The sequence below is a fragment of the Oncorhynchus clarkii genome, chromosome 17, assembly GCF_045791955.1.
Source record: "Oncorhynchus clarkii lewisi isolate Uvic-CL-2024 chromosome 17, UVic_Ocla_1.0, whole genome shotgun sequence".
NCBI classification, from domain to species: Eukaryota; Metazoa; Chordata; class Actinopteri; order Salmoniformes; family Salmonidae; genus Oncorhynchus; species Oncorhynchus clarkii.
In genome coordinates this window covers 77,313,838-77,458,016 of record NC_092163.1, presented here as the reverse complement: position 1 = coordinate 77,458,016, position 144,179 = coordinate 77,313,838, and the positions used below count along the sequence as shown (strand labels likewise).

Sequence of the window (144,179 nt, the reverse complement as noted above, 5' to 3'; positions counted from 1 at the left end):
GACTATACGTTACCAAGACTATACGTTACCAAAACTATACGCTACCAAGACTATATGTTACCAAGACTATAAGTTACCAAAACTATACGTTACCAAGACTATACGTTACCAAAACTATACGTTACCAAACTATACGTTACCAAGACTATACGTTACCAAGACTATACGTTACCAAAATGTTACCAAAACTATACGCTACCAAGACTATACGTTACCAAGACTATACGTTACCAAAACTATACGTTACCAAAATGTTACCAAAACTATACGCTACCAAGACTATACGTTACCAAGACTATACGTTACCAAAACTATACGCTACCAAGACTATAAGTTACCAAGACTATACGTTTCCAAGACTATACGTTACCAAGACTATAAGTTACCAAGACTATACGTTTCCAAGACTATACGTTACCAAGACTATACGTTACCAAGACTATACGTTACCAAGACTATACGTTACCAAGACTATACGTTACCAAGACTATACGCTACCAAGACTATATGTTACCAAGACTATACGTTACCAAAACTATACGTTACCAAGACTATACGTTACCAAAACTATACGTTACCAAGACTATACATTACCAAGACTATACGTTACCAAAATGTTACCAAAACTATACACTACCAAGACTATACGTTACCAAGACTATACGTTACCAAAACTATACGTTACCAAAATGTTACCAAAACTATACGCTACCAAGACTATACGTTACCAAGACTATACGTTACCAAAACTATACGTTACCAAAACTATACGTTACCAAGACTATACTGTATAACTACTATATAACTACTGTATAACTACTATATGCCTACTGTATAACTACTATAAAGCTACTATATGCCTACTGTATAACTACTGTATAACTACTATATAACTACTGTATAACTACTATATAACTACTATATAACTACTATATAACTACTGTATAACTACTATATAACTACTATATAACTACTATATAACTACTGTATAACTACTATATAACTACTGTGTAACTACTATATAACTACTATATAATTACTATATGACTACTGTATAACTACTATATAACTACTATATAACTACTGTATAACTACTATATAACTACTGTGTAACTACTATATGACTACTGTATAACTACTATATGACTACAGTATGACTTACATGGAAGGCCATCTGCCCAGAGAAGTCGTACATGCCGCAGGAGTGCATGAGACTCAGAGTATTCCGTACGGCCTCGGCACTCAGCACCCGCTCGCCTGTGATTGGGCAGATGCCCCCATGGGCCAGCGTGGCGGCCATGACACTCCCAGACTCACAGGTCACCTCTATGGAACACAGCTGAAAGGAAATAATTTATTTACTCAAACATAGAGAGAGTGTCTACAGTGTCTGTGACTCGGTGTCTGTGTCTACAGTGTCTGTGACTCGGTGTCCGTGACTCAGTGCCCGTGACTCACTGCCCGTGATTAAGTGTCTGTGATTCGGTATCTGTGACTCAGTGTCTGTGTCTACAGTGTCTGTGACTCGGTGTCCGTGACTCACTGCCCGTGACTCAGTGTCTGTGATTCGGTATCTGTGACTCAGTGTCTGTGACCCAGTGTCTGTGACTCAGTGTCTGTGACTCACTGCCCGTGACTCAGTGTCTGTGATTCGGTATCTGTGACTCAGTGTCTATGACTCAGTGTCTGTGACTCCTCATACATACTGTATAGAGGTGGTGCTCTATGACATTTTCCAGTAATAAATCATCATGATAAATTAGTAGAAATATTCAACATATACAGTGCCTTGCGAAAGTATTCGGCCCCCTTGAACTTTGCGACCTTTTGCCACATTTCAGGCTTCAAACATAAAGATATAAAACTGTATTTTTTTGTGAAGAATCAACAACAAGTAGGACACAATCATGAAGTGGAACGACATTTATTGGATATTTCAAACCTTTTTAACAAATCAAAAACTGAAAAATTGGGCGTGCAAAATTATTCAGCCCCTTTACTTTCAGTGCAGCAAACTCTCTCCAGAAGTTCAGTGAGGATCTCTGAATGATCCAATGTTGACCTAAATGACTAATGATGATAAATACAATCCACCTGTGTGTAATCAAGTCTCCGTATAAATGCACCTGCACTGTGATAGTCTCAGAGGTCCGTTAAAAGCGCAGAGAGCATCATGAAGAACAAGGAACACACCAGGCAGGTCCGAGATACTGTTGTGAAGAAGTTTAAAGCCGGATTTGGATACAAAAAGATTTCCCAAGCTTTAAACATCCCAAGGAGCACTGTGCAAGCGATAATATTGAAATGGAAGGAGTATCAGACCACTGCAAATCTACCAAGACCTGGCCGTCCCTCTAAACTTTCAGCTCATACAAGGAGAAGACTGATCAGAGATGCAGCCAAGAGGCCCATGATCACTCTGGATGAACTGCAGAGATCTACAGCTGAGGTGGGAGACTCTGTCCATAGGACAACAATCAGTCGTATATTGCACAAATCTGGCCTTTATGGAAGAGTGGCAAGAAGAAAGCCATTTCTTAAAGATATCCATAAAAAATGTCATTTAAAGCTTGCCACAAGCCACCTGGGAGACACACCAAACATGTGGAAGAAGGTGCTCTGGTCAGATGAAACCAAAATTGAACTTTTTGGCAACAATGCAAAACGTTATGTTTGGCGTAAAAGCAACACAGCTGAACACACCATCCCCACTGTCAAACATGGTGGTGGCAGCATCATGGTTTGGGCCTGCTTTTCTTCAGCAGGGACAGGGAAGATGGTTAACATTGATGGGAAGATGGATGGAGCCAAATACAGGACCATTCTGGAAGAAAACCTGATGGAGTCTGCAAAAGACCTGAGACTGGGACGGAGATTTGTCTTCCAACAAGACAATGATCCAAAACATAAAGCAAAATCTACAATGGAATGGTTCAAAAATAAACATATCCAGGTGTTAGAATGGCCAAGTCAAAGTCCAGACCTGAATCCAATCGAGAATCTGTGGAAAGAACTGAAAACTGCTGTTCACAAATGCTCTCCATCCAACCTCACTGAGCTCGAGCTGTTTTGCAAGGAGGAATGGGAAAAAATGTCAGTCTCTCGATGTGCAAAACTGATAGAGACATACCCCAAGCGACTTACAGCTGTAATCGCAGCAAAAGGTGGCGCTACAAAGTATTAACTTAAGGGGGCTGAATAATTTTGCACGCCCAATTTTTCAGTTTTTGATTTGTTCAAAAAGTTTGAAATATCCAATAAATGTCGTTCCACTTCATGATTGTGTCCCACTTGTTGTTGATTCTTCACAAAAAAATACAGTTTTATATCTTTATGTTTGAAGCTTGAAATGTGGCAAAAGGTCGCAAAGTTCAAGGGGGCCGAATACTTTCGCAAGGCACTGTAAACATTATCACAGCATCACAGTATCACAGCATCACAGCATCACAGTATCACAGCATCACATTATAAGTACTATCTTGAGGATGTATCGTTTACCTGGAAGTAGAAGTCCAGTGCATCAATCATTTCTGCCCCACGAGGAAAACACTGCAGATGGAAACCAGTTTATAATATCATTTCTGCCCCACGAGGAAAACACTGCAGATGGAAACCAGTTTATAATATAATTTCTGCCCCAAGGTGGAAAACACGGCAGATGGAAACCAGTTGGTAACATAATTTCTGCCCCAAGGTGGAAAACACTGCAGATGGAAACCAGTTGGTAACATAATTTCTGCCCCCTGAGGAAAACACTGCAGATGGAAACCAGTTTATAATATAATTTCTGCCCCAAGGTGGAAAACACTGCAGATGGAAACCAGTTGGTAACATAATTTCTGCCCCACGGTGGAAAACACTGCAGATGGAAACCAGTTTATAATAGCAATAAGGCCTGATGGGGTGTGGTATATTGCGGCAAAAATCTGTTCTTAGGCGTGCCGTATCGCGGAGTATATGTGCCAAAGCCAGGTTAATAAAACAACCACTGACCAAGCTCCAAGCTAATTAGATTCAGATGTGTGTAATTAGGCTGATGTATTCAACAAACAGGATGATACCGGCCTTCACACACCCACCCTCTCACTCCATTACAGTAACAAAATGTGGAAAAAGTCAAGGGGTCTGAATACTTTCCAAATGCACTGTACATGTTCCCTTTTGGTTTTTTATTTTCATTCAAAGCTATTAAAACAAGTTCCACACTCTCTACCTTTACTGACCTTCTTCTCTTTGAGGTAATATCCAATTGCAAAATTTCTGTCGCCTGTTTCTTTTTCAGACTGGAACCTGAGAGACACAAGAGACCAAAAAAAAGAGTCCATGACAACATCACATCAATAATGCAACGAAGAGAAACTGTTTTAGAAATGTTTTTTTTTTCTTTTTTTCTGGCAAATTAAGACATTAGCAAAAAAACTCACGTGGCATTGCTGAACCCCACGTACTCTTGACCAGCCATCTTCTTGATGAAATCCATCACCTGAGGACAAAAGATGACTGATTTAGTTATTCTCCCGTGGCAAAGACAAGAGAAATGCTGGCGTAGGGTGGGGTGGCGTGGTATTGTGTCAAGATTGCATTGTGTGTTCTACTAAACGCTATTGTATATGTGTCAATGTCAGGTGAGATGTACGGAATGACATGAATGATATGTACAGTATAGTACTTACATAGTCAAACTTCTCTGCCTTGTTTGAGCCAGGCTAGTGACACAGAGAAGGGGGAAGAACAGACATAAACAACATTCATGTAGCGTAAAAGCAACGTGGAAGACACTCACATTAAAAGGCCTTTAGCTAAGTCAACCACAGGGTAGCAGTCTTCTTAAGGACTTTAGAATTACAGGAGGCTGAACAATTTACTATAGTATTAGGCTCTGTATCTGTCCTCGTGCTCCTAGACCTTAGTGCTGCTTTTGATACCATCGATCACCACGTTCTTTTTGAGAGATTGGAAACCCAAATTGGTCTACACGGACACGTTCTGGCCTGGTTTAGATCTTATCTGTCGGAAAGATATCAATTTGTCTCTGTGAATGGTTTATCCTCTGACAAATCAACTGTTAATTTAGGTGTTCCTCAAGGTTCCGTTTTAGGACCACTATTGTTTTCACTATATATTTTACCTCTTGGGGATGTCATTCGAAAACATAATGTTAACTTTCACTGCTATGCAGATGACACGCGGCTGTACATTTCAATGAAACATGGTGAAGCCCCAAAATTGCTCTCGCTAGAAGCCTGTGTTTCAAACATAAGGAAGTGGATGGCAGCAAACGTTCTACTTTTAAACTCGGACAAAACAGAGATGCTTGTTCTAGGTCCCAAGAAACAAAGAGATCTTCTGTTGAATCTGACAATTAATCTTGATGGTTGTACAGTCGTCTCAAATAAAACTGTGAAGGACCTCGGCGTTACTCTGGACCCTGATCTCTCTTTTGACGAACATATCAAGACTGTTTCAAGGACAGCTTTTTTCCATCTACGCAACATTGCAAAAATCAGAAACTTTCTGTCCAAATATTATGCTGAAAAATGAGTCCATGCTTTTGTTACTTCTAGGTTAGACTACTGCAATGCTCTACTTTCCGGCTACCCGGATAAAGCACTAAATAAACTTCAGTTAGTGCTAAATACGGCTGCTAGAATACTGACTAGAACCAAAAAATTGGATCATATTACTCCAGTGCTAGCCTCCCTACACTGGCTTCCTGTTAAGACCAGGGCTGATTTCAAGGTTTTACTGCTAACCTACAAAGCATTACATGGGCTTGCTCCTACCTATCTCTCTGATTTGGTCCTGTCCTACATACCTACACGTACGCTACGCTCACAAGAAGAAGGCCTCCTAATTGTCCCTAGAATTTCTAAGCAAACAGCTGGAGGCAGGGCTTTCTCCAATAGAGCTCCATTTTTATGGAATGGTCTGCCTACCCATGTGAGAGACGCAGACTCGGTCTCAACCTTTAAGTCTTTACTGAAGACTCATCTCTTCAGTGGGTCATATGATTGAGTGTAGTCTGGCCCAGGAGTGTGAAGGTGAACAAAAAGGCACTGGAGCAACGAACCGTCCCTAGGAGGGGTGCTGACGTGATCTTCCTGTCTGGGTTAGCGCCCCCCTTGTGTTGTGCCGTGGCGGAGATATTTGTGGGCTATACTCGGCCTTGTCTCAGGATGGTAAGTTGGTGGTTGAAGATATCCCTCTAGTGGTGTGGGGGCTGTGCTTTGGCAAAATGGGTGGGGTTATATCCTGCCTGTTTGGCCCTGTCCGGGGGTGTCATCGGATGGGGCCACACTGTCTCCTGACCCCTCCTATCTCAGCCTTCAGTATTTATGCTGCAGTAGTTTGTGTCAGGGGGCTAGGGTCAGTCTGTTTTATCTGGAGTATTTCTCCTGTCTTATCCGGTGTCCTGTGTGAATTTGAAAGTATGCTCTCTCTAATTCTATCTATCTTTCTTTCTTTCTCTCTCTCAGAGGCCTGAGCCCTAGGACCATGCACCAGGACTACCTGGCATGATGACTCCTTGCTGTCCCCAGTCCACCTGGTCGTGCTGCTGCTCCAGTTTCAACTCTTCTTCCTGCAGCTATGGAACCCTGACCTGTTCACTGGATGTGCTACCTGTCCCAGACCTGTTGTTTTCAACTCTCTAGAGACAGCAGGAGTGGTAGAGATACTCTCAATGATCAGATATGAAAAGCCAACTGACATTTACTCCTGAGGTGCTGACTTCTTGTACCCTCGACAACTACTGTGATTATTATTATTTGACCCTGCAGGTCATTTATGAACATTTGAACATCTTGGCCATGTTCTGTTATAATCTCCACCCAGCACAGCCAGAAGAGAACTGGCCACCCCTCATAGCCTGGTTCCTCTCTAGGTTTCTTCCTAGGTTTTGGCCTTTCTAGAGAGTTTATCCTAGCCACTGTGCTTCTACACCTGCATTGCTTGCTGTTTGGGGTTTTAGGCTGGGTTTCTGTACAGCACTTTGATATATCAGCTGATGTAAGAAGGGCTATATAAATACATTTGATTTGATATGATTAATGATGTCCCAATAACCAGGACTTTAGGACACAGGAGGCTGTACATTTTTATTATAGTATTATTAATGATGTCCCAATAACCAGGACTTTAGGACACAGGAGGCTGTAAACTTTACTATAGTATTATTAATGATGTTCCGATAACCAGGACTTTAGGACACAGGAGGCTGTACATTTTTACTATAGTATTATTAATGATGTCCCGATAACCAGGACTTTAGGACACAGGAGGCTGTACATTTTTACTATAGTATTATTAATGATGTCCCGATAACCAGGACTTTAGGACACAGGAGGCTGTACATTTTTACTATAGTATTATTAATGATGTCCCGATAACCAGGACTTTAGGACACAGGAGGCTGTAAACTTTACTATAGTATTATTAATGATGTCCCGATAACCAGGACTTTAGGACACAGGAGGCTGTAAACTTTACTATAGTATTATTAATGATGTCCCGATAACCAGGACTTTAGGACACAGGAGGCTGTACATTTTTACTATAGTATTATTAATGATGTCCCGATAACCAGGACTTTAGGACACAGGAGGCAGTACATTTTTACTATAGTATTATTAATGATGTCCCTACTAATATTGTACAAGGTGACAAAAGAATGCAGTCATCGCAGTGTGTACGGTATATAGCAGCTTGTAAAGATAGTGGTAACGATTTTCATGAAGTCTCAGCAGTTTACAGACACTTTCAACAGTACACCTGTTCCAAATCAACAGCACCTGGTCTGAAACAAGTACAAGTACATTATGAGTACAAGTACATTATATATCACTGATCAAGCACTGATAGGGTGGATTTGCTTGTGAAATAACATTGTTTTACTGTATACAAATTCAATAGCATTGCAGTGATGGCCCAAGTGACCCCAAATCTCATATGTCAATGCATTTTCTGTATTGGGGCATAAATAAGATAGTTTACTTCACAAAGATGTATTACACAGTAACATTTCCATTTCAGTATATCAATTCAATTGAAGATGAACAGGTAAACAGAAATCCAGACATAAACCCTGCTGTTATTCCTTCAGGTTAACTCCGTCTTCAGGTAATCTCCGTCTTCAGGTAATCTCCGTCTTCAGGTAATCTCCGTCTTCAGGTCATCTCCGTCTTCAGGTAATCTCCGTCTTCAGGTTATCTCCGTCTTCAGGTTCTTTGTCTTCAGGTAATCTCCGTCTTCAGGTAATCTCCGTCTTCAGGTAATCTCCGTCTTCAGGTTATCTCCATCTTCAGGTTATCTCCGTCCTCTTTATCTAACTTCCACTTGGAGTCCCGTCCGTCTTTATATATAATACATCCTATCAGTTAACCTTGTCTGCTGTCTATCTGACTTCCTCTCTGTCTGCCGGAGATAGCGACACACACATACACACACACGCACGCACACACACACACACCTACACACCTCTCCAAAGACCCACAATAATTGTCTAAACTGATGCTCCCACCCATCTCAGGCTCCCTCCCCCAGCATGGTGTGAGGATGAGAGGAGAGTACCCCAGCATGGTGTGAGGATGAGAGGAGAATACCCCAGCATGGTGTGTGGATGAGAGGAGAGTACCCCAGCATGGTGTGTGGATGAGAGGAGAGTACCCCAGCGTGGTGTGTGGATGAGAGGAGAGTACCCCAGCATGGTGTGAGGATGAGAGGAGAGTACCCCAGCATGGTGTTAGGATGAGAGGAGAGTACCCCAGCATGGTGTGAGGATGAGAGGAAAGTACCCCAGCGTGGTGTGAGGATGAGAGGAGAGTACCCCAGCACGATTCAACCAGGTTCAAAGAGTTAAGAACACGCAACACTACTGACGACACTACTGACGACACTACTGACTACACTACTGACTACCCTGCTGACGACACTACTGACTACGCTACTGACTTCCCTGCTGACGACACTACTGACTACACTACTGACTACACTACTGGCGACACTACAGACTACACTACTGACTACACTACTGACTACACTACTAGCGGCACTACTGACTATACTACTGGCTACACTACTGACGACACTATTGACTACACTACTGACTACACTACTGATGACACTACTGATGACACTACTGACGACACTACAGACTACACTATTGTACTATGTGACTACTATGTACAGCCATGCCAGATATACCCGGGTTCAAATACTGTTTGACTGAGCTTGAACGTTACACAATGGGACCAATAGAAAAGACGACGAGCAGACAAGCATGTGTCAGGGACAAAGCCAAATTAGGTCAGTGTTGGGTCCAAGGCTGGCAGGCAACCTGGATCTTAGTTCTGTGTTTGTATTTGTTTTACATGTCAAACATTGAACTGGTTTCAACCACGTGGATTCAGAAACCACTGACAGTGACGTATATCGTTGACACATCATTGAGGGTGGGATGTTTTAGGGGAAGATTCAGTCAGGCAGGACATACTCATAGCATGTATATGTGTGGTCTGTAGGCCGTCTGCCTAGTTACCTTGATAAGAGAGCTGATGACAATGGCTCCAGCATTCACCATGGGGTTGTGGGGTTTGTCTAGGCACACAAGTATCAGGGTTAAAACAGATTTAACACAGTATATTCATAGAAGTGGAATTTTGAGCGACAAGTCTTAAGACAGACGATATCACGTCCACTTGGTAGAAAGTAGAAGAACTATCTTGTCACTTTGAACTCACGTGGCCTTAACTTCTACTGAAATCAAATCGTATTCTTCCGCCAAACTAACTAACACCCCTACAATATAGCAAGGGTTCCCCTTTATACCCACCTTCCTCATCCAGGTAGAGCTTGTTGAACTTGAGTCCGCTGGGCTCCATCCCCACATAGCGGTGTACCTTCTCTGTCCCAGCCTCGTGAATAGCCACAGCATACTCCAGAGGCTTCACACACGACTGGAGGCAGAAGGGCTGCTTGCTTTCTCCTACTGAGTGTCTGGAGGCAGGAGACACGGAGGAGACAGGGAGGAGACAGGGGGAGAAAGGGAAAGGAGAAGATGGGGGGAAGACAGGAAAAAAAGAGAGGACAGGAGGAGAGAGGAAAACAGGGGAAGAGATAGGAAGAGAAATCAGGGAAGAAAGAAGAAAGGGAGAGAAGGCCTAGTTGTCAGCATAAGTAACTATTTCACATTCAGTTATGTTTTAAAATCACTTTTAATCTGCCAGACATCCTCTGTCCATCCACAGAACATAGAGACACACCCCCAGAGATCAGGACTGTTGTACATACCTCTGTCCATCTACAGTACACAGAGACACACCCCAGAGATCAGGACTGAACTTGGCCAGGTGGGGAATGTAGACTGCTACCTGTAACCAGGAAGTACAGACAGACCATTAGAACAGGTGCATGTTTCCAGCTCCAACACAGTGCAGTAATATCTAGAAATGCAGTTAGCCCCGCCCCCCCCCCATTTTTTTTTTTTTTTTAAAGAAATATCAGAACTAACAATGTCAGAGACTGGAATAAAAACAGTGCCTTCGGAAAAGTATCAGACCGCTTGAATTTTTCCACATTTTGTTACGTTACATCCTTATTCTACATCCTTATTCGATTAAATAATTTAGTTTCCTCAGCAATCTAAACACGATACCCCATAATGGCAAATGTTTAAAAAATAAATAACAGAAATACCTTATTTACATAAGTATTCAGATCCTTTGCTATGAGACTCGAAATTTCCATTGATCATCCTTGAGTTGTTTCTTACAACTTGATTGTAGAACCCAATGGTCACTCTGACAGAGCTCTAGAGTTCCTATGTGGAGATGGGAGAACCTTCCAGAAGGACAACCATCTATGCAGCACTCCACCAATCAGGCATTTATGGTACGGTGGCCAGACAGACGCGACTCTTCAGTAAAAAGCACATGATAGCCCGCTTGGAGTTTGCCAAAAGGCACATAAAGACTCTCAGACCATGATAAACAAGATTCTTTGGTCTGATGAAACTAAGATTGAACTGTTTGGCCTGAATGCCAAGTGTCACGACTGGAGGAAACCTGGCACCACCTCTATGGTGAAGCATGGTGGTGGCAGCATCTTGCTGTTGGGATGTTTCTCAGCGGAAGGGACTGGGAGACTAGTCAGGACCGAGACAAAGATTAACGGAGCAAAGTACGGATAGATCCTTGATGAAAACCTGCTCCAGAGTGCTCGGGATCTCAGACCGGGGTGAAGGTTCACCTTCCATCAGGACAACGACCCGAAGCACACAGCCTAGACAACACAGGAGTGGCTTTGGGACAGGTCTGTGAATGTCCTTGAGTGGCCCCGCCAGAGCCCGGACTTGAATCCGATCGAACATCTCTGTAGAGACCTGAAAAAAGCTGTGCAGATTGACGACGGGGAAAAAATGATTTAATCAATTTTAGAATAAGGCTGTAACGTAAAAAAATGGGGAAAATGCCTGAATACTTTCCGAATGCACTGTATATACATATATATATATATACGGTGTGTATAGACAGTATGGACAGTATATGAATGGAAATGGTGTGTACAGCAGTGGTTATACAGGACCAGTCAAAAGTTTGGACACACCTACTCATTCAAGGGTTTTTACTCTTTTCTACATTGTAGAATAATAGTGAAGACATCAGAACTATGAAATGACACATATGGAATCATGTCATAACCAAAAAAAGTGTGTATAAACAAATCTAAATATATTTTAGACTTGAGATTCTTCAAAGTAGCCACCCTTTGCCTTGACGACAGCTTTGCACCCTCTGTGCATTCTCTCAAACAGCTTCATGGGGTAGTCACATGGAATGCATTTCACTCTTGGCTCCACTCTGCTCACATACTCTGCTGGAGATAGAAGCTGTTTTTCAGTCTCTCTGTCTCCGCCTTCTAGAGGGTAGTGGGGTGAACTGGCAGTGGCTTGGGTGGCTGAGATCTTTGATGATCTTCTTGGCCTTCCTATGATGGGTGTTGTAGATGTCCTGAAGGGCAGGCAGTACGCCCCCAGTAATGCGTTGGACTGACTGCACCACCCTCTGGAGAGCCCTGCGGTTGAGGGCGGTGCAGTTGCTATATTGGGCGGTGATGCAGCCCAACAGAATGCTCTCGGCGGTGCATCTATAGAAGTTCATGGTGTCTTAGGGGCCAAGACAAATTTATTCAACCTCATAGGTTTGAAGAGGCGCTGTCTTCACCACGCTGTCGGTGTGGAGTGACCATTTCTGTTCCTAAGTGATGTGCAGGTCGAGGAACTTGAAGCTTTTAACCCTGTCCATTTAGTTCAGCTACCTTCGCCTTCTTGGGTACAAGAACAATGAAGGACATCTTGAAGCAAGTGGGGACAACAGACTGGGATAGTGAGAGATTGAATGTCCGTAAACACTCCAACCAGTCCAGCAGCCTTGCAAGGGTTAACACGCTTGAACGACTTAATCACGTCGGCCAAGAAGATCGGGAGCACACGGTCCTCGTGAACGACGGGAGCCCACGTCGGCGGCTCTGTGTTGTTTTCCTCGAAGCGGATGAAAAAGGTGTTCAAGCTTGTTTGGCAGTGAGGAGTCAGTGTCCACGATGTGGCTTTCCCTTTATGATTCGTGATTGTCTGGAGTCCCTGCCACATGCTTATTGTGTCTGAGCCGTTGAATTGCAACTCCACTTTGTCCCTGTACTGTACTGTTGTTTTGTCTCTTTGATTGCCTTACGGAGGTCGTAGCTGGTCTGTTTGTACACGTCCATGTTTCCAGTCACCTTGCCGTGGTTAAATGATGTGGTTCACGCTTTCAGTTTTGCTAGAATGCTGCCATCTATTCACGATTTTCTGGTTTGGACAAGTTCTAATCATCACAGTAGGAACAACATCCTCTATCCACTTCCTTATAAACCCAGTCACTGAGTCAGTGTATACTGATTCGACCAGGAACATTTCCCAGTCCGCGTGAACAAAACAATCTTGAAGCGTAGATTCCAATTGGTCAGACCAACGTTGGACAGTCCTTACCACAGGTGCTTCTAGTTTAAGTTTCTGCCTATAGGCGGGGAGGAGTAGCATGGAGGCGTAATCTAATTTGCCAGAGATAGGGCGGGGGAGGGCAGTGTAGCCATCCCCAAAGGGAGAGTAACAATGGTCATGTGTGTTCTCCCCGTGTGTAGCACTGGAGATGTGTTGTTTGAATTTCAGGAGTGTTTACCTCAGATTTCCTTTATTAGATGCCTAGTTACAATAAGTGCGGCCTCAGGATATGTGGTTTTCAGTTTACACAAACTCCAGTGTAGCTCATTGAGAGTTGTCGTGGTGTCGGCTTGGGGGGAAATATACAGTTGATGTCGGAAGTTTGCATACACTTAGGTTGAACTTATTACAACACATTTTTCAACCACTCCCCAAATGTCTTGCTAACAAACTGTAGTTCTGTGAAGTCGGTTAGGACATCTACTTTGTGCATGACACAAGTAATTGTTCCAACAATTGTTTACAGACAGATTATTTCACTTATAATTCACTGTATCATAATTCCAGTGGGTCAGAAGTTTACGTACACTAAGTTGACTGTGCCTTTAAACAGCTTGGAAAATTCCAGAAAATGATGTCATGGCTTTAGAAGCTTCTGAAGCTTCCTAATTTGAGTCAATAGGAGGTGTACCTGTGGATGTATTTCAAGGCCTACCTTCAAACGCAGTGCCTCTTTGCTTGACATCATGGAAAAATCAAAAGAAATCAGCCAAGACATCAGAATTTTTTTTAGACCTCCACAAGTCTGGTTCATCCGTGGGAGCAATTTCCAAACGCCTGAAGGTACCACATTTATCTGTACAAATAATAGTACGCAAGTATAAACACCATGGGACCACGCAGCCGTGATACCGCTCAGGAAGGAGACGCATTCTGTCTCCTAAAGATGAACGTACTTTGGTGCGAAAAGTGCAAATCAATCCCAGAACAACAGCAAAGGACTTTGTGAAGATGCTGGAAGAAACAGGTACAAAAGTATCTATATCCACAGAAAAACGAGTCCTATGTCGACATAACCTGAAAGGCCGCTCAGCAAGGAAGAAGCCACCGCTCCAAAACCGCCATAAAAAAGCCAGACTACTGTTTGCAACTGCACATGAGGATAAAGATCACACTTTTTGGAGAAATGTCCTCTTGTCTGATGAAACAAAAATAGAACTGTTTGGCCATAATGACCATCGTTATGTTTGGAGGAAAAAGGGGGAGGCTTGCAAGCCGAAGAACACCATCCCAACAGTGAAGAACGGGGTGGCAGCATCATGTTGTGGGGGTGCTTTGCTGCAGGAGGGACTGGTGCACTTCACAAAATAGATGGCATCATAAGGAAGTAAAATTATGTGGATATATTGAAGCAACATCTCAAGACATCAGTCAGGAAGTTAAAGCTTGGTCGCAAATGGTTTTTCCAAATGAACAATGACCACAAGCATTCTTCCAAAGTTGTGGCAAAATGGCTTAAGGACAACAAAGTCAAGGTATTGGAATGGCCATCACAAAGCCCTGACCTCAACCCTATAGAACATTTGTGGGCAGAACTGAAAAAAGTGTGTGAAAGAAAGGAGGCCTACAAACCTGACTCAGTTACACCAGCTCTGTCAGGAGGAATGGGCCACAATTCACCCAACTTATTGTGGGAAGCTTGTGGAAGGCTACCTGAAAGTTTGACCCAAGTTAAACAATTTAAAGGCAATGCTACCAAATACTGATTGAGTGTATGTAAACTTCTGACCCACTGGGAATGTGATGAAAGAAAATAAAAGCTGAAATAAATCATTCTCTATACTATTATTCTGACATTTCACATTCTTGAAATAAAGTGGTGATCCTAACTGACCTAAAACAGTGAATTTTTACTAGGATTAAATGTCAGGAATTGTGAAAAACTGGGTTTAAATGTATTTTAACATACATCCAAGATGTATTAAACTTCCGACTTCAACTGTATATGGCGGTGACAATAACCTAAGAAAATGATCTCAGGAGGTAATGCAGTCAGGCGTTTGATGGTGAGGTATCCCAGATCTGGAGAACAAATGGACATAAGTTCCTGTACATTACCAGAATCGCACCCTGATCTGTTAATCATGACACATACCCTTCCCTGCAGCAATCACATTAAATCAGAAGCAGGTCATGAAGCCAATACTGTACGCGGTAAACAGATACTACTGTACACATTAAACTACTGTACACATTAAACAGATACTACTGTACACGTTAAACAGATATTACTGTACACGTTAAACAGATACTACTGTACACGTTAAACAGATACTACTGTACACATTAAACAGATACTACTGTACACGTTAAACAGATACTACTGTACACATTAAACTACTGTACACATTAAACAGATACTACTGTACACGTTAAACAGATACTACTGTACACGTTAAACAGATACTACTGTACACATTAAACAGATACTACTGTACACGGTAAACAGATACTACTGTACACATTAAACTACTGTACACATTAAATAGATACTACTGCACATGTTAAACAGATACTACTGTACACATTAAACAGATACTACTGTACACATTAAACTACTGTACACATTAAACAGATACTACTGTACACATTAAACAGATACTACTGTACACATTAAACAGATACTACTGTACACGGTAAACAGATACTACTGTACACATTAAACTACTGTACACATTAAACAGATACTACTGTACACGTTAAACAGATACTACTGTACACATTAAACAGATACTACTGTACACATTAAACAGATACTACTGTACACGTTAAACAGATACTACTGTACACATTAAACAGATACTACTGTACACATTAAACAGATACTACTGTACACATTAAACTACTGTACATGGTAAACAGATACTACTGTACATGGTAAACAGATACTACTGTACATGGTAAACAGATACTACTGTACACATTAAACAGATACTACTGTACACATTAAACTACTGTACACATTAAACAGATACTACTGTACACATTAAACAGATACTACTGTACACATTAAACAGATACTACTGTGAAAGTTAAACAGATACTACTGTACACATTAAACAGATACTACTGTACACATTAAACAGATACTACTGTACACATTAAACAGATACTACTGTACACATTAAACTACTGTACATGGTAAACAGATACTACTGTACATGGTAAACAGATACTACTGTACATGGTAAACAGATACTACTGTACACATTAAACAGATACTACTGTACACATTAAGCTACTGTACACAGTAAACAGATATACTTACATGTCCGTCATGGTTTTTCTGGACGGTGTCGTAGATTTGATCTATCTTTGTTACAAAGGCATCAAACTCAGGGATGATGAACTTCTTTCTGAAGGCCTGAATCAGAAGCACTATGTTCCCACCAACACACCTGAGGATCGTTACCACAACAACATTTTAATTAGAACTGAAATAAGGAAATGAATACCCTTTTGTCGGTGAACCAGAGCCCTAGAACATTAATTCTGAATTACACAGCGTTAGACTCAACTGTCTTTTCCTATTAAGGAAAAGTTTCAACTATGGCAATGAATTGGAGTTAATAACTATGAAAGGATTCTCATTCACAGTAAATTATTGTCGGTTCAGAAACCAGTGCTTCTCATAGTGTACATTTTAAAGGGTCTACTCCCAGCTGGCACATAACGTTCTGAGAACCATTTGTTTATTAGAGCTTGGTGAGAGTGTGGTTGTCCTGTGGTTATTTTGCATACAACCTTGCCACAACATTCTGGAAAATGTGCAGGATACACAGCTAGCGCATAACGTTATGAGAAACATATGTTCCTTAGGTGGGAATTTCAGTACTTCAGCATAACGTTTCTTACAGGTTTCCTCTTGGTTCTAGTACATTAATGTTCTCATAACATTAAGAAAACGTTCCACAAAAATCACACAAGGAAACATTAGTAACGTTCAAAGAACGTTCTAAGAATGTTATGTAAGAACATGCATTCTGTTCTCAGCGTCAACAAAACTCATTGTAAAACGTTCTCAGAACCTCCCTGGTAACCTAAAAATGTCCGTTCCCAGACCAGACAAAATGTTCACTTCCATTCTCAGAACGTTTACAAAACTTTCAGTTTTACCGGAAACGTATGGTTTCGTTCCCAGAACCAGTCGGAAACCAAAAACGTACTTTCCCTCAACTTCCAAGGAGCCAAATGTGCTAGCTGAGTATTCTACACAGTAGGTTATTCATAAATGAAGGTTTGTGAAAAGTTAAAAGGCCTATCATATGTCTTTGTTGTGAGTAGAGAGATGGGTTGGGTTGTAGGACATAATAAGGCATTGATCGGCCTTTTAATAGGATACATGGATACATAATTAGCTGTGTGTGTCACGGACAATAACGTTCACATTCTCACATAGCTCAGCTGAACCCTATTTTCCACAGCAATTCAAACCACTTTATCAGCACCAAGATTAGGAAACAACAACGGTAGAAGAAGTGGAATTAACGGTCATTCAACTGCATCTCAGGAAGTGTCACTCAGTACTGCCTCAAAGGAATCATCGGGAAAGATTACAGTATCTTTTCAAAGAACTGAGAGCAGTTTCTTAAAGCGACAGTACACAATTTCTAATTATAATCAAATAAGTAAGTTAATAAGTAACCATACACTAACTCCTGACTCCAGAGTTATAAATCAGAGTCATGGTGTGGCATGATAAAGACTAAACGTCTCTCATTTTGGCTGTGTGTATGTGTGTGGGCATGCGTGTGTATGTGTGGCCCCAAGGTCCAAGCCAGCTGTCATCTATCAATCCGAGTCGTTGCCTGCCCTGTAGCCCACAACAAGACTACCCACCCACTGCCCTCACACAAATACATGCAGACAATACGTAGGCGAGCGCACCGCGTGAGAGCACACATGCTGTTGTCTCTAGCTAACTCTTAAACATGACTTTGTCTTGAAGATTAAATGACAGAGAGAGAGAGAGAGGAGCTGTCTGTCTGTCTGTCTGTCTGTCTGTCTGTCTGTCTCTGTGTGTGTGTGTGTGTGTGTGTGTGTGTGTGTGTGTGTGTGTGTGTGTGTGTGTGTGTGTGTGTGTGTGTGTGTGTGTGTGACAGAAAGAAATACAGTATAATGTAGGCCTACAACAGACCCTGGATTAATCATGTGGAATGCTGAAGGGGTCAGGGTATTTATAGCCTTTCTCTACCATGGCACTTTGCAGTAAGAGGAGACAGAAATGTGATGACAGTGTGTTAGAGAGGCAGAGAGGGGTAGAGAGATGCAGAGAGGTGTAGAGAGAGGTAGAGAGATGTAGGGGGTAGAGAGAGGTGGAGAGAGAGAGCGAGAGAGAGAGGTGGAGAGGGGTAGAGAGGGGTGGAGAGGGGGAGAGGGGTAGAGACGGGTAAAGAGAGGTGGAGAGGGGTAGAGAGGGGTAGAGAGAGGTGGAGAGGGGTAGAGGGGTGGAGAGGGGTTGAGAGGGGTAGAGAGAGGTGTAGAGGGGTAGAGAGAGGTGGAGAGGGGTAGAGAGAGGTGGAGAGGGGTAGAGAGAGGTGGAGAGGGGTAGAGAGAGGTGGAGAGGGGTAGAGAGGGGTGGAGAGGGGTGGAGAGGGGTAGAGAGAGGTGGAGAGGGGTAGAGAGGGGTGGAGAGGGGTAGAGAGGGGTAGAGAGGGGTAGAGAGAGGTGGAAAGGTGTGGAGAGGGGTAGAGGGGTAGAGAGAGGGGTGGAGAAGAGTAGAGAGGGGTAGAGAGGGGTGGAGAGGGGTAGAGAGGAGTGGACAGGGGTAGAGAGGGGTAGAGAGGGGTAGAGAGAGTTAGAGAGGGGTGGTGAGGGGTAGAGAGGTGTAGAGAGGGGTGGAGAGGGGTGGAGAGGGGTAGAGAGGGGTAGAGAGAGGTGGAGAGGGGTAGAGAGGGGTAGAGAGAGGTGGAGAGGGGTGGAGAGGGGTAGAGAGAGGTGGAAAGGTGTGGAGAGGGCTAGAGAGTACTGATGGGGGGAGATGTATAAAGCTACATATCACAGTATTATTTTATACGATATTATATCGATACTTTGACATTAAGTATCGCAAAATTAAAAAACATCTTAAAAACCATCCTATAGTTTGTTCACCATCTTCTTTTTAAATAGCCAACGTGTTTTCAGCACTTTAATTTCCATGACTGATCAGAACAAATGTTCTCAACCCCTCTCATTTCCCTGCATACATACAGTGCCTTGCGAAAGTATTCGGCCCCCTTGAACTTTGCGACCTTTTGCCACATTTCAGGCTTCAAACATAAAGATATAAAACTGTATTTTTTTGTGAAGAATCAACAACAAGTGGGACACAATCATGAAGTGGAACGACATTTATTGGATATTTCAAACCTTTTTAACAACTCAAAAACTGAAAAATTGGGCGTGCAAAATTATTCAGCCCCTTTACTTTCAGTGCAGCAAACTCTCTCCAGAAGTTCAGTGAGGATCTCTGAATGATCCAATGTTGACCTAAATGACTAATGATGATAAATACAATCCACCTGTGTGTAATCAAGTCTCCGTATAAATGCACCTACACTGTGATAGTCTCAGAGGTCCGTCAAAAGCGCAGAGAGCATCATGAAGAACAAGGAACACACCAGGCAGGTCCGAGATACTGTTGTGAAGAAGTTTAAAGCCGGATTTGGATACAAAAAGATTCCCCAAGCTTTAAACATCCCAAGGAGCACTGTGCAAGCGATAATATTGAAATGGAAGGAGTATCAGACCACTGCAAATCTACCAAGACCTGGCCGTCCCTCTAAACTTTCAGCTCATACAAGGAGAAGACTGATCAGAGATGCAGCCAAGAGGCCCATGATCACTCTGGATGAACTGCAGAGATCTACAGCTGAGGTGGGAGACTCTGTCCATAGGACAACAATCAGTCGTATATTGCACAAATCTGGCCTTTATGGAAGAGTGGCAAGAAGAAAGCCATTTCTTAAAGATATCCATAAAAAGTGTTGTTTAAAGTTTGCCACAAGCCACCTGGGAGACACACCAAACATGTGGAAGAAGGTGCTCTGGTCAGATGAAACCAAAATTGAACTTTTTGGCAACAATGCAAAACGTTATGTTTGGCGTAAAGCAACACAGCCCATCACCCTGAACACACCATCCCCACTGTCAAACATGGTGGTGGCAGCATCATGGTTTGGGCCTGCTTTTCTTCAGCAGGGACAGGGAAGATGGTTAAAATTGATGGGAAGATGGATGGAGCCAAATACAGGACCATTCTGGAAGAAAACCTGATGGAGTCTGCAAAAGACCTGAGACTGGGACGGAGCAAGACAATGATCCAAAACATAAAGCAAAATCTACAATGGAATGGTTCAAAAATAAACATATCCAGGTGTTAGAATGGCCAAGTCAAAGTCCAGACCTGAATCCAATCGAGAATCTGTGGAAAGAACTGAAAACTGCTGTTCACAACTGCTCTCCATCCAACCTCACTGAGCTCGAGCTGTTTTGCAAGGAGGAATGGGAAAAAATTTCAGTCTCTTGATGTGCAAAACTGATAGAGACATACCCCAAGCGACTTACAGCTGTAATCGCAGCAAAAGGTGGCGCTACAAAGTATTAACTTAAGGGGGCTGAATAATTTTGCATGGCTTAGTTTTTTTGTGTGACATGCACTGTCAACTGTTGGACCTTATATAGACAGGTGTGTGCCTTTCCAAATCATGTCCAATCAATTGAATTTAACACAGGTGGACTCTAATCAAGTTGTAGAAACATTTCAAGGATGACCATTGGAAACAGGATGCACCTGAGCTCAATTTCAAGTCTCATAGCAAAGGGTCTGAATATTTATGGAAATAAGGTATTTCTGTTTTTTATTTGTAATAAATTTGCAATAAATTCTAAAAACCTGTTTTCACTTTGTCATTATTGTGTGTAGATTGAAGAGGGCATGTTTTTACGTAATACATTTTAGAATAAGGCTGTAACGTAACAAGATGTGGAAAAAGTCAAGGGCTCTGAATACTTTACGAACGCACTAAGAGCACTGAGCAATACGTTTGGAACATCAAATCGAAATAAAATTACAGTATCTAATCGTTATTATTATTCTTTTTTTGTATTTTCTAATTTTGTTTGCTAATTTCCTTACATTTTAACTCTGCTTTGTTGGGAAAGGGCTTGTAAGTAAGCATTTCACAGTAAAGTCTACACCTGTTGTACTTGGCAAAAGTGACAAATACATTTTGATTTCGAATCACAAGAATTTAAGGGATACTTCAGGATTTTGGCAAAGAGGACCTTTATCTACTTCCTCAGTCAGATTAACTCATGGATATCATGTTTATGTCTCTGTGTCAAGTATGAAGGAAGTTAGATGTAGTTTCGCGAGCCAATGCTATGGGTATTTGCTAGCATAGCAGATACCATAGACTTCCCGTCATTATGCTAACTCTAGTTAGCAATTGCGCTAGCGCTAAGTTAGCAACTTCCTTCAACCTCACGCAGAGACATAAAAACGGTATCCATGAGATCATCAGACTCTGGCGAAGCAGATAAAGGGCCTCATTATTTAACTAACAACAGTTAAATAAAATAAAAAAATATTTTTAAAAGCCTAAATCCCAAAGTATCCCTTTAAGTATCATGATAATATCTTATCGTGAGTTCCCTGGCAATCCCCAGCCTTAGTAGAAAGGGTTAGAGAGTGGTTTCGAGATGTGGAGAGAGGAAGAGAGGGAGTGGCTCTAGAAGCAGGTCCCAAATCGCTCCCTAACCCCCTCCCCTTTGACCCAAACCTTTTGATTTTGCAGACCTGTCGATGTAAGCAATGCGGAAGCTTCAACAATGCTACGCAATATACCTTGGGGTTAAGGGGAGAGATTTGGGAGCGGCGAGATCCAACTAGCCGACAAGATAGACGACTCACTTGTGGAAGAGTTCCCGGTCCATCATGACGTCATGAAAGGACTCCGTTACGGAGCGTTGCAGCTTGTCCATACAGTCCTTCAGTCGGGGGTCTGACGCATTAAGACCAGTTTTCTTCAGGGCCTGATCAAATCAAAACCAAACTTTATTTAAAGCGCATTTTGTAATCGCAAGACACTTTTACAGTAAAATCAAATTCAATGATAAATAACATAGATAGGGATCGATTAGGGAGAAAGGCATTATGGGATATTATGGCATCGGAATTTTCTTTTTTTTTTACTGGAAATAAAACAGCCACGCCAAGTTATTAATACTGCTATGAGAGACACTTGAATGTGAACTAATGTCACAGGAATGAACTTTAACTCATCTTGTAACCCACTGACAGAGATGAGCCTCTCTGTAGTAACTATATAGACTCTGTAGTAACTATATAGGGTCATATAGTCTCTGTAGTAACTATCTAGTCTCTGTAGTAACTATATAGTCTCTGTAGTAACTATCTAGTCTCTGTAGTAACTATATAGACTCTGTAGTAACTATCTAGTCCCTGCAGTAACGATCTAGTCTCTGTAGTAACTATGTAGGGTAATATAGTCTCTGTAGTAACTATGTAGTCTCTGTAGTAACTATATAGTCTCTGTAGTAACTATATAGTCTCTGTAGTAACTATGTAGGGTAATATAGTCTCTGTAGTAACTATGTAGGGTAATATAGTCTCTGTAGTAACTATACAGGGTAATCTAGTCTCTGTAGTAATTATGCAGGGTAATCTCTGTAGTAAATATATAGAGTAATCTAGTCTCTGTAGTAACTATATAGAGTAATCTCTGTAGTAACTATGCAGGGTAATCTAGTCTCTGTAGTAAATATACAGGGTAATCTAGTCTCTGTAGTAACTATATAGAGTAATCTAGTCTATGTAGTAACTATATAGAGTATTCTAGTTTCTGTAGTAACTATATAGAGTATTCTAGTCTCTGTAGTAACTATACAGGGTAATCTAGTCTCTGTAGTAACTATCTAGTCTCTGTAGTAACTATGCAGGGTAATATAATCTCTGTAGTAACTATCTAGTCTCTGTAGTAACTATAAAGGGTAATATAGTCTCTGTAGTAACTATACAGTGTAATATAGTCTCTGTAGTAACTATGCAGGGTAATCTAGTCTCTGTAGTAACTATCCAGGGTAATATAGTCCCTGTAGTAACTATACAGGGTAATATAGTCTCTGTAGTAACTATGCATGGTAATCTCTGTAGTAACTATGCAGGGTAATATAGTCTCTGTAGTAACTATCCAGGGTAATCTAGTCTCTGTAGTAACTATATAGGGTAATCTAGTCTCTGTAGTAACTATGCAGGGTAATATAGTCTCTGTAGTAACTATACAGTGTAATATAGTCTCTGTAGTAACTATGCAGGGTAATATAGTCTCTGTAGTAACTATGCAGGGTAATATAGTCTCTGTAGTAACTATGCAGGGTAATATAGTCTCTGTAGTAACTATGCAGGGTAATATAGTCTCTGTAGTAACTATGCAGAGTAATCTAGTCTCTGTAGTAACTATATAGTCTCTGTAGTAACTATACAGTGTAATATAGTCTCTGTAGTAACTATGCAGAGTAATTTAGTCTCTGTAGTAACTATGCAGGGTAATATAGTCTCTGTAGTAACTATGCAGGGTAATATAGTCTCTGTAGTAACTATGCAGAGTAATCTAGTCTCTGTAGTAACTATATAGTCTATGTAGTAACTATGCAGGGTAATATAGTCACTGTAGTAACTATACAGGGTAATATAGTCTCTGTAGTAACTATATAGGGTAATCTAGTCTCTGTAGTAACTATATAGGGTAATCTAGTCTCTGTAGTAACTATATAGGGTAATATAGTATCTGTAGTAAATATATAGGGTAATCTAGTCTCTGTAGTAACTATATAGGGTAATATAGTCTCTGTAGTAACTATACAGGGTCATCTAGTCTCTGTAGTAACTATATAGGGTAATATAGTCTCTGTAGTAACTATGCATGGCAATCTCTGTAGTAACTATGCAGGGTAATATAGTCACTGTAGTAACTATGCAGAGTAATCTAGTCTCTGTAGTAACTATATAGTCTCTGTAGTAAATATACAGGGTAATATAGTCTCTGTAGTAACTATGCATAGTAATCTCTGTAGTAACTATGCAGACTAATCTCTGTAGTAACTATATAGGGTAATATAGTCTCTGTAGTAACTATACAGGGTAATCTAGTCTCTGTAGTAACTATATAGGGTAATATAGTCTCTGTAGTAACTATGCATGGTAATCTCTGTAGTAACTATGCAGAGTAATCTCTGTAGTAACTATATAGGGTAATATAGTCTATGTAGTAACTATATAGGGTAATATAGTCTCTGTAGTAACTATGCAGGGTAATATAGTCTCTGTAGTAACTATATAGGGTAATCTAGTCTCTGTAGTAACTATATAGGGTAATATAGTCTCTGTAGTAACTATATAGGGTAATATAGTCTCTGTAGTAACTATGCAGGGTAATATAGTCTCTGTAGTAACTATATAGGGTAATCTAGTCTCTGTAGTAACTATATAGGGTAATCTAGTCTCTGTAGTAACTATATAGGGTAATATAGTCTCTGTAGTAACTATATAGGGTAATCTCTGTAGTAACTATACAGGGTAATCTTTTGACTGATGTGATCTTCACCAGACACATTCCTTCCAGTCCTCCATCGGGCCTGGAGGTATGGAGAGTATTTCATTACAATAACATAATTAAATAATGTTCCACGATACATCTCTGTGCGTATTCACCCTGCTGTTTCACACTATTTCTTGCAATAGTTGAATGTATCCTTTGTTTGAGTTACTAATAGTATTTAGAAAATGCAATAACATACAGATAATTAATTTTAAAAAGTGCAATGACTCAAACTAATTGTGCTGTCTTGAAATGGATTTGTGCTAAACTGAGAGAGAGTTTGTTGTCAAGGAGGGTTGTGTGAGAAAGGATTTATATATTATTAGGCTACAGAGTAATCTATTTAGTTTATAATTGAATCTCCATTCTTGTACAGGTTAACTGATGTGTGCACTCACAGAGATAAAGTGTGAGACGGGGACTTGTTCCTGACCATCTGTGATGGTGTAGAAAAGCATATCTTCGACTCCTGAGAACAGACCCTTTACATCACTGCTCCTACAGCAACATAAGAGGACAGTTTACACAACACAGACACACGCTAAAACGTATTCAAATCATATTTAATAGACTAATGGATGATTGATGAAAAAAAGGAGAAAAGCGTTGTTTTAAGAGATATAATTGCATGTCACACACACACACACACACACACACACATCATTGAATTGGACCAATATAGAAACACAAACTCACAGTTTGGGAAGCACGTGGTCCATATCTGAGGTTGTTCCAATGCGGTGCTGATCTGTTGAACTTGTGTTGAAACAGTGAATTTTAACGGTACGATGACAACCCGGTAATAAACAGTTATAACAACACTTTTTGATCACTTTTTTAGTGGCGTCTGTCACAAAGGTTTGCACAGCTGCTGCGTTGGTCACCCGTAATATTTTCAAACAATGCATGGTTTACAACTTTATACACAAATAAGAGCAGACTAGGAGAATAACTGCCTTCGGGAAACCTTCTCGTTATTTTCGTTACTTTCCAACTATTTCTCCGCAGTCTGATAGTTCCGCTTTTGGCCAAATCCACAACAGTTATACAGATCAAATCCTGTTGTCGCGTTCTAAACTTGTCGCGGTGAGCGCACAAGCAGCGAGCTCTGGCGACGACGTCTGAGTAATGTCAGGTCGGGCATTGGTCAGCACAGTGACCAATGAGAAATTACAACCAAGCACATTCTAGGAGATGATTAACACAAGGTCTGGCGCCAAAGATACAACGTATTCAAATACTCAAGGGCTGGCGCGCAACCTGTAGACTATGTTTTGAAATACTTCGAGCAACTCAAGTGAGGAATGTAGGGAGAAGTCATGACATAGGCTGGCGAGGAGTATACAGAGACATGTTCTGTGCAATTATTAAATGATGAATATAACCAAAAAATCTTTCAAAATCATGAATTGGTCTCATTTTATTATTTGTGTTCATATAATGGACATCAGTTCTTTCAATAAGAACAGCCTTATTGAATATGAGGGTTATTCAAATCAAATGTTATTAGTCACATGCCCGAATACAACAGGTGTAGTAGACCTCACAGTGAAATGCTGAATACAACAGGTGTAGTAGACATTACAGTGAAATGCTGAATACAACAGGTGTAGTAGACCTTACAGGGTAATGCTGAATACAACAGGTGTAGTAGACCTTACAGTGAAATGCTGAATACAACAGGTGTAGTAGACCTTACAGTGAAATGCTGAATACAACAGATGTAGTAGACCTTACAGTGAAATGCTGAATACAACAGGTGTAGTAGACCTCACAGTGAAATGCTGAATACAACAGGTGTAGTAGACCTTACAGTGAAATGCTGAATACAACAGGTGTAGTAGACCTTACAGTGAAATGCTGAATACAACATGTGTAGTAGACCTTACAGTGAAATGCTGAATACAACAGGTGTAGGTAGACCTTACAGTGAAATGCTGAATACAACAGGTGTAGTAGACCTCACAGTGAAATGCTGAATACAACAGGTGTAGTAGACCTTACAGTGAAATGCTGAATACAACAGGTGTAGTAGACCTTACAGTGAAATGCTGAATACAACAGGTGTTGTAGACCTTACAGTGAAATGCTGAATACAACAGGTGTAGTAGACCTTACAGTGAAATGCTGAATACAACAGGTGTAGTAGACCTTACAGTGAAATGATAAGTTAAGAATATTGCTCAAAATTAAGCAACATAAATAATGGCGGCGAAAAGGCACAGTAGGTCATTATTCAAATATTCCATGTTTTCTCTCAAAACTATAGGACATCATCTAGCTTTAAAAACACAGACAGTATAAAGAAATACATTGAATTAACTTTTCTAAATGTGTAGGCTACTCTACGTTCTGTACATTTGAACTCAAACAATACATTATTTTTGTATTCTTTAGTACTGTATTGTATAGTATGGTTTTATATTGTATTATATTGCGATGTATTGTATGCTAATTAACTCTAGACACTCTTAGCAGGTCGTGGCATCACCAGTTTCAGCCCAATATCGATGACACAGGATGGCATGTAAGAGAGGGGGATCCATCCCAATTTAGCGTCCCAGCCGGCACTGTAGCGGGTTCGGGGGTAGCTAGACGCCAAGGCATGCTCCATGCAGTTAGTCACTTTACTCAGGTCCGAGTCACACACTGCGTTCATGATCAACCGCTGGATCTGGATGTCTGGACAGGTTGGGGGGGGGATGTGATATTGTTAAAACTGTTAAGATGTTGTACAGTAAATGGTATAGGACTGAAGGAGAGGGGAGGGGAGAGGAGGGAGGAAATGAAAGGTGATGGGAGGGGAGAAGAATAGAAAAGAGGAGAGGAGAGGAGAGGAGAGGAGAGGAGAGGGGTTGAACAAGGACACACAGGGTTCTGTCCCAGAACATACCTGTCTAAAGCCTAGTTATTGTTATTTTATTGTGTTGCTATTTCTTTTTTTTTTCATAAAAAAAATAAACATTTTTAAAGGCTTCATAAGTAAGAATTTCACAGCAAAGTCTACACCTGTTGTATTTGGTGCATGTGACAAATAATATTGGATTTGTACATCAAGCTGTGTCATGCTACAGAAAGAGCAGATAGGCTCCTGCCCTATGGACTGTTCTGGCTCAGACAAGGCTACAAGATAAGAGAAAGGGTTTTTCTTGGAAAGTTACCAGATAATCTCATTGGCACCTCAAACAAGATTAGAGATTTTAACCCAGTGTGAGACAAGACCATGATTTAACCTAAATTCTCATGCGATGGATAACAGCTACTGCCTCTACTGCAGCTACTACTACTACTACTACCACTACTGCCTCTACTGCAGCTACTACTACTACTACCACCACTACTTCTACTGCTACTACTACTACTACTACTACCACCACTACTTCTACTGCTACTACTACTACTACTACTACCACCACTACTTCTACTGCTACTACTACTACTACTACTACCACCACTACTGCCTCTACTGCAGCTACTACTACTACTACTACCACCACTACTTCTACTGCTACTACTACTACTACTACTACCACCACTACTTCTACTGCTACTACTACTACTACTACTACCACCACTACTACTACTACTACTGCTGCTGCTACTACTACTGATACTTCTACTACTACTACTACTGCTACTACTGATACTACTACTACTACTGCTGATACTACTACTACTACTACTACTGCTACTACTGATACTACTACTACTACTGCTGATACTACTACTACTACTGCTGATACTACTACTACTACTACTACTACTGATACTACTACTGCTACTTCTACTGCTGCTACTACTACTGATACTACTACTACTGATACTACTACTACTACTTCTACTGCTACTACTACCACCACCACCACTACTACTACTACTACTACTACTACTACTACTACCACTACTGCCTCTACTGCAGCTACTACTACTACTACCACCACTACTTCTACTACTACTACTACTACTACTGCTGCTACTACTACTACTGATACTTCTACTACTACTACTACTGCTACTACTGATACTACTACTACTACTGCTGATACTACTACTACTACTACTACTGATACTACTACTGCTACTTCTACTGCTACTACTACTGATACTACTACTACTGATACTACTACTACTACTACTGCTACTTCTACTTCTACTACTACTGATACTACTACTACTACTACTGCTACTACTACTGATACTACTACTATTTCTACTGATACTTCTACTGCTACTACTGCTACTTCTACTACTACTACTACTACTACTACTACTACTTACACTTTTCCAGGTATTTGTCTCCGTAGCTGGCCTTTACTTCAGGTGTGAGCTGGTTCCACAGGCGATGCAGCTCTCTCTCAATGGGATCCAGACTGGTCACCGCTGTCTTAAAGAAACCCGGTTCAATGATGCACACCTTGATTCCAAAGTAGTGGATATCCCTCCTTAAAATAAAAGATAATTGACAAACAGGTACGATTGATGAAAAAAGGTAGACAGCAAGCTTTGACATGCATTCTCTAAAAACACACTCAGTTCACATATCTCCATAGAAACATTACCTATAGTTTAAAATATAAGTAATTGATGACAGTAAAGTGAAATACTATAGATGAAAGGGAAGTACTATACTGGGGAACTTCTATGCAGTCAGAAGCAGGTCAATACCACAATGAGTGTTTATTGTATTGAACTTTGTGACTTGCCTACTGTAGATGTGTTGCAGTCACAGTACCTGGTGTGTTTTACACTCGGAACCAAACAGAAGCAAACTGCCCGCAACAGGGAAGGACTACCTGAACTTGACCAATAAGAAAACGTTTTTGTTGCAAAATGTTTTGCCACGTTGTGCAGTAATGAATACAACCCAGGACTATTGGACTCTTGGAAAATAAGCCCCCCAATGTGGGCTAAAAGATAAAATAGAAAATAACAGACTAACAGCAGTAACCTACCTGAGGCAGTCTGAGAAAGACTCCACAGCGAACTTAGATATGCAGTATCCACCTCCGTTAGCTGCCACTCTACCCAGTACTGATGCTACATTAACAATCCTCCCCTGGGCCTGTTTGATGAGGGGCAGGAAGGTGAGGGTCATCTCTATCACCCCCGTCATGTTGACCTTCAGGGTACTGGTATAGTCCTCCAGCCTCATCCACTCTGAGGGACCCATGGGCAGGGAGCGCCCCGCATTGTTCACAATGCCCCACAGTCCTGGTGGGGGGGGGGGGGGGGGGAGGAGAGGTGGAGGGAGGGAGGGAGGGAGAGAGGTGGAGGGAGAGAGGTGGAGGGAGAGAGAAAGAGAGAGGGAGAGAGAGAGAGAGAGAGAGAGAGAGGTGGAGGGAGAGAGAAAGAGGGAGAGGTGGAGGGAGAGGGAGAGAGAAAGAGAGAGAGAAATGGACAGACAGAGAGAGAGAGAGAGGTAGAGAGAGAGAGAGAGAGGTAGAGAGAGAGAGAGAGAGGGAGAGAGAGAGAGAGAGAGAGAGAGAGAGAGGACAAGTCAGAGATGTTCCGTACCTTTGATTCCATTGTGTATTTCTAGTAAAGTGCATCTGTTTTGTTTGCCATAACTGCTGTATGAGTAACGACTAGGCCCATCATGTGCTTTTCTTGACTCTGACCAGGGTAGGTTACCAGAGGTTTTACTAACCAGGAACATAGTCAGGGAAATACCCACTCCAAATGGGTCTCTCACCGTTATCTCCAACCTCCTGCTTGGTGTACTCCATGGCTTTCTGTATACTGCCGGTGCTCGTCACGTCTAGGAGAACCGTCTTCAGGTACGGCCCAGTCGCCCTCTTCAGATCATCAGCCCCTTGGTCTGTGAGACACCCAGCTATCACCCTGAACCCCCGTCGGTCCAGCCTCTTACAGAGCAAGTTACCGAAGCCAGAGTCACACCCCGTCACAAACACATACTTCTCCTTGATATCCTCTATCTCCAGACTGTCTCTGTACAGCCAGCCTAGGGTCCACAGAACCACGAAGGTACCCACGCCGTACAGCCATAGATTATCCCTGCCGGGGGGAAAGCAGAGCACAGTTTGTTTTATTTTACCTTTATTTAACTAGGCAAGTCAGTTAAGGTACAAATTCTTATTTTCAATGATGGCCTAGGAACAGTGAGGGTGGTAGGTAGGGTGAAATGTGACGCTGATAGAATTTGAGTTCAATGTTGTTGTTTTTTGCCAGATGGGATTTATTTATTTTTTTATCCCACCAGGCAAAGACCTGACGTTAACATCAATTGAGTTTTCAACAAACTTGAAACAAACCAAACCTTGAAGTCCCTGAATCGTCGTTGGCTTGTGCTGGATATCTAGGTTAGAACGAGACAGAAAATTGTGCTTTTTGTTGTTGCAAATTCAACAAAACAAATCCATTGATGTTCAATGTTCAGGTATGTTGAAATATGACATTGACAGAATGTCATGCCAATATTATGTCATTATTATGACTTTGATAGAAAAGAGAAGGGGTGTTTTCATGCAGATTCACATAGGGTTATTTCATAAAAAACATTATAAGAGTTAAAGGAACACAATAGATCTCACCCTAAATACTGGTACACAGAATCCATATCCACAATGAGTTCCGAGAAGGGATTTTATGGAGGTGTAGAAAAATGAATCCCTGTGAAGCCTGGACAAAACACAAATTACAAATGTTATCAACACTACCTGAGCAAGACCTATTTGGTGGAAACCTGTTGCAGTATGTGTCCTGTCGTGACATTATCTGCTGATCAGCTGCTACCTCTGTATATATTGTTGTAAGTAGTTCACCGGGACAAAGTAAATGAGACAAAAAGGAATTTTAAGTAAGTCAAGTTGGTAGAGTGTTCATTGTAAGATACAGCAAGATACAGGCCTCAGTGAAAGGACTCAATCCCAAAAAACACCATCTAGTGAAATGACTCAACCCCAAAACACCACCCAGTGAAATGACTCAACCCCAAAACACCATCTAGTGAAATGACTCAACCCCAAAACACCATCCAGTGAAATGACTCAACCCCAAAACACCATCCAGTGAAATGACTCAACCCCAAAACACCATCCAGTGAAATGACTCAACCCCAAAACACCATCCAGTGAAATGACTCAACCCCAAAACACCATCCAGTGAAATGACTCAACCCCAAAACACCATCCAGTGAAATGACTCAACCCCAAAACACCATCCAGTGAAATGACTCAACCCCAAAACACCACACAGTGAAAGTCCAAAAATAACAATTCTCAATTATGTGGAGTCTACTTTATAGGGTGTTCTATTGTGACAAGGATCAAATTAATCTGAAGTCTTAAAACACGTGTTTTGGGGCTTTCCAGTGAGGTATTTAGAGAATGACATGCATAAATGTGGGCAGCTGGTTTCGTCAGAGCACATGAGGAATCTTGGGATAAGGCTCTTAAAGATCTTATGAAACACAAGAGGCATTGGGACGAGGATAGGGGTTTAGGGCAGGGCCTCGATTTGGAATGTAGCAACTAAAAAAAAAACAATGTCTCTGTTCAAGACTCTCAGTAAGACTCTCATCGCTCCAAACGTATTAGCGGCCCCTCAGGCTTATTAGGCTGGGGGTGGAATAGATTGGGACATCCTGGAAATCACACTGGAGAAAGGGACACATACTGTATGTAAGCAAGGTGCACGGACCAACGAGGGTGTTGGGAAACAGGAACACATGAATACACCAGTAGGAATTACACTTGTAGGACTGGATATTGCCTGGCTCACATGTATATTAGCCATAAAATCACAAATTAAAAGTACATCATATAGACTAACCGATTTCAATCATCACCTTCCTTTTCACATCTCTATACGTGATGGTTAGAGGACAGTAACTAGTGTGACGGTTAGAGGACAGTAGTGTGATGGTTAGAGGACAGTCGTGTGATGGTTAGAGGACAGTAACTAGTGTGACAGTTAGAGGACAGTAGTGTGATGGTTAGAGGACAGTAGTGTGATGGTTAGAGGACAGTAACTAGTGTGACAGTTAGAGGACAGTAACTAGTGAGATGGTTAGAGGACAGTAACTAGTGAGATGGTTAGAGGACAGTAACTAGTGAGATGGTTAGAGGACAGTAGTGTGATGGTTAGAGGACAGTAACTAGTGAGATGGTTAGAGGACAGTAGTGTGATGGTTAGAGGACAGTAACTAGTGTGATGGTTAGAGGACAGTAACTAGTGTGACAGTTAGAGGACAGTAACTAGTGAGACAGTCAGAGGACAGTAACTAGTGAGATGGTTAGAGGACAGTAGTGTGATGGTTAGAGGACAGTAGTGTGATGGTTAGAGGACTGTAACTAGTGTGATGGTTAGAGGACAGTAGTGTGATGGTTAGATGACTGTAACTAGTGAGATGGTTAGAGGACAGTAACTAGTGAGATGGTTAGAGGACAGTAACTAGTGTGATGGTTAGAGGACAGTAACTAGTGAGACAGTTAGATGACAGTAACTAGTGTGATGGTTAGAGGACAGTAACTAGTGTGACAGTTAGAGGACAGTAACTAGTGTGACGTTAGATGACAGTAGTGTGATGGTTAGAGGACAGTAACTAGTGAGACAGTTAGAGGACAGTAACTAGTGAGATGGTTAGAGGACAGTAACTAGTGAGATGGTTAGAGGACAGTAACTAGTGAGATGGTTAGAGGACAGTAACTAGTGAGATGGTTAGAGAACAGTAACTAGTGAGATGGTTAGAGGACAGTAACTAATGAGATGGTTAGAGGACAGTAACTAGTGAGATGGTTAGAGGACAGTAGTGTGATGGTTAGAGGACAGTAGTGTGACGGTTAGAGGACAGTAGTGTGATGGTTAGAGGACAGTAGTGAGACGGTTAAGAGGACAGTAGTGTGACGGTTAGAGGACAGTAGTGAGACGGTTAGAGGACAGTAGTGTGACGGTTAGAGGACAGTAGTGTGATGGTTAGAGGACAGTAGTGTGACGGTTAGAGGACAGTAGTGTGATGGTTAGAGGACAGTAGTGTGATGGTTAGAGGACAGTAGTGTGATGGTTAGAGGACAGTAGTGAGACGGTTAGAGGACAGTAGTGTGATGGTTAGAGGACAGTAGTGTGACGGTTAGAGGACAGTAGTGTGATGGTTAGAGGACAGTAGTGTGACGGTTAGAGGACAGTAGTGTGACGGTTAGAGGACAGTAGTGTGACGGTTAGAGGACAGTAGTGTGACGGTTAGAGGACAGTGTGACGGTTAGAGGACAGTAGTGTGACGGTTAGAGGACAGTAGTGTGACGGTTAGAGGACAGTAGTGTGATGGTTAGAGGACAGTAGTGAGACGGTTAAGAGGACAGTAGTGTGATGGTTAGAGGACAGTAGTGAGACGGTTAGAGGACAGTAGTGTGACGGTTAGAGGACAGTAGTGTGACGGTTAGAGGACAGTGTGACGGTTAGAGGACAGTAGTGTGACGGTTAGAGGACAGTAGTGTGACGGTTAGAGGACAGTAGTGTGACGGTTAGAGGACAGTAGTGTGACGGTTAGAGGACAGTAGTGTGACGGTTAGAGGACAGTAGTGTGATGGTTAGAGGACAGTAGTGAGACGGTTAAGAGGACAGTAGTGTGATGGTTAGAGGACAGTAGTGAGACGGTTAGAGGACAGTAGTGTGACGGTTAGAGGACAGTAGTGTGACGGTTAGAGGACAGTGTGACGGTTAGAGGACAGTAGTGTGACGGTTAGAGGACAGTAGTGTGACGGTTAGAGGACAGTAGTGTGACGGTTAGAGGACAGTAGTGTGATGGTTAGAGGACAGTAGTGTGATGGTTAGAGGACAGTAGTGAGACGGTTAGAGGACAGTAGTGTGATGGTTAGAGGACAGTAGTGTGACGGTTAGAGGACAGTAGTGTGACGGTTAGAGGACAGTAGTGTGATGGTTAGAGGACAGTAGTGTGACGGTTAGAGGACAGTAGTGTGACGGTTAGAGGACAGTAGTGTGACGGTTAGAGGACAGTAGTGTGACGGTTAGAGGACAGTGTGACGGTTAGAGGACAGTAGTGTGACGGTTAGAGGACAGTAGTGTGACGGTTAGAGGACAGTAGTGTGACGGTTAGAGGACAGTGTGACGGTTAGAGGACAGTAGTGTGACGGTTAGAGGACAGTAGTGTGACGGTTAGAGGACAGTAGTGTGACGGTTAGAGGACAGTAGTGTGATAGTTAGAGGACAGTAGTGTGACGGTTAGAGGACAATAGTGTGACGGTTAGAGGACAGTAGTGTGACGGTTAGAGGACAGTAGTGTGATGGTTAGAGGACAGTAGTGTGATGGTTAGAGGACAGTAGTGTGACGGTTAGAGGACAGTAGTGTGACGGTTAGAGGACAGTGTGACGGTTAGAGGACAGTAGTGTGACGGTTAGAGGACAGTAGTGTGACGGTTAGAGGACAGTAGTGTGACGGTTAGAGGACAGTGTGACGGTTAGAGGACAGTAGTGTGACGGTTAGAGGACAGTAGTGTGACGGTTAGAGGACAGTAGTGTGACGGTTAGAGGACAGTAGTGTGACGGTTAGAGGACAGTGTGACGGTTAGAGGACAGTAGTGTGACGGTTAGAGGACAGTAGTGTGACGGTTAGAGGACAGTAGTGTGACGGTTAGAGGACAGTAGTGTGACGGTTAGAGGACAGTAGTGTGACGGTTAGAGGACAGTAGTGTGACGGTTAGAGGACAGTAGTGTGACGGTTAGAGGACAGTAACTCACGTGCGTCTCTTTGTTTGAAGGGGGAATAAAGGACATAAATCTGAGCACATGAAACTGTCCTCATTTACTCTTGTCCTTTATCTACATGATCCTTTCCCCTCGGGATAATAACATACAAATCTGTGCGAAGGCTAAGTACACCCGGAGCATTTAGTATAATATGACGTAATAATTTAATAAAATAAAATATTTTTTAAAATACAATTGACTTACATGTCGTGCACCAGAACCAGCTATGCCACCCTGTTAATATATAGTCATACTTCTAAGTTTAAATTATTGGGTACCACTTTACACAAATCACTTCACAAAAATGTACTCAATACAATATTTCTGTTTAAGTATTCAGTTGTAATTATCTGATGTATTGTTCAATTTTAAAAGTCAACCTACCTTTTCCCTCAAATTCAAAATGCCAACATACCTGTTATCAGTGGTTTACTGGTCCACAGGTCTGCCTCTTTATTCTCTGACCGTGACAATCTGGTCCCTGCAGCCAGTAGTACTGTGTCACTGTGAGTGACTGGCAGAGAAAGGGCTTTATCCCCCCCTAGTTGATCCTTTAAGACAATCTGCAATTTGTAATCTGAAAACTGTGTGTACGTGGAGGGGTTTATTTGTGAGTGTGTATACATGGAGTGTGTGGGTTGGGAATTAAGGGAGGTGGACAAGAGGGGCGGCAGGTAGCCTAGTGGGTAGAGTGTTGGGTCAGTAACCGAAAGGTTGCAAAATCGAATCCCCGAGCTGACTAGGTAAAAATCTGTCGTTCTGCCCCTGAACAAGGCAGTTAACCAACAGTTCCTAGGCCGTCATTGAAAAATAGGAATTTGGTCTTAACTGACTTGCCAAGGTAGATTTATTTTACCTTTATTTAACTAGGCAAGTCAGTTAAGAACAACTTCTTATTTTCAATGACGGCCTAAGAACAGTGGGTTAACTGCCTGTTCAGGGGCAGAACGACAGATTTGTACCTTGTCAGTTCGGGGATTTGATCTTGCAACCTTTCGGTTACTTCCACAAATAAGAGGGATTACCAGCAATTTACCAGTAAAATCTTTCAGATTCTTAAAAAAAAAAGATATCAGTTAATTTCAAAAAGTCAAGACATGTCAGTATGTACAGTTGAAGTCGGATTGATCATTAGAAAACCCTTTTGCAATTATGTTAGCACAGCTGAAAACTGTTGTACTGATTAAAGAAGCAATAAAACGAAACTGGCCTTCTTTAGTCTTGTTGAGCATCAGCATTTGTGGATTTGATTACAGGCACAAAATGGCCAGAAACAAAGCACTTTCTTCTGAAACTCGTCAGTATATTCTTTTTCTAAGAAATGAAGGCTATTCCATGCGAGAAATTGCCAAGAAACTGAAGATCTCGTACAAAGCTGTGTACTACTCCCTTCACAGAACAGCGTTAACTGTCTCTAACCAAAATAGAACGGGGAGTGGGAGGCTCCGGTGCACAACTGATCAAGAGGACAAGTACATTAGAGTGTCCAGTATGAGAAACAGACGCCTCACAAGTCCTCAACTGGCAGCTTCATTAAATAGTACCCGCAAAACACCAGTCTCAACGTCAACAGTGAAGAGGTGATTCTGGGATTCTGGACTTCTAGGCAGAGTTCCTCTGTCCAGTGTCTGTGTTATTTTACCCATCTTAATCTTTTATTGGCCAACTCTGCCTAGGCCAGCATCCCAGAGTCACTTCTTCACTGTTGACATTGAGACTGGTGTTTGCCATACCAGGCAGTGATGCAATTGCCGTACTTGCAGCTGAGGAACCTTTTAAGGATCTGAGGACCCATGCCAAATCTTTTCAGTCTGCTGAGGGGCAACAGGTTTTGTCGTGCCCTCTTCACGACTGCCTTGGTGTGTTTGGACCATGTTAGTTTGTTGATGATGTGGACGCCAAGGAACTTGAAGCTCTCAACCTGCTCCACTACAGCCCCCGTCGATGAGAATGGGGGCGTGCTCGGTCCTCCTTTTCCTGTAGTCCACAATCATCTCCTTGACCACATGTGCCCTTTAAACCACGAGTACATAATCAGGTCAATTGCATGTTGTTTAAATGATAAAATATGCTTCCAAAGCACCTCCTTTCCTCTTTGACTGGTGAACTACGACACTCTTATTCAGCGAGTGGACCATCTCTGTTACATCTGTGTTCATCACCTACGGGTTTGAGTCTGTATTTTAGATTCATTTGTGAATGCAATAACCCAAACGTCATGAGGTTGTCAGAACTTATGAAAGAGAGTGGTTACTAAACAGAAATGTGATTGAGCTGTAGTGCTCCGTGCCTAGTGATGAAACAACTTCCATCGTTTTAACTTTGTTCTTTCAGCTGGATTTCCACAGTCCAAAAATAATACAAAACGACCACCATGACTTTAAAATGTCTTTATTCCAGAATAGAGAAACGTCACATCAAAACAGAGTTAAAAGACAAGCATTTGACACGTATAGCCTGGTTCCCCGAGATCCCTTTGTGCTCTCGTCAACTCCATTGCGGTTAAATGTGTTTGGCGTGACAATGAGTTGGTACGATAGCAGAAACTGACTGGCACTCAGGCTACAAATACACCGTGAGAGAGAGAACGATTATTTGAACATGCATGACCCAAAAAGGTTTTTCAAGAAGCAAGAGACTTAACGTCGCTTTTATTAAAAACAGGGTAGAGATACCACCTGTTTAACCCAGACAGAAGTCACTGGTGAACGCATCGTTCAGTCTGGGTAGTTTTAGTCATCCAGGAGAGACGGCAGTTACCAGACAAGTCTCTCCTTCTAAACAGGCGACCAATTACAAGCCAATAAATCCTATTTCTCCATGGTAGTATTTCACAAACAGACCTCTTTTGTTCCGACGTCTTGCTAGCTAATCCACATTTTCAACATCCTATTCATCCTCATGGGAATAGGAAAATGGATTAACTTCAGAGAATGACTAACTGGTACCCCAGAGAGAGAGAGAGAGAGACTAAAACCAATCTGAACTATTGACCTTTGCCAAAGAAGATTAGTTAAAGCATTGCATTGCCCATACAATGGATTAGATACATATGCTTCGTCTTGTTCTCCTTCACAGATTGACTCACAAAGGAAACGATGTTTGGACAAACAGCCAAATCATTATTAGGAGTGTGGCTAAATTCACATGGAACCCATCTGAAGTTGTTGCCCATTATACCTGCTCTGTGGACAATTAGTTCCCGATATTTCCACGACAGTCAATACATTTTGGTACAGACCTTTAACAATTAAAGGGTTGTGGACAACACAACATTGCAGATGGGTCATAGGCGCTCTGTTAAATAAGGTTTATTTGTCCACAGGCATACTGTTCTTACTGTAACACAATGTGTCACTCGTGAACACTGGGCAAGCCTTAAAGCCTTAGTCATTACTGAAGCCTTGAATCAACTTTCATCAGCTTTTAGTTGTTTTTTTTTAACCAGAATCCTGGTATCCGTGGTAAGTCAACCACTCTTTCACAGTGAAAGCTAGCAGCAGGCTATCAGGCTACTGAAGCTAGCAGCAGGCTATCAGGCTACTGAAGCTAGCAGCAGGCTATCAGGCTACTGAAGCTAGAAGCAAGCTATCAGGCTACTGAAGCTAGCAGCAGGCTATCAGTTCCAGGTTATGGTTCAGCGTATCTATGAAGAGGCTGATGTGAGCTGACCCTTGTGTACGTACTCCAGAGCTGTGGCGATGGTTCTCATGTCCACCTCAATGCTGCGAGCCCAGTTCTCCACATCACCTATTTCCTGTTCAAAACCAAAACATTAAAAAAGGTTAAAGGCTAGGACTGCCTTATTAAAGAGGTCAATACTAAGGATACAATGGGAAGAGTTACAACTAAAAAATGTCAGAAGCTCATGAATAAGTAGCCTACATGTTAAAGACTACACACGTGTTGCAGCTATTTCCTACCACAAGGGGGGGCATTATCAACTTTATGACAAGGGGGGGCATTATCAACTTTATGACAAGGGGGGGAATTATCAACTTTATGACAAGGGGGGGACATTATCAACTTGATGACAAGGGGGGGCATTATCAACTTGATGACAAGGGGGGGAATTATCAACTTTATGACAAGGGGGGGGACATTATCAACTTTATGACAAGGGGGGGGCATTATCAACTTTATGACAAGGGGGGGCATTATCAACTTGATGACAAGGGGGGCATTATCAACTTTATGACAAGGGGGGGGACATTATCAACTTTATGACAGGGGGGGGGGGGCATTATCAACTTTATGACAAAGAGGGGGCATTATCAACTTTATGACAAAGAGGGGTCATTATCAACTTATGAGTGAGCACCTGACATTTAATCGTCAGACAGTCCTGAAAGTTATCCTGTTAATGACAAAGCCAACAGTGAGCTGTGACAGAGATGACTCGGCGCTATTTAACCTCTACTAAGCTAACATATGGAATTGTTTGAAGATGGTCAGACTATTAGTCATTTAGCTATTTTGATCTTTAGGTATAAATATTATTTTAAATGATAAAATATGACATTTGGCTTTTGCTACTATAGCCCATACAAACGCACTGTATAACACATACAAATAAAAACATGTCTAGATCATAAGGAATACGTTTTCTGATATCTAGGAGATATAAGAAAGTTCAGGAAATATTTTTTTTTGGGGGGGGGGGGGGGACATATTTAACCCCTTATTTTGGTTTCCACAAAACGACCTCCATATGTTTGTATGGGTCACCATCGTGTTCGTGAGAGTCTCTCCTTTCCATAGTAGTTTGTAGCTAAAAATGGTTCGGACACTACAGACTGTTGTTAGATGGTCTGTGCAGACTTTAGACGAGTCCTGTGACTTGTAAGAGCAAAACGGAAAACCATTGTGTTCGTGGTAGCTCAGCCACTGCAGATCTGGAAGGCGAAATAGGCGGATGCCATGATACCTCTTTTTTTTATTTCCTTTATTTAACTAGGCAAGTCAGTTAAGAACACATTCTTATTTTCAATGACGGCCTAGGAACAGTGGGTTAACTGCCTGTTCAGGGGCAGAACGACAGCTCGGGGGTTTGAACTTGCAACCGGTTACTAGTCCAACGCTCTAACCACTAGGCTACCCTGCCGCCCCTCTACCTTAAACACGTATTTTGATGGGGATTTTTTAATTAATGTTACTTAGATTGATGTAGGGGAGCGTCAAAAGACTTCAGGATTAATACCAAAACATATCAACCTTACTCTCTCGCTCACCCTCTTTTCTTCCTAACCAAGTCAAGGTATGTGACTGTACAGGACACATTCCTTACGCACCTCTAATACAGCTTCCTGGAAGGTCTCGGTCTCGGTCTGTTCCTGACAGACAGACAGACAGACCGAGAGAGGGAATATGGTGTTTGATGTTCAACAACAAGGGTTTGTATTTCCCTCCATACCTTAGTCATCGACTGGTGTCAATGTTAACACAGGCAGAGATTGGCTTAAAGCTGAGTGTGAGCCTTGCTACGTAAAAAAACAGTAGCTCACCATCTGTCGGGAGTCAGTGATATATATTGCTTTGATGAGCTTGAGGCCTACTAAATGTTAAGTATCACACACTGTGTTTAACTAAAATGCTCTTGAACCTATTGAACATGTCTGCCTGGCTGGGATTGTGGCAGGGTCAACCTTACATTAAAAACCGGGTTGAAAAGTAAACTAACATCTAGGCCTCTGGCGATGAAAAGATACCAATTTGTTCTGATCCCAAAGGAAACTTATATCGTACCCCTCTTCAGGTTTGAAACACACATGGGGGGGGGGGTCATTTTGGGGCCTGCTATCATTCAACAAACATAAAAGGACTTGGGGGGAAATAGCTACTAATCTAAGACCACACTGTACAGTGTCTGTATACCTTCAGGGCTTGGTTAAAGCCTTCCACCATACTGATCCACTGAGCGGTCTGCTTGGAGAACTGGCCGGCCTGCACCTGTAGCGTCTTCACCTCATGGTCCAGCTTCCTCTGGTTCACGTACGCCTGGGCCACCCTGGAATTAAAACATGGAAGATGAGTATAACAACATTTAAAACAGACATGGCCATCAGACGATTTGACATAAGGATGTAGGCCTAAGCAACTTCTAACAAATCAATATGAGGTTGAACTGATGACATCGTATGTGCAAAGACATTCTATTGGATACTGAAGAGAAATTAAGACAGGAAGTAGTGATTATGAAAGTGTAAAAAAAAAAAAAATATATATATATATATATATATATATGGCGAATTTTCCATTATAAGATCAAGGATTGCTTTGTATGAAGATAGGCAGAAACCGCTTGTCCAATAGAAATCCCAGATGACACCTGTAGGTGTTGTTATGGCATTTGACAAAATTATATTTGACCAAACGATATAAGGATCCAAGGCTACAGTTCAAATAACATTTCCAACTTCAGGTTATAAAACAGGCCTAATTTGTCACGTGTCAACAAATTTGAAATCTGAATTTGACCGAGTTGAACAGCTGAATGATTTGAACCAAAATGACAAGATGGGTACATAAAAACAGGGGTAGGTCCCTATTAAAAAGAAACACGGTCTCGGACGGAATCGAGACATTTAAAAAACGTAATTCAACTATATATTGAACTTGTTTAGAAATGATCTAAAATATATGGAACAGAAATCATTAGAAAATTCATTCAAATTTGCCAAAACGCATCAGTGATTTGTATTGTCATACAACTTTCTGAAACAGCACAGGAATGCCTGTCTGAGTGAGTGTGTGCGGTGCGAATGTCTACACTTTGTGTAACCGTTAGCTATGAAGCTAATAACATTATTCTGGACTACAAATTAGCCTATATACCTACCTGGCAGAATAATGTCGTGATTATTTGCATCAATCCAGTGGCTATTTGTTTTGCAAACTCTGCAATCACACGAGCGCTACAGTAACAGCGCTTAACCAAACAACTGTCTCTTCCTGGTGCACACTTCCGTTAAAGGGTAACTACACCAAAATCAAATTTTAAAAATAAAAAATAATCCCAGACCTAAAAATGCATCTTCTGATGCAGTTTAAACATTATCGTGGTCTTACAACAGCATCAAATTGTTGTTTTTTATTATATATAAATACATTTGAGAGCGAAAACTTAAACCTTGAAAAACTAGACTTTTATCTCCCTCACAAACTTTAAACATCTGCTATCTGAGCAGCTAACCGATCGCTGCAACTGTACATAGTCCATCGGTAAATAGCCCAACCAATCTACCTACCTCATCCCCATACTGTTTTTATTTATTTACTTTTCTGCTCTTTTGCACACCAGTATCTCTACCTGCACATGAGTATCTGATCATTTATCACTCCAGTGTTAATCTGCTAAATTGTAATTATTCGCCTACCTCCTCATGCACACAATGTATATAAACTTTATTTTATTTTTTTAATTTAAAAAATAAATAAATAGTCTACTGTGTTATTGACTTGTTTATTGTTTACTCCATGTGTAACTCTGTGTTGCTGTCTGTTCACACTGCTATGCTTTATCTTGGCCAGGTCGCAGTTGTAAATGAGAACTTGTTCTCAACTAGTCTACCTGGTTAAATAAAGGTGTTCTCAACTGGCCTACCTGGTTAAATAAAGGTGTTCTCTACTGGCCTACCTGGTTAAATAAAGGTGTTCTCAACTAGCCTACCTGGTTAAATAAAGGTGAAATAAAAAAATACAAAATAAAAAAATAGGGAAAAACAAAACATATTCAGGCAAAAATGTAAAACATTTTATAGGTCCCTACTGGGTAAACACCATAAGCTAGCTACTAGCTATATATTCACATACCCAACATTAAGGTGATCCACCAAGGCTTCTGTTAGACAGGTGGCAGCTGCAATTGCCTCTCGTCTGCGTCTCTCTGAGCAGGGCAGAAGAAAACAGGAGTGTGTGTATTCATTACATCTCGCAACGGAAACCGTTTAACAACCAAATAGAAGCAAATCGACCACAACGGAACAAAACAGGGAGGATCCTACCTGAATTTCAATAGACACTCATTTGTTGCAAAACGTTAATAGTTTTTGCACTAAACTGTTTCTGTTTGCAAAATATGCGTAATGAATGCACTTACAGAAAACGTTTACCGTTTAATAACCAAACGGCGCAAAACTAGAGTTTGTAGTTATTGGACACATGTAGGTAGCCGCCCCGCGGAATGAATACACCCCACCTATCATGTCAAGGGTGGAAAGGCATAACGTAGCTATGTTAGCCATCAAGTCAGGAACGGTACCGTCTTCCATTTAGCTAAATTGCCCGTATTCGCCCAAACTTGAGTAACCATTGGTGTAAATGCACTGCATATAACCACATATATATATGCGGTATAAAGTCGTTTCCAGGGGCTAGTCTTCTAACTGCTTGGTCCAGGGCGTCAGTGTGCGTTGTTGTAGCACGATGAGACCAGAGCTAACTAGCTATACATCTAGTTAACGTCACGAAATTGACAATTTGCTCGACTCATGCATTTCAAACAGTTGTTCTAAGTTCAACTAACTAGAACCTTATTGTTGCAGCTAACTATATTTTCTAGCTAATGTTGTTGCATAATAGCCAGCTGCAGCAACACACAGGTTCATTACCTTGCAGTTCTTTTCTCTCGTTTTGCTTTGCATGATGCTCCTTCAATAAACGAGAAAGCATTTTTTTTTTTTTTACTTTATTTTTCACTACCTTAATTTAATTGTGTAATGTATTTTCATTTATCTAGCAGGGACATGAGAGCTGGTAGGATGTACAGCTGTTGTCACCAGACCACGTAATGACGGATCAATGGCGTTTCTCGTAGGCAAATATATAGGATCAGCTTTCCATACCGAAGTAGAAACGTTGAATTAGGCCAAAATAACGCGATATTGACTTCAGTTCCGTTTTTATTTCTTCTTTGGAGTTTAACGGCGGTTGGCATCCAATATGTTGCATTACTGCCACCAACTGGACTATAATATAAATCCATTGTACTTTGTCATAAAAAAAGAGAAAAACACCACCACTCAACACACCCTGTAACTCTTCCAAAGTCAAATATCGTATACCCAAATACTTCTCTGCAGCTGCCACCACAACATCTATTTGCTGTGATTTACATTCCATTTCTGTGGTACAGTTGATAACCATTGCTATGAACACCAAGAAGCCAACCTTACTGAAGCATATATCACTCGTTGGTCTATCTCTCTGTGCTGGCACAGATGTACTACTCACAGCGCTCCTCTCAGGATCCTTGACCCATCCTCCTCTACTTTCTTCACTGCTTCAGCATACGACACCTTCTGCACTACTCTGACTCTAGACACCTGAAAAGGCCTCTCTCTCACCGGACACTTCTGATCCCCAGCAACATGGGCACCCCTACAGTATTTACACACACACACACACACACACACACACACACACACACACACACACACACACACACACACACACACTTCTATCTGCCAAAACTACACAATCCTTTATCACATACCCTCCTGCACACTTCCCACATCTTGGAATCTCCTTCCTGCAAACTACTCCAACATGGCCATAAACGTGGCACCTGAAAACTAATATATGACTCAAAATTCAAAAGGACTGACAGTGACTCATCTGTTCCACCACGCTCACCTTCAATTGCTCCACCTCCACACTTAACGCTACCCCCAGAAATCACTACTTTCAAAGGTGCCCTGTTCCTAAGAGCAAAGCAAGAAACAGATCTAGACCCAAGTTGCGTGTCACAGAGCGTCCGCTATACTCTGGTCAGAACAAACACAAACAAATATCGCAAGTCTACTACGGGTTACCTTCACTAATTGAACTGCACCCAACTCCTTTCTCACCCACCATGAAACCACAAATGAATCCGACCAAAAAGCAAGAGTCCACTATCTCCCCCCAAAAAAGTTCACTCTTACTGGACCAGATTCTTCTTTATCATGTCAATTGATCAGGTGCTGAGCTCTTCACCACACCTACCACCTCACTTAACCCACCCTCATTCACTTCTATTTCACCTCCAGAACTCAGTCGGGCTCACTCTGTTTGCACTTGACGCCACTCTTCTTCGACACCCCATCGCCATTTTTATTGCCATCTTCCTCCAATTCAAATCCAACCTCTGCTTTCCTCATTCTCTTCTTCCTCTCTTCCCTTTGCCATTATACTATCTGTGCCATTAGGGTCTGTGACAGCATGGGCAGCGCCATTGAGGCTACAACCCATAGGAATCCTCACCTAGTTGACTCCTTTGACTACTTTAAAATGACGGAAGTGTAACAGGGTTATATTGGTGATTCCCCTTGCCACTTTATTGTTAAGCCAATGGGTTTTTTGTTTTAGTTTTTTGTCTTGCCGTCACCTACTCAACATGGCATCTTATTGGCTGGTTTGCGTAGCTTGCTTACAAGGGAGGATGTTTCAGTTAGAATCGTCCCAGTGAACAAGAACCAAACCAGCTGTTTGTTGCAAAGCAGTGTACGTCAAAAGTGATTTTCATATTTCCAAGTGATGATTTAAATGTACAATTTTTATCAATTTGTTTGTAAATGTTATTAGAACACCACACATAAGATGTTTTTTGGTGAATATTTGTTGTGCATTTTGTTGTAGAGGATTCCAGCTAATACTAGCTAGCAACTTACTAGCTGGTTGGGGGGGTTCGTATATTTTGTACAGTGTGTCACGTGCAGAGTTGGATGGTGAGCCGTGCATTGCAGGACGTGCAATTTTGTGCTGTTTCTATCAGAATAAATCTCCATGACTGGTGCTACAAGTTGGAGCTCGTGTTGATGATCCATTACACGGGCGGCAGGGTAGCCTAGTGGTTAGAGCGTTGGACTAGTAACCGGAAGGTTGCAAGTTCAAATCCCCGAGCTGTTGTTCTGCCCCTGAACAGGCAGTTAACCCACTGTTCCTAGGCTGTTATTGAAAAGAAGAATTTGTTCTTAACTGACTTGCCTAGTTAAATAAAGGAAATAAGTATTTGGTCAATAACAAAAGTTTATCTCAATACTTTGTTATACCCTTTGTTGGCAATGACAGAGGTCAAACTTTTTCTGTAAGTCTTCACAAGGTTTTCACACACTGTTGCTGGTATTTTGGCCCATTCCTCCATGTAGATCTCCTCTAGAGCAGTGATGTTTTGGGGCTGTTGCTGGGCAACACAGACTTTCAACTCCCTCCAAAGATTTTCTATGGGGTTGAGATCTGGAGACTGGCTAGGCCACTCTAGGACCTTGAAATGCTTCTTACAAAGCCACTCCTTCGTTGCCCGGGCGGTGTGTTTGGGATCATTGTCATGCTGAAAGACCCAGCCACGTTTCATCTTCAATGCCCTTGATAATGGAAGGAGGTTTTCACTCAAAATCTCACGATACATGGCCCCATTCATTCTTTCCTTTACACGGATCAGTCGTCCTGGTCCCTTTGCAGAAAAACAGCCCCAAAGCATGATGTTTCCACCCCCATGCTTCACAGTAGGTATGGTGTTCTTTGGATGCATCTCAGCATTCTTTGTCCTCCAAACACGACGAGTTGAGTTTTTACCAAAAAGTTATATTTTGGTTTCATCTGACCATATGACATTCTCCCAATCTTCTTCTGGATCATCCAAATGCTCTCTAGCAAACTTCAGACGGGCCTGGACATGTACTGGCTTAAGCAATGGGACACGTCTGGCACTGCAGGATTTGAGTCCCTGGCGACGTAGTGTGTTACTGATGGTAGGCTTTGTTACTTTGGTCCCAGCTCTCTGCAGGTCATTCACTAGGTCCCCCCGTGTGGTTCTGGGATTTTTGCTCACCGTTCTTGTGATCATTTTGACCCCACGGGGTGAGATCTTGCGTGGAGCCCCAGATCGAGGGAGATTATCAGTGGTCTTGTATGTCTTCCATTTCCTAATAATTGCTCCCACAGTTGATTTCTTCAAACCAAGCTGCTTACCTATTGCAGATTCAGTCTTCCTAGCCTGGTGCAGGTCTACAATTTTGTTTCTGGTGTACTTTGACAGCTCTTTGGTCTTGGCCATAGTGGAGTTTGGAGTGTGACTGTTTGAGGTTGTGGACAAGTGTCTTTTATACTGATAACAAGTTCACACAGGTGCCATTAATGCAGGTAATGAGTGGAGGACAGAGGAGCCTCTTAAAGAAGAAGTTATAGGTCTGTGAGAGCCAGAAATCTTGCTTGTTTGTATGTGACCAAATACTTATTTTCCACCATAATTTGGAAATAAATTCATAAAAAATCCTACAATGTGATTTTCTGGGTTTTTTTTCTTCTCATTTTGTCTGTCATAGTTGAAGTGTACCTATGAGGAAAATTACAGGCCTCTCTCATCTTTTTAAGTAGGAGAACTTGCACATTTGGTGGCTGACTAAATACTTTTTAGCCCCACTGTAACTTGATTTGACGTAATTTTATCTGGGGCCATTGACCTTGAGCCTTTTTGGTTGGGCGCTTCAAATTCAACTATATGGCAGCACCCAAGGGGCTTGCATTTTTTGAGCTCTCACCTGCATTTTGGAGCTGCCTTACTCAAGAAAGCAAAAAATTGACCATGTTTGTATGCGGCTTTATTAACTCAATGTTGTTGTTGTTTTTTTTTACATTGTTTTCAAACTGATAAGTGACACGTATTAATGCCAAATAAAACAGGGAAAACAGGTGGGGCTCAAAACATGCCCTGAATGACAGGTCACCACTGGGTGGAAGTCTGACTGAACCAGGTTTTCCACTAGGATATTGCCTGTGCTTAGCTCCATTACGTTTATTTTTTTATCTTGAAAAACTCCCCAGTCCTTAACGAATACAAGCATACCCATAACATGATGCAACCACCACTATGATTGAAAATATGGAGAGTGGTACTCAGTAATGTGTTGCATTGGATTTTTTCACTCCTGCTCCCGTTCCCCCTCCCTGGCGCTCGAAGGCGCCAGGCTCCCCAGGATTACGCACTCTTGCCACCATCATTACGCACACCTGCCACCATCATTACGCACACCTGCCACCATCATTACGCACACCTGCCACCATCATTACGCACACCTGCCACCATCATTACGCACACCTGCCACCATCATTACGCACACCTGCCACCATCATTACGCACACCTGCTTCAGCATTGATTGTCATTTGATGTTGTTTACCCGTGTGCTGACACTGTTCCTGTTTTGTTACCTGTTTGATCCTGATTAAATGTTGACTCCCCGTACCTTGTTTCTCATCTCCAGCGTCGGTCAGTACAGATTTGTCCTAAACGTAACACTTTGTATTCAGGAATTGCTTTAGTCTTGTTGCAAACAGGGTGCATGTTTTGGAATATTTTTTATTCTGTACAGGCTTCCTTCTTTTCACTTTGTCAATTAGGTTATTATTGTGGAGTAACTACAATGTTGTTGATCCATCCTCAGTTCTCTCCTATCACAGCCATTAAACTATGTAACTGTTTTAAACTCAACATTGGCCTCATAGTGAAATCCCTGAGTGGTTTCTTTCCTCTCCGGCAACTGAGTTAGGAAGGACTGGGTGTATTGATACATCATCCAAAATGTAGAGGGATATTCAATATTTTGTTTTACCCATCTACCAATCGCTGCCCTTCTTTACGAGGCATTGGGCTTTGTGGTTGAATCTGTGTTTCAAATTCACTGCTCGATTGAAGTCATTCGAAAATCATGTTTAAACACTATTATTGCACACTGTGAGTCCATGCAAATTATTATGTGACTTGTTAAGCACATATTTACTTCTGAACCTATTTAGGCTTGCCATACCAAAGGGGTTTAATACTTATTGACTCAATCAAAGTTATCTGTAAAGGCCTTTTTACATCAGCAGATGTCACAATGTGCTTGTACAGAACCACAGAGACAATGAGGCTTAAGAATCATATGTATCAAATACCTACAATAGTTCTAAAATCAAATGTATTTATAAAGCCCTTCGTACATCAGCTGATATCTCAAAGTGCTGTACAGAACCCAGTCTAAAACCCCAAAGAGCAAGCAATGCAGATGTAGAAGCACAGTGGCTCAGAAAAACTCCCTAGAAAGGCAGGAACCTAGGAAGAAACCTAGAGAGGAGCCAGGCTCTGAGGGGTGGCCAGTCTTCTGACTGTGCTGGTGAAGATTATAAAAGAGTACAGAAATGTAGGCCAGATCGTTCTTCAAGACATTTAAACTGTTCATAGATGACCATCAGGGTCAAATAATAAACACAGTGGTTATAGAGGGGGAAATAGTTTAGCACCTCAGGAGTAAATGCCAGTTGGCTTTTCATTGCAGAGCAAGACATTACAGATTTTTTAAATGTTTTAATTAATTAGTAAAATCTTTGAAAAACATAATTACACATTTACATTATTTGGTATTGTGTGTAGGCCAGTGACCCCCCCCCCCAAAAAAATATAATTGAATACATTTTAAATTCAGGGGCTGTAACGCAACAAGTCAAGTGAATACTTGTCACTGAAGTCACTGTATTTTAGCAATTACATTTCCTTTTGATCCTGAAGTATATTTAAAACCAAATACTTTTAGACTTTTACTCAAGTAGTATTTTACTGGGTGACTTTCACTTTTACTTGAGTGATTTTCTATTAAGGTATCTTTACTTTTACTCAAGTATGACAGTTGGGTACTTTTTCCACAGACTTTCGGAAGTTTCTTTCATTTTTCATTCTAATATGTAAACATTTCAACTGTATTCAATTATTACCTTGTTCAATTCCCAATTCAGCCATTACCGGAATGTGTTTGACAAGTCATTGTTTCCAAGGTCCTAAACGTTCCCCGAGTGGCGCAGCGGTCTAAGACACTGCATCTCAGTGCTAGAGGCGTCACTACAGACCCTGGTTCAATACCAGGCTGTATCATAACTGGCTGGGATTGGGAGTCCCGCCATAGGGCGGCACACAATTGTCCCAGCATTGTAAATAAGAATTTGTTCTTAACTGACTTGCCTCGTTAAATAAAGGATATACACATACAAATAGAAAACAGGAAAAATGACAGGCACAAGCAAGAGTATAAAAGTGTTCAATCCAGCGAGATTTAAAGTGACAAGTGGATTTTGCACCAAACACAGGAAACAGATAAATAATAGATAAATAGATAATAAAAAGACAGATCCTGTGTTGCCACAAACACACACACACCACAGGATGGTGGTACCTTAATTGGGGAGAATAGGCTCGTGGTAATAGCTGGAGCGAAATAGGTAGAATGGTTCCGGCCATTGTTATGAGCTGTTCTCCCCTCACCAGCCTCCTGTGACACACACACACACACACACACACTGTCACAGGAGATCTTTCTGTTAACTTTTGTTTCTCCTCTACCACCTAGTGTACTTTCTGTAACACATTCTGGGCTCTGAGCCCAAGCTGCCATTAAAGATATTTTCTCAAACTCACTGACTTGCCATTCCTTGGATCTCCTCTTTATTTATTTTTAGTTTGCAGTTTTTGGATACCATTCTACTTAAAAGATACCATTCTGTGTAAAGGATACCATTATGTTTAAAGGATACCATTCTGTGTAAATGATACCATTCTGTGTAAAGGATACCATTCTGTGTAAAGGATACCATTCTGTGTAAAGGATACCATTCTATTTTGAGGATACCATTCTGTGTAAAGATACCATTCTGTTTAAAGGATACCATTCTGTGTAAAGAATACCATTCTGTGTAAAGGATACCATTCTGTGTAAAGGATACCATTCTGTGTAAAGAATACCATTCTGTGTAAAGGATACCATTCTGTGTAAAGGATACCATTCTATTTTAAGGATACCATTCTGTGTAAAGGATACCATTCTGCTTAAAGAATACCATTCTGTTTTAAAGATACCATTCTGTGTAAAGAATACCATTCTGTGTAAAGAATACCATTCTGTGTAAAGGATACCATTCTGTGTAAAGGATACCATTCTGTTTAAAGGATACCATTCTGTGTAAAGAATACCATTCTGTGTAAAGAATACCATTCTGTGTAAAGAATACCATTCTGTGTAAAGGATACCATTCTGTGTAAAGAATACCATTCTGTGTAAAGAATACCATTCTGTGTAAAGGATACCATTCTGTGTAAAGAATACCATTCTGTTTAAAGGATACCATTCTGTGTAAAGAATACCATTCTGTGTAAAGAATACCATTCTGTGTAAAGGATACCATTCTGTGTAAAGGATACCATTCTGTGTAAAGGATACCATTCTATTTTAAGGATACCATTCTGTGTAAAGATACCATTCTGTTTTAAAGATACCCTTCTGTTTTAAAGGAGTTTGTGTGTGTCTTTCTGTCCATAGTTATGTTTGTTTTTGGTGTACAGTATGCACTAAGTAAATTATTATATTAGTAGTACTTGTGTTATGTTAATAGAAATACTACATTTGATTTATTAACACAGGCTTGATTGATATGAGGAAAACAATAGGGAATGCTATTGATGCCATGCAGGCCTCCCAGATTGATTCCGTCCTAATTTCTGAGAAGAAAAATCATTCAGGAGCAGGAAGTAAAAAATAAAAAAAGGTGTCCAAATCAATACTAAAAAACAAACAAAATGGAAGATAATACAAGCCCTGGTGATTATCTATAACAATCAGAGAGGACGCTGTCTGAAACAGATTTTTAGAGATAGAGCTGTGAATGGCACTAATTCATTGGTGTACTGATCTAGAATTTGCCCATTACAATCTTCTTCATTGTGAACTTTTTTTTTAAAGAAGGCAAAACTGATCTTAGATCAGCACTCCTACTGTGAGACGCTGTGTGAAAACGGGGCCCCAGGCCAACATCTTGGCCAAAGAACTTGATGGAGGTAATCAGTGCTTCATCAAGGAACCTCAGGGTAATGAATATGCATAGGGGGAAAAAAGCTATTTTAAACCTCCAACTGCTTTGTTTTTGACCAGTAGATACAAACTACTCAACCGTTAGTACATTGACTTGTACATATAAACCTATTAAAAGTTGACATCATTGTGAGTTAATGAAGAACCATACTGTATAATGAAAGATTAAGAACTTGTATCATTCTGCATTACAGAAGGACCTACCTGCAGGCTTGACCTGATTTATGTCTGTTGACTCCTACGGCGTACCCCTGATATCCCCTGATACATGGCTGTGTTTTCCCCCTTCCTACACCACCCCTGAGCAGCAGAGGGCAACAAGAGCAGGCGCTTCAGCGCCAGCCAGCCAGCCAACAGCTCAGTGCAGGCCCCCCATGGCCAGGCCCCCCATGCTTGCTTTATTCCACTATGTGGGAGTTCCCCTGGCTTGTGATGCCAAGCAGTTCACATGATGTTCTCAGCGTTGAGAGCTGAGCAAGAGCAAGCATCTAAGACTGATCCAGATCACTCATTGAATCATCAGCGAGTAGTGTACACTGACCACTGCAGTCTGTCACAGTATACCGTTTATTGTCAGATAAGGAAAATATAGACTTTGATATATGTATTTTTTTAACCAAAACAATATGAAAAAATGTGTATGTGAAATATTTGTAAGTAAGAAAACATACCTTGCAAAAAGGACCTACCTCCTAATTTCATATTCTGTATCTCATGGCCCCTTGGAATCCGTTTGTGCCACTCTGTCCGAAACTGAAAGGCTCAGTTCAGTCAAAAACGTGTGATTTTCCCCATGTTTTATACTTCCACACTATGAGGTTGGAATAATTCTGGGAAATTGTGAAAATTATGATAATACCCTCTTAGTGTAATAGTTTATTTACAGCCTGTTTTGGTGGGAAGGAGTTTTGTTCTGGTTTTCAAAGGAAATGGAAAGACGTTTTTTTTAAATGATTTTGGACGAGGAATATCTTAACTCCTCCCCCACAGTTTCTGGATTAGTTGAACAGTGCAGAAGAGAACCTCCCCCACAGTTTCTGGATTGGTTGAACAGTGCAGAAGAGAACCTCCCCCACAGTTTCTGGATTGGTTGAACAGTGCAGAAGAGAACCTCCCCAGACAGTTTTTTTCCCCTTCTTGTCAAGACTAGCATGTAGAGGGATCTAGTTTCAGGCGTTTCCTTTACGCCTGCTACGTTAGGTTAGTGACAGGAGGACAGGAATCAGCTGGTCCAATCAGAACAGCTGTGGCTGGCCGGGTACAACAACATTCCCACAATTGTGGACAATGCTGTGAGGGCATGACTGACTGGACACTGAACTTTGGTGTGGCAAAGCAGGTAGTGCATTCAGACCCTTTCCCCTTTTCCACATTGTGTTACATTACAGCCTTTTTCTAAAATGTATTTAAAAAATGTTGTTTTCCTGTAATTCTGGTCACATTTTCATGCCACATCACAGATACTTCTGTTACTCTCCGCTTGATCCCCTCACAGGGTTGTCCTTACATATCGTGGGTCACTGCGCACATTACTTTGCACTATTGTCAGACAGGTCCATTCCAGAAGTTATGGGATTCCAAGCAGATCTCTGAAAGAAAAAAATACCTTTATGTAACTTTACTGTTTCTCCAGCAGCTAACAGCTATCTTCAATAAAAAAAAAATCCCGACTAGCAGCTATCTACAGCTAATTTCCTTATTTTCTAAATGCCATTTTCCGCTTTTTCTAATTCTGATTACTGGAAGTTATGGGATTCCAGCCCAGATTGTTCTCTGTAAAGGAGGAGAAGAAAGAAGCCCTTCAGTTGATTATTGATCAACCGTGTTCTCCTGCCAGAGGTATCGTCAATGTTAGATGATTGATCAACCGTATTCAACCTGCCAGAGGTATCGTCAATGTTAGATGATTGATCAACCGTATTCAACCTGCCAGAGGTATCGTCAATGTTAGATGATTGATCAACCGTATTCAACCTGCCAGAGGTATCGTCACTGATAGATGATTGATCAACCGTATTCACCCTGCCAGAGGTATCGTCAATGTTAGATGATTGATCAACCGTATTCAACCTGCCAGAGGTATCGTCAATGTTAGATGATTGATCAACCGTATTCAACCTGCCAGAGGTATCGTCAATGTTAGATGATTGATCAACCGTATTCAACCTGCCAGAGGTATCGTCACTGATAGATGATTGATCAACCGTATTCACCCTGCCAGAGGTATCGTCAATGTTAGATGATTGATCAACCGTATTCAACCTGCCAGAGGTATCGTCACTGATAGATGATTGATCAACCGTATTCAACCTGCCAGAGGTATCGTCAATGTTAGATGATTGATCAACCGTATTCAACCTGCCAGAGGTATCGTCACTGATAGATGATTGATCAACCGTATTCACCCTGCCAGAGGTATCGTCAATGTTAGATGATTGATCAACCGTATTCAACCTGCCAGAGGTATCGTCACTGATAGATGATTGATCAACCGTGTTCAACCTGCCAGAGGTATCTTCAATGTTTTCTAAATGTTATGTTCCCTCTTCTTTTTCTTCTCAGATAACCAGACACCTGTAGTACTATAGTTACTTCAGAGGAAAATATGCCTTTTAAACACTGAGTTTAACAGATAAAAAAAACTCTCATACTTTCTTCTCAGTCTTTTCCTATTCAACTGAGTCCAAGTATCTTGACAACTCAGCCTGGTATTTTGGCAGCAGTCCCTTAAGTGTTGATGTCAGCTGAGAGAGAGGGAGCAGGATGGGAGAGAGAGAGAGAGAGAGATATTGAAAGAGTACGGTAGGGGAGGAGTGGGCTATTCAAGGCACTTGTCCTCTGTCTCTCTCTGTCACACAGCAGAGGAGGGGGATACACACACACACACACACACACACACACACACACACACACACACACACACACACACACACACACACACACACACACACACACACACACACACACGCGCTACAGTAGCTCGGACAGAGCCACATTTTCTCAGGCTGCTCCACAGACTGACAGCAGAAAACGGAGGAGGAGAGCGGGAGAGAGAAGGAGAGAAGGAAACAAGGGAAATGTACTGATCCAGGAGATTCAAACAGCAGAAACCCATCCTGTCTTTGCTGTTCATCAATTTAAACACAATAATTATACAACTCTTCATTAATCTGTAACTGAACTGGGACCTGTTCTGCTCTGCTGAGAGACCTGCTCTGCTGAGAGACCTGCTCTTCTGAGAGACTTGCTCTGCTCTGTTGAGGGACCTGCTCTGCTCTGCTGAGGGACTTGCTCTGCTCTGCTGAGGGACCTGCTCTGCTCTGCTGAGGGACTTGCTCTGCTCTGCTGAGGGACCTGCTCTGCTGAGGGACTTGCTCTGCTCTGCTGAGGGAACTGCTCTACTGAGGGACTTGCTCTGCTCTGCTGAAGGACCTGCTCTGCTGAGGGACTTGCTCTGCTCTGCTGAGGGACCTGCTCTGCTCTGCTGAGGGACTTGCTCTGCTCTGCTGAGGGACCCGCTCTGCTGAGGGACTTGCTCTGCTCTGCTGAGGGACCTGCTCTGCTGAGGGACTTGCTCTGCTCTGCTGAGGGACCTGCTCTGCTGAGGGATTGCTCTGCTCTGCTGAGGGACCTGCTCTGCTGAGGGACCTGCTCTACTGAGGGACTTGCTCTGCTGAGGGACCTGCTCTGCTCTGCTGAGGGACCTGCTCTGCTGAGGGACCTGCTCTGCTGAGGGACCTGCTCTGCTGAAGAACCTGTTCTGCTGAGGAACCTGTTCTGCTGAGAAACCTGCTCTACTGAGGGACTTGTCCTACTGAGGGACCTGCTCTGCTGAGGGACCTGCTCTACTGAGGGCCCTGCTCTACTGAGGGACCTGCTCTACTGAGGGCCCTGCTCTACTGAGGGACCTGCTCTACTGAGGGCCCTGCTCTGCTGAGGGACCTGCTCTGCTCTGCTGAGGGACTTGCTCTGCTGAGAGACCTGCTCTGCTGAGAGACCTTCTCTGCTCTGCTGAGGAACCTGCTCTGCTGAGGGACCTGCTCTACTGAGGGACTTGCTCTACTGAGGGCCCTGCTCTGCTGAGGGACCTGCTCTGCTCTGTTGAGGGACCTGCTCTGCTGAGGGACCTGCTCATTCTCCAGGACTATGGCACCACATGTGGTACATGGAGTCTCTCTTTCACAGCCCTGGTGTCTTCCTTTCCTTTTGCTCCTTCTCTCCCTGTATTCCCTGACGTCCGAAGGGTTCAACCTGGATACTAGCATGACTCTGATCAAGGATGGGGAGAAAGGGAGCTTTTTTGGATTTTCTGTAGCACTTCACCAGCAACTCACCCCAGAACCACACAGTTGGTAAGTCGACTACAGCCGCATACAGTAGCATGACTAGCAACATTTGTGTGTGTGTTTTAACGTACATATTGGTATATTTTGTAAATTTTCTAAATCCTTTATACACATACAATATGCATGAATCTATTTCCACTTCACGTCTTTGAAGCACTAATACAGGACCGTACTGATTGAGTAAAACGGAATTAGTAAGTCAGTATTTCTACATTGAACTGATTGCATCATGCAGCCCTTGGATTCAGTCATTCGGGTATTGATATAATTTAGAAGCACTGCACTGGAATCAGTAGTTTCATTATGGGTATGTGTGTACAGAGAGGGCATCCTGTAACACTTTTCATGTGGGATAAGGTGTCAGGCAGGAGAGAGAGAGAGAGAGCCAGAGAGAGCCAGAGAGAGAGAGAGAGCGACTGTAGTGATGAATCAGCAGATAGATCTGGAGAAGAGGAGAGAGAGACTGACTGATTCCAAAAAGCTCTTGACTCAATTTGGCATGAGTGTCTGCTATATAAAGTGATGAAATGCAGTGTTGGGGGAAAAACATGCGACATTATGAAATCCATGTACACATACACCAAGTGTGCGGTTAAAAACATACTGATTTATTTCCAAATCAAATGTATTTATATAGCCCTTCGTACATCAGCTGATATCTCAAAGTGCTGAACAGAAACCCAGCCTAAAACCTCAAACAGCAAGCAATGCAGGTGTAGAAGCACGGTGGCTAGGAAAAACTCCCTAGAAAGGCCAAAACCTAGGAAGAAACCTAGAGAGGAACCAGGCTATGAGGGGTGGCCAGTCCTCTTCTGGCTGTGCCGGGTGGAGATTATAACAGAACATGGCCAAGATGTTCAAATGTTCATAAATGACCAGCATGGTCAAATAATAATAATCACAGGCAGAATAGTTGGAACTGGAGCAGCAGCACGGCCAGGTGGACTGGGGACAGCAAGGAGTCATCATGCCAGGTAGTCCTGAGGCATGGTCCTAGGGCTCAGGTCCTCCGAGAGAGAGAAAGAAAGAGAGAATTAGAGAGAGCGTACTTATATTCACACAGGACACCGAATAGGACAGGAGAAGTACTCCAGATATAACAAACTGACCCTAGCCCCCCCAAACTACTGCAGCATAAATACTGGAGGCTGAGACAGGAGGGGTCAGGGGACACTGTGATGACACCCCCGGACAGGGCCAAACAGGAAGGATATAACCCCACCCACTTTGCCAAAGCACAGCCCCCACACCACTAGAGGGATATCTTCAACCACCAACTTCCACATGGCCGTGGGTTGTGACAGGGATGAAGCTTGAGCCCCACCCTTTCAAAATATACTGTATATTAATGAATTAGTGAAGGCATTAGAACAATCTACAGCTCCCGGCCTCACCCTACTAGAATCTGAAGTCAAATGTCTGTTTGCTGATGATCTGGTGCTTCTGTCCCCAACCAAGGAGGGCCTACAGCACCACCTAGGTCTTCTGCACAGATTCTGTCAGACCTGGGCCCCGACAGTAAGACAAAAAATAATGTTGTTTCAAAAAAGGTCCAGTTGTCAGGACCACAAATACAAATTCCTTCTAGACACCATTGCCCTAAGAATATACAAAAATATATACCTACCTCGGCAACACAGATAGGGAAAGGGGATAACTGGTCAGTTGCATGACTGAATAGCATTTAACCCAACCCCTCTAAATCGGCAGAGGGCCACTTCATCAGGGCTCGGGGAGCCGCCTTGGGGATTCGAACCAGAGAACTTTCTGTTACTGTCCGAATGCTCTTAACCTCTAGGTTACCTGCCATCCCACAGGTAACATCCACAAAGCTGTGAACGATCTGAGAGACAAGGCAAGAAGGGCCTTCTATGCCATCAAAAGGAAAATAAAATTCAACATCCCAATTAGGATCTGGCTAAAAATACTTGAATCAGTTATAGAACCCATTGCCCTTTATGGTTGTGAGGTCTGCTCACCAACCAAGAATTCACAAAATGTGACAAACACCAAATTGAGACTCTCCATGGAAAATTATTTCTATTGAGAAAGGTCACCATAGGCAGACCTGCCTCTCAAGAGTAGACAGGCTATATGTACACTGCCCACAAAATGAGGTGGAACTGAGCTGCACTTCCTAACCTCCTGCCAAATGTACGGCCATATTAGAGAGACATACAGTGGCTTGCAGAAGTATTCACCCCCCTTGGCATTTTTTCTATTTTATTGCCTTACAACCTGGAATTAAAATGTATTTTTGGGGGATTTGTGTTATTTGATTTACACAACATGGCTACCATTTTGAAGATGCAAAATACTTAATTGTAAAACAAACAATAAATAAGACAAAAAACCTGAAAACTTGAGTGTGCATAACTATTCACCCCCCCAAAGTCAATGCTTTGTAGACCCAACGTTTGCAGCAATTACAGCTGCAAGTCTCTTGGGGTATGTTTCTATAAGCTTGGCACATCAAGCCACTGGGATTTTTGCCCATTCTTCAAGGCAAAACTGCTCTAGTTCCTTCAAGTTGGATGGGCTCTGCTGGTGTACAGCAATCTTTAAGTCATACCACAGATTCTCAATTGGATTGAGGTCTGGGCTTTGACTAGGCCATTCCAAGACATTTAAATATTTCCCCTTAAACCTTGTGTGTTGCTTTAGCAGTATGCTTAGGGTCATTGTCCTGCTGGAAGGTGATCCTCCGCCCCAGTCTCAAATCTCTGGAAGACTGAAACAGGTTTCCCTCAATCATTTCCCTGTATTTAGCGCCATCCATCATTCCTTCAATTCTGACCAGTTTCCCAGTCCCTGCCCATGAAAAACATCCCACAGCATGATGCTGCCACCACCATGCTTCACTGTGGGGATGGTGACGAGAGGTGTTGGGTTTGTGCCAGACATAGCGTTTTCTTTATGGCCAAAAAACTCAATTTTAGTTTCATCTGACCACAGTACCTTCTTCCATATGTTTGGGGAGTCTCCCACATGCCTTTTGGTGAACACCAAACATGTTTGCTTATTTTTTCTTTAAGAAATTGCTTTTTTTCTGGCAACTCTTCCGTAAAGCCCAGCTATGTGGAGTGTATGGCTTAAAGTGGTTCTATGGACAGATACTCCAATCTCCACTGTGGAGCTTTGCAGCTCCTTCAGGGTTATCTTGGGTATCTTTGTTGCCTCTCTGATTAATGCCCTCATTGCCTGGTCCGTGAGTTTTGGTGGGCGGCCCTCACTTGGCAGGTTTGTTGTGGTGCCATATTCTTTCCATTTTTTAAATAATGGATTTAATGGTGCTCCGTGGGATGTTCAAAGTTTCTGATATTTATTTAGTACCCAACCCTGATCTGTACTTCTCCACAACTTTCTCCCTGACCTGTTTGGAGAGCTCCTTGGTCTTCATGGTGCCACTTGCTTGGTGGTGCCACTTGCTTAGTGGTGTTGCAGACTCTGGGGCCTTTCAGAACAGGTGTATACAGTATATACTGAGATCATGTGACAGATCATGTGACACTTATATTGCACACAGGTGGACTTTATTTAACTAATTGTGTGACTTCTGAAGATAATTGCACCAGATCTTATTTAGCACAGGGGTGAATACATATGCACGCACCATCTTTAAAAAAACATTTTTTTATTGAAACAAGTCATTTTTTTCATTTCACTTCACCAATTTGGACTATATTGTGTATGTCCATTACATGAAATCCAAATAAAAACCAATTTAAATTATGGGTTGTAAATGCAACTAAATAGTAAAATGCCAAAGGGTTCTCTGAACACACAGACCCACAAAGAATTAGAAACATCCAATTGTGATGAACTCCCATATCTATTAGGTGAAATAACACAGTATAGCGTCACAGCAGAAAGATTTGTGACCTGTTGCCACAAGAAAAGGGCAACCAGTGAGGAACAAACACCGTTGTTAATACAACCTATATTTATGTTTATTTATTTTCCCTTTTGTACATTAACTATTTGCACATTGTTACAACATCGTACATAGCCATAATATAGCATTTGAAATGTCTCTATTAATTTGGATCTTGTGTGAGTGTAATGTTTACTGTTAATTTCTGATTGTTGATTTCAATTTTGTTTATTATCTATTTCACTTGCTTTGGCAATGTTAACATATGTTTCCCATGCCAATAAAGACCTTTGAATTGAATTAAACTGACTGTACAGCTGAACCTGCAGGTACATCTGGAGGAGAGGAGAGAGAGAGAGACGGAGAGAGACAGACAGAGAGACAAAGAGAGGAAGGGGAGAAAGAGAGAGACAGAGAGAAAGAGAGAGAGAGAGATAGACAGAGAGACAAAGAGAGGAAGGGGAGAAAGAGAGAGACAGAGAGAGAGAGAGAGACAGAGAGAGACAGAGAGAGAGAGAGAGAGAGAGAGTAGTGAACTAAGCTAGAGACACCAGAGAGAGAGAGAGAGAGAGAGAGAGAGAGAGAGAGAGAGAGAGAGAGAGAAGGATAGAAAGAGAGAGATTAACAGGTTTTACTCTGATTTTACTGACACAGTTCAGGAGTGGACAGGCATGCTGCAGTACTTTATGGGTGGTGCGTTTGTGTATGAGTGTGTGTTTATGTTAGAGTGTGTGTGTTTATGTCAGAGTGTGTGTGTTTGTGTGTAACAGATGCTGCTGGTTGTTATTGATGTACCTGGAACATAGGACAGGATCACATCCTCCAAGCCTGGCATGAATAAATGATGATGTCAGCTGTGACTTTTAAAATGTTTATAGGGGTTTTCTCTGCAAAGAGGATGTTGTCTTATATGGCTCTTCAGCAGCAGCACTGATATTGAAAGAAGCAATTTTCTAGATTGAGAAATGCTTAATTACTTGGAATTAGTGTTGAGTATTGTAGAAAAGGCGTTCATTTTTCTTAGCCTCTTTAGTTAACTAACCAGTTAATTGCACATCAGAACCGTAGAGATGTATATAGATCGCAAAGTAGCAGTCAAATCAAATCAAAAGTTTATTTGTCACGTGCGCCGAATACAACAGTGAAATGCTAACTTACACGCTCTAACCAACAGTGAAATGCTAACTTACATGCTCTAACCAACAGTTAAATGCTAACTTACATGCTCTAACCAACAGTGAAATGCTAACTTACAGGCTCTAACCAACAGTGCATTTTTTTTTTTAAGTATTAGGTGAACAATAGGTAAGTACAGAAATAAAAACAACAGTAAAAAGACAGTGAAAAATAACAGTAGCGAGGCTATATACAGTAGTGAGACTATATACAGTAGAGAGGCTATATACAGTAGAGAGGCGATATACAGTAGAGAGGCTATATACAGTAGCGAGGCTATACACAGTCCTTAATGGTGCTACCCATGTTATATAGCCTTTTGGGCACTAGAGACCTCTATAACTATCTATGCTCTGAGCACACCTGCAAGCAATTTCATTTTGTTAAATACCTGAGTTCCTTTGTCTATTAGTTGCTGTGCCAAACGATCCAGGCAGTATTACCAACTCTCCAGCATTTATCAGTATATTTCCATCATCTGTGTGTTCAATACCCAAACCACACAAACCAATGGAAATTAAGACTGTGTTTGATTGGAGGAAATAAATGGGAGCGCAGACTCTCTCCCTATCCTTGTCCTCCAACCGGGTCACCTGCTCCGGTAGCCCCTCCTACCTATCCCGGGGCATTTCAAAATAAGCCGCCTGCCGTAACAAGTGTAGTTACTCATGTTATATCTCCAGTAGGCTATTCTGCTGTTAGGCAAGAGCACTTGTTTGAGTGGCCATTTTACCCAGTGGTTTCTCTTCTCATCAGTAGAGTTGGTTCTAAGCCAGCAGTGTTAAACACATTTGCTCTGGAGGCTACATTCGGTCTTCAATGTAGTCCTGAGGCCCGCAATGAAAGTGTGTTATATTTTATTGTGCTTAAAATGTGCTAAAACTAGTCCCTTATCAATAGTTTGGAGAAGTTTCGATGCTCCCTGACTGTCTAGCGTTTCATTTCAGTGATTATTAGCGAGTTGAACACAGTCAAGAAACTGTATGAATGCATTTCTACACAGTTTAGATTTGGTTTAAACGGTAGGTAGTATACACCACATGTAAGATCTGAATCTGCATCAAAAGTCCTAATACAACATCACACCTCACTACTCTATTTTTCCAGTTAGCAGAATTCTAGAAATTGTCATGTCGGGAAAATGTAATGTGGAGGACCCGCCTAGTCCCTATAAATGTCAAACTCCCAACAGAAATAACTTCAAATGTATAACTTCGAATTAAACCAAATTGTTTGTGCTCATGATTACTGATTTTCAGTCAAATGTTCAGCCAACTAACAAGCAAATACTTTATGAGTTTATTGTTATAAATGAACTTGCACGGTTGTTAGCCAACTAGCCTGCTAACGTTAGCCCTACTAGCCTGCTAAGGGAGAGTCAGCTAATCCAATTCGATATAGTGTGGTAAATCCACATTGAATTTACCCGGTTCATCTCCATCACTGCTGATGTATCTGTAGGTCGGTAGGGAACAGAGGTTGCATCTTTCACATTCATGTTCGGCACAGCATCTAGTTTCAGTCGGAGTCTCACTCTGAATCCTTTCTTTCATTGGTTATACTAAGCCATCGAAGTCCTCCGTGGTGAAACTGCATACAGTAGATGGGCTTGCGGTTCCCTCCTTCCAATCCACTCGCTTCAACCGCACAAACTGGTCCCACTTCAAAGCAAGCTCATCCTTGTGGGTATCACTGCACTAGCTACGGACGATGGAAAACTACTACAACACTCACTCGCTCGCTCGCTCGACTACCACTACCAAACATGCAGGAAAAGAGGAGAGGCAGTTTTTCACATTAATTTCTATGGTTTCTTCTTAGCCAGTGTACATAGTATCTCACCAATGCCAACACTTGGTTTTGAATGTAATTACATGCTAGTAGCTAACGTTAGTCAGCTGGAGATACTTAGGTAGCACCAGTTCTCCATATGACGTTGACAATAGTGCATTGTGGGTAGTTCCAAAGATATCCAAAAATAAGTTCATAAATATTTCAAAACCCCTGCACCAATTTTTTTTTTTTTTATAGGTAACCATGACTACAACTAAGTTACTAAAGTCTTTGACCACACTACCTTGTTCATTTTATGATAAAAAACTCACCTTTAACCTTTAAGTCATTGGAATGTATATGGAGCATCCCTTCCCTTCAACTTTTATCCTTCACTTCACGGAGGACTGATATGCTCTGCGGCTTCCTGAAATATTATGAGCTAACACGTCCGGTGCCAAATAGCTGACATAATGAAGCACTGACCGGTGCCAGTAGCTGAGATAATGAAGCACTGACCGGTGCCAGTAGCTAAGATAATGAAGCACTGACCGGTGCCAGTAGCTGAGATAATGAAGCACTGACCGGTGCCAGTAGCTGAGATAATGAAGCACTGACCGGTGCCAGTAGCTAAGATAATGAAGCACTGACCGGTGCCAGTAGCTGAGATAATGAAGCACTGACCGGTGCCAGTAGCTAAGATAATGAAGCACTGACCGGTGCCAGTAGCTGAGATAATGAAGCACTGACCGGTGCCAGTAGCTGAGATAATGAAGCACTGACCGGTGCCAGTAGCTGAGATAATGAAGCACTTCCAGTGCCAGCAGCTGAGATAATGAAGCACTGACCAGTGCCAGTATCTGAGATAATGAAGCACTTCCAGTGCCAGCAGCTGAGATAATGAAGCTCTGACCGGTGCCAGTTGCTAAGATAATAAAGCACGTCTTGTGCCATTAGCTAAGATAATGAAGCACTGACCGGTGCCAGTAGCTAAGATAATGAAGCACTGACCGGTGCCAGTAGCTGAGATAATGAAGCACTGACCGGTGCCAGTAGCTGAGATAACAAGCACTTGAATCATACTTTTATGTAAACCTTATTTGAAAATAGGTGCACGTGTTAAGATCCTTTACAGGACTTTGATTATAACCAGAACAGCCATTAGACTTAGTGTCCGTTGTATCAAACCTTTCATTAGAAGAGGAACCAAACGTGATTAGCCTCAAGCTTGACGCTTAATATACTAGATACCGTTGACTCATTTCATCCTTGTGGTAACAAGGTTTAGGTTTCTGTGGCCAGTGGGTAATATTGTATTGTCTTCTCACTGAGGCTCCAGTTTATCCTGTCCTGATCCACCTGACTCTTCTGACACTCACCAGGTTAGTTGCTCACATTACACTCACCAGGTTAGTTGCTCACATTATACTCACATTATAGTTGCTGTGTCACCGTTCATTGCCAACACTGTCGAATGATTTCGTACAACTCATGAAGCTTCTATTACAGATCCAGTGACTCATAACCCCCCCCCCGACTCCCCGTAGTCTATAGGACATTATCAATCAGTAGGAAGCATAGCAGAAAAGGTATATTCTAGCCTGGCCCCTGTCCTCCCCCTCCCCTCCATCCCATGTAACACAGAGCTATATTGACTGACAAGAGGAAAGCTGATCCTAGCTTTTTTTTTTTGCATGGAAAGGAAGGAAGTGAAGGAAATGATAGGTATGCCTCCGTCTCACTCGGGGCCAAGAGCCTGGGGGATTGAGGTGGACCTCCAAGATTTATATAGGAGCAGCTTTCTACTGATTGGTAATGTCTTATATAGACTACAGAGAGGCTTTAGCTGAGATAAACTGAAGGAGCACCTTGTAATGCTAGTCAAGTGGAGGAGATGGTGTGTGTGTGTGCGTGTGTGTGTGTGTATGCGTGTGTATGTGCATGTGTTTGTGTGTGCGTGTGTGTGTGTGTGTTTGTGTGTGTGTGTGTGCGGATGGTCTCGGCTTGGGGGATGGGGCTGCTGCTGGTGTTATGTGTGTGTTGTCTATTTATACTGGTATGAGAAGGGGATCCTGCAATAGCAGCTCTTTGCTAGATGAAGAGAGACCCCTCCACTGTCTAATTTGCCTGAGTGGTATGTCGGCCATTTAGCTTCTTTGTATAGGTACAAATGTCATCAACCATTGTCAGAGGTATCTACTGTATGTGTATGTGTAGTATGGCCTGAGATGCTTTACAATACATATTGATTGCAACAATAGGGCTATGGCAGCGTGTAGGAGCTTGGCCTTTAGCTTGGTCTTCAGAGTGACATCATCCAGTGCTCTATATTGGTCACATGGTCTTATATGAGAGCTCTGCTGCCTTGCGTGATTGGGGTGAGGAGAATCGTTGCCCTTGTCCTCTGTGACACAGGTCACAAAACATTATTCTCCTTGTATGATCTGTATCAGTCCCTGGAAGATGTCTACAGTCCCTCTTACCCTGGTAATATCTCCTTCTAATATGCAACTAGAAGCCAATGTAGGATAATTTAGCCCGGGACATCAACAGGAAGCCCCAAATCTCCCACTACCTTGGGTAGCTTCTGTGTGTGTCACTAGTCATTTTTAAAGTGTCCTCCCTGGTGGTCATCTGTCCCTGGTTGTTTTTAAGTGTCCTCCCTGGTGGTAATCTGTCCCTGGTCGTTTTTTAAAGTGTCCTCCCTGGTGGTAATCTGTCCCTGGTCGTTTTTTAAAGTGTCCTCCCTGGTGGTCATCTGTCCCTGGTTGTTTTTAAGTGTCCTCCCTGGTGGTAATCTGTCCCTGGTTGTTTTTTAAAGTGTCCTCCCTGGTGGTAATCTGTCCCTGGTCGTTTTTAAGTGTCCTCCCTGGTGGTAATCTGTCCCTGGTCGTTTTTTAAGTGTCCTCCCTGGTGGTAATCTGTCCCTGGTCGTTTTTAAGTGTCCTCCCTGGTGGTAATCTGTCCCTGGTCGTTTTTTAAGTGTCCTCCCTGGTGGTAATCTGTCCCTGGTCGTTTTTTAAAGTGTCCTCCCTGGTGGTAATCTGTCCCTGGTCGTTTTTTAAAGTGTCCTCCCTGGTGGTAATCTGTCCCTGGTCGTTTTTTAAAGTGTCCTACACTCTTAGAAAATATTGTTCCAAAAGGGTTATTTGCGGAATGATAGGGTTCTAATAAGAACCGTTTTGATCTGAAGACCTGTTTTTGGAAGACAAGGGTTCTTTGTAAGGCAAACGGTTCTATCTAGAACCTTTGACTTCCTAAGAACCGTTTTGAAAAAAAGGTTTCTTTGATGTTTCTTCGGAAGGCAAGAAGGATTCTACATAGAACCGTATGTCATATTTCCCAGCATGCTCTATTGCAGTATTTATCGGTTGATTAATTTTATGATACACAAAGATAAATAACAAACATATTTTTAAACTAAACCAATCTGTTAGAAGTTGGACTTATTTCACCCGTTACTGAGATGGTCGTTCCAGTTTAGAGTGATTGAGTCTCAGTATTCAATCTTCCTACCCTGGCAGTCATTCTAGAAATGACTAGTTGCGGGAGATTACAAATTCCACTTCTTAAATTGTCCTCCCTAGTGGTTGACTGTCCCTGGTCGTTTTTAAATTGTCCTCCCTAGTGGTTGACTGTCCCTGGTCGTTTTTAAATTGTCCTCCCTAGTGGTTGACTGTCCCTGGTCGTTTTTAAATTGTCCTCCCTAGTGGTTGACTGTCCCTGGTCGTTTTTAAATTGTCCTCCCTAGTGGTTGACTGTCCCAGGTCGTTTTTAAATTGTCCTCCGTAGTGGTTGACTGTCCCTGGTCGTTTTTAAATTGTCCTCCCTAGTGGTTGACTGTCCCTGGTCGTTTTTAAATTGTCCTCCCTAGTGGTTGACTGTCCCTGGTCGTTTTTAAATTGTCCTCCCTAGTGGTTGACTGTCCCTGGTCGTTTTTAAATTGTCCTCCCTAGTGGTTGACTGTCCCTGGTCGTTTTTAAATTGTCCTCCCTAGTGGTTGACTGTCCCTGGTTGTTTTTAAAATGTCTTCCTTAATGGTTGACTGTCCATGGTCGTTTTTAAAATGTCTTCCTTAATGGTTGACTGTCCATGGTCGTTTTTAAATGGTCCTCTCTAGTGGTTGGAAGGTTGACTGTTGAAGTCAGTGGACCTAAAACGTCCCACCACAGGAGCAGAGCGGGTCAGGTTGCACTGAGCTTCACGTTGAGAGCCCAATTCCATTCGTAGTGGGAATGCTTCCTATTTTAGACAGGATACCAGTGCTTCGGGAGCCGTGGGGCAGGCTGGGAAATAAAACTGTATATCCCCGTGCCTCCAGTTGGATTAATTTTGTATAGTGTTCAAAAGCAGTGCTTTGAAGCTGAACTAATCCTACATGGGAATGACGACGGGATTAACCTTATGCATTGTCCACTGCTAATTATGCTAATTATGCATTTTCTTTGCACTAAAAGACACAAAAACAGACAATGTTTCACATTGCACATTTAGTCGTGTCATTCAGCATGTTTTTTTTAATTTCAATAACCTGTTTATTTTTTGAGAAACAGAGAGTCTTTACAGTAGGCTACAGCTGTCTCTCTCCCCGTCTCTACATCACATTTATGAATGTTTGAAAGGGCGCAGTACAAAACTCCTTCACACATTCCAAACAGATTGAACCATTTCTGAGAGCTAATTTGCATCAAAATGGTCCAATAAAACCCCCTGCTTTAGAAGAGCTGCTGAAGAGAAAATGAACCTGCCCCCTTTTCCTCCCAAAATCCATTCTTATTTTTTTTTTCCATTTTTCTTTTCAAGCTCTCTCCTCTTCTACTCGTTAGACTTTCACACAGTAAGTAATGTCCTTGGATCTGGACCATTCAAGTACATGGCTGGTAAATGTCAGAGCTTTCCTATTGTAAGGTTTCGTTATTTATCTGTTTGTGATGGATCAGAGAGGGAGGGAGTGGGGTATGTGTACACACACACACACACACACACACACACACACACACACACACACACACACACACACACACACACACACACACACACACACACACACACACACACACACACACACACACACACACACACACACACACACACACACACAATAAGCCAACACAAACTAATCAGCACACTAGTGTTTTTAGTTCTTCCTCCCACACCATCCGTTCCCTGTCTAATTAACATTATCCCACAGCCGAGCCAGTGCCCTGTCTAGCCTTGAATTAAGACTCAGTAGCTTTCAGCGATATTACTCTGCAGCCCTCGCAGGCAGCCAGGGGGACAGGCAGCCAGGGGGACAGGCAGCCAGGGGGACAGGCAGGCAGGCAGGCAGGCAGGGACAATCTGCAGAGTCAGGAAGAAAAGAAACACCATAAGCTGCCATCTGATGGATGGGCAAAATTAATCAGCTGCTCTGTTTTTCTGTCTTTGTGTGTGTGTGTGTGTGTGTGTGTGTGTGTGTGTGTGTGTGTGTGTGTGTGTGTGTGTGTGTGTGTGTGTGTGTGTGTGTGTGTGTGTGTGTGTGAATTTTGCTTATTCGGCAGTGAGCAACACACACACACGCACACACTGAGTTCTTACCAGTTAGCAAACACTTCATATACAGTCATATTGATTGAGGCTTAGATGTAAGAGCAAAAGCATGAGATTAATCCAGTCTCTCTCTCTCTCTCTCTCTCTCTCTCTCTCTCTCTCTCTCTCTCTCTCTCTCTCTCTCTCTCTCTCTCTCTCTCTCATATATTACACTTGACTTAGGACTATTGACCAACGCATGATTCATGTCAAGACAGTAAGAGTTGTTTCTCTCTGTTGTTTGAGTGATGAACAGCTCAGCTGGTGCTAAATTTGTCTTAGTTGACTCAAGCCCCTGACTGTGACATGAAGAGCCTATAAAACCCAATCCCTCCTCTCCTCTCCTCTCCTCTCCTCTCCTCTCCTCTCCTCTCCTCTCCTCTTATCTTCTCTTCTCTTCTCATCCCCTCTCTCCCTATATTCCCCTCTCATCTCATCTCCTCTCATCTACTCTCTCCCTATATTCCCCTATCATCTTATCTCTTCTCATCTACTCTCTCCCTATATTCCCCTCTCCTCCACACCTTCCCCTAAAGCTGCAGATATTAATAAACCATGACAAGGCCCCCTACTCTGACAAATACAATTTATTCAGGTCCTGTATGAGACTGGGCTCTGATAATGAGCTGAGATTGGAGAGGTGCCATTAAAGTAAAGGGAAATTACAGTCTGGGGTGGGGGGGCGTGTGTGTGTGTGTGTGTGTGTGTGTGTGTGTGTGTGTGTGTGTGTGTGTGTGTGTGTGTGTGTGTGTGTGTGTGTGTGTGTGTGTGTGTGTGTGTGTGTGTGTGTGTGTGTGTGTGAAGGGGAAATGTCAGAGATCCAGGGGTTGATGGAAGCAGCCTTACCTGCTGTGTCTGTATCTGCCTGCTGTGTCTGTGGTATAAACACCTTGATTTATTATTGACGATAAAGAAATTGTTGTCTAATATTATAAAATGCAGCCTGAGCTCTACATCTAACATCTGTTGTGTTTGTTGTGATGAGATGACTGAAGCACAAACAGAACTGTTGTCCCAGGCTAAACCACATGAATGTAAACAAAACCAGAGAAATACACACAAACACAGCACATCCCATGTTTAGACTTGGGTATCTTGCCTTCCCTTGGATCTCAGGTGGAATGTATACAGGAGTAGTTGGTCAATGGTGAAGGTTTAGGTTTCTGTGGCCAGTGGCCAGTGGCTCAGAGACATAAATAGTAGACCTACATTCTGTAGCTGGTGGCACTCACAATCATTACAGCCAGGTTTCAAATCAAATTGTATTTGTCACATGTGCCGGGTACAACAGGTGTAAACAGGTTGTTTTTTTTTGGGGGGGGGGGGTTAGGCTGGGTTTCTGTACAGCACTTTGAGATATCAGCTGATGTACGAAGGGCTATATGAATAAATTTGATTTGATTTGATTCATCCCAGGCCCCTGTCCCCGCAGGAGGTATTTTGCCTTTTGATAGGCCGTCATTGTAAATAAGAATTTGTTCTTAACTGACTTGCCTAGTTAAATATAAAAAAAATGATGCAACAATGCAGTTCAAATAAATAGAGTTAAGAAAATATTTACTAAATCAACTAAAGTTTAAAAAAATCTAATCAATAAAAACACATTTACGTAACAATAAAGAGGCTCTATACAGTCAATGTGGAGACTATATACAGGGGGTACTGGTACAGAGTCAATGTGGAGGCTATATACAGGGGGGTACCGGTACAGAGTCAATATGGAGGCTATATACAGGGGGTACCGGTACAGAGTCAATGTGGAGGCTATATACAGGGGGTACCGGTACAGAGTCAATGTGGAGGCTATATACAGGGGGTACTGGTACAGAGTCAATGTGGAGGCTATATACAGGGGGTACCGGTACAGAGTCAATATGGAGGCTATATACAGGGGGTACCGGTACAGAGTCAATGTGGAGGCTATATACAGGGGGTACCGGTACAGAGTCAATGTGGAGGCTATATACAGGGGGTACTGGTACAGAGTCAATGTGGAGTCTATATACAGGGGGTACCGGTACAGAGTCAATGTGGAGGCTATATACAGGGGGTACTGGTACAGAGTCAATGTGGAGTCTATATACAGGGGGTACAGGTACAGAGTCAATGTGGAGTCTATATACAGGGGGTACCGGTACAGAGTCAATGTGGAGTCTATATACAGGGGGTACCGGTACAGAGTCAATGTGGAGGATCTATACAGGGGATACCGGTACAGAGTCAATGTGGAGGATCTATACAGGGGGTACCGGTACAGAGTCAATGTGGAGACTATATACAGGGGGTACCGATACAGAGTCAATGTGGAGGCTATATACAGGGGGTACCGGTACAGAGTCAATGTGGAGGCTATATACAGGGGGTACCGGTACAGAGTCAATGTGGAGGATATATACAGGGGGTACCGGTACAGAGTTAATGTGGAGGCTATATACAGGGGGTACTGGTACAGAGCCAATGTAGAGGTTATATACAGGGGGTACCGGTACCAGGTCAATGTGCAGGGGTACAGGTTTGTCGAGGTAATTTGTAAAGTGCCTATGCATAGATAATAAACAGTGAGTAGCAGCAGTGTAAAAACAAAAGAGGGGGTTGATTAGTTCTTCAGCAGTATGGCATTATGGCTTGGGGGTAGAAGCTGTTTAGAAGCCTTTTGATTCTAGACTTGGCGCTCCGGTACCGCTTGCCGTGCGGTAGCAGAGAGAACAGTCTATGACGGGTGACTGGAGTCTTTGAGGTAGGGGGCAGATGTCAATGTAAACAGATGGCTTAAAGCATGAAACACATTGAGACTCTCACTGCCGATAGACTGCTGATAGGTACGTATCACAGCGGGAGGCCGTTCCTTCTCTTGCTAGAAAAAACGCGGCGCCTACTGTTTGCCGACCCGGTAGTGACGATCCTGCCGTTTCTACTTGTAGAATCACAATTCTTGTCAGTGGCCAACAACTTGACTTTGAGCCAATCAGAGAGCACGAAAACCAATGTGGCGGGGCCAATAGGATTGACAACAGAAATGAAAAAAATAGCCAAATCTCATGAGCCAGTCACACTTCATATACAATGTAGGCTATGGCATGGTAGCTAGCTAAGTGTGCAGACACACAACACTAAATACTTCCTCCAAGCTAGTTAACCACCGGAGCTAGTACTGACAACATAATTGAATCACAATTAATTTCCATGAAACAGCTGCCTAGTTAGTGCAATGTACCTGCCTAGCTAGCTAGCTAGCTAGCTACGTTGTGCTAGCTAGCGAATATGCTAACATAAACTAGCTAGCTAAACATTTTGCTATGGGATTACGGAGAGTGAATTAAATTGTTTCTTCGTCATTTTGCTAGGTAGTTATTTATCTGTGGCCATATGGCTAGTATCAACAGGTTTTTTTTCTGCGTGAACACAAAATAGAATGAGTGCCGACACTCTGTTCAGAGGTGCTAACTACTGTCGGCAGGCAAACGTTTGACAGTCCTTCCCGGTGTGTCTGACCTATTACTTCTGTGGCCTTGAGGCTAGACGGCACCCGAAGGATATGAAGGCCTCCCAGGACGATTCTGCTTACTGAAGCAGAACAGAACAGGCAGACCAGATGGGACCAGGCTGTGTGATTAGAATGCTAGAGCATCAGTCAGTCGCTTGGCAACATTTTTTATTTAGCATTTAAGTGGGAGAAATATACTGTGTGGACTGGGTGCATATTAAGCAGTTAGGCAGTCCCTTAGACCAGCTGTGTGAATTTATGACTGCCTCATACTGCCTGTTGGATAGTTCCATTTCAAGTTGTCTTGTTCGTGTTCTTTTATGCTTAGATGTCAGTCTCACATGATTTTCTATTATTAGATCTAACACATCCATGTATCTGTACGCTTGGTATCATTTAAAAATATTGTTTTCGTGTACATACCTAACACATGTACACCTCGTGGATTCTGGAGGTAAGATAGACATAGGGGCTCCTATTTGTGGAGAGAGGGTTGCAATGGTGGTTGTTGGATCTTTAGACGTGAGATCTTAGGGCCAATCATTCCCCCGACTTGGTTGGAAATTGCCATTCAAATATTGATTTCCTAGTGGGGGGGGGGGGGCAGATGGTGAGCTGGGGACAATATGCTAGAGTGGGGTTAGCTTGGAGAAGTTACCATTGTCCTCTTGAACATTTACAAGAGTTCAACAACACATTATGGGGAAAATATAGTTCTGCATTGGTTTCCACCTCAGCTATATTCTATTCTATTCTACAGTATTCTATTCTACAGTATTCTATTCTATTCTACAGTATTCTATTCTACAGTATTCTATTCTACAGTATTCTATTCTACAGTATTCTATTCTATTCTACAGTATTCTATTCTATAGTATTATATTCTACAGTATTCTATTCTATTCTACTATAAGGATCATAAATATTGTTTAAATTTGTTTGCTTTTCCATAGTTCTGCATTGGTTTCCACCTCAGCTATATTCTATTCTATTCTACAGTATTCTATTCTACAGTATTCTATTCTATTCTACAGTATTCTATTCTACAGTATTCTATTCTACAGTATTCTATTCTACAGTATTCTGTTCTACAGTATTCTATTCTATTCTACAGTATTCTATTCTATAGTATTATATTCTACAGTATTCTATTCTATTCTACTATAAGGATCATAAATATTGTTTAAATTTGTTTGCTTTTCCACACTTTTGTTAATTTTAACCTTCAGCCATTGTTTCTGGCTACATAATGTATTCTATTATGTGATAATATAGAGGGATGGCAAATTTACAGATTTAGATTCTAGATTTAACTTTGGATTGGAGATGTTTGATGTGGGTCTCTCTCTCATATCCTATCTCATTATTGATTGCTGTATAGCTTAGTCCCATAGGTGTTCAGTGTGTCAATGACAATAGGAGTTGGCAAGACAGCCCAAACAGATCTGGGGCCAGGCTCTCACTCTCACTCTCTCTCTCTCTGTCTCTCTCTCTTATTTATTTTTATTTTATTTCACCTTTATTTAACCAGGTAGGCAAGTTGAGAACAAGTTCTCATTTACAATTGCGACCTGGCCAAGATAAAGCAAAGCAGTTCGACACATACAACGACACAGAGTTACACATGGAGTAAAACAAACATACAGTCAATAATACAGTATAAACAAGTCTATATACGATGTGAGCAAATGAGGTGAGATAAGGGAGGTAAAGGCAAAAAAAGGCCATGGTGGCAAAGTAAATACAATATAGCAAGTAAAACACTGGAATGGTAGATTTGCAATGGAAGAATGTGCAAAGTAGAAATAAAAATAATGGGGTGCAAAGGAGCAAAATAAATAAAATAAATACAGTAGGGAAAGAGGTAGTTGTTTGGGCTAAATTATAGGTGGGCTATGTACAGGTGCAGTAATCTGTGAGTTGCTCTGACAGTTGGTGCTTAAAGCTAGTGAGGGAGATAAATGTTTCCAGTTTCAGAGATTTTTGTAGTTCGTTCCAGTCATTGGCAGCAGAGAACTGGAAGGAGAGGCGACCAAAGAATGAATTGGTTTTGGGGGTGACCAGAGAGATATACCTCCTGGAGCGCGTGCTACAGGTGGGTGATGCTATGGTGACCAGCGAGCTGAGATAAGGGGGGACTTTACCTAGCAGGGTCTTGTAGATGACATGAAGCCAGTGGGTTTGGCGACGAGTATGAAGCGAGGGCCAGCCAACGAGAGCGTACAGGTCGCAATGGTGGGTATTATATGAGGCTTTGGTGACAAAACGGATTGCACTGTGATAGACTGCATCCAATTTGTTGAGTAGGGTATTGGAGGCTATTTTGTAAATGACATCGCCGAAGTCGAGGATTGTTAGGATGGTCCACCACTCAAGTTTGCGGAAGACACAACAGTGGTAGGCTTGATTACCAACAACGACGAGACGGCCTACAGGGAGGAGGTGAGGGCCCTCGGAGTGTGGTGTCAGGAAAATAACCTCACACTAAACGTAAACAAAACTAAGGAGATGATTGTGGACTTCAGGAAACAGCAGAGGGAACACCCCCCTATCCACATTGATGGAACAGTAGTGGAGAGGGTAGTAAGTTTTAAGTTCCTCGGCGTACACATCACAGACAAACTGAATTGGTCCACCCACACAGACAGCATCGTGAAGAAGGCGCAGCAGCGCCTCTTCAACCTCAGGAGGCTGAAGAAATTCGGCTTGTCACCAAAAGCACTCACAAACTTCTACAGATGCACAATCGAGAGCATCCTTTCGGGCTGTATCACCGCCTGGTACGACAACTGCTCCGCCCACAACCGTAAGGCTCTCCAGAGGGTAGTGAGGTCTGCACAACGCATCACCGGGGGCAAACTACCTGCCCTCCAGGACACCTACACCACCCGATGTCACAGGAAGGCCATAAAGATCATCAAGGACAACAACCACCCGAGCCACTGCCTGTTCACCCCGCTATCATCCAGAAGGCGAGGTCAGTACAGGTGCATCAAAGCTGGGACCGAGAGACTGAAAAACAGCTTCTATCTCAAGGCCATCAGACTGTTAAACAGCCACCACTAACATTGAGTGGCTGCTGCCAACACACTGACTCAACTCCAGCCACTTTAATAATGGGAATTGATGGGAAATTATGTAAAATATATCACTAGCCACTTTAAACAATGCTACCTAATATAATGTTTACATACCCTACATTATTCATCTCATATGTATATACTGTACTCTTTATCATCTACTGCATCTTTATGTAATACATGCATCACTAGCCACTTTAACTATGCCACTTTGTTTACATACTCATCTCATATGTATATACTGCACTCAATACCATCTACTGTATCTTGCCTATGCCGCTCTGTACCATCACTCATTCATATATCTTTATGTACATATTCTTTATCCCCTTACACTTGTGTCTATAAGGTAGTAGTTTTGGAATTGTTAGCTAGATTACTTGTTGGTTATTACTGCATGGTCGGAACTAGAAGCACAAGCATTTCGCTACACTCGCATTAACATCTGCTAGCCATGTGTATGGGACAAATAAAATTTGATTTGATTTGATTAGATTTGATTCCTGCTTGCAAGGAAAAACTTAAACAGGAAGTACCAGTGATGTTCTCAATACGGAAATGGTCCTAGGAAGCGAATGCTAAGCTACAGGATTGTTATGCTAGCACAGGCTGGAATATGTTCCGGGATTCATCCGATGGCATTAAGGAGTTTACGACATCAGTCACCGGCTTCATTAATAAAGTGCATCGACAACATCGTTCCCACAGTGACCGTACGTACATATCCCAACCAGAAGCCATGGATTACATGAAACATCCGCACTGACCTAAAAGCTAGAGCTACCGGTTTCAAGGAGTGGGACACTAATCCGGAAGCTTCTAAGAAATCTTGCTACACCCTCCGACGAACCATCAAACAGGGAAGGAGTCAATACAGGACAGAGATTGAACCCAACTCTGACGCAAACTACCACGGATTACAAAGGGAAACCCAGGAGCGAACTGTCTGCCTGTCTGCCTGTCTGCCTGCCTGCCTGCCTGTCTGCCTGTCTGCCTGCCTGCCTGCCTGTCTGTCTGTCTGTCTGTCTGTCTGTCTGTCTGCCTGTCTGCCTGTCTGCATGTGTGTTTGCTTGCATGTCTGTAGAGGCCACATGGTGAAGAGAAAGGGTGAGGAGGGATGAGAAAAGAGGAGAGAGGTGTACAGCTGTCTTATCTACCCCTCCTCCCTCTTGACCACCTCCATCCTTCCATCCCTCCACCCCTCCTCCCCTCCTCCATTCTTGACCTCCTGACCTCCCCTCACCCCTCCACCCTTCCATCACTCTACCCCTCCTCCCTTCTACCCTTCCATCCCTCCACCCCTCCTCCCCTCCACCACTCTTGACCTCCTGACCTCCCATCACCCCTCCACCCCTCCTCCCCTCCATCCCTCTTGACCTCCTGACCTCCCCTCACTCCTCCACCCCTCCACCTTCTCCAAAACAACTGTTACCCTGTAGTCAGGTTAGATAACCCAACTGTTATCCTGTAGTCAGGTTAGATAACCCAACTGTTACCCTGTAGTCAGGTTAGATAACCCAACTGTTACCCTGTAGTCAGGTTAGATAACCCAACTGTTACCCTGTAGTCAGGTTAGATAACCCAACTGTTACCCTGTAGTCAGGTTAGATAACCCAACTGTTACCCTGTAGTCAGGTTAGATAACCCAACTGTTATCCTGTAGTCAGGTTAGATAACCCAACTGTTACCCTGCAATCAGGCTAGATAACCCAACTGTTACCCTGCATGGAGTTCTGTTGAGATTTCTGTACTGGACCATCTAACACATGACTGCAGTGGAGTGACTTTGCTCCGAGACATGACTGCAGTGGAGTGACTTTGCTCCGAGACAAGACTGCAGTGGAGTGACTTTGCTCCGAGACGTGACTGGAGTCCTCTATAAACACCATCGGAGTCTATACAGCCATGTCTCAGGGCAGGGAATTGACTGGTCACCAAGTCGGTCTGTTAGCCGTTGCATTAACCAACCCCTCATTTGCTGTCGTAGGTACCAGAGAAACAGACCTGGGGATCAGGCTAGGAGTGACTGTCTTAGTCTTGGTTCACACAGAGAGACTGATTGTGATATCTCAGTTGTAGATTAGTATCCCGGTACCCTACTGTCCCCAAGTTGTAGTGTGGTGCAGATGACTTACACAGAGCCCTGCTGCCCACCCTGCTCACCCCCTCAGACCTCACCCCTCAGGCCTCACCCCTCAGACCTCACCCCTCAGACCTCACCCTTCAGGCCTCACCCCTCAGACCTCACCCCTCAGGCCCCACCCCTCAGACCTCACCCCTCAGGCCTCACACCTCAGACCTCAGACCTCACCCCTCAGGCCCCACCCCTCAGACCTCACCCCTCAGGCCTCACCCCTCAGGCCCCACCCCTCAGGCCCCACCCCTCAGGCCCCACCCCTCAGGCCCCACCCCTCAGGTCTCACCCCTCAGACCTCAGACCTCACCCCTCAGGCCCCACCCCTCAGACCTCACCCCTCAGGCCTCACCCCTCAGACCTCACCCCTCAAACCTCACCCCTCAGGCCTCACCCCTCAGACCCCATCCCTCAGGCCCCACCCCTCAGGCCCCACCCCTCAGACCTCAGACCTCACCCCTCAGGCCCCACCCCTCAGGCCCCACCCCTCAGGCCCCACCCCTCAGACCTCTGTCTGTTCATCTGGTTTCTTTAGTACTATCAGCTAACCCATATTTATAGTCAGGAGGGGCAGCAGGAAGCTGTAATATCCGGGTGCTGCTTGCACATATCAATATCAGACAGACGGTGCTTGTGGTTATTCGTGTGCTTTCCCTCCCAAACTAATGCATAGGTCCAGTAGGCATGAAACAGGAGACAGTGGTTTGAAACTTCCTATAAAAACTGTCAATTTTTTACAAAAAAAAATGTTTCTCCTCTGTGGGAATTTTCTTTGCTCTATCTCTCCCTCTCTCTTTATACTTTGTCTTTCTCTCCCCATCCATCGGTCTCTCTCTCTCCCTCTCTGTCTCCCCCTCTTTCACTGTGTTTCTCCATGTCTTGCTTCCGTGCCTGTGTCATGTCATGGCTGAGAGCCGGGAGAGGAGAGGAAAGGGTTGGTTGGGTGGAATGTGGTTCAACGGTGAGTTTTTAAATAGCCCCCTGCCTGGACCAGCCTGTCCGTACAAGGGCAGAGCCACGACCCCAAATCATCAGCACCCACCACGGTACTGAAAATAAATACCTTTTTCTCGGTCCGCAACAGTTACAAAAATAGGCGAGGGGGAGAGTCATGACGTCACGCAGTAGTGTCAGTGTTAGGAACAACCTCATAGTGATACATTGATAGGCTGCTGTACAGTAGCTTTGCACGTTGGTGAAAAGTGACCTCACCCCGAAAGAAACAAAGGTTGATGTTGTAAACAACATGTCAAATACAGAACATCTAAATTATCTCAGTAGGGTGTTTCCTGTTTCCTGACCATGCGACCTGACCATGCAGGAACAACTCCAGGGGCTGTATTTATAAAGTGTCTCAGAGTATGAGTGCAGATCTAGGAACAGGTTCTCCCTGTCCATACAATCTTATTCGGTATCATCTAAGTGGCAAAAACTGATCATAGATCAGCACTCCTACTCTGTGACGCTTTGTGAATAGGGGCCCAGGTCCCAATAAAAGCCCATAACTACGGTGTTGTGCCCTGAGTGTTTCCTGGTCAGGTGCTATGGCCATGAAACACTCCTGGGCCCATAGCCATGCTCCCAGTCAAATCTCAATCCCAGCTTGGGTCACATGTACTAAATTGCACTCACTGTTGGAAGTTCCTTTGTGTGAAAGTGTTTACAAAACAATGGCATGAACCAAGAACCAAATCTTGCATGGGCTGGCCAGCTACTGAATAGGTTGTGTCTGGGTCAGTCATGTGACTATGTTCTGGCCAGCTACTGGATAGTTTGTGTCTGGGTCAGTCATGAGACAATGTTCTGGCCAGCTACTAGATAGTTTGTGTCTGGGTCAGTCATGAGACAATGTTATGGCCAGCTACTGGATAGTTTGTGTCTGGGTCAGTCATGAGACTATGTTCTGGCCAGCTACTAGATAGTTTGTGTCTGGGTCAGTCATGTGACTATGTTCTGGCCAGCTACTAGATAGCTTGTGTCTGGGTCAGTCATGTGATAATGCTCCCAGTAATGATCTGATGTGTTGTGTCTCCCAGTAATGATCTGATGTGTTGTGTCTCCCAGTAATGATCTGATGTGTTGTGTCTCCCAGTAATGATCTGATGTGTTGTGTCTCCCAGTAATGATCTGATGTGTTGTGTCTTCCAGGATACTGGTGGGGGCTCCCCGGGACAGAGGACTGGGCCTCATGCGGAGACAGCGTACTGGCGCCCTGTACCGCTGTCCAATCACCGGCAAGGAGTTTGACTGCGAGCGCGTGGACATCGATGGAGATGTAAACCTCGACAGGGAGAGCAAGGACAACCAGTGGCTAGGAGTGACAGTCAAGAGCCAGGGGATTGGAGGAAAGGTGGTGGTAAGGAAAGGAAAAACTCCTGGTACTAAGCATGCCTGTCGTGGCCTGGGGCCTGGTCCCAGATCAGTTTGAGTTCCTAGGGTTATTGTCATGGCACCATAGGAGTTGGCAAGACAGCACAACCATATCTGGGACCAGGCTATGTCTGTACTGTAGTGAGTAGACCAGGCTATGTCTGTACTGTAGTGAGTAGACCAGGCTATGTCTGTATAGTAGATAGTAGACCAGGCTATGTCTGTATAGTAGATAGTAGACCAGGCTATGTCTGTACTGTAGATAGTAGACCAGGCTATGTCTGTACAGTAGTTCCTAGACCAGGCTATGTCTGTACTGTAGTGAGTAGACAAGGCTATGTCTGTACTGTAGTGAGTAGACCAGGCTATGTCTGTACAGTAGTTCCTAGACCAGGCTATGTCTGTACTGTAGTGAGTAGACCAGGCTATGTCTGTACTGTAGTGAGTAGACCAGGCTATGTCTGTACTGTAGTGAGTAGACCAGGCTATGTCTGTACTGTAGTGAGTAGACCAGGCTATGTCTGTACTGTAGTGAGTAGACCAGGCTATGTCTGTACTGTAGTGAGTAGACCAGGCTATGTCTGTACTGTAGTGAGTAGACCAGGCTATGTCTGTACTGTAGTGAGTAGACCAGGCTATGTCTGTATAGTAGATAGTAGATCAGGCTATGTCTGTACAGTAGTGAGTAGACCAGGCTATGTCTGTATAGTAGATAGTAGACCAGGCTATGTCTGTACAGTAGTGAGCAGACCAGGCTATGTCTTGTTCTGTAGTGAGCAGACCAGACTATGTCTGTATAGTAGTTAGTAGACCAGGCTATGTCTGTACTGTAGATAGTAGACCAGGCTATGTCTGTAAAGTAGATAGTAGACCAGGCTATGTCTGTACTGTAGTGAGTAGACCAGGCTATGTCTGTAAAGTAGATAGTAGACCAGGATATGTCTGTACTGTGGTGAGTAGACCAGGGCCCACCTGTACTGTAGTGTAGTAGACCAGGGCCCACCTGTACTGTAGTGAGTAGACCAGGGCCCAATACTGAGAATGTACTGCTACTGATCCTGTCCCTCTCCAGACCAGGGCCCACCTGTACTGTAGTGTAGTAGACCAGGGCCCACATGTACTGTAGTGTAGTAGACCAGGGCCCACCTGTACTGTAGTGTAGTAGACCAGGGCCCACCTGTACTGTAGTGAGTAGACCAGGGCCCACCTGTACTGTAGTGTAGTAGACCAGGGCCCACCTGTACTGTAGTGAGTAGACCAGGGCCCACTTGTACTGTAGTGAGTAGACCAGGGCCCACCTGTACTGTAGTGAGTAGACCAGGGCCCACCTGCACTGTAGTGTAGTCAGCGCCCACCTGTACTGTAGTGAGTAGACCAGGGCCCACCTGTACTGTAGTGTAGTAGACCAGGGCCCACCTGTACTGTAGTGTAGTAGACTGACTCGTCCAGTTACTTACTGTAGCCAGACTCTCCAGACATGCCCACAAACAGATCTGAGAGCAGGCTATGTCTGTACTGTAGATAGTAGACCAGGCTATGTCTGTACAGTAGTGAGTAGACCAGAATATGTCTGTACTGTATAAAGTAGACCAGGCTATGTCTGTACAGTAGATAGTAGAACAGGCTATGTCTGTACTGTAGATAGTAGACCAGGCTATGTATGTACAGTAGATAGTAGACCAGGCTATGTCTGTACAGTAGATAGTAGACCAGGCTGTGTCTGTACAGTAGATAGTAGACCAGGCTATGTCTGTACAGTAGTGAGTAGACCAGGCTATGTCTGTACTGTAGTGAGTAGACCAGGCTATGTCTGTACTGTAGTGAGTAGACCAGGCTATGTCTGTACTGTAGTTAGTAGACCAGGGCCCAATACTGAGAATGTACTGCTACTGATCCTGTCCCTCTCCAGACCAGGGCCACCTGTACTGTAGTGTAGTAGACCAGGGACCACCTGTACTGTAGTGTTTTAGACCAGGGCCCACCTGTACTGTAGTGAGTAGACCAGGGCTCACCTGTACTCTAGTGAGTAGACCAGGGCCCACCTGTACTGTAGTGAGTAGACCAGGGCCCACCTGTACTGTAGTGAGTAGACCAGGGCCCACCTGTACTGTAGTGAGTAGACCAGCGCCCACCTGTACTGTAGTGTAGTAGAACAGGGCCCACCTGTACTGTAGTGTTTTAGACCAGGGCCCACCTGTACTGTAGTGAGTAGACCAGGGCCCACCTGTACTCTAGTGAGTAGACCAGGGCCCAATACTGACAATGTACAGCTACTGATCCTGTCCCTCTCCAGACCAGGGCCCTCCTGTACTGTAGTGTAGTAGACCAGGGCCCACATGTACTGTAGTGTAGTAGACCAGGGCCCACCTGTACTGTAGTGTAGTAGACCAGGGCCCACCTGTACTGTAGTTTAGTAGACCAGGGCCCACCTGTACTGTAGTGTAGTAGACCAGCGCCCACCTGTACTGTAGTGTAGTAGACCAGGGCCCACCTGTACTGTAGTGTAGTAGACCAGGACCAAATACTGAGAATCTACTGCTACTGATCCTGTCCCTCTCCAGACCAGGGCCCACCTGTACTGTAGTGTAGTAGACCAGGGCCCACCTGTACTGTAGTGTAGTAGACCAGGGCCCACCTGTACTGTAGTGTAGTAGACCAGGGCCCACCTGTACTGTAGTGTAGTAGACCAGGGCCCACCTGTACTGTAGTGTAGTAGACCAGGGCCCACCTGTACTGTAGTGAGTAGACCAGGGCCCACCTGTACTGTAGTGTAGTAGACCAGGGCCCACCTGTACTGTAGTGTAGTAGACCAGGGCCCACCTGTACTGTAGTGAGTAGACCAGGGCCCACCTGTACTGTAGTGTAGTAGACCAGGGCCCACCTGTACTGTAGTGAGTAGACCAGGGCCCACCTGTACTGTAGTGTAGTAGACCAGGGCCCACCTGTACTGTAGTGTAGTAGACCAGGGCCCACCTGTACTGTAGTGTAGTAGACCAGGGCCCACCTGTACTGTAGTGAGTAGACCAGGGCCCACCTGTACTGTAGTGAGTAGACCAGGGCCCACCTGTACTGTAGTGTAGTAGACCAGGGCCCACCTGTACTGTAGTGAGTAGACGGACTCGTCCAGTTACTTACAGTAGCCAGACTCTCCAGACATGCCCACAAACAGATCTGAGAGCAGGCTATGTCTGTACTGTAGTGAGTAGACCAGGCTATGTCTGTACAGTAGTTCCTAGACCAGATTATGTCTGTACTGTAGTGAGTAGACCAGGCTATGTCTGTACTGTAGTGAGTAGACCAGGCTATGTCTGTACAGTAGTTCCTAGACCAGGCTATGTCTGTACTGTAGTGAGTAGACCAGGCTATGTCTGTACTGTAGTGAGTAGACCAGGCTATGTCTGTACTGTAGTTAGTAGACCAGGCTATGTCTGTACTGTAGTGAGTAGACCAGGCTATGTCTGTACTGTAGTGAGTAGACCAGGCTATGTCTGTATTGTAGTGAGTAGACCAGGCTATGTCTGTACTGTAGTGAGTAGACCAGGTTATGTCTGTACTGTAGTGAGTAGACCAGGCTATGTCTGTACTGTAGTGAGTAGACCAGGCTATGTCTGTACTGTAGTGAGTAGACCAGGCTATGTCTGTATAGTAGATAGTAGACCAGGCTATGTCTGTACAGTAGTGAGTAGACCAGGCTATGTCTGTATAGTAGATAGTAGATCAGGCTATGTCTGTACAGTAGTGAGCAGACCAGGCTATGTCTTGTACTGTAGTGAGCAGACCAGACTATGTCTGTATAGTAGTTAGTAGACCAGGCTATGTCTGTACTGTAGATAGTAGACCAGGCTATGTCTGTAAAGTACATAGCAGACCAGGCTATGTCTGTACTGTAGTGAGTAGACCAGGCTATGTCTGTAAAGTAGATAGTAGACCAGGATATGTCTGTACTGTGGTGAGTAGACCAGGGCCCACCTGTACTGTAGTGTAGTAGACCAGGGCCCACCGGTACTGTAGTGAGTAGACCAGGGCCCAATACTGAGAATGTACTGCTACTGATCCTGTCCCTCTCCAGACCAGGGCCCACCTGTACTGTAGTGTAGTAGACCAGGGCCCACATGTACTGTAGTGTAGTAGACCAGGGCCCACCTGTACTGTAGTGTAGTAGACCAGGGCCCACCTGTACTGTAGTGAGTAGACCAGGGCCCACCTGTACTGTAGTGTAGTAGACCAGGGCCCACCTGTACTGTAGTGAGTAGACCAGGGCCCACTTGTACTGTAGTGAGTAGACCAGGGCCCACCTGTACTGTAGTGAGTAGACCAGGGCCCACCTGCACTGTAGTGTAGTCAGCGCCCACCTGTACTGTAGTGAGTAGACCAGGGCCCACCTGTACTGTAGTGTAGTAGACCAGGGCCCACCTGTACTGTAGTGTAGTAGACTGACTCGTCCAGTTACTTACAGTAGCCAGACTCTCCAGACATGCCCACAAACAGATCTGAGAGCAGGCTATGTCTGTACTGTAGATAGTAGACCAGGCTATGTCTGTACAGTAGTGAGTAGACCAGAATATGTCTGTACTGTATATAGTAGACCAGGCTATGTCTATACAGTAGATAGTAGAACAGGCTATGTCTGTACTGTAGATAGTAGACCAGGCTATGTATGTACAGTAGATAGTAGACCAGGCTGTGTCTGTACAGTAGATAGTAGACCAGGCTATGTCTGTACAGTAGTGAGTAGACCAGGCTATGTCTGTACTGTAGTGAGTAGACCAGGCTATGTCTGTACTGTAGTTAGTAGACCAGGGCCCAATACTGAGAATGTACTGCTACTGATCCTGTCCCTCTCCAGACCAGGGCCACCTGTACTGTAGTGTAGTAGACCAGGGACCACCTGTACTGTAGTGTAGTAGACCAGGGCCCACCTGTACTGTAGTTTAGTAGACCAGGGCCCACCTGTACTGTAGTGTAGTAGACCAGCGCCCACCTGTACTGTAGTGTAGTAGACCAGGGCCCACCTGTAATGTAGTGTAGTAGACCAGGGCCCACCTGTACTGTAGTGTAGTAGACCAGGACCAAATACTGAGAATCTACTGCTACTGATCCTGTCCCTCTCCAGACCAGGGCCCACCTGTACTGTAGTGAGTAGACCAGGGCCCACCTGTACTGTAGTGTAGTAGACCAGGGCCCACCTGTACTGTAGTGTAGTAGACCAGGGCCCACCTGTACTGTAGTGAGTAGACCAGGGCCCACCTGTACTGTAGTGTAGTAGACCAGGGCCCACCTGTACTGTAGTGAGTAGACCAGGGCCCACCTGTACTGTAGTGTAGTAGACCAGGGCCCACCTGTACTGTAGTGTAGTAGACCAGGGCCCACCTGTACTGTAGTGTAGTAGACCAGGGCCCACCTGTACTGTAGTGAGTAGACCAGGGCCAAATACTGAGAATCTACTGCTACTGATCCTGTCCCTCTCCAAACCAGGGCCCATCTGTACTGTAGTGTAGTAGACCAGGGCCCACCTGTACTGTAGTGAGTAGACAAGGGCCCACCTGTACTCTAGTGAGTAGACCAGGGCCCACCTGTACTGTAGTGTAGTAGACCAGGGCCCACCTGTACTGTAGTGAGTAGACTGACTCGTCCAGTTAGTTACAGTAGCCAGACTCTCCAGACATGCCCACAAACAGATCTGAGAGCAGGCTATGTCTGTACTGTAGTGAGTAGACCAGGCTATGTCTGTACAGTAGTTCCTAGACCAGGCTATGTCTGTACTGTAGTGAGTAGACCAGGCTATGTCTGTACTGTAGTGAGTAGACCAGGCTATGTCTGTACAGTAGTTCCTAGACCAGGCTATGTCTGTACTGTAGTGAGTAGACCAGGCTATGTCTGTACTGTAGTGAGTAGACCAGGCTATGTCTGTACTGTAGTTAGTAGACCAGGCTATGTCTGTACTGTAGTGAGTAGACCAGGCTATGTCTGTACTGTAGTGAGTAGACCAGGCTATGTCTGTATTGTAGTGAGTAGACCAGGCTATGTCTGTACTGTAGTGAGTAGACCAAGGCCCACCTGTACTCTAGTGAGTAGACCAGGGCCCACCTGTACTGTAGTGTACTAGACCAGGGCCCACCTGTACTGTAGTGTAGTAGACCAGGGCCCACCTGTACTGTAGTGTAGTAGACCAGCGCCCACCTGTACTGTAGTGTAGTAGACCAGGGCCCACCTGTACTGTAGTGTAGTAGACCAGGGCCCACCTGTACTGTAGTGAGTAGACCAGGGCCAAATACTGAGAATCTACTGCTACTGATCCTGTCCCTCTCCAAACCAGGGCCCATCTGTACTGTAGTGTAGTAGACCAGGGCCCACCTGTACTGTAGTGAGTAGACCAGGGCCCACCTGTACTGTAGTGTAGTAGACCAGGGCCCACCTGTACTGTAGTGTAGTAGACCAGGGCCCACCTGTACTGTAGTGTAGTAGACCAGGGCCCACCTGTACTGTAGTGTACTAGACCAGGGCCCACCTGTACTGTAGTGTAGTAGACCAGGGCCCACCTGTACTGTAGTGTAGTAGACCAGCGCCCACCTGTACTGTAGTGTAGTAGACCAGGGCCCACCTGTACTGTAGTGTAGTAGACCAGGGCCCACCTGTACTGTAGTGAGTAGACCAGGGCCAAATACTGAGAATCTACTGCTACTGATCCTGTCCCTCTCCAAACCAGGGCCCATCTGTACTGTAGTGTAGTAGACCAGGGCCCACCTGTACTGTAGTGAGTAGACCAGGGCCCACCTGTACTGTAGTGTAGTAGACCAGGGCCCACCTGTACTGTAGTGTAGTAGACCAGGGCCCACCTGTACTGTAGTGTAGTAGACCAGGGCCCACCTGTACTGTAGTGAGTAGACCAGGGCCCACCTGTACTGTAGTGAGTAGACCAGGGCCCACCTGTAATGTAGTGAGTAGACCAGGGCCCACCTGTACTGTAGTGAGTAGACCAGGGCCCACCTGTACTGTAGTGTAGTAGACCAGGGCCCACCTGTACTGTAGTGTAGTAGACCAGGGCCCACCTGTACTGTAGTGTTGTAGACCAGGGCCCACCTGTACTGTAGTGTAGTAGACCAGGGCCCACCTGTACTGTAGTGTAGTAGACCAGGGCCCACCTGTACTGTAGTGAGTAGACCAGGGCCCACCTGTACTGTAGTGTAGTAGACCAGGGCCCACCTGTACTGTAGTGAGTAGACCAGGGCCCACCTGTACTGTAGTGTAGTAGACCAGGGCCCACCTGTACTGTAGTGTAGTAGACCAGGGCCCACCTGTATTGTAGTGTAGTAGACCAGGGCCCACCTGTACTGTAGTGAGTAGACCAGGGCCCACCTGTACTGTAGTGAGTAGACCAGGGCCCACCTGTACTGTAGTGTAGTAGACCAGTGCCCACCTGTACTGTAGTGAGTAGACCAGGGCCCACCTTTACTGTAGTGTAGTAGACCAGGGCCCACCTGTACTGTAGTGAGTAGACGGACTCGTCCAGTTACTTACAGTAGCCAGACTCTCCAGACATGCCCATAAACAGATCTGAGAGCAGGCTATGTCTGTACTGTAGTGAGTAGACCAGGCTATGTCTGTACAGTAGTTCCTAGACCAGGCTATGTCTGTACTGTAGTGAGTAGACAAGGCTATGTCTGTACTGTAGTGAGTAGACCAGGCTATGTCTGTACAGTAGTTCCTAGACCAGGCTATGTCTGTACTGTAGTGAGTAGACCAGGCTATGTCTGTACTGTAGTGAGTAGACCAGGCTATGTCTGTACTGTAGTTAGTAGACCAGGCTATGTCTGTACTGTAGTGAGTAGACCAGGCTATGTCTGTACTGTAGTGAGTAGACCAGGCTATGTCTGTATTGTAGTGAGTAGACCAGGCTATGTCTGTACTGTAGTGAGTAGACCAGGTTATGTCTGTATTGTAGTGAGTAGACCAGGCTATGTCTGTACTGTAGTGAGTAGACCAGGTTATGTCTGTACTGTAGTGAGTAGACCAGGCTATGTCTGTACTGTAGTGAGTAGACCAGGCTATGTCTGTACTGTAGTGAGTAGACCAGGCTATGTCTGTATAGTAGATAGTAGACCAGGCTATGTCTGTACAGTAGTGAGTAGACCAGGCTATGTCTGTATAGTAGATAGTAGACCAGGCTATGTCTGTACAGTAGTGAGCAGACCAGGCTATGTCTTGTACTGGAGTGAGTAGACCAGGCTATGGCTGTATAGTAGTTAGTAGACCAGGCTATGTCTGTAAAGTAGATAGTAGACCAGGCTATGTCTGTAAAGTAGATAGTAGACCAGGCTATGTCTGTACTGTAGTGAGTAGACCAGGCTATGTCTGTACTGTAGTGAGTAGACCAGGGCCCACCTGTACTGTAGTGTAGTAGACCAGGGCCCACCTGTACTGTAGTGAGTAGACCAGGGCCCAATACTGAGAATGTACTGCTACTGATCCTGTCCCTCTCCAGACCAGGGCCCACCTGTACTGTAGTGTTTTAGACCAGGGCCCACCTGTACTGTAGTGAGTAGACAAGGGCCCACCTGTACTCTAGTGAGTAGACCAGGGCCCACCTGTACTGTAGTGTAGTAGACCAGGGCCCACCTGTACTGTAGTGAGTAGACTGACTCGTCCAGTTAGTTACAGTAGCCAGACTCTCCAGACATGCCCACAAACAGATCTGAGAGCAGGCTATGTCTGCACTTTAGTGAGTAGACCAGGCTATGTCTGTACAGTAGTTCCTAGACCAGGCTATGTCTGTACTGTAGTGAGTAGACCAGGCTATGTCTGTACTGTAGTGAGTAGACCAGGCTATGTCTGTACAGTAGTTCCTAGACCAGGCTATGTCTGTACTGTAGTGAGTAGACCAGGCTATGTCTGTACTGTAGTGAGTAGACCAGGCTATGTCTGTACTGTAGTTAGTAGACCAGGCTATGTCTGTACTGTAGTGAGTAGACCAGGCTATGTCTGTACTGTAGTGAGTAGACCAGGCTATGTCTGTATTGTAGTGAGTAGACCAGGCTATGTCTGTACTGTAGTGAGTAGACCAAGGCCCACCTGTACTCTAGTGAGTAGACCAGGGCCCACCTGTACTGTAGTGTACTAGACCAGGGCCCACCTGTACTGTAGTGTAGTAGACCAGGGCCCACCTGTACTGTAGTGTAGTAGACCAGCGCCCACCTGTACTGTAGTGTAGTAGACCAGGGCCCACCTGTACTGTAGTGTAGTAGACCAGGGCCCACCTGTACTGTAGTGAGTAGACCAGGGCCAAATACTGAGAATCTACTGCTACTGATCCTGTCCCTCTCCAAACCAGGGCCCATCTGTACTGTAGTGTAGTAGACCAGGGCCCACCTGTACTGTAGTGAGTAGACCAGGGCCCACCTGTACTGTAGTGTAGTAGACCAGGGCCCACCTGTACTGTAGTGTAGTAGACCAGGGCCCACCTGTACTGTAGTGTAGTAGACCAGGGCCCACCTGTACTGTAGTGAGTAGACCAGGGCCCACCTGTACTGTAGTGAGTAGACCAGGGCCCACCTGTAATGTAGTGAGTAGACCAGGGCCCACCTGTACTGTAGTGAGTAGACCAGGGCCCACCTGTACTGTAGTGTAGTAGACCAGGGCCCACCTGTACTGTAGTGTTGTAGACCAGGGCCCACCTGTACTGTAGTGTAGTAGACCAGGGCCCACCTGTACTGTAGTGAGTAGACCAGGGCCCACCTGTACTGTAGTGAGTAGACCAGTTCCCATCTGTACTGTAGTTTAGTAGACCAGGGCCCACCTGTACTGTAGTGAGTAGACCAGGGCCCACCTTTACTGTAGTGTAGTAGACCAGGGCCCACCTGTACTGTAGTGAGTAGACTGACTCGTCCAGTTACTTACAGTAGCCAGACTCTCCAGACATGCCCACAAACAGATCTGAGAGCAGGCTATGTCTGTACTGTAGTGAGTAGACCAGGCTATGTCTGTACTGTAGGTAGTAGACCAGGCTACGTCTGTACAGTAGTGAGTAGATCAGGCTATGGCTGTACTGTAGATAGTAGACCAGGCTATGTCTGTACTGTAGTTAGTAGACCAGGCTATGTCTGTACTGTAGATAGTAGACCAGGCTATGTCTGTACTGTAGATAGTAGACCAGGCTATGTCTGTACTGTAGTTAGTAGACCAGGCTATGTCTGTACTGTAGTTAGTAGACCAGGCTATGTCTGTACAGTAGATAGTAGACCAGGCTATGTCTGTACTGTAGATAGTAGACCAGGCTATGTCTGTACTGTAGATAGTAGACCAGGCTATGTCTGTACTGTAGTTTGTAGACAAGGCCCACCTGTACTGTAGTGTAGTAGACCAGGGCCCACCTGTACTGTAGTGAGTAGACCAGGGCCCACCTGTACTGTAGTGTAGTAGACCAGGCTATGTCTGTACTGTAGATAGTAGACCAGGCTATGTCTGTACTGTAGATAGTAGACCAGGCTATGTCTGTACTGTAGATAGTAGACCAGGCTATGTCTGTACTGTAGATAGTAGACCAGGCTATGTCTGTACTTTCCTACCAAGCAAAAAGGCAGTAACTGCTCATAGCGTGGAACTGAGAAAAAATGGCTTTTATTTACCTTGGTTTTCACAGTAACTTTAAGCAGTTACTGCTAATATGACCCCCATTTTCTCCTGAACACAATACACTAAGAGGCAGGATACTTGTCCACGTGGTTAAGCATGTATTTAATGCAGTAAAAATTACATTAACTCATTTTAGACCAAATGAGCAGTTACTGTCTTTTTTTTGCTTGTTATGGCAATGTAGTAGACTGTCTCTTCCAGTGACTGATATGGTACTTCCCCTACCCCTCTCCAGACCTGTGCCCACCTGTATGAGCTGCGTCAGCGTGTGGGCCTGCCGTCTGAGACACGGGACCCTATCGGGCGTTGCTATGTCCTGAGTGAGGACCTGACAGAGAGGGACGACTTGGACGGAGGGGAGTGGAAGTTCTGTGAGGGGCGACCCCAGGGACACGAACAGTTTGGCTTCTGTCAGCAGGGCCTGTCTGCCGCCTTCACACCAGACAACAACTTCATCATGTTCGGCGCTCCAGGAACGTACAACTGGAAAGGTATGGTGGTATACTCATTATTATTATTATTATTATTATTATTATTATTATTATTGTTATTTTATTATTATTATGATTATTATTTTATTATTATTATTATTATTATTATTATTATTTTATTATTATTATTATTATTATTTTATTATTATTATTATTATTATTATTATTTTATTATTATTATTATTATTATTATTATTTTATTATTATTATTATTATTATTATTATTTTATTATTATTTTTATTATTATTATTATTATTTTATTATTATTATTATTATTATTTTATTATTATTTTTATTATTATTATTATCATTATTATTATTATTATTATTTTATTATTATTATTATTATTATTTTATTATTATTATTATTATTATTTTATTATTATTATTATTATTATTATTTTATTATTATTATTATTATTATTTTATTATTATTATTATTATTTTATTATTATTATTATTATTATTATTTTATTATTATTATTATTATTATTATTATTTTATCTCAATGAGACAAACCTGTGTAAAGAAAGGTTAAATATTGGGGACTGTGTCACGTTCTGACCTTTATTTCCTTTGTTTTGTCATTATTTAGTATGGTCAGGGCGTGAGTTGGGGTGGGCAGTCTATGTTTGTTTTTCTATGATTTGGGGATTTCTATGTTTCGGCCTAGTATGGTTCTCAATTAGAGGCAGGTGTCATTAGTTGTCTCTGATTGAGAATCATACTTAGGTAGCCTGGGTTTCACTGTTTGTTGGTGGGTGATTGTCTATGTTAGTTGCTTGTGTGTCAGCACAGGTCTCATTTATAGCTTCACGGTCGTTATTTGTTTATTGTTTTTGTATAGTTTTGTATTCAGTGTTCAGTGCTTTCTTTTATTAAATACTCATCATGAACACATACCACGCCGCATTTTGGTCCTCCGATCCTTCTCGCCTCTCCTCTTCAGATTTAGAGGAGGACGACCGTGACAGACTGACACCTGTGCTGAGTAACATGATTGTTTCGACCTCAAACGTGGTGAAATAAAAGAGAGAATATAGTTAGAAAGAGAAAACCGCCTCACCAATAGATCAATCAGTATATCATACGATACAGTGATTCATAACTCATATTGATCACTGATGTCTCATAATGATCAGCCCAATAACTAACTGCTGGGAATCAATGACTTTGATCCGTCAGCATGACTACTAAGGCCAATCAGTATATTGGTGGCATTATCTAGCTGAGCTCACGCTCAGGTTAACAGGTCAAACAGCAGATCGTTATCAATAACCATATTTAAAAAATACCCAAAAGTCATAATTCAGTTTTTCATAAAATTGTATTTCTCTCCTTAGACAAATCATTGATTTATAAAGCTAATCAATAATACTGATTGTCCTTAGTAGTCATACTGATTGATCAAAGTAATTGATTCTTAGCAGTTAGTTATTGGGCTGATCATTATGAGACATCAGTGATCAATATGAGATATGGATCACTGTATCATATGTTATACAGGCCTTAGGTGGAGTAACGATTACATCATGTGGTTCTCGACATCAGCATTGTGTAACCCCAGAGATGACTGTGTCCAGTGGATATCTATGTGTTTATGTGTGGGAGTTGTCTCTCTCTTCGTGTGTGTGTGTGTGTGTGTGTGTGTGTGGGGGGGGGGGGGGGGGAGGGTGCTTGTCTGTGTCTGTCTGTCTGTCTGTTTTTCTGTCTGTCTGTCTGTTTTTCTGTATGTCTGTCTGTCTGTTTTTCTATCTGTCTGTCTGTGTCCTATAACTCTGTTCCTTCCAGGAGAGATGCGTGTCCAGCTGCTAAACCAGACACTGTTGGATCTTGGTTTCTATGACGACGGGCCTTATGAGGTGGCGGATGAGAAACAGCTGAATGCTCAGCTGATCCCAGTTCCCTACCATAGTTACCTGGGTAGGACCGTCCCTGCCCTCTGCTGCTCCTCTCACATTGCTGCTAGCCTGCTGTCCTGTCTCACTGGAGATCACTGAGCACAGAACAGGAAAGGAGAGAGGGCCTGGGAAGATGAAAGTAACAGACTGACGGCACACTGTACCCAAAATAAATACCTGTCCGTAGAGCCCCTCCCTGACCTGTCTGTAGGGCCCCTCCCTGACCTGTCCGTAAGGGCCCCTCCCTGACCTGTCTGTAGGGCCCCTCCCTGACCTGTCTGTAGGGCCCCTCCCTGACCTGTCCGTAGGGCCCCTCCCTGACCTGTCCATAGAGCCCCTCCTTAACCTGTCCATAGAGCCCCTCCCTGACCTGTCCATAGAGCCCCTCCCTGACCTGTCCATAGAGCCCCTCCCTGACCTGTCCGTAGAGCCCCTCCCTGACCTGTCTGTAGGGCCCCTCCCTGACCTGTCTGTAGGGGCCCTCCCTGACCTGTCCGTAGGGCCCCTCCCTGACCTGTCCGTAGGGCCCCTCCCTGACCTGTCCGTAGGGCCCCTCCCTGACCTGTCCTTAGGGGCCCTCCCTGACCTGTCCGTAGGGGCCATCGCTGACCTGTCCGTAGGGCCCCTCCCTGACCTGTCCTTAGGTGCCCTCCCTGACCTGTCTGTAGGGCCCCTCCCTGATCGTACCGTAGAGCCCCTCCCTGACCTGTCCGTAGGGCCCCTCCCTGACCTATCCGTAGGGCCCCTCCCTGACCTGTCCGTAGGGGCCCTCCTTGACCTGTCCTTAGGGGCCCTTCCTGACCTGTCCGTAGTGGCCATCGCTGACCTGTCCGTAGGGCCCCTCCCTGACCTGTCCTTAGGGGCCCTCCCTGACCTGTCCTTAAGGGCCCTCCCTGACCTGTCCTTAGGGGCCCTCCCTGACCTGTCCGTAGGCCCCCTCCCTGACCTGTCCGTAGGGCCCCTCCCTGACCTGTCCGTAGGCAGCTCCACTCAATATTCTGAATACTTTACCACATGAAGTAGCTACCCATGAATGGACCAATCATGGGTGAGAGATACGGCAATATAATAATAAGAGTATTATTATCCCACAGTCATCAGGGCCTGTTATAGACTGGTCCCAGATCAGCTTGTTCTTTAGCGAACTACTCTGCTGTCATGCCAATGCCATACAGCACATGTGTGAGAAGTTGGCTAAAAGCACAAACAGATCTAATTCTGGGTCCAGTGTGAGTCAGTCTTGTCGTCCATCTGTTGGGTACCAGTGGTTTACCCACAAACCCACTGTGGGAAGAAGAACACACACACACACACAATCACAGCACATTTCTTTCTCACCTGCACTCCCTCTTTCTCTCTCCCTCTCTCTCTTTGTCACCCTGTTCCCCCTCACCACCTCTCCTCCACTCCTCCACCCCCCCCCCCCCACCGCCCCCTCGCTCTCCTTCATCTTCCTCTCTCTCGGGCCTTAGGGCTCTTGTTCATGGCTAGTCCTGATGAAGATGCGCTGGTGTACAAAACTCTGGAGCCACGCTCCAACTGGCCCATGTTTGAGGACGTAGCTCAAAATAGCTACTTAGGTTTGTAGCTGGGAGTGAAACACACCGTAGACTTACCTTGACTCTCCTGTCTATCCTTAACACACCGTAGACTTACCTTGACTCTCCTGTCTACCCTTAACACACTGTAGACTTACCTTGACTCTCCTGTCTACCCTTAACACACTGTAGATTTACCCTGACTCTCCTGTCTACCCTTAACACACTGTTGGTTTACCTTGACTCTCCTGTCTACCCTTAACACACTGTAGACTTACCTTGACTTTCCTGTCTACCCTTAACACACCGTAGACTTACCTTGACTCTCCTGTCTACCCTTAACACACCGTAGACTTACCTTGACTCTCCTGTCTACCCTTAACACACTGTAGACTTACCTTGACTCTCCTGTCTACCCTTAACCCCCTGTGTTGGTTTACCCTGACTCTCCCGTCTACCCTTAACCCCCTGTGTTGGTTATGTGCTCACTGCTAGCCCTTCTCTACTGTAGAACCTGTGTATAATCTCTGTCGATTTCTCTTTGTGTTACAGTCTGTCTGTCTGTATAGTGTAGTGGTCTGTAAAGCCTGTCCGTCTGTCTGTCTGTATAGTGTAGTGGTCTGTAAAGCCTGTCCGTCTGTCTGTCTGTATGGTGTAGTGGTCTGTAAAGCCTGTCTGTCTGTCAGTCTGTATAGTGTAGTGGTCTGTAAAACCTGTCAGTCTGTATAGTGTAGTGGTCTGTAAAGCCTGTCCGTCTGTATAGTGTAGTGGTCTGTAATGCCTTTCAGTCTGTAATGTGTAGTGGTCTGTGAAGCCTGTCTGCCTGTCAGTCTGTATAGTGTAGTGGTCTGTAAAGCCTGTCTGTCTGTCAGTCTGCATAGTGTAGTGGTCTGTAAAGCCTGTCTGTCTGTCAGTCTGTAAAGTGTAGTGGTCTGTAAAGCCTGTCCGTCTGTATAGTGTAGTGGTCTGTAAAGCCTGTCTGTCTGTCAGTCTGCATAGTGTAGTGGTCTGTAAAGCCTGTCTGTCTGTCAGTCTGTAAAGTGTAGTGGTCTGTAAAGCCTGTCCGTCTGTATAGTGTAGTGGTCTGTAAAGCCTGTCTGTCTGTCAGTCTGTAAAGTGTAGTGGTCAGTAAAGCCTGTCCGTCTGTATAGTGTAGTGGTCTGTAAAGCCTGTCTGTCTGTCAGTCTGTATAGTGTAGTGGTCTGTAAAGCCTGTCAGTCTGTAATGTGTAGTGGTCTGTAAAGCCTGTCAGTCTGTATAGTGTAGTGGTCTGTAAAGCCTGTCTGTCTGTCAGTCTGTATAGTGTAGTGGTCTGTAAAGCCTGTCCGTCTGTCAGTCTGTATAGTGTAGTGGTCTGTAAAGCCTGTCTGTCTGTCAGTCTGTATAGTGTAGTGGTCTGTAAAGCCTGTCAGTCTGTATAGTGTAGTGGTCTGTAAAGCCTGTCAGTCTGTATAGTGTAGTGGTCTGTAAAGCCTGTCCGTCTGTCAGTCTGTATAGTGTAGTGGACTGGAGCTGTCCAGGGTACCTTGGTGGTGGTTCTAACCAGTGGCGGTTGTAGCTTGTATGGCTCCTCCCCCTTCGGCAGGCGGTTCGCATCATTCTCCACTAACTGTCATTTCTATTCAGACATTTGGAACAATACAAATAAATAATCATGACATTTAAAACGATATAAATATAAACAAAAAAGTAACAAATATATACAGAAAAGTAACAAAGACAAATTGGTGGTGTGCAGACTGGTTTTATATTATTATTAACCATTTCACACAAAGCAGAAAATAATGCAACAATGTGTCCGTGAAACTGTATATTAACGGTATTATGAATAAATTGTGGTTTATTTGGTAGCATTTCGTAGTGTGACTGATTTGACTAATTGCATTCATATTGTACAAAGTTAGAGGTGCTCTATTTGATAGATTCCCCCACTCCCCCTACCTCTGGCTTCCAGTGGGGAGACCTGAGGTCATCCTACCCCCGCCCCCCTACCTCGGGCTTCCAGTGGGGAGACCTGAGGTCATCCTACCCCCGCCCCCCTACCTCGGGCTTCCAGTGGGGAGACCTGAGGTCATCCTACCCCCTCCTACCTCGGGCTTCCAGTGGGGAGACATGAGGTCATCCTACCCCCGCCCCCCTACCTCGGGCTTCCAGTGGGGAGACCTGAGGTCATCCTACCCCCTCCTACCTCGGGCTTCCAGTGGGGAGACCTGAGGTCATCCTACCCCCTCCTACCTCGGGCTTCCAGTGGGGAGACCTGAGGTCATCCTACCCCCGCCCCCCTACCTCGGGCTTCCAGTGGGGAGACCTGAGGTCATCCTACCCCCCCTACCTCTGGCTTCCAGTGGGGAGACCTGAGGTCATCCTACCTCCGCCCCCCTACCCCCGCCCCATCTCGTACTTCTGAGTGGGAGACCTTCCCAGGCAGTAGCCAGCCTAGCTCACAAACTAGAATCAGGGCTCCGACTCCGACAAGATGAATTGACCCACAGTCCCACACGGTGACATGATATCATTGACGTGAGAGAAATGAGCGATAGAAAACCGGTCGCGCAAATGTCACCATTCTGATTTTTTTCGTGCGGGCGCCCCGTGGCAAACTGCCACCCTGGACGGCTGCCCATGTCGCCTGTACCTAAATCCACCACTGGCTGTATGTCTACATTCTTATCTACATTTAGTAGATACAAGTAACTTTTCTAAGTAAATAAAGGTTTTCGATATGAAAGAAGTAAGCAAAGCAGAATTTAGAAAATACAAATCTCCCAGTGAACAACGTGTTCTGAGATCGCCATGTGATACAGTTCCTATAGTAACAGTGTTCCAGTGAAGGTCATAGCAACAGAGCCTTCAGAGCGTCTTCATTTGAAGGCGTAGTTTAAACTCAGCAGTCCTTGGATACGTAGATACTGGCTCATTACCTTTTTTTTAGATGGCTAATGGACTCTAACCAATAACGTTCTGTCCGTGGGATCGATTGTTCCCACCGGATCGATTGTTCCCATCGATTGTTCCCATCAAACCTGTAAATCTCTTTATTCACCTCCTCCTCCTCCATACAAACCAATGAGACTATGTCCCCATATGGAACACTATTGCCTATATATAGCATGACTTTTAACCAGATGGTTATGGGCCCTTGTCAAAACGATTGCACTATGTAAGGACTAGGATTCCATTAGAGATGCCTTGTTCCTTCTCCATAATGATCACTCCTCCTCCACTTCCTTAATGCCCATTTTAACCTTTGACCCCCTCACGTCTAACTGGCAGCATGCCTCTATCGATCCTGATCCTCTAACCAAATTACATAATGACTGGACATACATACAGAGCTATGCACGCTTACTAACAGACAGTATTGCTATGACTGGTTATTAATAGATAGACAGTAGTGTTATTACTGGTTATTCATAGACAGACAGTAGTGTTATTACTGGTTATTTATAAACAGACAGTAGTGTTATTACTGGTTATTTATGAACAGACAGTAGTGTTATGACTGGTTATTAATAGATAGACAGTAGTGTTATTACTGGTTATTTATGAACAGACAGTAGTGTTATGACTGGTTATTAATAAACAGACAGTAGTGTTATTACTGGTTATTTATAAACAGACAGTAGTGATATTACTGGTTATTTATAAACAGACAGTAGTGATATTACTGGTTATTAATAGAAAGACAGTAGTGTTATTACTGGTTATTTATAAACAGACAGTAGTGTTATTACTGGTTATTTATAAACAGACAGTAGTGATATTACTGGTTATTAATAGAAAGACAGTAGTGTTATTACTGGTTATTTATAAACAGACAGTAGTGTTATTACTGGTTATTTATAAACAGACAGTAGTGTTATTACTGGTTATTCATAGACAGACAGTAGTGTTATTACTGGTTATTTATAAACAGACAGTAGTGATATTACTGGTTATTCATAGACAGACAGTAGTGTTATTACTGGTTATTAATAGATAGACAGTAGTGTTATTACTGGTTATTTATAAACAGACAGTAGTGATATTACTGGTTATTTATAAACAGACAGTAGTGATATTACTGGTTATTTATAAACAGACAGTAGTGTTATTACTGGTTATTTATAAACAGACAGTAGTGATATTACTGGTTAATTATAAACAGACAGTTGTGTTATTACTAGTTATGGACTTAAAAGTACATGCTTAATGGAGAGTCTCTTGAAAATACTTCTTAGTCATGGACTGGCCTTCATATGTGTTTGGGAAACTGGCCCCTAGTCTCTCGACTGAGTGATTCGTATTATTCAGTCAGTACCCAGCAGCAGCAGTTTTACACTGTGTTTCTCCTAAATCAGATTATCGTTGGATAGTGAGCCCAGCCCAGTCAGCTCAGCTCAGTCAGGCCCAGGTTTTCCAGAGTTCCTGCCAAAATAAATACAGCCAATGAAAAGTGAAATGTCCGTTTTCTAGATTGTTTTTTTTAATATCTGACTCACACGATGTTCCGTTAAAAGAAAACCCCCCGTTGTAAACTACTGATAAAATATGCTATCAGATAATGTAAGTAAAGCTGCAACAATATATTTAGATCCCATTCAGATTTCCCCAACCCGTTGGGTCCCATTTCGCTTTTTTAAAAACACAACGGGACAAAGCCTCGGTTTCCTTTTTATAGCTATCACCTTAGAAGATTGGACTTCTGGGTAAAAGGAAAAAGCGGATCAGGCTGCTACGTGAAAGGGAAACTGTGTGGTAAATCCTTCACTAAAGGCCTGATAAAAATACTTCCTGGAGTTGTAATGTTGACTTCTGTGGTATTTAGGCCTTTCCATTTACTGGTTCTCAACTCAAACTGTATCATTCCACACACCTGTCTCCCTGTAGCTGCTCAATACTGGTCTGTTTGTCGACGAGATGCTTTAGTCTGTCTTTGTGTCTGTCTACGAGATGCTTTAGTCTGTCTTTGTGTCTGTTTGTCTACGAGATGCTTTAGTCTGTCTTTGTGTCTGTTTGTCTACGAGATGCTTTAGTCTGTTCTTTGTGTCTGTTTGTCTACGAGATGCTTTAGTCTGTCTTTGTGTCTGTTTGTCTACGAGATGCTTTAGTCTGTCTTTGTGTCTGTTTGTCTACGAGATGCTTTAGTCTGTCTTTGTGTCTGTTTGTCTAATGAGATGCTTTAGTCTGTTCTTTGTGTCTGTTTGTCTAATGAGATGCTTTAGTCTGTTCTTTGTGTCTGTTTGTCTACGAGATGCTTTAGTCTGTTCTTTGTGTCTGTTTGTCTACGAGATGCTTTAGTCTGTTCTTTGTGTCTGTTTGTCTAATGAGATGCTTTAGTCTGTCTTTGTGTCTGTTTGTCTAATGAGATGCTTTAGTCTGTTCTTTGTGTCTGTTTGTCTACGAGATGCTTTAGTCTGTTCTTTGTGTCTGTTTGTCTACGAGATGCTTTAGTCTGTCTTTGTGTCTGTTTGTCTACGAGATGCTTTAGTCTGTTCTTTGTGTCTGTTTGTCTACGAGATGCTTTAGTCTGTCTTTGTGTCTGTTTGTCTACGAGATGCTTTAGTCTGTCTTTGTGTCTGTTTGTCTACGAGATGCTTTAGTCTGTCTTTGTGTCTGTTTGTCTACGAGATGCTTTAGTCTGTCTTTGTGTCTGTTTGTCTAATGAGATGCTTTAGTCTGTCTTTGTGTCTGTTCGAAAAATGTTCTCTGTCGTTGTTTCCAAGGATTTGATGGCTTGTAATGTTTTCCGACACAGCCTCCGTCTCTGTGTTTGTCTTTGAGCGTCTCCCTGTATGTTGACCTTTCGACTAACAGGGGTCACTGCCAATCCTCTCCTCTCCGTCTCACACCACCGCATGTTGGACTGGAACATAGCTGTAGCTGTTTAGTGTGTTTGCCTGTTTTTAAATTTTTTATTATTTGATTTGTATCTGATATTTTTTTCACACAGGTTGTTGAAACAAAGTTACATTTTCGCACCACATGCATGTTCAATTCCCTCTTCTTTCTCTATTTCACTATTACACTATTACACTATTACACTATTACACTATTACACTATTTCACTATAACACTATTACACTATTACACTATTACACTATTACACTATTACACTATTTCACTATTACACTATTACACTATTACACTATTACACTATTACACTATTTCACTATAACACTATTACACTATTTCACTATTACACTATTACACTATTACACTATTATACTATTACACTATTACACTATTACACTATTACACTATTTCACTATTACACTATTACACTATTACACTATTACACTATTTCACTATTACACTATTATACTATTACACTATTTCACTATTTCACTATTATACTATTATACTATTTCACTATTATACTATTACACTATTACACTATTATACTATTACACTATTTCACTATTACACTATTTCACTATTACACTATTACACTATTATACTATTACACTATTTCACTATTACACTATTACACTATTACACTATTTCACTATTACACTATTTCACTATTACACTATTACACTATTTCACTATTACACTATTTCAATATTACACTATTACACTATTACACTATTTCACTATTACACTATTATACTATTACACTATTACACTATTTCAATATTACACTATTACACTATTACACTATTTCAATATTACACTATTATACTATTACACTATTACACTATTTCACTATTACACTATTTCACTATTACACTATTTCACTATTACACTATTACACTATTACACTATTACACTATTTCACTATTACACTATTTCAATATTACACTATTATACTATTACACTATTACACTATTTCACTATTACACTATTACACTATTACACTATTTCACTATTTCAATATTACACTATTATACTATTACACTATTACACTATTATACTATTACACTATTACACTATTACAATCTTACACTATTTCAATATTACACTATTACACTATTTCACTATTTCAATATTACACTATTATACTATTACACTATTACACTATTTCACTATTACACTATACCTGAATTGTATGCAGACACACCCCTCACATTCCTGAGGGAGTAAATCCCATTGAAGCAGAAGCAAGATGAACGCTAGACTGCTCTGTTTACGTGCTTGCTGAGCAGCAACATCTGCTGCATTAGAGTAAAACAAGAGATCTGCTAAGACGTTACCTCGTGTTTCTCTTCCTACCACACACATGGGCCTAGTCTTTATCTCTTTATGGAGAAGACACAGACACAGACAGACACACATACACAGAAAGACACACACACACAGACACACACACAGAGACAGACAGACACACACACAGACAGACAGACAGACAGACACACACACACAGACAGACACACACACAGACACACACACAGAGACAGACAGACACACACACACACACACACACACAGACAGACACACACACACAGACAGACATACACACAGACAGAGACAGACACAGACAGACACACACAGAGAGACAGAGAGACAGACAGACAGACGCACACACACAGACAGACACACACACAGACACACACACAAAGACAGACAGACACACACACACACACTGCTCTCTCTGACAGGGAGGAGGGCAGCTCGTCCCTCCGTTTACGACAAACTAAGGGGCATTATACTCATCATGTGTTTTCCATTAAATCAATAGCCACTTAGGCTACATTTTATTACAACAAGGATGAGAGAACACTAAAGGAGATGATCTTAGAGAGAGACTATGGTCGATATACAGTACACACACACACACACACACACACACACACACACACACACACACACACACACACACACACACACACACAGTCTACTTCTAATAACTGTTATCCCATGATGCCTTGCTCCAGGTTTCTCGGTGGACTCTGCTAACGACATAACGAGCCGTGGGGAGCTGACCTTCGTGGCGGGGGCTCCGCGAGCCAATCACACGGGAGCGGTGGTGCTACTGCGTAAAGATAACGTGTACCGCCTGGTGCCACAGCACATCCTGTGGGGAGAGGAGCTGGGTTCTTCCTTCGGGTACTCTGTGGCCACGGCTGATCTCAACAATGATGGGTGAGAGTCACATCTACTGCTACTACTGCTACTACTGCTACTACTACTACTGCTACTATTGCTACTACTACTACTACTACTACTACTACTGCTACTACTGCTACTACTACTACTACTACTGCTACTACTGCTACTACTGCTACTATTGATAGCCGTGTACAGGAATGCATTCACAGTTAGTCTGTAGCCATAGTAACCGTGGCTCAACAGTGATGGGTGAGAGTCACATCAGCTGCATGTCTACTGCTACTACCGCTACTATTGATAGCCGTGTACAGGAATGCATACACAGTTAGTCTGTAGCCATAGTAACCATGACACAACAGTAGCTTACCCCCCTATTTCACATGTATTGTAGCTTAGACCCTATTTTATATTATCTAAGGCTTTTGTGTTGTGCCGGCCATCTTGAATACAGGGTGGGTGATAAATGTACCAAATGGTCAAGTCTAATCAAATGTTATTGGTCACATACACATGGTTAGCAGATGTTAATGTGAGTGTAGCGAAATGCTTGTGCTTCTAGTGCCGACAATGCAGTAATAACCAACTAGTAATCTAAACTAAACAATTCCAAAAACGACTACCTTATACACACAAGTGTAAAGGGATAAAGAATATGTACATAAAGATATATGAATGAGTGATGGTACAGACCGGCATAGGCAAGATTCAGTAGATGGTATCGAGTACAGTATATACATATGAGATGAGAAATGTAGGGTATGTAAACCTTATATTAAGTGGCGTTGTTTGAAGTGGCTAGTGATACATTTATTACATACAATTTTTAATTATTGAAGTGGCTAGAGATTTGAATCAGTATGTTGGCAGCAGCCACTCAATGTTAGTGGTGGCTGTTTAATAGTCTGATGGCCTTGAGATAGAAGCTGTTTTTCAGTCTCTCGGTCCCAGCTTTGATGCACCTGTACTGACCTCACCTTCTGGATGATAGCGGGGTGAACAGGCAGTGGCTCGGGTGGTTGTTGTCCTTGATGATCTTTATGGCCTTCCTGTGACATCGGGTGGTGTAGGTGTCCTGACAGGGAAGGTAGTTTGCCCCCAGTGATGCGTTGTACAGACCTCACTACCGTCTGGAGAGCCTTATGGTTGTGGGCAGAGCAGTTGCCGTACCAGGCGGTGATACAGCCCGACAGGATGCTCTCGATTGTGCATCTGTAGAAGTTTGTGAGTGCTTTTGGTGACAAGCCGAATTTGGGTGAACCAATTCAGTTTGTACGTGATGTGTAAGCCAAGGAACTTAAAACTTTCTACCCTCTCCACTACTGTCCCGTCAATGTGGATAGGGGGCTGCTCCCTCTACTGTTTCCTGAAGTCCATGATCATCTCCTTTGTTTTGTTGATGTTGAATATGAGGTTATTTTCCTGACACCACACTCCGAGGGCCCTCACCTCCTCCCTGTCGGCCGTCTCGTCGTTGTTGGTAATCAAGGCTGCCACTGTAGTGTCGTCTGCAATCTTGATGATTGAGTTGGAGGCGTGCGTGGCCACGCAGTCGTGGGTGAACAGGGAGTACAGGAGAGGGCTGAGCTTGCACCCTTGTGGGGCCCCAGTGTTGAGGATCAGCGGGGTGGAGATGTTGCTACCTACCCTCACCACCTGGGGGCGGCCCGTCAGGAAGTCTAGTACCCAGTTGCACAGGGCAGGGTCGAGACCCAGGGTCTCGAGCTTGATTACGAGTTTGGAGGGTACTATGGTGTTAAATGCTGAGCTGTAATCGATGAACAGCATTCTCACATAGGTATTCCTCTTGTCCAGATGGGTTAGGGCAGTGTGCAGTGTGGTTGCGATTGCGTCGTCTGTGGACCTATTTGGGCGGTAAGCAAATTGGAGTGGGTCTAGGGTGTCAGGTAGGTTGGAGGTGATATGGTCCTTGACTCGTCTCTCAAAGCACTTCATGATGACGGAAGTGAGTGCTGATAGTCGCTTAGCTCAGTTACCTTAGCTTTTTTGGGAACAGGAACAATGGTGGCACTCTTGAAGCATGTGGGAACAGCAGACTGGGATAGGGATTGAATGAATATGTCCGTAAACACACCAGCCAACTGGTCTGCGCATGCTCTGAGGACGTGGCTTGGGATGCCGTCTTGGCCTGCAGCCTTGCGAGGGTTAACACGTTTAAATGTTGTACTCACGTCGCCTGCAGTAAAGGAGAGCCCGCAGGTTTTGGTAGCGGGCCATGTCAGTGGCACTGTATTGTCCTCAAAGCGAGCAAAGAAGTTGTTTAGTCTGTGTGGGAACAAGACATCCTGGTCCGCGTTGGGGCTGGTTTTCTTTTTGTAATCCGTGATTGACTGTAGACCCTGCCACATACCTCTTGTGTCTGAGCCGTTGAATTGCGACTATACTTTGTCTCTATACTGACGCTTAGCTTGTTTGATTGCCTTGTGGAGGGAATAGCTACACTTTTTGTATTCGGTCATGTTTCCGGTCACCTTGCCCTGGTTAAAAGCAGTGATTCGTGCATCCACAAATCAGATAATATTTACTTGAATGAGAGTACCCACTGGTCACACACACTGATCGAATCAGTGTTGTTCTTTCACCTACCCCTACCACCCATCCCCTAATTGGAGTAAACTAATGGACAACAACACTTAGGCTTCAACTTCCAGCTTATACATACTATATACATTTTACGGACACAGTATATTTTACATTAGTTATCTTGTCGTTTTTTAAAATATATTTAGTCCCGGCCTTCAGCTTCCCTCAACCTCAACCCTTCCCATCTACGTCTGAACACCATCCAGTTTAAACACCATCCTTAACACCATCCAGAACCCATCTACGTCTGAACACCATCCAGTTTAAACACCATCCTTAACACCATCCAGTTTAAACACCATCCAGTTTAAACACCATCCAGTTTAAACACCATCCTTAACACCATCCAGAACCCATCTACGTCTGAACACCATCCAGTTTAAACACCATCCAGTTTAAACACCATCCAGTTTAAACACCATCCTTAACACCATCCAGTTTAAACACCATCCTTAACACCATCCAGTTTAAACACCATCCAGAACCCATCCAGTTTAAACACCATCCGGTTTAAACACCATCCTTAACACCATCCAGTTTAAACACCATCCAGAACCCATCCAGTTTAAACACCATCCAGTTTAAACACCATCCTTAACACCATCCAGTTTAAACACCATCCAGAACCCATCCAGTTTAAACACCATCCTTAACACCATCCAGTTTAAACACCATCCAGAACCCATCTAGTTTAAACACCATCCTTAACACCATCCAGTTTAAACACCATCCAGAACCCATCCAGTTTAAACACCATCCAGTTTAAACACCATCCAGAACCCATCCAGTTTAAACACCATCTAGTTTAAACACCATCCAATTTAAACACCATCCTTAACACCATCCAGAACCCATCCAGTTTAAACACCATCCAGTTTAAACACCATCCAGTTTAAACACCATCAGGTTTAAACACCATCCTTAACACCATCCAGTTTAAACACCATCCAGTTTAAACACCATCCAGTTTAAACACCATCCAGTTTAAACACCATCCTTAACACCATCAGGTTTAAACACCATCCAGTTTAAACACCATCCAGTTTAAACACCATCCAGTTTAAACACCATCAGGTTTAAACACCATTCAGTTTAAACACCATCCGGTTAAAAAAATTATATTAGACATATCTTTTTTTCCAACTGTGCTGTTTCACAAAATGTTATTTCAATTCACTTTACATTTAAATGCTGTACCAGCTAAATTGCCATGTTCTGACCATAGTTCCATTCTATCAATTCTATATCTATGATTGTAATGACACCCACCATGTTTTCAAGAACATGTTGTGTCACTCTCAACCGAGGGTGTTACCACAAAACAAAAAAACTTAGATGATGTGAAATAGGTTTAAAAGTCTTTAGGTAATTTATGTTAAAGGTTTAAAAATAACAACTTCTTATTTTAAGAAATAATACAATAGTTTGACAACCCTGTTCGTAATGGTATGCTGGGGTATGCAAAATGACTAAATGTTTTAGCATTCAGGTCTAAAAAGTAGCTTTCTGACCACTTTCTGACCAAACATGTTTGGAAAGTTTTGTTAAAATGGAAAGGAATGCTGTCAAGAAAGTGATTGAATTCAAAATAATTTGTAAAACTTCAAACTCCCTGTCCTCTCTTTCAGCTGGACAGACCTGATAGTGGGAGCTCCCAACTATTTTGACAGGAAGACAGAGATCGGAGGTGCTGTGTACATCTTCCTCAACCGATTCGGTAACTGGGAGTACGCTCAGCCAATCAGGCTCAACGGAACTCATGACTCCATGTTTGGACTGACCGTCAACAATGTGGGAGACCTGGACCGGGACGGATATGACGGTGAGGATTGACTCGGTCAAGTTAAACTTAATTTAACGTGCCTTCATTTACAATCGACTGCATGAAGGGACTGAGTGGACCGAGGGGACTGAGTGGACAGAGGGGACTGAGTGGACCGAGGGGACTGAGTGGACAGAGGGGACTGAGTGGACCGAGGGGACTGAGTGGACCGAGGGGACTGAGTGGACCGAGGGGACTGAGTGGACAGAGGGGACTGAGTGGACCGAGGGGACTGAGTGGACAGAGGGGACTGAGTGGACCGAGGGGACTGAGTGGACAGAGGGGACTGAGTGGACAGAGGGGACTGAGTGGACCGAGGGGACTGAGTGGACCGAGGGGACTGAGTGGACCGAGGGGACTGAGTGGACAGAGGGGACTGAGTGGACAGAGGGGACTGAGTGGACCGAGGGGACTGAGTGGACCGAGGGGACTGAGTGGACAGGGGAGGGGACTGAGTGGACCAGAGGGGACTGAGTGGACAGAGGGGACTGAGTGGACCGAGGGGACTGAGTGGACAGAGGGGACTGAGTGGACGAGGGGACTGAGTGGACCGAGGGGACTGAGTGGACCGAGGGGACTGAGTGGACCGAGGGGACTGAGTGGACAGAGGGGACTGAGTGGACCGAGGGGACTGAGTGGACAGAGGGGACTGAGTGGACCGAGGGGACTGAGTGGACAGAGGGGACTGAGTGGACAGAGGGGACTGAGTGGACCGAGGGGACTGAGTGGACAGAGGGGACTGAGTGGACCGAGGGGACTGAGTGGACAGAGGGGACTGAGTGGACAGAGGGGACTGAGTGGACCGAGGGGACTGAGTGGACCGAGGGGACTGAGTGGACCGAGGGGACTGAGTGGACAGAGGGGACTGAGTGGACAGAGGGGACTGAGTGGACCGAGGGGACTGAGTGGACCGAGGGGACTGAGTGGACCGAGGGGACTGAGTGGACCGAGTGGACCGAGTGGACAGAGGGGACTGAGTGGACAGAGGGGACTGAGTGGACAGAGGGGACTGAGTGGACCGAGGGGACTGAGTGGACAGAGGGGACTGAGTGGACCGAGGGGACTGAGTGGACCGAGGGGACTGAGTGGACCGAGGGGACTGAGTGGACAGAGGGGACTGAGTGGACAGAGGGGACTGAGTGGACCGAGGGGACTGAGTGGACCGAGGGGACTGAGTGGACAGAGGGGACTGAGTGGACCGAGGGGACTGAGTGGACCGAGGGGACTGAGTGGACCGAGTGGACAGAGGGGACTGAGTGGACCGAGGGGACTGAGTAACTGTTTTTTTTAAATACAGTACCAGTCAAAAGTTTGGACACACCTACTGATTCAAGGGGTTTTTCTTTATTTTTTTACAATTTTCTACATTATGGAATAATGTGTGCAAAGCTGGCATCGTGGTAAAGGGTGGCCTAGTTTGAAGAATCTCAAATATAAAATACATTTTGGTTGGTTTAACACTTTTCTTGGTTACGACATGATTCCATATGTGTTATTTCATAGTTTCGATGTCTTCATTATTATTCTACAATGTAGAAAATATATTTTTTTAAATTAAGAAAAACCCTTGAATCAGTAGGTGTGTCCAATCTTTGACTGGTACTGTATTTTCTGTGTCTCAAAAGGCACCCTATTCCCTATGTAGTGCCCTATGGTCCCTGGAGCCCTATGGTCCCTGTAGTGCCTTATGGTCCCTGTAGTGCCCTATGGTCCCTGCAGCCCTATGGTCCCTGGAGCCCTATGGTCCCTGGAGCCTTATGGTCCCTGGAGCCTTATGGTCCCTGGAGCCTTATGGTCCCTGGAGCCCTATGGTCCCTGGAGCCCTATGGTCCCTGGAGCCCTATGGTCCCTGGAGCCCTATGGTCCCTGGAGCCGTATGGTCCCTGCAGCCCTATGGTCCCTGGAGCCCTATGGTCCCTGGAGCCCTATGGTCCCTGGAGCCCTATGGTCCCTGGAGCCCTATGGTCCCTGGAGCCTTATGGTCCCTGGAGCCCTATGGTCCCTGGAGCCCTATGGGCCCTGCAGCCCTATGGTCCCTGGAGCCCTATGATCCCTGATGCCTTATGGTCCCTGGAGCCCTATGGTCCCTGGAGCCCTATGGTCCCTGGAGCCCTATGGTCCCTGGAGCCCTATGGTCCCTGGAGCCCTATGGTCCCTGGAGCCCTATGGTCCCTGGTCAAAAGTCATATAGTATACTGTATAGAGAATAGTATATAATTTCAGACATCTTTTAAAATGTATTTATTTATTTAACCTTTATTTAACTATATAGCGATTGTTGAAACATCAACTGTCTTGAGAGAAATCATAAATCCTGCATGCCAGTAAAGTAAGTCAGACCCCCCCCCCCGGGGGCCTGGAGCCTGATCTCCTATATCTAATGTATGTCAATCTGTGTATCTGTCCAGACATCGCTGTGGGGGCTCCGTTTGATGGAGATGGGAAAGTGTTCATCTACCGAGGCTCGTCCTCGGGCATCGACACCAAGCCTGCACAGGTGAGAATTTTTAATTCACACGAAAAGCTTTATTGTCCACCCACCCCCCGATAATTGACGTAGTTTATACTCTGCCCTCTCAGATCCTGGAAGGGGTGAACGAGGGGGTGAAACGGTTTGGCTACTCCATCTCAGGCGGCCTGGACATCGATGGGAACCTGTACCCTGACCTGGCAGTAGGCTCTCTCGGCGATAAGATGGTTCTGTACAGGTCTCGCCCCGTTATTCACGTGACCCGGGATGTATCCATCGAACCTCAGCACTATATTGACTTGGAGCAACACAACTGCAAGGGGAGAGATGGAGTGTGGTAGGTTGCATTCACTTTTCTTTTTTGTGTTCATATAGCCTGGTTGCCAGTCTTTTTTTGTGTTCATATAGCCTGGTTAACAGTCCTTTTTTTGTGTTCATATAGCCTGGTTGCCAGTCCTTTTTTTGTGTTCATATAGCCTGGTTGCCAGTCTTTTTTTGTGTTCATATAGCCTGGTTGCCAGTCCTTTTTTTGTGTTCATATAGCCTGGTTGCCAGTCTTTTTTTGTGTTCATATAGCCTGGTTAACAGTCCTTTTTTTGTGTTCATATAGCCTGGTTGCCAGTCTTTTTTTGTGTTCATATAGCCTGGTTGCCAGTCCTTTTTTTTGTGTTCATATAGCCTGGTTGCCAGTCCTTTTTTTTGTGTTCATATAGCCTGGTTGCCAGTCCTTTTTTTGTGTTCATATAACCTGGTTGCCAGTCCTTTTTTTTGTGTTCATATAGCCTGGTTGCCAGTCTACTTTTCACCTTCTGCTAACCGTGAAGGAGTTAGTGAAAGCAGAAAAAGACTGACAACCAGGCTATTGTGTTTCTGCTGTTGAGAATTAAACACAGGCCTCGGTCAACTCTGTTTTTTTCTGTCATTAGTGTGGAGGTCAAAGTGTGCTTCACCTATACTGCATATCCAGAGTCATACTCACCAGACATCAGTAAGTTACACCTCTGTTTAGAAACACTTCTATTTTTCTTGGTTGAATCATGTTTTACTCCAGTCTGTGCTTCAAATGAGCTGGGCTGTTCTCTTGGTGTGCTGACATTTCCCCTCCCTCCGTCCTTAATTAAATGAGCTGGGCTGTTCCCTTGGTGTGCTGACATTTCCCCTCCCTCCGTCCTTAATTAAATGAGCTGGGTTGTTCCCTTGGTGTGCTGACATTTCCCCTCCCTCCGTCCTTAATTAAATGAGCTGGGCTGTTCTCTTGGTGTGCTGACATTTCCCCTCCCTCCGTCCTTAATTAAATGAGCTGGGCTGTTCCCTTGGTGTGCTGACATTTCCCCTCCCTCCGTCCTTAATTAAATGAGCTGGGCTGTTCCCTTGGTGTGCTGACATTTCCCCTCCCTCCGTCCTTAATTAAATGAGCTGGGCTGTTCCCTTGGTGTGCTGACATTTCCCCTCCCTCTGTCCTTAATTAAATGAGCTAGGCTGTTCCCTTGGTGTGCTGACATTTCCCCTCCCTCCGTCCTTAATTAAATGAGCTGGGCTGTTCCCTTGGTGTGCTGACATTTCCCCTCCCTCCGTCCTTAATTAAATGAGCTGAGCTGTTCCCTTGCTGTGCTGACATTTCCCCTCCCTCCGTCCTTAATTAAATGAGCTGGGCTGTTCCCTTGGTGTGCTGACATTTCCCCTCCCTCCGTCCTTAATTAAATGAGCTGGGCTGTTCCCTTGGTGTGCTGACATTTCCCCTCCCTCCGTCCTTAATTAAATGAGCTGGGCTGTTCCCTTGGTGTGCTGACATTTCCCCTCCCTCCGTCCTTAATTAAATGAGCTGGGCTGTTCCCTTGGTGTGCTGACATTTCCCCTCCCTCCGTCCTTAATTAAATGAGATGGACTGTTCCCTTGGTGTGCTGACATTTCCCCTCCCTCCGTCCTTAATTAAATGAGCTGGGCTGTTCCCTTGGTGTGCTGACATTTCCCCTCCCTCCGTCCTTAATTAAATGAGCTGGGCTGTTCCCTTGGTGTGCTGACATTTCCCCTCCCTCCGTCCTTAATTAAATGAGCTGGGCTGTTCCCTTGGTGTGCTGACATTTCCCCTCCCTCCGTCCTTAATTAAATGAGCTGGGCTGTTCCTTTGGTGTGCTGACATTTCCCCTCCCTCCGTCCTTAATTAAATGAGCTGGGCTGTTCCCTTGGTGTGCTGACATTTCCCCTCCCTCCGTCCTTAATTAAATGAGCTGGGCTGTTCCCTTGGTGTGCTGACATTTCCCCTCCCTCCGTCCTTAATTAAATGAGCTGGGCTGTTCCCTTGGTGTGCTGACATTTCCCCTCCCTCCGTCCTTAATTAAATGAGCTGGGCTGTTCCCTTGGTGTGCTGACATTTCCCCTCCCTCCGTCCTTAATTAAATGAGCTGGGCTGTTCCCTTGGTGTGCTGACATTTCCCCTCCCTCCGACCTTAATTAAATGAGCTGGGCTGTTCCCTTGGTGTGCTGACATTTCCCCTCCCTCCGTCCTTAATTAAATGAGCTGGGCTGTTCCCTTGGTGTGCTGACATTTCCCCTCCCTCCGTCCTTAATTAAATGAGCTGGGCTGTTCCCTTGGTGTGCTGACATTTCCCCTCCCTCCGTCCTTAATTAAATGAGCTGGGCTGTTCCCTTGGTGTGCTGACATTTCCCCTCCCCCCGTCCTTAATTAAATGAGCTGGGCTGTTCCCTTGGTGTGCAGACATTTCTCCTCCCTCCGTCCTTAATTTTAATGAGCTGGGTTGTTCCCTTGGTGTGCTGACATTTCCCCTCCCTCCGGCCTTAATTAAATGAGCTGGGCTGTTCCCTTGGTGTGCTGACATTTCCCCTCCCTCCGTCCTTAATTAAATGAACTGGGCTGTTCCCTTGGTGTGCTGACATTTCCCCTCCCTCCGTCCTTAATTAAATGAGCTGGGCTGTTCCCTTGGTGTGCTGACATTTCCCCTCCCTCCGTCCTTAATTAAATGAGCTGGGCTGTTCCCTTGGTGTGCTGACATTTCCACTCCCTCCGTCCTTCCCCTCTAGCCCTGGTTCTACTCTTCGAGGCTGACACCGAGCGCAGGAAGCTGGGCCTGCCCCACCGTGTTAGCTTCCTGGGTCGGAGTGCACAGGACGCGGAGTACACACACACTGATGAGGTGGAGCTGAAGGGTCAACGCCATCCCGCCTGCCGGAGCGCCACCTTCCAACTACACGTAAAGGGCTGACAGTCGAGAACTGATGTTTGTTGTTATTGTGTTTGTTGTTGTTGTGTTGTTGTGTTGTTGTTGGTGTTGTTGTGTTGTTGTTGTGTTGTTGTTGGTGGTGTTGTTGTTGTAGTTGTGCTGTGGTTGGTGTTGTTGGGGTTGTTGTTGTTGTTGTTGGTGGTGTTGTTGTAGGTGTTGTTGGTGTTGTTGTTGTTGTTGGTGTTGTTGTTGTGTTGTTGGTGTTGTTGTAGGTGTTGTTGTTGGTGTTGTTGTTGTGTTGTTGGTGTTGTTGTTGTGTTGTTGGTGTTGTTGTTGTTGTTGGTGTTGTTGTTGTGTTGTTGGTGTTGTTGTAGGTGTTGTTGATGTGTTGTTGTTGTGTTGTTGGTGTTGTTGATGTGTTGTTGGTGTTGTTGTTGTGTTGTTGGTGTTGTTGTAGGTGTTGTTGATGTGTTGTTGTTGGTGTTGTTGTGTTGTTGTTGGTGTTGTTGTAGGTGTTGTTGATGTGTTGTTGTTGTGTTGTTGGTGTTGTTGATGTGTTGTTGGTGTTGGTGTTGTTGTTGTTGTGTTGTTGGTGTTGTTGTAGGTGTTGTTGGCGTTGTGTTGTTGGTGTTGGTGTTGTTGTTGTTGTGTTGTTGGTGTTGTTGTAGGTGTTGTTGATGTGTTGTTGGTGTTGGTGTTGTTGTTGTTGTGTTGTTGGTGTTGTTGTAGGTGTTGTTGATGTGTTGTTGGTGTTGTTGTTGGTGTTGTTGTAGGTGTTGTTGTAGGTGTTGTTGGTGTTGGTGTTGTTGTTGATGTGTTGTTGGTGTTGGTGTTGTTGTTGTTGTGTTGTTGGTGTTGTTGTTGTTGTGTTGTTGGTGTTTTGTGTTGTTGGTGTTGTTGTTGTGTTGTTGGTGTTGTTGTTGTTGTGTTGTTGGTGTTTTGTGTTGTTGTTGTGTTGTTGGTGTTTTGTGTTGTTGGTGTTGTTGTTGTTGTGTTGTTGGCCTTTTGTGTTGGTGTTGTTGTTGGTGTTGTTGTTGGTGTTGTTGTTGGTGTTGTTGTTGTGTTGTTGGTGTTGTTGTTGTGTTGTTGGTGTTGTTGTTGTTGTTGGTGTTGTTGTTGTGTTGTTGGTGTTGTTGTAGGTGTTGTTGATGTGTTGTTGTTGTGTTGTTGGTGTTGTTGATGTGTTGTTGGTGTTGGTGTTGTTGTTGTTGTGTTGTTGGTGTTGTTGTAGGTGTTGTTGGCGTTGTGTTGTTGGTGTTGGTGTTGTTGTTGTTGTGTTGTTGGTGTTGTTGTAGGTGTTGTTGATGTGTTGTTGGTGTTGGTGTTGTTGTTGTTGTGTTGTTGGTGTTGTTGTAGGTGTTGTTGATGTGTTGTTGGTGTTGTTGTTGGTGTTGTTGTAGGTGTTGTTGTAGGTGTTGTTGGTGTTGGTGTTGTTGTTGATGTGTTGTTGGTGTTGGTGTTGTTGTTGTTGTGTTGTTGGTGTTGTTGTTGTTGTGTTGGTGTTTTGTGTTGTTGGTGTTGTTGTTGTGTTGTTGGTGTTGTTGTTGTTGTGTTGTTGGTGTTTTGTGTTGTTGTTGTGTTGTTGGTGTTTTGTGTTGTTGTTGTTGTTGTTGTTGTGTTGTTGGTGTTTTGTGTTGTTGGTGTTGTTGTTGTTGGTGTTGGTGTTTTGTGTTGTTGGTGTTGTTGTCGTTGTTGGTGTTATTGTTGTTGTGTTGTTGGTGTTTTGTGTTGGTGGTGTTGTTGTTGTTGTGTTGTTGGTGTTGTTGTTGTGTTGTTGTTGTTGTTGGCGTTTTGTGTTGGTGGTGTTGTTGTTGTTGTGTTGTTGGTGTTGTTGTTGTGTTGTTGTTGTTGTTGTTGGCGTTTTGTGTTGGTGGTGTTGTTAACCCATTTACATTACTTTGCTCTTTATCCTGATGGTTTTACAAGACAATCAGCCTGAATGCAGAACAGTAGTCTCACTGTAACTAAAATATAATCATAGAGTAACTTCATCCAGCGTTACACGTTTTTGTTGTTGTTGTTGTTGTTGTCAAAGCTCTGTTGCTTTAGATGTTGCATAGTGTTCCAACCCTGGGAAGAAATAGTGTTTCAGATGTGCTTTATTTTTGAAAAGTTGAATAAATCCTGAATGAAAACAAACATTATTTACACCCAGGTCTGCTACAAGTCATAAACTCCAGATATAATTTGTAGATAGATACTTCCATATAATATAAACTCTTTGAAAAATGGTTGAATGATTATTTCCGGTGCAGGAGAATATCCGTGACAAGCTGCGTCCCATCGCCCTGGCCATCACCCACACTATCAGACCCCCCATGTTGTCCTCAGACACTAATCCAGAGGAACAACTGCCTCCCGTACTGGGTGTTGCCACCTCCAACACCCTGCACTCTGAGGTCAGTTCCACACCAACAAGATCAACTTTCATCAGTCATATAGTGACTTAAAAAAAAAAAAAAATGTCTTTGCCTTTATTTATCTTAAGTCTGTCTGATATGTTGCAGGTGAATTTCCTGAGGAAAGGCTGTGGTGATGATAATATCTGTCAGAGCAACCTGAAGTTGACCTACCAGTTTGGAACCCGACCTATAACCTCTGACCTCTTCACCCCTCTGCCAAAGTTAGTAGGAATACACATTTTTATATTCCCTAATCCCTCTCTCACATCCAGAGTTGAGGCATTGAGCTATCTCTCCTTACACCCCCCCCCCCCCCCCTCTTCCCCAGTTTATTTCCTGCAATTCTACACATTGTGTCTAACGTGTATTCATGTAGAAAAAAAAAAGTTACAAAAAATGACAACAATATCTATGAGCGGGAAAAAAATTGAAATTAAAAAACATTAGCTGACATGGGCTGGTTGATCTGGACAGGACTGACCAGTTATACATATCTCTCCAAGGTCTGTAATGACTGACCAGTTATACACGGCTCTCCAAGGTCTGTAATGACTGACCAGTTATACATAGCTCTCCAAGGTCTGTAATGACTGACCAGTTATACACAGCTCTCCAAGGTCTGTAATGACTGACATGACGAGAGGAACTGATGATGTCACCTACTAAATGTCACCAATCACAAAAAAGTCACCTTGTTCCTTCTACTATTACAACTTTCGAGAGTTAATTTAAAGCCGGACTGAGGGGGGGGGCCGCTGTTCTCTTCTTCTGTTCCTCCGTGTATTTCATAATGAACGAGAGGGTTCGGTATATGGCCAATAAACCACAGCTATGGGCTGTTCTAAAGTACGACACAACGCAGAGTGCCTGGATACAGCCCTTAGCCGTGGTATATTGGCCATATACCACAAACCCCCTGAGGAGCCTCATTGCTATTATAAACTGGTTACCAAGGTAATTAGAGCAGTAAAAATAAGTGTTTTGTCACAACCAGCATTCAGGGCTCGAACCACCCTGGTTTATAAATGTGTTTATCCTCCTCCTTCCTGAGATGTGGTACAGTGTCATTCTACCATTTTGTTTCACTCTTCTGTTCCTTCATATCTATTTCCTCATTCTCTTCTCATATCCAGAGATGATGAGGAGGTGTCCGTTTTCTCTCTGTCTGACCAGAGGTCCGTGGTGTTGGAGGTGACCGTCACCAACATGCCCTCTGAACCTCTGTACCCTGAGAAGGACGGTGACGATGCCCATGCCGCCCAGCTACTGGTGACCCTGCCAGACACCCTGTCCTACTCTGGCTTCAGGGGACAACAGGTACGCCACATTGTTCTGTAGTCTGTATAAAACGTAACTCCTTGTTAAGGGGTGCTGAGCTGAAGACAACTTGTAGAAGTAGAGCCCACACACCCATACGGTACCTTTTAATAAGCCAGTTAGTACAACACTACGATCCAAGAGTGGATCTAACCCTGTGACCCGGCCTGGAATAACCCTGACTAACTTTGGCCACGTAATACTCAGGGCCCTATGTATGGCCACATCAGTAGAGGAGTTAACTGTCTACTGTCTCCCATCCATCCTGAGTTAACTGTCTACTGTCTCCCATCCATGCTGAGTTAACTGTCTCCTGTCTCCCGTCCATCCTGAGTTAACTGTCTCCCATCCATCCTGAGTTAACTGTCTACTGTCTCCCATCCATCCTGAGTTAACTGTCTCCCATCCATCCTGAGTTAACTGTCTACTGTCACCCATCCATCCTGAGTTAACTGTCTACTGTCACCCATCCATCCTGAGTTAACTGTCTACTGTCTCCCATCCATCCTGAGTTAACTGTCTCCTGTCACCCATCCATCCTGAGTTAACTGTCTCCCATCCATCCTGAGTTAACTGTCTAGTGTCTCCCATCCATCCTGAGTTAACTGTCTACTGTCTCCCGTCCATCCTGAGTTAACTGTCTCCTGTCACCCATCCATCCTGAGTTAACTGTCTCCCATCCATCCTGAGTTAACTGTCTACTGTCTCCCATCCATCCTGAGTTAACTGGCTCCTGTCACCCATCCATCCTGAGGTAATGGAACTCTGTTGATCCTGACTGTGTTTCCTGTTTCCTGTGTGTAGGTGGTGTGTCAGGCCAATCAGAATGGCTCTCAGGCAGAGTGTGAGCTGGGAAACCCCCTGAAGAGAGATTCTATCCTGAAGTTCTACATCATCCTCGGCACCTCTGCTATCACCATAGAGACCACGGAACTCACTGTCAACCTCCTGCTGGCTACGTAAGTCTTGGATGGGAAACCACTGACAGTTTAGGTTCTGAATGAGTCAGTCTCCAGGACCAAAATAAACCTAGACCTGGCCTTAAAAAATGCTCAATCGATAATCTGAAAGTGCTTCTTGGTCCTGAGCTCAATATGTGTCCAGGAAACCTAAGTGTCTTCCTGTGTCTCTCCTCAGCAGTTGGTCCATTTAACTCAGTGTTAGTTTCCTCCTAGTGTCTGTGATGTAATGTATCCTCACTGTGTGTGGGGTTGCCTCCTCCTCAGTATCAGTGAGCAGCCAGACCTGGCCCCAGTCACAGCTGTGGCTAAAGTCGTCATAGAGCTCCCTCTGGCTGTCAGCGGGTAAGCACTGAACTCTAGGTTATCACTAAGGATTTGTCCCCATGCTTCTCTAGTGCATTTTCTCTCTCTCTCTCTCTCTCTCTCTCTCTCTCTCTCTCTCTCTCTCTCTCTCTCTGATGTCTCTCTCTCTCTCTCTCTCTGATGTCTCTCTCTCTCTCTCTCTCTCTGATGTCTCTCTCCTCTCGCTGTTCTCTCTCTCTCTCTCTCTGATGTCTCTCTCCTCTCGCTGTTCTCTCTCTCTCTCTCTCTCTCGGATGTCTCTCTCCTCTCGCTGTTCTCTCTCTCTCTCTCTCTCTCTCTCTCTGATGTCTCTCTCCTCTCGCTGTTCTCTCTCTCTCTCTCTCTCTCTCTCTCTCTCTCTGATGTCTCTCTCTCTCTCTCTCTCTCTGATGTCTCTCTCTCTCTCTCTCTCTCTGATGTCTCTCTCCTCTCGCTGTTCTCTCTCTCTCTCTCTCTCTGATGTCTCTCTCCTCTCGCTGTTCTCTCTCTCTCTCTCTCGGATGTCTCTCTCCTCTCGCTGTTCTCTCTCTCTCTCTCTCTCTGATGTCTCTCTCGCTCTCTCTCTCTCTCTCTCCCCCTTCCTCTCTAATTTCCTTAAAATCATCACTAATCCAACATGACTGGATAAGTGAAAGCAGAAGAAAAAAAACGTGGGAAAAAATAAATGTCCCAGGAAGAAAGGATAGGAAAGATGGAATATTTTCCAGAGGTATTTGAACAGGGTACTCTATGTCAATCTGCCACAGTAAACAATGGTACCACTAACCCTCTGTCCACTAACCCACTAACCCTCTGTCCACTAACCCACTAACCCTCTGTCCATTAACCCACTAACCCTCTGTCCACTAACCCACTAACCCTCTGTCCATTAACCCACTAACCCTCTGTCCATTAACCCACTAACCCTAACCCACTAACCCTCTGTCCATTAACCCACTAACCCTCTGTCCATTAACCCACTAACCCTAACCCACTAACCCTCTGTCCACTAACCCACTAACCTTCTGTCCACTAACCCACTAACCCTCTGTCCATTAACCCACTAACCCTAACCCTAACCCACTAACCCTAACCCATTAACCCACTAATCCCCTGTCCATTAACCCACTAACCCTCTGTCCACTAACCCACTAACCCACTAACCCTCTGTCCACTAACCCTCTGTCCACTAACCCTAACCCACTAACCCTCTGTCCATTAACCCACTAACCCTAACCCTGTGTCTGTTTCTGTGTTGATTAAGGGTGGCCCGGCCACACCAGCTGTTCTTCAGTGGGGCTGTGAAGGGGGAGAGCGCTATGGAGACTCTGGACGACGTGGGCAGCGCTCTGGAGTTTGAGTTTACGGTGATATTGTTTGATTGAGCGATTACTTTTATTTGACAATTAAAACTAGCCAACAGAAAATATTAAAATATTACGGTAACATACTAGCGAGGACACCGGTAGACAGGTGGGGGGCGACACGATATCTAATTTAGGTAGGACAGCGGTAGACAGGTGGGAGGCGGGGGGCAACACGGTGACATACTAGCGAGGACACCGGTAGACAGGTGGGGGGCGACACGATATCTAATTTAGGTAGGACAGCGGTAGACAGGTGGGAGGCGGGGGGCAACACGGTAACATACTAGCGAGGACACCGGTAGACAGGTGGGGGGCGACACGATATCTAATTTAGGTAGGACAGCGGTAGACAGTGTTAAAAAATATCAGATAATGCTTTTATTTCCCATTTGACACATTTTAAGCGCATAGACAATCAGGAGATTTGGGGAGGGGGGGGGGGGCAGGAACACCCATATGCAGGAACACCCAGAATTGCGGGCCGCATCTCACACTATTGGATGAGTTCGAGACCTTGGACAAGCTCACAAATAAATCACATGAAAGCCAGTGAGGGCTAAGGCAAAAACAGAAAGTATGCATTGTATTGTTTACATGGCAAAATGATTTAACAATGCACCAGGAGTACAGCACAGGTACTCGCACGCACCAACTGACATTGTAACAATAATCAACAGCCCAATGGAAACCAAAGGGCACACTTATACAAATACTAATCAGTGGCAATAGGGGACAGGTGTGTGTAATGAAAGTTACGGAGGGATCCGTGACACTTCCCGGGAAAATGTTTGTCTGAGGTTGCAAAACAGTTACCAAGGCGGCTAGGATTAGCAAAGGCTCAATTGTAAGCATATTTCAAATAATAATTTGTTTCGATCATAAACATGTTATATTGACTGTGTTTCATTCAACTAATAAATCAATCCTCCGTGTTTTGATTAGGTGACCAACACTGGGCCGTCCCTGCAGACTCTAGGCTCTGCCTTCCTCAACATAATGTGGCCTCATGAGCTGTCCAATGGGAAGTGGCTCCTGTACCCCACCGCGTTTCACTTCAAGGGCCATCCAGAAACCCACTGTAGACCCCACACCTCCCTCAACCCACGGAAGTTCTCCCACAGCTCTCCTGAAGACCAGCCACAGGCTACAGTACGTGTACTAGCACAGGAAAATACATTCCTTTCTCTTTGCCAACAATGCCAAAGTCAATATCAATAGTAAACAAGTATAGTATAAAGTAAGGTAGAACAAAAACATAGAAATAAGAAGAACACGAGAAAGTAAATAACAGACTGAGCAGGTGAATCCAGGTGAATCCAAGTGAATCCAGGTAAATCCAGGTGAATCCAGGTGTATCCAGGTGAATCCAGGTAAATCCAGGTGAATCCAGGTAAATCCAGGTGAATCCAGGTGTATCCAGGTGAATCCAGGTAAATCCAGGTGAATCCAGGTGTATCCAGGTGAATCCAGGTAAATCCAGGTGAATCCAGGTGTGTCCAGGTGAATCCAGGTAAATCCAGGTGAATCCAGGTGTATCCAGGTGAATCCAGGTAAATCCAGGTGAATCCAGGTGTGTCCAGGTGAATCCAGGTGTATCCAGGTGTATCCAGGTGAATCCAGGTGAATCCAGGTGTGTCCAGGTGAATCCAGGTAAATCCAGGTGAATCCAGGTGTATCCAGGTGAATCCAGGTAAATCCAGGTAAATCCAGGTAAATCCAGGTGAATCCAGGTGAATCCAGGTGAATCCAGGTAAATCCAGGTGAAAGCTATGATCCCTTATTGATGTCACCTTTTAAATCCACTTCAGTGTAGATGAAGTGGAGGAGACGGGTTAAAGAAGCATTTTTAATTCTTGAAACAATTGAGACATGGATTGTGTATTTAAGTGGCTGCTGCATTCATATAGATGATGTCACCATATTCTAGGACTGATCGGAACGTCAACGGAATAATCTGCTTTCTACTATTAGGCGAGAGGCGGGGCCTATTTCTATAGAAGACGCCCATATTTGTTAGGCCATAAGTAGCAAATAGAAGTTTAAAACTTGTAATGTTCACACGAATTTAAATTGATAAAAAGATCTAACACAACATTAGGTGATAATGTATGGATTATTATGGATTTATAATCAGCTACAGTTGAAGTTGGAATTTTACATATACTTAGGTTAGAGTCATTAAAACTCGGTTTTCCACCACTCCACAAATGTCTTGTTAACAAACTATAGTTTTGGCAAGTCGGTTAGCACATCTACTTTGTGAATGACACAAGTCATTTTTCCAACAATTGTTTATAGATTATTTCACTTATAATTCACTGTATCAAAATTCCAGTGGGTCAGAAGTTTACATACACTAAGTTGACTGTGCCTGTAAACAGCTTGGAAAATTCCAGAAAATAATGTCATGGCTTTAGAAGCTTCTGATAGGCTAATTGACATAATTTGAGTCAATTGGAGGTGTACCTGTTGATGTATTTCAAGGTCTACCTTCAAACTCAGTGCCTCTTTGCTTGACATCATGGGAAAATCAAAAGAAATCAGCCAAGACATCAGAAAATAATTTGTAGACCTCCACAAGTCTGGTTCATCCTTGGGAGCAATTTCAAAATGCCTGAAGGTACCATGTTCATCTGTACAAACAATGGTATGCAAGTATAAACACCATGGGACCACGCAGCTGTCATACCACTCATGAAGGAGATGAGTTTTGTCTCCTAGAGATGAACGTACTTTGGTGTGAAAAGTGCAAATCAATCCCAGAACAACAGCAAAGGACCTTGTGAAGATGCTCGAGGAAACAGGTACAAAAGTATCTATATCCACAGTAAAACGAGACCTATACCGCTCAGCAAGGAAGAAGACACGGCTCAAAAACCGGCATAAAAAAGACAGACTACGGTTTGCACCTGCATATGGGGACAAAGATCGTACTTTTTGGAGAAATGTCCTCTGGTCTGATGAAACAAAAATAGAACTGTTTGGCCATAATGACCATTGTTATGTTTGGAGGAAACGGGGAGGCTTGCAAGCCGAAGAACACCATCCCAACCGTGAAGCACGTGGGTGGGAGCATCATGTTGTGGGGGTGCTTTGCTGCAGGAGGGACTGGTGCTCTTCAAAAAATAGATGGCATCATGAGGGAGGGAAATTGATGTGGATCTATTGAATCAACATCTATAAACACCAGTCAGGAAGTGAAAGCTTGGTTGCAAAATGGTCCCAAAAACTAGAAAAAGCTCAAACAAAGTTTATTCACCCACTGGGTCATACAGCTGCAAGGCATGATTACACAAGAACATATATTTATAACCTTCTGATAGGTCAACGTCGTACACATCTAGACAGCCAATACATCTCTGTTGCTAGGCAGGAATTGAATTGTTTCCTCTCACTGGTGTAGTCACAGCCCTGTCTGTCACTACAACCTTTTATGGGCGTGGGTGTGTATGTGTGAGATTGTACTGCAGTAGGAGAGATGTTATGGTGGGCCTCTCTGGCCCCTTTCCCAGACGTTTCTGCATCTGTTGATTTGATCCGGAGACACATTCCTCCCTCCTCCCCCGTTCCGCAGACGGCCTGCCATATCAGAGACTAAAAAGTGCCTTTCACCTCCATCTTCAGAAATATGAAGTTTCTACTCCATATTTCTTCGTCCCATCTACCCTTCATTGACCCCAACACATGCATTCCTGATACATGTCATGTAATTCATGACTTCTAGTGTGGTAACTTGAATCAGTACATTTCAAGCTAGAGTCTAACAATAGCAAGTGTTTTCTTTGCAGCTGGCCTATCTAAGAAGAAATCTCTCAGTTCTGCCCCCCCCCAGGACAAGACTCGTGACAATAAACGTCAACCTGCTTGTTGCGTTTCCTTGGAAACATCCAAAACAAGCAAAATAGAAAACAAAATATGTTTTATATTCACCTCAGTCTACAAACAAGTGCACCGGAAGAAATTGCCCAAGTCTTCAATTTACACAACTCTTAATAAACAATAAACAACTTATATCACAACTTATAATAAACAAGTTATTGTAAACAATAAGTGCCGTCTTCTGTTTCCTGTCCCTGTGAACAGTTCAGGAGGAAGGGGCGATCCCACCCGGAAGAGGAGGGGCATGTGATGACCAAGGGCAGTCTGGGTAGGACCACGCCCGCTGTGGCTGCCTCCGAGAGACGGAAGTCACTCAAACTGGTGAGTGAGGGAGGGAGTGAGGGAGAGAGGGAGGGAGGGAGAGGGGGGAGAGAGGAGGGAAGAGAGAGAGAGGGGTAGAAGGTGGGAGGGAGGAGGGTGAGGGAGGGTAGATGGAGGATAGGGGGGAGAGAGAGGGGTAGAAGGTGGGGGAGAGGGAGAGGGAGGAGAGAGGTAGGAGGGGGAGGGAGGGAGGGGAGAGAGAGGGTTAGAAGTTGGGAGAGAGAGGGTTAGAAGTTGGGGGAGAGGAGGAGAGAGGTAGGAGGGGGATAAGGGGAGAGGAGAGAGGGAGGGGGGAGAGAGGGAGGGGGATAGAGGGAGATGGGGGGAGAGGGAGATGGGTATAGGGGGATCGGGAGGAGGGAGAGAAACAGAGGTAGGAGGGGGGTTGTAAACCAAATGTCAGATTCAGTTGACCTGCACAGTAGAAATAAGCTCTAAACCCTAAGATGCACAGCATCCTTACTGCTAGTTTGACTGGGCAGGAAAGGGGGAAGGGGGATACCTAGTCAGTTGTGCAACTGAATTCCGTTCAACTGAAATGTGTCTTCCGCATTTAACCCAACCCCATCTGAATCAGAGATTGAATACCGACCCTGCTATTCTCATCACTAGTCTCCCCCCCCCCCCATCTGAATCAGAGATTGAATACCGACCCTGCTATTCTCATCACTAGTCTCCCCCCCCTCCCCCCCGTCTGTCTGTAGGACTGTCTGCTGGGTTCAGCGCGCTGCGTCCTTTTCCAGTGTCCTCTCCTCAGCTTCTCTGGCTCTGCTGTCCTCAAGATCCAGGGACGTTTGTGGAACAGTACCTTCCTGGAGGTAAAACACCACGTCACGTATCACAGTGTGTTAATAAAGACTACTGTTCCCACAATGCAATGCATTGCATGCAATGCATGTTGATAAAATTGTATGGCCTTTATTGGCCACACACCTCTGTGCTTTGCTAGCTGAATCATCTGGTTATTAAAAGAAAACACATGTTTTGTCATATCTGTGGTATGTGGTCTGATGTAACACGGCTGTCAGCCAATCAGCTTTCAGTGCTCAAACCACCCACTCAACATCTCAACGCTCCCATACTGGAGACCCCTCAACATCTCAATTCTCAGATACTAGAAGCCCCTCCACATCTCAACGCTCCCATACCGGAGACCCCTCAACATCAACTCCCATACTGGAGACCCCTCAACATCTCAACTCCCATACTAGAGACCCCTCCACATCTCAACTCCCATACTAGAGACCCCTCCACATCTCAACTCCCATACTAGAGACCCCTCCACATCTCAACTCCCATACCGGAGACCCCTCAACATCTCAACTCCCATACTGGAGACCCCTCAACATCTCAACTCCCATACTAGAGACCCCTCCACATCTCAACTCCCATACTAGAGACCCCTCCACATCTCAACTCCAATACTAGAGACCCCTCCACATCTCAACTCCCATACTAGAGACCCCTCCACATCTCAACTCCCATACTAGAGACCCCTCAACATCTCAACTCCCATACTAGAGACCCCTCAACATCTCAACTCCCATACTAGAGACCCCTCAACATCTCAACTCTCCCATACCGGAGACCCCTCAACATCTCAACTCCCATACTAGAGACCCCTCAACATCTCAACTCCCATACCGGAGACCCCTCAACATCTCAACTCCCATACTAGAGACCCCTCAACATCTCAACTCTCCCATACCGGAGACCCCTCAACATCTCAACTCCCATACTAGAGACCCCTCCACATCTCAACTCCCATACCGGAGACCCCTCAACATCTCAACTCCCATACTAGAGACCCCTCCACATCTCAACTCCCATACTAGAGACACCTCAACAACTCAACTCTCCCATACCGGAGACCCCTCAACATCTCAACTCCCATACTAGAGACCCCTCAACATCTCAACTCCCATACTAGAATCCCCTCAACATCTCAACTCACATACTAGAGACCCCTCAACATCTCAACTCCCATACTAGAGACCCCTCAACATCTCAACTCCCATACTAGAGACTCCTCAACATCTCAACTCCCATACTAGAGACCCCTCAACATCTCAACTCCCATACTAGAGACCCCTCAACATCTCAACTCCCATACTAGAGACCCCTCAACCTCAACTCCCATACTAGAGACCCCTCAACATCAACTCCCATACTAGAGACCCCTCAACATCTCAACTCCCATACTAGAGACCCCTCAACATCTCAACTCCCATACTAGAGACCCCTTAACATCTCAACTCTTCCATACCAGAGACCCCTCAACATCTCAACTCTCCCATACCAGAGACCCCTCGACATCTCAACTCCCATACCAGAGACCCCTCGACATCTCAACTCCCATACTAGAGACCCCTCAACATCTCAACTCCCATACTAGAGACCCCTCAACATCAACTCCCATACTAGAGACCCCTCAACATCTCAACTCCCATACTAGAGACCCCTCAACATCTCAACTCCCATACTAGAGACCCCTCAACATCAACTCCCATACTAGAGACCCCTCAACATCTCAACTCCCATACTAGAGACCCCTCAACATCTCAACTCCCATACTAGAGACCCCTCAACATCTCAACTCCCATACTAGAGACCCCTCAACATCTCAACTCCCATACTAGAGACCCCTCAACATCTCAATTCCCATACTAGAGACCCCTCAACATCAACTCCCATACTAGAGACCCCTCAACATCTCAACTCCCATACTAGAGACCCCTCAACATCTCAACTCCCATACTAGAGACCCCTCAACCTCAACTCCCATACTAGAGACCCCTCAACATCAATTCCCACACTAGAGACCCCTCAACATCAACTCCCATACTAGAGACCCCTCAACATCTCAACTCCCATACTAGAGACCCCTCAACATCAACTCCCATACTAGAGACCCCTCAACATCAACTCCCATACTAGAGACCCCTCAACATCTCAACTCCCATACTAGAGACCCCTCAACATCTCAACTCCCATACTAGAGACCCCTCAACATCAACTCCCATACTAGAGACCCCTCAACATCTCAACTCCCATACTAGAGACCCCTCAACATCTCAACTCCCATACTAGAGACCCCTCAACATCTCAACTCCCATACTAGAGACCCCTCAACATCTCAACTCCCATACTAGAGATCCCTCAACATCTCAACTCCCATACTAGAGACCCCTCAACATCTCAACTCCCATACTAGAGACCCCTCAACATCTCAACTCCCATACTAGAGACCCCTCAACATCTCAACTCCCATACTAGAGACCCCTCAACATCTCAACTCCCATACTAGAGACCCCTCAACATCTCAACTCCCATACTAGAGACCCCTAAACATCTCAACTCCCATACTAGAGACCCCTCAACATCTCAACTCCCATACTAGAGACCCCTCAACATCTCAACTCCCATACTAGAGACCCCTCAACATCTCAACTCCCATACTAGAGACCCCTCAACATCTCAACTCTCCCATACTAGAGACCCCTCAACATCTCAACTCTCCCATACTAGAGACCCCTCAACATCTCAACTCCCATACTAGAGACCCCTCAACATCTCAACTCCCATACTAGAGACCCCTCAACATCTCAACTCCCATACTAGAGACCCCTCAACATCTCAACTCCCATACTAGAGACCCCTCAACATCTCAACTCCCATACTAGAGACCCCTCAACATCTCAACTCCCATACTAGAGACCCCTCAACATCAACTCCCATACTAGAGACCCCTCAACATCTCAACTCCCATACTAGAGACCCCTCAACATCTCAACTCCCATACTAGAGACCCCTCAACCTCAACTCCCATACTAGAGACCCCTCAACATCAACTCCCACACTAGAGACCCCTCAACATCTCAACTCCCATACTAGAGATTCCTCAACATCTCAACTCCCATACTAGAGACCCCTCAACATCTCAACTCTCCCATACCAGAGACCCCTCGACATCTCAACTCTCCCATACCAGAGACCCCTCGACATCTCAACTCCCATACCAGAGACCCCTCGACATCTCAACTCCCATACTAGAGACCCCTCAACATCTCAACTCCCATACTAGAGACCCCTCAACATCAACTCCCATACTAGAGACCCCTCAACATCAACTCCCATACTAGAGACCCCTCAACATCTCAACTCCCATACTAGAGACCCCTCAACATCTCAACTCCCATACTAGAGACCCCTCAACATCAACTCCCATACTAGAGACCCCTCAACATCTCAACTCCCATACTAGAGACCCCTCAACATCTCAACTCCCATACTAGAGACCCCTCAACATCTCAACTCCCATACTAGAGACCCCTCAACATCTCAACTCCCATACTAGAGACCCCTCAACATCTCAACTCTCCCATACTAGAGACCCCTCAACATCTCAACTCTCCCATACTAGAGACCCCTCAACATCTCAACTCCCATACTAGAGACCCCTCAACATCTCAACTCCCATACTAGAGACCCCTCAACATCTCAACTCCCATACTAGAGACCCCTCAACATCTCAACTCCCATACTAGAGACCCCTCAACATCTCAACTCCCATACTAGAGACCCCTCAACATCTCAACTCCCATACTAGAGACCCCTCAACATCAACTCCCATACTAGAGACCCCTCAACATCTCAACTCCCATACTAGAGACCCCTCAACATCTCAACTCCCATACTAGAGACCCCTCAACCTCAACTCCCATACTAGAGACCCCTCAACATCAACTCCCACACTAGAGACCCCTCAACATCTCAACTCCCATACTAGAGACCCCTCAACATCTCAACTCCCATACTAGAGACCCCTCAACATCTCAACTCTCCCATACCAGAGACCCCTCGACATCTCAACTCTCCCATACCAGAGACCCCTCGACATCTCAACTCCCATACCAGAGACCCCTCGACATCTCAACTCCCATACTAGAGACCCCTCAACATCAACTCCCATACTAGAGACCCCTCAACATCTCAACTCCCATACTAGAGACCCCTCAACATCAACTCCCATACTAGAGACCCCTCAACATCAACTCCCATACTAGAGACCCCTCAACATCTCAACTCCCATACTAGAGACCCCTCAACATCTCAACTCCCATACTAGAGACCCCTCAACATCAACTCCCATACTAGAGACCCCTCAACATCTCAACTCCCATACTAGAGACCCCTCAACATCTCAACTCCCATACTAGAGACCCCTCAACATCTCAACTCCCATACTAGAGACCCCTCAACATCTCAACTCCCATACTAGAGATCCCTCAACATCTCAACTCCCATACTAGAGACCCCTCAACATCTCAACTCCCATACTAGAGACCCCTCAACATCTCAACTCCCATACTAGAGACCCCTCAACATCTCAACTCCCATACTAGAGACCCCTCAACATCTCAACTCCCATACTAGAGACCCCTCAACATCTCAACTCCCATACTAGAGACCCCTAAACATCTCAACTCCCATACTAGAGACCCCTCAACATCTCAACTCCCATACTAGAGACCCCTCAACATCTCAACTCCCATACTAGAGACCCCTCAACATCTCAACTCCCATACTAGAGACCCCTCAACATCTCAACTCTCCCATACTAGAGACCCCTCAACATCTCAACTCTCCCATACTAGCAGAACGGGGACGGGGGGGACACACTTTGCATTGTACTTTGACTGTGTAGGGTGCCGTCTTTTGGATGGGACGTTAAACGGGTGTCCTGACTCTCTGAGGTCATTAAAGATACCATGGTACTTATTGTAAGAGTTAGGGGTGTTAACCCCGGTGTCCTGAGGTCATTAAAGATCCCATGGTACTCATCGTAAGAGTAGGGGTGTTAACCCCGGTGTCCTGACTCTCTGAGGTCATTAAAGATCCCATGGTACTCATCGTAAGAGTAGGGGTGTTAACCCTGGTGTCCTGACTCTCTGAGGTCATTAAAGATACCATGGTACTCATCGTAAGAGTAGGGGTGTTAACCCCGGTGTCCTGACTAAATTCTCAATCTGGCCCTCAAACCATCACGGTCACCTAATAATCCCTACTTTACAATAGCCTCTTTCATCCCTCTCCTCTCCCCTGTAACTATTCTCCAGGTCGTTGCTGTAAATGAGAACGTGTTCTCAGTCAACTTACCTGGTAAAATAACGGATAAATAAAAAATAAAATAAATAACTAAATTTATAAATCAACATTAGCCATCAATGTCCAACTTCTTTGTCATGTACAGTATTAGTAAGGAAACAATGAGCAGGATTCATAGTAATGGACTAAAGCACAGTGTCTCAAAAGTGGGGATCCAGTGAGTTTACATGGTGTAATACCATACAATATTATTAATGTACATAGGAGGGAGCGAGGGAGCGAGGGAGAGGGGGGATAGGGGGAGCGAGGGAGATGGGGGAGAGAGGGTAGGGGGAGGGGGGAGAGAGGGTAGGGGGGAGGGGGAGAGAGGGTAGGGGGGAGGGGGAGAGAGGGAGATGGGGGGAGAGAGGGGAGATGGTGGATAGGGGGAGAGAGGGAGAGATGGGGGAGAGGGTAGGGGAGAGGGGGGATGGGGGGAGAGAGGGTAGGGGGGAAGGGGGAGAGAGGGAGATGGGGGAGAGAGGGAGAGATGGGGGAGGGGGAGATGGGGGGAGAGAGGGAGAGGGGGGAGAGAGGGAGAGATGGGGGATAGGGGGAGAGATGGGGGAGAGGGTAGGGGAGATGGGGGGAGATGGGGGGGGGAAGAGAGGGAGATGGGGGAAGAGGGGGGAGGGGGGAAAGAGGGAGATGGAGAGAGAGGGAGGGGGGATAGGGGGGAAAGAGGGAGATGGGGGATAGGGGGAGAGAGTTAGGGGGGAAAGAGGGAGATGGGGGATATGGGGAGAGAGATAGGGGGGAAAGAGGGAGATGGGGGATAGGGGGAGAGAGATAGGGGGGAAAGAGGGAGATGGGGGATAGGGGGAGAGAGATAGGGGGGAGAGAGGGAGATGGGGGATAGGGGGAGAGAGATAGGGGGGGAAAGAGGGAGATGGGGATAGGGGGAGAGAGATAGGGGGGAAAGTGGGGGATAAGGGGAGAGAGATAGGGGGGAAAGAGGGAGATGGGGGATAGGGGGAGAGAGATAGGGGGGAGAGAGGGAGATGGGGGATAGGGGAGGATAGAGTAAATAAATAATAAATGCATTGTATTTTAAATCTAAAATCCTTAGTTACGACATCAAGATTTGGTCTGGAATACTATTTAAATGATTGTTGAAGAACAATATTCCTTCCCAGGGCCCGAGACTTGGTTTATCTCGCCATGCACTGCCAGTCTATGCTATTTTTCTTTAAATATGAGATAATATTTATCCCCATCGAGTTATGAGGGGGTCGCTGATGAATTTACTCTTCTCTCTTCTCTCTCTCTTCTCTATTCTTCTCTCTCTCTTCTCTCTCTCTTTTCTATTCTTCTCTCTCTCTCTCTTCTCTCTTCTCTCTCTCTCTTCTCTCTTCTTCTCTCTTCTTCTCTCTTCTCTCTCTTCTTCTCTCTCTCTTCTTCTCCCTCTTCTCTCCTCTCTCTCTTCCTCTCTTCTTCTCTCTTCTCTCTCTTCTTCTCTCTCTCTTCTTCTCCCTCTTCTCTCTTCTCTCTATCTTCTCTATCTTCTCTCTCCTTCTCTCCTCTTCTTCTCTTCTTCTCTCTTCTTCTCTTCTTCTCTCTTCTCTCTTCTTCTCTCTCTCTTCTTCTCTTCTCTCTTCTCTCTCTCTTCCTCGTCTCTCTTCTTCTCTCTTCTTCTCTCTTCTCTCTCTCTTCTCTCAGGAGTTCCCATCAGTCAGTGCTCTGGAGCTGCTGGTAAGAGCCAACATCACAGTCAAGTCGAGCATCAAACACCTGGTGCTGAGGGATGCTGCCGCACAGGTAACACACACACACACACACACACACACACACACACACTTAACCATTCACATGCATAACTAGGGCCAGGCTTTTCCTGACCATGGCGCTGAGCTCTAACTACTAGTGATACATACACATTAAAGACAAGACACTTCGCAATAAAACACTCATTACTTTATATGACTGTGTTTCCCCTGTAGGTCCCAGTGATGATTTACCCAGAGGTTGGTCTGACTGCCCAGTACTGGATCCCCTGGTGGTGGATTCTCATAGCCATCCTGGCTGGTATCCTGGTGTTGTCCCTGATGGTCTGCATCCTCTGGAAGGTACCAACACCTAGTATAACACAGAATAAAGCACCTCTATTACTGTTCCTACATATCTCTATTATCCTGGTGCTGTCTCTGCTGGTCTGCATCCTCTGGAAGGTACCAACACCTAGTATAACACAGAATAAGCACCTCTATTACTGTTCCTACATATCTCTATTATCCTGGTGCTGTCTCTGCTGGTCTGCATCCTCTGGAAGGTACCAACACCTAGTATAACACAGAATAAGCACCTCTATTACTGTTCCTACATATCTCTATTATCCTGGTGCTGTCTCTGCTGGTCTGCATCCTCTGGAAGGTACCAACACCTAGTATAACACAGAATAAGCACCTCTATTACTGTTCCTACATATCTCTATTATCCTGGTGCTGTCTCTGCTGGTCTGCATCCTCTGGAAGGTACCAACAACTTCAATAGTAGACTAAACACCTCTATTACTGGGCCTTACATACTATATAATCAGAGGTGGAAAAAGTACTAAATTGTCATACTTGAGTAAAAGTAAAGATACATTAATAGAAAATGACTCAAGTAAAAGTGAGTCACCCAGTAAAATACTACTTGAGTAAAACTCTAAAAGTATTTGGTTTTAAATGTACTTAAGTACAATGGTGGACAAAGTACTACATTTTCATATTTGAATTAAAGTACAAAGTACATGCGAACCATCAAATTCCTGATATTAAGAAAACCAGACAACACAATGTCCTTATTATTGTTATTTTTTGACAACCAGAGGTATACTCCATCACTCAGACATCATTTAATAACAAAGCATTGGTTTTCAGTGAGTCCTCCAGATCAGTAGGCAGTAGGGAGGACCAGGGATGTTCTCTGTTCAGTGAGTCCGCCTGATCAGAGGCAGTAGGGATGACCAGGGATGTTCTCTGTTCAGTGAGTCCGCCTGATCAGAGGCAGTAGGGAGGACCAGGGATGTTCTCTGTTCAGTGAGTCCTCCAGATCAGTAGGCAGTAGGGATGACCAGGGATGTTCTCTGTTCAGTGAGTCCGCCTGATCAGAGGCAGTAGGGAGGACCAGGGATGTTCTCTGTTCAGTGAGTCCTCCAGATCAGAGGCAGTAGGGAGGACCAGGGTTGTTCTCTGTTCAGTGAGTCCGCCTGATCAGAGGCAGTAGGGAGGACCAGGGATGTTCTCTGTTCAGTGAGTCTGCCAGATCAGTAGGCAGTAGGGAGGACCAGGGATGTTCTCGGTTTAGTGAGTCCTCCAGATCAGAGGCAGTAGGGATGACCAGGGATGTTCTCTGTTCAGTGAGTCTGCCAGATCAGTAGGCAGTAGGGAGGACCAGGGATGTTCTCTGTTTAGTGAGTCCTCCAGATCAGTAGGCAGTTGGGAGGACTAGGGATGTTCTCGTGATAAGTGTGTGAATTGAACCTTTTTCCTGTCCCTGCTAAGCATTCAAAATGTACTTTTGGGTGTCAAGGAAAACGTATTAAGTAAAAAAGTACATTATTTTCTTTAGGAATGCAGGGAAGTAAAAGTAAAAGTTGTCAAAAATATAAATAGTAACGCAAAGTAGAGATATCCCCCCAAAAATTACTTAATTAGTACTTTAATAAAGTATTTTTTACTTAAGTACTTTATACAACTGTATATAATCCTGGTTGGTATCCTGGTGCTCTGCTCATCATATATGACTATACCTACTGTAGTTACTATATTATCCTGGATGCCCCAGGGCAGTGATTGGGGACATTGCCCTGTGTAGGGTGCCGTCTTTCGGATGGGACGTTAAACGGGTGTCCTGACTCTCTGAGGTCATTAAAGATCCCATGGCACTTATCATAAGAGTAGGGGTGTTAACCCCGGTGTTCTGGCTAAATGCCCAATCTGGCCTTCATACCATCATGGACACCTAATCATCCCCAGTTTACAATTGGCTCATTTATTCTCTCCTCCTCTCCCTTGAAACTATTCCCCAGGTCGATGCTGTAAATCAGAATGAGTTCTCAGCAGGGGTTGGAAACTTTTCAAGGAACAGAACCAGAAACCAGAAATTTTCAGAGGAATGGAAACCGAAAAGGGAACAAAAGTTCTCTCTCCTGCTCTGGAACATAACCGTTATTTTCACATCTTTAAAACCGGTTAATAACTTAATTTTTTTTATTCCAAAAAATATTCCTAATGTCTAGTTTAAAATTCTGTAACGTTCAACACTTCAAGCCCCCTCCATGTCCACCCCCCCCCTCTCACTCTCTTCCCACCCGTGAAATTTCAGCCGCATCTGGTGCCTGCACTTATCTGACCAATCAAACATGAAAACAACTACGTTCCCCAGAGCAACCTGCTCTATAAGCGCTAATTGATTAATGAGCTAAATGAATGAGGTAAATAAATTAGGTAAATGAATAAGCTAAATGAATAAGCTAAATGAATGAGATAAATGAATGAGGTAAATGAATGAGGTAAATGAATGAGCTAAATGAATGAGCTAAATGAATGAGGTAAATGAATGAGGTAAATGTAAAATGATGTTGATTTCACAGGTAAAAAATAAAAATCTACTAAAAGGACCTATATGAACTGTTACTTCTTTGGGATTCGAACCGGTTTAGAACTTTATCTTCTGATCGGAACATCGGAATGATTTGAAAATGATTTTGGTTCCAACCCCTGGTTCTCACTCAACTTACCTGGTAAAATAAAGGTAACATAAATAAACACATGGCTGGTAAACTGGTGCTGACCCTGCATACTCTGGAAGGTCCACACACATCATACTGTATATTAGTTACTGTGCGTTGCTGCATATCCCTATTATTCTGGCTGGTATACTGCCGCTGGCCCACTGTTCTGCATACTGTGAAAGAAGACTATCCAACCCTATACTCTTATCATTCAATCATAATGTATTTTGTATCAAGCTGTGATCGACAGATCTTTGTTCTATTCTCCTCACCTCTCTGAGATAAGTCAGTTATTTATCTCTGCTCTAGTCCATCTCTAGTCCATCTCTCCTCACCTTATTTATCTCTGCTCTAGTCCATCTCTCCTCTCCTCATCTCTCCTCTCCTCATCTCTAGTCCATCTCTCCTCACCTTATTTATCTCTGCTCTAGTCCATCTCTCCTCTCCTCATCTCTAGTCCATCTCTCCTCACCTTATTTATCTCTGCTCTAGTCCATCTCTCCTCACCTTATTTATCTCTGCTCTAGTCCATCTCTCCTCTCCTCATCTCTCCTCTCCTCATCTCTAGTCCATCTCTCCTCATCTCTAGTCCATCTCTCCTCTCCCCATCTCTCCTCTCTACATCTCTAGTCCATCTCTCCTCTCCTCATCTCTCCTCTCCTCATCTCTAGTCCATCTCTCCTCATCTCTAGTCCATCTCTCCTCTCCCCATCTCTCCTCTCTACATCTCTAGTCCATCTCTCCTCTCCTCATCTCTCATCTCTCCTCTCCTCATCTCTAGTCCATCTCTCCTCACCTTATTTATCTCTGCTCTAGTCCATTTATCCTCTCCCCATCTTTCCTCTCCTCATCTCTAGTCCATCTCTCCTCATCTCTAGTCCATCTCTCCTCTCCCCATCTCTAGTCCATCTCTCCTCTCCTCATCTCTCATCTCTCCTCTCCTCATCTCTAGTCCATCTCTCCTCTCCACATCTCTAGTCCATCTCTCCTCTCCTCATCTCTATTCCATCTCTCCTCTCCACATCTCTAGTCCATCTCTCCTCTCCTCATCTCTCCTCTCCTCTCCTCTAGTCCATCTCTCCTCTCCACATCTCTAGTCCATCTCTCCTCTCCTCATCTCTAGTCCATCTCTCCTCACCTTATTTATCTCTGCTCTAGTCCATTTATCCTCTCCCCATCTCTCCTCTCCTCATCTCTAGTCCATCTCTCCTCATCTCTAGTCCATCTCTCCTCTCCCCATCTCTAGTCCATCTCTCCTCTCCTCATCTCTCATCTCTCCTCTCCTCATCTCTAGTCCATCTCTCCTCTCCACATCTCTAGTCCATCTCTCCTCTCCTCATCTCTAGTCCATCTCTCCTCTCCTCATCTCTATTCCATCTCTCCTCTCCACATCTCTAGTCCATCTCTCCTCTCCTCATCTCTCCTCTCCTCATCTCTAGTCCATCTCTCCTCTCCTCATCTCTAGTCCATCTCTCCTCTCCTCATCTCTAGTCCATCTCTCCTCTCCTCATCTCTAGTCCATCTCTCCTCTCCCCATCTCTAGTCCATCTCTCCTCTCCCCATCTCTAGTCCATCTCTCCTCTTTAGTCTGTACTTTTATTCACCTCCCTCCCTCCCTCCACTACATCTCTGTCGTAACTCCTTCTCCTCCCCCCTCTCCTCCTTCTCCTCTTCCTTCTCTTCCACCCTCTCCTCAGTGTGGGTTCTTCAAGCGTACAGAGCGTCACCCCCAGTACGAGACAGAATACTACCACGCCCACATGCACATTCAGCCCTCTGAGGTGGAGAAGCAGGCATCAGACCAATAGGTTCCTGCTTTCCCCTCCCCTCTCCCCCATGCGGTAAAACCACGCACCCTGGCCTGCCTCGTACTGGCATGCCCTAGTCTCTCAAGCCCTGCAGTTCCCCTTAGACACTGATCCAGTTTCAGTTTTGCGTTGCCTCCTCTAATGGCTAAGGTTAGGGGTTTTGGGGGATAGGTAAGCTGATCCTAGATCTGTGCTTAACGGACAGAGAGCTGTTGTGCTGCGTGCTGTGACTCTGCCTGCCGTGTGATCTTTGACCTTAAATTCTGTACCTGAAACTAGTTCATTCTGGAACAAGGAAGTTGTGTTCATGTTGCTAATAATTCTGGTTCTATTCATTAACATTATCACCTGGTCCCACACTTGATAACAATGTTAGAATGCCAGAATGAACATGTGTTCTCTGTTGTTCTTTTGTGTTTCTGACAAAAGGGTAGGGGGGGGGGTGAGCTGCAAGACTGTGGTGGTTGTAGGTCAAATGACAACGTGTGGCAGCACAATTTGTAATGTTTTGCAAGGCACTGGTGTGTTTTCTTTGCTTGTGTGGCACCTGTTTTACTGACGTTTCACAAGTCATCTGAACATTTAGGTTTGTGTGGCACATGCACAATCAAAAGCGAAAAAATCTCCTTTGGGTTACTCAGCGGCATCGGCAAAGTGCATTTTTTCATACGCTCTCTCCTTCCCTCCCCCTTCTCTCTCCCACTCCCTCCTTCCCTCCCCCCTTCTCTCTCCCACTCCCTCCTTCCCTCCCCCCTTCTCTCTCCCACTCCCCCCTTCCCTCCCCCCTTCTCTCTCCCACTCCCTCCTTCCCTCCCCCCTTCTCTCTCCCACTCCCTCCTTCCCCTCCCTTTTCTCTCCCACTCCCTCCTTCCCTCCCCCTTTTCTCTCCCACTCCCTCCTTCCCTCCCCCTTTTCTCTCCCACTCCCTCCTTCCCTCCCCCCTTCTCTCTCCCACTCCCTCCTTCCCTCCCCCCTTCTCTCTCACACTCCCTCCTTCCCTCCCCCCTTCTCTCTCCCACTCCCTCCTTCCCTCCCCACTTCTCTCTCCCACAGTGTGGTTTCTTCCGTCGGGTCCAGTATGAAGACCAAGTGCCTCAGTACCATGCGGTGAAGATTCCCCACCAGGACCTGCCCCAGTTCCATGAGAGCCAGAAGGCAGGGGTCCTCCACAAGAAAGAGTGGACTACACACTGGAGCGACGGAACCTCCTGATCGACAGCAACAACAAAAACAACAACAACAAGGAATTGAATAATAACAAACCCCCCCCCCCCCCGATTCAACCCACATGGCACTCACTAACTATGCGGTGTAATAAATGTGTGCACACAGACTGGCCGTGTACATTTGGGGCTACGTCCTCATTCTTCACCCTTCTTCTGAAGTGGACTTATTAATGCTGACTACTCTCTCCTGCATATTTATATGGACAGTGATGCTAACTTTCCACATCGTCTCTATAGTTCAGCATTTTGGATTTGAGATCAAATGTTCCGTATGAGGTGATAATGTCATCTTTCACTTGAGGGTATTATTTATACATATCTGATTTGCCATTTAGAAATGAAAGCACTTTATAGATCTAGTCCCCCTCATTTGAAGATGCCATAAGTTTTTGGACAAATTTCACTAATAGCGTCAAATGTAGTATTTGGTCCATTATTCCTAGCACACAATGACGACATCAAGCTTGTGACGATCCAAACATGTTGGATGTGTTAGATGGTTCTAAATACTTCTACATGAATGTGAATGCTAACATGATTATGGATAATCATGAATCATGAAAGACGATGAGTGAGAAAGTTACAGAGGGTCAAAGATCTTGCCCCCAAGACGTGCTAACCTCCATTGTTATTGGTAATTGGTAATGTTGTTATTGGTAATGTTGAGAGGTTAGCATGCTAACCTCCATTGTTATTGGTAATGTTGAGAGGTTAGCATGCTAACCTCCCTTGTTATTGGTAATGTTGAGAGGTCAGCATGCTAACCTCCCTTGTTATTGGTAATGTTGAGAGGTTAGCATGCTAACCTCCCTTGTTATTGGTAATGTTGAGAGGTTAGCATGGGAACCTCCCTTGTTATTGGTAATGTTGAGAGGTTAGCATGCTAACCTCCCTTGTTATTGGTAATGTTGACAGGTTAGCATGCTTTGCTGTAGCAAACTTTTTAACTTTTCTCACTCATCATTATCCACAATTCATTCATGATTTTTCTTAATCATGGCATTATCAGGATTGATATAGAACTGTTCACAAACATCTTATTTACTCACTTAGATGGAATATCACTCTAATCACCATTCAGTTCCTATTGGGCAAAACCCAAACAAAACACTATGACTGCATCCAAGAAGTGTATAGCTTGACGTACTCGTTGCATGCTAGAAATATGGGAGCAAATACTCAACTTTTGACTACTTTAGTACACTATAAGTACACATTTGTCCAAATACTTAAATCAGATATGAAAATACCCTCGATTAAAAGGTGACATTCTGTCTGTCACCTCATATGGGGCAGGGTAGCCTAGTGGTTGGGGCGTTGGACTAGTAAACGGAAGGTTGCAAGTTCAAACCCCCGAGCTGACAAGGTACAAATCTGTCGTTCTGCCCCTGAACAGGCTGTTCAACATTCCACTGTTCCTAGGCCGTCATTGACAATAAGAATTTGTTCTTAACTGACTTGCCTAGTTAAATAAAGGTAAAAAAATCAAATAAATATGAACAATTGATCTGAAATGAAGTATAGAGCCACATGTAAAAATGTTGCATCACTGTCCAAAGACATACACTACATAGTGTACATCAATATGGCATGAAAGTCCCGCCTACTTCCTGGATCATGTCCCACACGGTTTTGAAAGTGCCGTCAAAATATCATCAAATTCATGAAAACATGTCAACATGTTTCTGCACAATGCAGAAAACGCTCCGCCATTTCCTGGTTGCTAAAATTCTAATAGTTCGCCAGCTTTTCACACTTGGCATTCTCTCAACCAGCTTCACCTGGAATGCTTTTCCAACAGTGTTGAAGGAATTCCCACATATGCTGAGCACTTGTTTGCTGCTTTTCCTTCACTCTGCGGTCCCAAACCAACTAAATCCCAAACTATCACTCTCTTCCCAAACCAACTAAATTGGGTTTGAGGTCGGGTGATTGTGGAGGCCAGGTCATCTGATGCAGCACTACATCACTCTCCTTTTTGATCAAATAGCCCTTACACAGCCTGGAGATGTGTTGGGTCATTTTTCTGTTGAAAAACAAATCACTAAGTGCAAACCAGATGGGATGGCGTATCGCTGCAGAATGCTGTGGTAGCCATGCTGGTTAAGAGTGCCTTGAATTCTAAATAAATCACTGACAGTGTCACCAACAAGCACCCCCACACCATCACACCTCCTCCTCCATGCTTCACGGTGGGAACCACATGAGAGCCAGTTTCATCATTATGCTTGATGGTTTTCGTGACTGTACTGAAGAAACTTGAAAAGTTCTTGAAATTGTCCAAATTGACTGACCTTCATGTCTTAAAATAATGATGGACTGTTGTTTCTCTTTGCTTATTTGAGCTGTTGTTGCCATAACATGGACTTTGTCTTCTACCAAATAAGGATATCTTCTGTATACCCCCCCCCGCACCTTGTCACAGCACAACTGATTGGCTCAGTTGGAAAGGCATTTCACTAATGAACTTTTAACAAGGCACACCTGTTAATTGAAATACATTCCGGGTGACTACCTCATGAAGCTGGTTGATAAAATGCCAAGAGTGTGCAAAGCTGTCATCAAGGCAAAGAGTGGCTACTTTGAAGAATCTCAAATATAAAATATATTTTGATTTGTTTAACACTTTTTTGGTTACTACATGATTCCATATGTGTTATTTCATAGTTTTGATGTCTTCACTATTATTCTACAATGTAGAAAATAGTAAAAATAAAGAAAAAACCTTGAATGAGTGTGTCCAAACTTTTGACTGCGACTGTATTTTCCAAAAATATTGTGTTTTCAGGTGTTTAAAGCTGGTGTGCAAAAATGAAACTTAAGAACAGGAAGCATAGAAATCGCACACATAGAACAGATATGGCGCTTCTTAGACATGCTTTCAATGAGAATGACAGATCTATAACTCACAATTCTATGTGAATTTGTTCAGGTCACCCAAAATGTTACATATTGCAGCTTTTAGATATATGTACCATTATGTTTGTATTTGTGGATTAATTTACTTCTACCTGATGCCTTTCAAGAAGGTTATCGATTAAGATTTATTTTTCCTAATCGAAAACGATAGAAGGCATTGGGAAGCGTGTGCAGATCCCCTTCTAAAAGGGTTCTTTGGCTGTCCCCATAGGACAGGGCTCTCCAACCGTTCCTAGAGAGCTACCGTCTTGTAGGTTCACGCCAACCCCTATTGTAACTAACCTGATTCAGCTTATCAACCAGCGAATTATTAGAATCAGGTGAGCAAAAACCTACAGGACAGTAGCTCTCCAGGAACAGGGTTGGAGTGAAAACCTACAGGACGGTAGCTCTCCAGGAACAGGGTTGGAGTGAAAACCTACAGGACGGTAGCTCTCCAGGAACAGGGTTAGAGTGAAAACCTACAGGACGGTAGCTCTCCAGGAACAGGGTTGGAGCAAAAACCTACAGGACGGTAGCTCTCCAGGAACGGGGTTAGAGAGCCCTGCCATGTGAGAACCATTTGAATGGTCCCAGGAAGAACCCTTTTGTTTTCCATTTAGGGCCCTTTCTACAGAGGGTTCAACATGGAACCCGAAAGACTTCCACCTGGAACCAAAAAGGGTTCTATCTGGAACCAAAAAGGGTTCTATCTGGAACCAAAAAGCGTTCTCCTTTTGGGACAGCCAAAAAACCCTTTGTGAATGATTTTTTCCAGGTGTTTGACTTGGAGTGCTTCTTGCCCTAACTACTGAACTTTTAGAATACTCAGGTATTCAAACCAGCTACCTTTCAGTTACTGGCCTGATGCACTAATTGCTAGGCTACCTGCTGCCTTTAGACTTACCTGAGAGTTTAAGCTTATGCGTTAAGGAATTCACAATAACACTACATCGCCTAAATAAACATGAAGAAACTACCAAAATATAGGATCATCTAGATAGCAAGTCAATACCTTACCCAGCTCAGAGTTCATGGTACAGAGATGCAAACTCAAATGTTTAGAGGTCTTCAGTCATAACCTCTAAGGGATCGGTGTCCCCCTCGTGGGACAGTTGAGCTAACATAGGCTAATGTGATTAGCATGATGTTGTAAGTAACAAGACAATTTCCCAGGACATAGGCATATCTGATATAAACAGAAAGCTTAAATTATTGTTCATCTAACTGCACTGTCCAATTTACAGTAGCTATTAGAGTGGAATAATACCATGCTATTGTTTGAGGAGAGTGCACAGTTATGTACTATCAATAAATCAAATGGGCACATTTGGGCAGACTTGATACAGCATTTTGAACGGTGATGCAATGGTTCATTGGATCAGTCTAAAACGTTGCACATACACTGCTGCCATCTAGTGGCCAAAATCTAAATTGCGCTTAAACTGCACTAATACATTGTGGACTTTCTTTTGCATTTCAAAGATGATGAAAAACAAAACAACAAAAACATGTAATTGTTTTTTTCTTTGTATTATCTTTTACCAGATCTAATGTGTTATACTCTCTTAGATTAATTTCCACAAACTTCAAAGTGTTTCCTTTCATATGATATCAAGAATATGCTTCAGGTCCTGAGCTACAGGCAGTAGATTTGGGCATGTCATTTTAGGCCAACATTTTAAAAAAGGGTTTGATCCTTAATAATAATAATTTAATCTGTAAAGTGCTTTTCTCACATCCAAGGCGCAACATAAATGTGAAACCTTGATGGAAAAGATGATTGTAAACACTTGTTTATTACAGTTTTATTTGTATTTGCATAAAAGTGCCTTATGGTAGAACCTGCTTTGTAAGTATATTTATAATGGCCTTTTGATTGTTTATCCCAACTTAAACATGTGCTTCTACTGCATTTTAAAGAGGCTATTTATAGTGACTCGTTACCATATTCTGTTGCATTTAGAGCTTCTGAAGGTTACAGTACGTTATGAATGTCTTCTGGACTGGATGGAAACGAGATGAGGAGCAGAGATCCCTGAGACAATGGTGGAATATGGAGAACAATAGGAATAGAATGCATAGAACCCATAGTTATAGAAATAGAATCCCTATTATGTTCTATAGATTATATTTCTATGTGGTGAGTCAACTTTGTAATGATTAGATATAGCAGGATGTTACGTTCCCCAGTTTATGTGTTGTAGTTTGTGTATTTGCATGTGTTTTATTTCAGGAAATGGCTTCCTGAAATCCCTCAAGCAGCTGATTGGTCGACTCCAGGGCTAATTGGAGAGCTGACCCCGCCCCCTCGTCAAGACACAGCTGTCTCCAATTACCCATTCAATCTGAAGCTATATAAAAGCCAGTGTCCTGTTCGTGCTAGAGAGATTTTTGGAGGTAGGGATTACTGAGAGAGATTTTTGGAGGTAGGGATTGCTGAGAGAGATTTTTGGAGGTAGGGATTGCTGAGAGAGATTTTTGGAGGTAGGGATTGCTGAGAGAGATTTTGCTAGAGAGATTTTGCTGAGGTCATTGCTGAGCGATTGTTTGTGATAGAGTTTTTTGCTAGAGGTTGATTTTGCTGGGAGTTCATTGCTGAGAGTGGGTATGTTCTGAGTTTGTTGCTCAGGTAGAGCTTAGTTGATGTCCTTTTGTTTCTTAGTTTGTTTGTAAAATTGTGTAATATTCTGTTTCATTTGTTCCCAGGGGGGAAGGGGAAGGCACCTTGGGAGTGCTTAGGCAAGAGGCCCGCGGGCATACATATACCCGTAGTATATTCATTGTCTAGGCACACTAGGTAAGACCTGGGCGGACCACTCCCTGTATTTTGGTTAGGGCACCAGGTGGTGCTAAATTAGGTAAGTTGTGGGTAGGCAGGTAAGATAGGAGAGGGGGGGCTTTGAGATTTACTTTCTTTGCTTTGGTTCCGTCCAGCCCCTTTTCCCCATATTACCGTGTACAGGAATAAAGTCCTTGTAAAACGGTACCACATTCTGTCTGTTGTCATTCTTACTCGCACCTACAGTCCATACCTCTTTCGCTTCACAGAGTTTAGTTGTAGCAGGGGGTTGCGTTCCCTCTCCATAGAGGCGTGCGTAACACAGGACAATCTTGTTATAGCTGCATGAGAGAAGATCAGTGTTCAGAGTTTTTGTCATGATTTTATTTATTTCTGATTGGCTGCCCTGTATTACCATTGTAAATACCAATACCAACACATCTCTAAGACTAATTAATTAAAATTGACAGCTAACAGAGGGGAGAGTTTGATGAGAATCGACTGGGTTTGTTGATGGTTTTTCTGTCAAAATGCCAGATCCTGCATTTTGGCTTGTGGACACTAGATGATGATGATAACACATTCTGGTTTGACTTGGCTTGGAAATAAATACTGGTACTGTATATATATATATATATATATACCAAACCCACCCCACTTCTCCTTTAGCCATATCCAGACAGGTGATATTTTTCAGTTTTTGATTTGTTAAAAAAGTTTTGAAATATCCAATAAATGTCGTTCCACTTCATGATTGTGTCCCACTTGTTGTTGATTCTTCACAAAAAAATACAGTTTTATATCTTTATGTTTGAAGCCTGAAATGTGGCAAAAGGTCGCAAAGTTCAAGGGGGCCGAATACTTTCGCAAGGCACTGTATATCCAAATGCCAAGAATAAACATTTGGTAAAAACTGTTCATATGTAAGAATACATTGTTTCGAGAATGAAAATGCAGAGGTATCCTTACATAAAATAAACGGAACATTCAAAGGATGAACACATATGCTTTTTGTAATTACATAATTAATAATTACATACAGTATGTACAGTATAATAGTACCAAGGGTAGACTGTGGTTCCTTCATCTTAATAAAATACAATTGCCTGCATGGTTCAATTCACAGATACAATGGGGGGGAAATGTATTTAGTCAGCCACCAATTGTGCAAGTTCTCCCACTTAAAAAGATGAGAGAGGCCTGTAATTTTCATCATAGGTACACTTCAACTATGATAGACAAAATGAGAAAAGAAAAAAAATCCAGAAAATCACATTGTAGGATTTTTAATGAATGTATTTGCAAATTATGGTGGAAAATAAGTATTTGGTCAAAAG

At 44.0% G+C, this 144,179-nt stretch overlaps 4 protein-coding genes and 1 long non-coding RNA gene across 5 annotated transcripts in view; 2 read left to right on the top strand and 3 right to left on the bottom strand.

Moving 5' to 3' along the window:
* LOC139371448 (glutaminase kidney isoform, mitochondrial-like) overlaps positions 1 to 25,788 on the bottom strand; it is a 35,511-nt gene extending 9,723 nt beyond the window's left edge. The window contains exons 1-12 of the mRNA XM_071111870.1: positions 25,333 to 25,788; positions 25,035 to 25,134; positions 21,930 to 22,051; positions 16,302 to 16,431; positions 10,288 to 10,367; positions 9,830 to 9,993; positions 9,536 to 9,594; positions 4,674 to 4,706; positions 4,425 to 4,483; positions 4,224 to 4,290; positions 3,499 to 3,549; positions 1,163 to 1,339 (exon numbers count right to left, since the gene is read on the bottom strand). Of these exons, the coding sequence (XP_070967971.1) occupies positions 1,163 to 1,339; positions 3,499 to 3,549; positions 4,224 to 4,290; positions 4,425 to 4,483; positions 4,674 to 4,706; positions 9,536 to 9,594; positions 9,830 to 9,993; positions 10,288 to 10,367; positions 16,302 to 16,431; positions 21,930 to 22,051; positions 25,035 to 25,134; positions 25,333 to 25,544 (1,254 nt within the window). The 5' untranslated portion in view covers positions 25,545 to 25,788. The remainder of the gene's footprint in view (positions 1 to 1,162; positions 1,340 to 3,498; positions 3,550 to 4,223; positions 4,291 to 4,424; positions 4,484 to 4,673; positions 4,707 to 9,535; positions 9,595 to 9,829; positions 9,994 to 10,287; positions 10,368 to 16,301; positions 16,432 to 21,929; positions 22,052 to 25,034; positions 25,135 to 25,332) is intronic.
* Positions 25,789 to 26,030: 242 nt separating this feature from the next.
* LOC139369940 (retinol dehydrogenase 7-like) lies at positions 26,031 to 35,978 on the bottom strand. The gene is made up of 8 exons (XM_071109224.1): positions 35,774 to 35,978; positions 31,188 to 31,275; positions 30,914 to 30,952; positions 30,329 to 30,651; positions 29,589 to 29,847; positions 28,915 to 29,078; positions 26,750 to 27,318; positions 26,031 to 26,673 (listed from the first exon to the last, which is right to left on the bottom strand). The coding sequence occupies exons 2-7, from the start codon at positions 31,211 to 31,213 to the stop codon at positions 27,098 to 27,100; spliced, it is 1,032 nt and encodes a 343-aa protein (XP_070965325.1). The 5' UTR covers positions 31,214 to 31,275; positions 35,774 to 35,978; the 3' UTR covers positions 26,031 to 26,673; positions 26,750 to 27,097.
* Positions 35,979 to 37,733: 1,755 nt separating this feature from the next.
* On the bottom strand, positions 37,734 to 44,221 carry LOC139371452 (biogenesis of lysosomal organelles complex-1, subunit 1). Its single transcript, XM_071111875.1, has 4 exons — positions 43,968 to 44,221; positions 43,171 to 43,243; positions 41,233 to 41,365; positions 37,734 to 39,115 (listed from the first exon to the last, which is right to left on the bottom strand). The coding sequence occupies exons 1-4, from the start codon at positions 44,026 to 44,028 to the stop codon at positions 39,005 to 39,007; spliced, it is 378 nt and encodes a 125-aa protein (XP_070967976.1). The 5' UTR covers positions 44,029 to 44,221; the 3' UTR covers positions 37,734 to 39,004.
* Positions 44,222 to 56,283: 12,062 nt separating this feature from the next.
* Positions 56,284 to 137,926, top strand: LOC139371446 (integrin alpha-7-like). Its single transcript, XM_071111868.1, has 22 exons — positions 56,284 to 56,579; positions 79,811 to 80,018; positions 90,897 to 91,152; positions 92,945 to 93,076; positions 102,449 to 102,656; positions 106,853 to 107,046; positions 109,455 to 109,543; positions 109,627 to 109,853; positions 110,443 to 110,504; positions 112,556 to 112,725; positions 114,951 to 115,094; positions 115,203 to 115,318; positions 116,231 to 116,414; positions 117,219 to 117,373; positions 117,641 to 117,718; positions 118,962 to 119,064; positions 120,007 to 120,213; positions 123,148 to 123,264; positions 123,969 to 124,082; positions 131,071 to 131,169; positions 131,352 to 131,477; positions 136,990 to 137,926. Exons 1-22 carry the CDS (start codon positions 56,374 to 56,376, stop codon positions 137,146 to 137,148), a joined length of 3,354 nt encoding a protein of 1,117 aa, XP_070967969.1. The 5' UTR covers positions 56,284 to 56,373; the 3' UTR covers positions 137,149 to 137,926.
* Positions 120,390 to 121,307, top strand: LOC139371453 (uncharacterized). The gene is made up of 4 exons (XR_011627230.1): positions 120,390 to 120,424; positions 120,575 to 120,594; positions 120,705 to 120,734; positions 120,825 to 121,307. It is a non-coding gene; the product is annotated as an uncharacterized lncRNA (long non-coding RNA).
* Positions 137,927 to 144,179: the final 6,253 nt, after the last annotated feature.

Excerpts from the sequence above, each read along its gene's own strand:
- LOC139371446 (XM_071111868.1), top strand. The coding sequence starts at position 56,374 with ATGGCACCACATGTGGTACATGGAGTCTCTCTTTCACAGCCCTGGTGT. Across the intron at positions 107,047-109,454 it reads GGACCGGGACGGATATGACG|ACATCGCTGTGGGGGCTCCG; the intron begins GTGAGGATTGAC and ends GTATCTGTCCAG. Across the intron at positions 112,726-114,950 it reads GCGCCACCTTCCAACTACAC|GAGAATATCCGTGACAAGCT; the intron begins GTAAAGGGCTGA and ends TTTCCGGTGCAG.
- LOC139371452 (XM_071111875.1), bottom strand. The coding sequence starts at position 44,028 with ATGCTTTCTCGTTTATTGAAGGAGCATCATGCAAAGCAAAACGAGAGA. Across the intron at positions 43,244-43,967 it reads CGAGAGAAAAGAACTGCAAG|AGAGACGCAGACGAGAGGCA; the intron begins GTAATGAACCTG and ends TGCCCTGCTCAG. Across the intron at positions 41,366-43,170 it reads GTGGATCACCTTAATGTTGG|GGTGGCCCAGGCGTACGTGA; the intron begins GTATGTGAATAT and ends TTTTAATTCCAG.
- LOC139369940 (XM_071109224.1), bottom strand. The coding sequence starts at position 31,213 with ATGGATTCTGTGTACCAGTATTTAGG. Across the intron at positions 29,848-30,328 it reads GCAGGAGGTTGGAGATAACG|GACTGTGGGGCATTGTGAAC; the intron begins GTGAGAGACCCA and ends CCCCCCCACCAG. Across the intron at positions 29,079-29,588 it reads TCTTTCTCAGACTGCCTCAG|GAGGGATATCCACTACTTTG; the intron begins GTAGGTTACTGC and ends TTTTATTTTAAG.